General features: G+C 43.7%; 1 protein-coding gene across 2 annotated transcripts; it reads left to right on the forward strand.

The window, feature by feature from the left end:
* The first annotated feature begins 18374 nt into the window (after positions 1–18374).
* LOC128706697 (headcase protein) lies at positions 18375–110946 on the forward strand. Of its 2 annotated transcripts, XM_053801637.1 has the most exons (8): positions 18648–18934; positions 19058–19086; positions 19429–19648; positions 39288–39384; positions 109152–109340; positions 109981–110069; positions 110598–110697; positions 110773–110946. In XM_053801637.1, the coding sequence occupies exons 1-8, from the start codon at positions 18648–18650 to the stop codon at positions 110944–110946; spliced, it is 1185 nt and encodes a 394-aa protein (XP_053657612.1). The 2 variants fall into 2 exon arrangements, with proteins under 2 accessions (XP_053657611.1, XP_053657612.1); XM_053801636.1 differs by having other exon boundaries at positions 18375–19648.
* The last annotated feature ends 33233 nt before the right edge of the window (positions 110947–144179 follow it).

The raw sequence follows: 144179 nt of genomic DNA on the forward strand, positions 1-144179 counted from the left end.
CACAACCATAAAGTACCCTTCCGAAGGCGCAGGATGGGCCGCATGATCCGCAGCACTTGTTTCGAAATCGGCATATCGTGTTACATAAGTGAGCTCAAGGCGCAAAAAGAGAAGAAAAACACACAAACACACAGAAATACATAAAATCAGCGCCATCGGCTTACCCCACCATCCTGTTTGTGGTTGTTTAAACAGCAAAGGTTTAGTAATTGAAATAAACAAAAAAACAAAACCCTGGCGATGCTGGTTAGCGAAAACGGCGCAACCCCCCAGAGCAATTAAGAGTAATCTGAGAAGCTCACCGAAGCACCGGATTATGATGCTTTTGGGCAAGGAGGGGGGGAGGGTCCGATCGTGGTGCTACGGAACGGATTCGGAAGGCACTAGGAAGTGCGTTAAGCGTTCGTTGGTTGGAATTGAAATGATTGATAGTACAAGGCCGATCAAGATTGTACCGAAAAGCGTTTGTTTGATCAACGAAATTGGTGCTCGAGAGGTAAAGATCACACGCAACATCACGCGTCAAGCATGCGCCTGACGGCTAGTGAAATATCTTTAAACAAGTGGTTGCCTCTTCTAATGATCACCAAATTAATCGTGATTATTCCGACTAATCGTGCTCCGTTGTTATGTTTTGTTTTTACAACAATACGATCTACACTTTGAACTTGATCTTTTAGCGAAAATCGTTGAGGCATCTCTGGTTTTGAGTATGGTTTGACATTCAGAGTTTAACCATCGTTCAGAGATTGAAGATTTTCTCTTACCGTAATTAATCGTTGTATGTCACTAGTGATAGCGAATAGGACCAACGCTTTCCTTTATCGACATCTTCAAACATAATGCCGAAAAAATTCTGATCGTATTAATTCTCGAAATTGACTCAATTTTTTGTATCTCTAGTAATCATGGGGACATTCCTGGATTATGTTCAAGTTCAACTAGAATTTCACGAGATGTTAAGCTATACACAATGATCATTCTTGCGAGGAAGATCCAGAAAGTGCGAAGTATCCCAGTTCTTCCGAAGGACATTGCAGTTCATCTTGAATATGTCGAGATAGATCAAGAACCCTTCGCCCTTCCTGAGAAGTGCTCTCTTTTCCTGTAATTTGCTCTTGATTCTCTTTTGCGTAAAATATTTACACAATTTTCAGATTATCGGTCGATTTTGAACAAACTAACTGGCTGCTAAAGTTCCAGAAAATAGACATCGCCTAGAACAACTTGCTGTTTCAAGACTCTGTTCTAGGAACGGCTGCAACTCTGCCACTTGTGATATTGATGTTTCATGTACTAATCTACGGCCCAACGGCAATTATGCAATGCCCTCTATCTGCTTTGGTTAAAGATTTAGTCAACTTCTGAAGAGAGATCAGTGCACATTTCTCGCTCTACCTATAAGCAGCTAAAATTTGCCCAACATTCAAGGATATTCGAAAAGATCTCATTGTGCACCAAACTGTGCCACGCATAATTGTCACAGATTATGGCCACATTTAATCACCTCGTATCACCACAACGCTAACCATTCATCCTTGTGCCAAACCGACCCATAAACCTGCACCTGAGAAGAAAACCCACAACTAACAACCACGGTGACCTGCTAAATTGGTGTGCTTGCTGAACAATTGAAAAGCGATCTCGAGGGTTTTTTTTCCTTCCTTTTGTCCCACTTGCCACCAGCTACTACCACGCGTCAATCCAAGCAAGCCGCACAAACCCCCGGATCGGTGTGCAATAGCGCCACACTATTGAACTAATTTCAAATTTTGTGTTAAGCAAACAAGTGTGCGCCAAAGCTGCGCACAAAACGATGGTCACGGGTTTTTGGGGGGCGAATGCTAACCTGGAACAGGACTAGCGCCCGCCCAACCAGTAGATAGGAACAAACAGCGCAACAGAGTAGGTCGGCGTCAGCACCTGAAGAACCTCCGGAAAGTTCCCGGTTATGTTGGACAAAGGAACCACAAGAACGGCGTCCCGTTTTGGGGCATACATTTTTTATGAACCACACCACAAAACCCGATGAAACGCCTTGGTTTGTTCTGGGGTTTGGGTTTTCAATTATCATGGGACGCTTTGCGCCGCAGGTACCGCCCGCGTTACACAATAGAACGCGGCCGCTCGCACACAATAGCAGCGTAAAATCTTCGTCGTGGTTTAATTTTCCACCGCCGGTACATGCCTCATGTAAATCGGGTTCTCATCGCGCATACCTGGGTACCCATCATCAACCAGCCGAATGGAACCGCCCGGGATGGTTCTGTTTCTATTTCCTAAGCTCACCTTTTTGAAGGCGCACAGCTTGGCGTTTCTTTTCGCCAATGCTTCATGCCACTGTGGCCGGACGTTTTCAGCTCGGGTGATTAAAAATACGCCTCTCAGGCAGGCTGAACCTCGTGCGCCAACCGCATAGAATCTTCCAACTCGCAGCCCATCGCAAAACATCGTCATCTTCACCGGCACAATCTCACGGAAGTGCCGTTGATGGGTGAAGGGGAAGGGGGGGGTTTCGATTATTTCCACACCGCGCGCGATCCGCACAGCATTTTATTGCCTGCCAAGGTCGTAAAACAATGCCGAAGTCGGATTTTTTTCGGCGTCGCTCGATGGGAGGACCAGGAGGTTTTGATTTCGAAGATGCCATTTCGGGTAGATTTTCGCAACGCGCTTTGGCTCCCCAAAACACTTCCACCTCGGTTAGTTTTTCGGTGCGTCCGCTTCGAAGGTCAACCAGCCCTCGGGGAACGCGCGCTAGCCGGTTGTCTAGCCGTTCTAGGAGCAAAACCGTTTCCAAAGGTGGTTTTGCTTACACGGTGTGCTACGATGAATGATTTTCTAGCATTTTGATAACCTCCCCATCTCCCTCCCTCATTCCTCCCCTAAAACATGCTTTGGGGTTGTCTCTGTTTGGCGCGAGATTTTAATGTGTGTTACCTTACAGCGCCTTAATGTCGAGAGGTTCAAGCTGAAGAAGAAGAAGCGCTGGAAGGATAGAAGAAGAGAGAACATCAAGCGCTAGACAAATACATACAAACGCGTAATATCCACCGGGAAGGAAAATCCGCAAACAACTTTGGTACAGTTCCGGAAAAGGGACAACCAGCATCGAGCATACCGGGTGGAAAATGCTTGCCTTTGCCAAGCAGAACGTTGCCAGGAAAAACGCTCCCCCGCTCATCCCTACCAGCCTCCTGTCAGCCTTGAAAATTGTCCCACACCAACCACGGCAGCGTATCCTTCGATTCACTTTCACTTGTGTAGAACTTCCCCTTCGTGGTGGGAAAAATTCGAGCAGTTTCCTATAGCTGTACCAAAAACACATTCGAGCAGTTCGATGAAGGAATGAAACAAACCACTTCCGATGCTGGTATGGCAACCCTGCAGAAAGAAAGAGAAAAGACGTGACGCAGACATACACACACCCCGATACAAAAAGGGGTTGGAAAATGGAATTTTCCTCTAGAGGGTGGCACATTCGCAGCACTTGTGCGTGCGTGCGTGCGTGCGTACGTGCGTGTATGTGTGAGGCTTTTGGGGCAGCAACACAAAGAAGAAGAGGAAAGAAAAAAACACCACCCGTTGGCCCACTGCCCAAAAATGAGAGCGAGAGTGAACCGGTAGACCGTTTTGTTTCCCTTTCATCCCACTGCCCATGGCTGGTGGTTACTCCATCCCTTACCCCGGGGATATTTTGTGCTGTGGACCGTGCGTGTACGCATCAAACGCGAGTACGCGCAAGACAAACGCAGCTCCCAAATACGCCCGACCGGCTCACTCTTCGGTGGCGTCTCTTGCCATCTCGGTCCACACAGTGTGTGTGTACGCAGGAGGGTAACTGGGAAGGACACGGAAAAGTGGGTTGGACAGCCGGATGCGTGCGTGCGTGTGTGCGTGGTTTCGAATTGCCTACTAGATCTCCCTTTTCCGCTTTCCTATTTTACCAAAAACAGCTCCATCTAGCGCCGGGTTATCTCTTTCTGAAGTTTGGCACACACAATAAAAAAAGCGGAATTCTACGCACGTATTTTTTGTTTCGCTCCCTGCAGCCCGTTTTTATCCCGGAATTAGAATGCAGGAAGGAATAACTGTACAACGGGACGCAACGCGTTACGCAACCACACGCAATAACATAAACACGAGAACAACGGGAACGATAGGGAGGAAAAAAAGGAAGCAAACACTCACTTGCAAAGGAAGAAACACTGCGGACACAACGAAGCGCACCGGGATCGAGCGGGAGATGTGTTGCCAAGTGAACCGAGCAAAATACGCCTCCTTTCCCGACAGTGCTTGTCGCCTGGCCCTCGTTGCAGCCCCGGTTCCCACTAACGAACAAACCCAAACCCAAAAACAACCCCTCGGCCAACACGTAGACCACACCGGGGTTGTGCTGGTAGGGCTTTGCTTCCGTTTTCCTTCGATGCCACCGGCTACCGGCACCACGAGCAGGAGGGGAAGGAAGGCAGCAGCGGGCGGGTGGGGGATTTAAAGATGGCTGCTAAATTGGCAAATTGCTGGCACGGTAGCACAGGCACAGGCGCAGGGTCCAGATAGGCACGGAGGGTTAAATGTAATCAAGATACATGGCAAAGGGTGTTGTGTTGTGTATCGTATTTGGAAGATGGCCGAACGAGATGGGCCGCCGCTGAGGATGGGTTCATAATGGCTGGCCATGGCGTGCATTGGCCGGCAAGGGAAACGGGACAGCATTTCCAAAATGTTGCCCACTGCACACGCCAGAAGCTGAGCGTTGTATAAGAATTGGGCGAAATGTGAGCAGAGGTTTTTTTTTGTCCGCCGAATTATGCCGACTGTGAGTAGCACGCGGACAAATAGGAGTCCATTCCGTACGCTTGGCTACAATTTATGGTTATGACCTTGAGCCGGTAAGGAACCCTACCAACGCAAGTAGAATAATAGTTGCGTGCTGTTGTTTTCGACGCTTTGTGGACAATTAGCTTCATTTTGAATTATGCCAACGTTTCATTATGTTGTTGCTTAAAATTCGATCACCTTACAGAGTTATTTCAATGTACTGATGTTGGTTGAATTTGGTATCCGTAGTTAATTAACCCCTAATAAAATATAGCCAAAAACTGCTCCTGAGTTATTAGACAAACCTTGATCAATTACCATTTGCAGAATAATGTTTAATTATTGTAAACTCAAAAGGATCCCAAGGACCATTCAAACGGAACAATCGACAACTCAAGCTCAACAATCGACGACAGCTCAAGTACAGGTGAGGTCATTATACAAATGAGTACATTCGAGACTCAATAGGCAATTAAAGTCACAAACATAGCCAATCTTTAAGGAAACCGTAGCGAGATGCAACAAGGATATAAATTATTATTTAAAATTGCTTTTTAATGTATTTATCTATTTTATTTCTTATTTACATTAGAAACAATATTACAAGCATAATTCTCGATACATGAAATCTCTTGTTGTTTTTGCAGTTTGCCTTGTCTAATTTAGTGTATTGTTTGCTAATTCAATTATCTATTATTATTATCTCAAATTATCAATCAATTATCAATTATCTCTTCAATGTTTATGTAGTTTTCTGCGTTAATTAAACAAAAAGCAATAGACTTTTAAAATAAATTCTATTTGGTTGAGGATTTTTGTTGTTGTTGTTCAAACAAATTTTCATAACCCCGCTTGAATTCTTGTTAATAGTTTACGCTACACTTGTTTACACAATATAAGTATTGGAAGTTTGAAAACGTCTTCTTTATTCTGACCTGACTAACGCGATAGCAGGTGTTTTTGTTAAGATTTAAATTAATCACCGGATATCTAGTTGAGATGGGATTCGATCTATGATCTCCAGTGTAGACAGAATGTCGTGGCAGGATAGCTTTGGATATTCCTACTTAAGAAGAATTTTAATTTCAAAGGGTGTTTTAACACATATTATTTTGTATTCGTGTCCTGAATATGATTATTAAAATTATTCTTTCGTCGTACATCAAACTATACTAACGTAGGTCAAAGTAATTAATATAATTACTTGTGGCACGATATAAATAGCTGACAAAGTGAGCCCATATTCATAGAAGAAATACAATTTAAAGATTTGAAATATTTGGGAATTCATTTTTAAGTACAAAATCATGGTGCTTTAAATCATATTTTATCAATATACACACGCATAAAACTCGTCCGTTAGCTTCCCAACATCAAACCCCATGATGGAACGCCGTAAGTGGATGCAAGGGTCCCAAATCCTGCCCACTGATGCATATCTAAACTCGCGCTATCCTCCCGGGTGCGCCACCCAGCGGGACCGGAGCACTTGATTGTGCCGGTCTGTTTGTTCCAACAAAGCCACTATATCCGTTCGTCCTTCCCTGGGTGGCAGATATATCAACGAAGCAAAAAAAAAAAAAAATATCGCCCCCCAAAACGCCCGCATGTCTGGGCGAATTTTGTCACCCAAGTGAAGTGCAGCAAATGTTTGCTCTCCGCTATGCCACTTGACGCCACCAACATCATCATCAACGTCATCCGGTCGACGGTCAAACAGGCCAGTCGCATTTGCCAAAATTTGAAGCTCATATGGTCCCTCCCCCCCCCCTCCCCCCCCTCCCCTCCCCTCTCCCCGTCCTGGTATGAAGGCACACCAGCGGCGGTTGGTGCCCGGTACTGGCGAGTGTGCTTGAAAATTCAAATTTGTTTGCACTTGTCGTGTGTGTGTGTCTCGCACCGCTCCACCAACGCCTGTAACGCGAACACACAACCCGTGCCCATGCCGATGGGTGGACAGAAATGACGCATCGGAATTAGGGACCTCCTGGGTGCAGATATAATGCCACCATGAACACCTCCGCTGGGTGGCATGCGAGATGGATACCGAAACGGTTATGTAATTTGCTTTTATTGATTAATGTCCTCGTCGGCATTGTGGTGTTGGTGCCTATACTGTTTGAGTCTCGGGGTATGTGTGTGTGTGCTTTTGGGTCTATTTCCGGAACGCCATTTGTTGGATAAATAAATGAATTTCCACTTCCTTTTCGCGCTTGACATGCGGCACCACGTATACGACCACGGTGAATCCCTTTTATGCTCCGCGTCCCCGACACGGAATGAGTGACAGAGAGCAAATAAATGAACCTCCCAACCGTTGCCCCAGGTCCTAGAGGCCGTTTCGGCCCCATCCTCACCAACCGGAGACAGTTTTGGGGGAAACTTTTCCTTTCGAATACACGCTGTATCCGACTATCGGACCCACGTCCTGCACTACCCGGCTGCCCCACTCACGGGGATCCCCGGGAATGGGTTTCTGGCCTGGATACAGGAAGCGAACCGGGCTACGCCCCAACAACGCCATCAAAACCGGGACCGTACCAATACACTCACCCAGCGGCTGAGATTCAACCGACCGTGGAGGAAAATGAAACGGGGAAAAGCGTTGAATCAAGAGAGCGATAGAGAGAGAAAGAGATAGACCAGCCAGCATAACTCACACACAGTCAACCCGATTCCCGATTCCTGGTTCTTCGCATGGTAGGGAACAACAAGGAAACATAAATGGATTATGGGGCTAAAATAGTGTCTGCTTGTGGTTGGCACAGGATAGGGAAGGGATTTAGAGAACACAGACACAATCTCGAATCTATCCTTCCTCTCCACCCCACCCCAATCACCCCCTTAGAGACCCGTGTCCCAGTGGATGCCAAACTGCGTCACATGGTCTTTTTTTTCCTTCTTTCTTCACTATGTCCACACACCGAACATGTCTCTCTAGTGGCAAGGACACCGCGCAATAGAAGCCAATGGGGCGCAAAGCACGGGAAAGGGGTTGCGCTGGGCGGTGGCACCGGCACCGGATCGAAACTGGTGAACCGATTTTCTGAAATGTAGGGCTGCCTTCGGGGGACGTGTGCCAGTGTGCGAGTCCGCATTTCTGTCACTGCCCATCGCACCCATCCACATGGTGGCAGCACGGTGTCCTGGTGGACTGCTTTTCCGTCCGCTTGCTGGTCGCTTGGTTTGGGGGGGGCAGAGTGTCCCACAGCACAACTTCCGCAGGGAGAACTAGTTTTCCCTTTCCATGAAGATTTTCTTTTTCATAGACTCTGGTTTCAGCTAGTGCTGCGTAAGGGATCAGGAGACACACGTGGCCACACGTGGAAAACACCGAAATCGATTACACGTGAAGCCGTGCACATTCTCGAACAAATGGTAATGGCGATGTTGGGTGGCTAAACGTTCGTTTAATACAGTTTCTTTTTTATTAACCCCAGAAAAAAAAACAAAATCTTCTAAAACACATTTTAACACAGAGTTTTTTTTATTCGTTTTTAGCGTGTAGAATCAATGAAAAGCGGAAAGGACACTACGTATAATTTTTGGGAAGTTTTTTTTTCATGTTTTGTTCAACGAGACCGTGTGATATCTGGTTTTGAGTGGAAGTTTTTATTTTTTCACCCATACCTTCTTCTGTTTCTCTCTTTCTTTTGCACCAGAACAATGCGCAGTCTGTAAGTGCACCTTTTAATGAACTTTTTGAATGGCAAATGTCCACTTAGCACTCCCGTGTTGGAGAGCCTTGTTGTCGCATTGGGATGATGTCGGAAAAAGTTAAGCGTTGTTGAAGTTTAGCAGCAAACAGAAATAGAGTTAAAATGTTATTATTTTTTGAATATTTGCTCATAAACATAAACATTTGCTTTGATTGAAGCATAATAAATCAGTTGTGCTTAGATAATAGGCACAGCGACAGCGTGAAATTTATATTTGTTATTTTCCTTTTAAAAATATTATAGTAAAAATTAGGACCTTTATATAATTCTAGTTAGTCGCACATTGTTAAAAAAGCAACTAAAAAGTTTAAAGAATAACGGAGAAGAAAGTCAGTTTTCAATATTTTATTATTTGTTAATATAATAATAATATAATATCAATATTTTTTATTTTAAATGTACTGCAAGATAAGAATTTAAACGTCTATGTTGTCTATCACATGTGTTTCTATAACATTGAGCAGTGTGTATTATATTTTATTCGTATGATTCTATTGAATGAAGTTATTTGAAGTTCTTTTTTGTAAAATATTTAAAAAGTAGCTAATTGTACTAAGTTGAAGGATCCATTGATGTTTTTTGAGGTTAAAATTTTAAAATACAATAAGCTGTAAAAAGTATAAATTGTATAAGTACGGTCTGTCTGCGAACAATATGAAATATTTAATTAATGTTTAATTGGTATTGAAATCAAATTGTCGTCGTTGTTCAGTCATAAAACATCTAGTAGGTAGAATCATCCAAGACGCTGCCTCCTGTTCTCGACGCATCGTGTCCTTTACACAAAACCGTCTGTCACACTGCACCGGCGCTTCTTTCTGCCCAACTTGCTCCAATGAAAGCGAAAACGCGACTAACGAAACACCGCCGAACGCAAAGCAGCCGCGGCCACACGCGCGATCGATGCCGGGCACGGACGGCAAAGTCGACATACGCGCACACACACTACCGCAGGCGGGTCCGCTCTCGCTTCGACACGCGCCGAACGGAGACCGAAGCGAGCGGCGTGTGCTGTTGTCTCGCTTGCTCTCACGCGTGCCGGTTAGCTGCTGCTGTGTGCAGCAAAAGCCGAAGCAGCATGCGGGGCAGCACGGTTTTTTTTGTGTATCGACTTCGTATCTATTTGGAGACGCACCAACACCAACACCTGCCAAACCGTCGATGCTTGCCGGCAGCGGAATGTGTGAGTATGGGTGAGAGAGTGTGTGTCATCGCTATTCACCGAACGTTCGAACGTTTGGTCGGAAAATGCGGCGAGATTTGCAGCTCGGTTGCATCGAGTTTTCCACCGAATTTACAGGAGCTTAACGGAAGCAAGCGAACATAAACTTTAAGCACAATATTGTTAAATTGAATTATGTAAATAAATTCCCTAAATAAGTAAACATTTTTAACTTACGAATGGTGTACAAATGTTTTATTGTCAAATTAAATAATGCGCATAATGTTGCAGTTAATGTTCACAAATGCGAGAAGAATTAATTCAATAATCCTAAAGAACAACTTTGTTTGGAAATTCAAATATATCAACAACGATTACATAAATTCCTTTCGAAATTAAACCAGCTTTAATTCATAGAATTATTTTAAGCGAGGCTTTGAATCGTGATTCACCACATCCCATCCGTAGCATACACATTTTCCAGTGTGTAAGATACTTGCCCATCACAGTCGCAGTGCGTAATTTGCACTGAAAAACATTCCCTCCGGTGGACAACGGGCTGCTTCTCACTTTCATTGCTCATACCGGTGAGACAAAACTAACACCGACTCACCGTACTGGCCATGAACGTGAAAATGAATCAGCAACGACAATTGCCGGCAAGCGTCCACCCACCCATTCCACCCGTGCTGCAAAAAAGGGACGGGGGTTGTGACACTGCACCCCTGCACAAGTCGTGCAGTGTGCAGGTTTCGTGCCGTGATTTCGCTTTCCATTGGCCTTCCCCAACGTCATGCGTGTAACGCAACGGTGGCGACTCCACACGAACGCTGCCGGTTCACGGTCCGAACCGTGTTCGTGTGCTTTCGTGCGATCCAACAACTTAGTTTGCGGCGGGGAGGGTGGGAGGTGGACAGCGGGGAAACACAGCAAAAAAAGCCAAAACGCACCGCCGTCTAGCCGAAGTCTAGCCGACAAAGTGATAGTGAAAACTAAATTGCAAACCCCCATCCATCCGCACGCCCCGCAGCACGATGCAATGCCCCGGATGCATCCCGGCGTGGAGCTCGCGTCACACGAGCAAAAGTTCGCCGCTAGCTTTCTGGGGAAGCTTTTGCGTTTGCGCAACCCGAATGTTGTTGCCGGGCTCGGGTATTTGCTGTGGCCGAGGCCGTTGTCGCTGTGGCCAGAAGTCAATGTGCATCTACAGGCCGTACATTGTCACGGTACTGCAACCCCATGCATTCCGTGGTGGGTTCCCTCTGGAGGCACTGGATGCTTGTGCAGGTGGGCGCCACTGTACATAAGTGCCCCGTACATCATGCGCCGTGTGTTGGTGCATCGATACCGGCAATGCACACACATGCAAGAGGCCGCACAGGGTAAACGTTTCCTGATCGTTCGCTTCGGCTATGTGGACAATGACGGGTGGGAAAAGAACAACACTTTTCCGAACCGAATGCAATGCTCCCAACGGGAAGGGGGAGAAGGCCAACGGTCCAACACCGGTACGCCGTCCAATGTACCGACGTCCCGGGATTTTCGCGATCCCTTTCCGAGCCGACTGTTCCGGCCGGAAATGACGTTGGGGTGCAACGTTGGTTGCCGTTGCGTCTAGCCGTGTGTGTCCCGGCTGTAATGGAAAGTGAAATTGTATTACATTGTAGTGGTGTAATGCACCGGGGCTCCCGGTTTTTACAACCATCAATGTACTGGTTACCGTTTACATACTCATGCACAGCGCGTCGCCATGAAGTACGCATTCGCTGCAACTTATGGCACATTTGTTACACTCTCCCTCCCCCCCCTACTACCCAGTACTGCCGACGAAACTGCGGGGACTGCAAAACTGGGTTTTTCCTACTGCCTGGCGTGTTGTAAACGGGTGTAGGTCTTGCCGCATTGCCCGGGGAGGACCTCTGTGTGAGGGTCTCTGGATGTGAGCGTGTGGACATTGCTGTTCTGCCAGCAACATAATTCAAGCTCATGGTCACGGACACACTGGTGCCACCGTGTTTTTCCTCCCCTTCCGTAGCTGTGTGTGGGGTGTGGGGGGGGGGGGGGGGGGGGCTGCAATTCGACAGCCTGAACTGCACCAAGCAGAACCAAGCTCAGGTGATCAGGATGAAAATCGAAATCGATACGAAACATCAGAGACTCAGGGGCTTTTCCCCGAGAACCCTTTTTAATTAAAGTGAACAAGTGTTTGTTTGTTTTTTTTGTTTGCCACATAGTGCATCCCTTGATGCATTTTGCAGTGCATTAGAGTAAAATATGCACACAAAAAAAAACCATTATTTTCATCATCGTGATGGTTTGTGTTGGTTGCAGTACAAGCAGTGTGGAACAACGTTCCAATCCATGCTTGCATTTTCCCCTCGGGCTTTTGTTTTGTTTGTTGTGGGGTTTGTTTCTTTCGTTTTTTTTGCTGTTGTGTGTGAATGCAATTCCCGTTTTTTAAATTATGCAACGAGTTTTACTATGTGCGTCCGATGGGACACGCTGATGACGCCATTGATGTACCGTCCGCGTCAATGTTTGTGTTGGTGATGGTTATGGTGATTGAAGTGTGCGTTTTACTTTTGCCCAGCTACTCCCCCCCCCCTCCACCCCCCGCTGGCTACCTGGTGCCGTGACATTGACTGAATTTTCCCAAAACCACAGGTGACGATCATCATAATTATATGGCGCAGTGGGTCGAATGGGTGAGGTTCGGCTTGATGTAAATGGCATCCTGGCATCCCGGTACAATCGGGTTGCACATTGTAGGGAATGTAGCTGGTGGGTGGATGTACGGGATGAGTAATAGTCATTATTGGGTGCAGCAGCTTTACGATAGCGGTAAATAAAACAGGAAAATTTCCACCACTTTTCCAACCTAGTTAGGGTTATTTTTTATTGTAAATTAAGTCATGGTAATAGTAAATTGTACGTCAATAATATTTCTTCTCATTGTTTTTTTTTGTAATAGCTACATTTACACGTAAATCCGGTTAATTTTATGATAACCGTAGAATAACTATAAGCAATTGGACTTTAAGATATGGACTGATGTTGATATTCGATCTTAAGATGTTGATACTTAGGTTTGGTTATTTGTAAGATTTTCGGACTGAATTGACATAGATGGAGTCAACTCAAACTAGAAGTCAAGAGTCAAGAGTCAAGAAGCAATCTAGATCAAGAATATAATTCAGTTAGCGATTCCAAATCCAAATGAAGTTCCACGCATTCTAGTTCAACTTAAACAGAGTCCAGAAATTGCTTCTACTCTAAAATTGAAATCCCGTTTTACAGTGCACGTTTTAGGATAATTTGTTGATTAAAACGGTGTCTTATATGTTTTATAAATAATTAAAATTACTGCAAAATTAGTCGCATCTATAATTGAAAACCCTTGGCAAACCAAACACATTTGGGCGACCCCGTGGTGTATTGGTAGCGTCGCTGGTCTTTACACGACAGGACCAGTCCAAAATCCCATCCGAACCAATCATCCGTACGCAGGATTGACTATCCCGCTGCTCCTTGCAAAATAAACGTATTAGAAAGCCAAAAATGGCAGGACTGGATCTCTTGAGGTTGTTGTGCCGATAAAGAAGATGCTTCAAAGTTGTTTGAATAGAAATAATAGTTCCTCGTTTGGGAAATTGGAAAATGAAAAACGGAAACCTTGTATGTCTTGAAGCTCAACTGGCAAAGTAAGCAAATTAGTTTGTGGATTTTTTTCAAGTTGAACTGTGAAGTGTTGAAGTAGATCTGGAATACTTCCTACTACTACAACTTTAGCAGGTCGAAATGCATTCTGTCAGTAGCGTTCACAATTCATACATGAGTGACGCTTTCTGTATTATTTCGAGTCAGTCATTCGAGTTTAGTATTTCGGGGTCTTGTGTCTTCCAGTTTATTCAAAAGTTCCATATCATGGGAAGGATTCCAGTTCTACGCATTCTAGCCCATTGGGAAACAAATCCTGAAATAGCTTCAACTTCATCCCCTTCTACATAGTCTAGTTCCACTGGAAAAGAATCCAGAAATGAGTCCAATTTGACCACTTGTTTTCGAAACCCCGAAAAAGGTGTAGTATAAGAATGTTTATCGTACAAGAACAATAGCCATAGGAACTATGGTTTTCGGAGCAATCAAACGTAACTGCAACCTTTGCACAGAAAACTTAAATTACCAACGAGAGTTTCGGTTTCTCGCCCTCATATGCACGTAGGTATGGTACGGTATGATGCGCTTCTTCGATTTTAATTAGTTTTGTCTGTTGTGTCGTGTCAACTATCCCCACTTCGACCTAAGTCTTGCCAGAAACCCACCCCTTCCGGCGCTGCCATACCTTCATTTTGTTGCCAAACAATTCCGCTCGCAAATGCAAATTCGACAAATGTGCTGACAGAATATATTATGCAACTTGTACGGGGGTTTCCTTGCCTACGGTGCACGAACCTTCCAAAAAAAAAACGGTAGACAACCCAACGTTTGTGGCTGTTGCGGTTCCAATTTAGCAATCGTCGTGTGCATTTGGCCATTTTTACTTGCCTTGCGGGTTGGGGTTTATTTCTCCCATTTCTTTCTGCATCCCCGTTAGGTGTCAATGAAGTGAAACGAGGAAATAATTGGGAAAAGTTTTGAAACGAAATCTTGAGAAAAAAGGATAATAAAATGGAACCGAACCGAAATAGTGGCGCACAAGTCCTTACGAGCTAATAATGTTTGGCGTTCGTGCTAAACACGAACCGGTGAACCGTTCTGTTAGTTCCCACTGCTACAGTACCATCATTTCACAATCGTTTGTTAGTTTTCGTTATAGTTTTCCGTAGTCCCGGCCAAACCCGATCCCGGATTGGAACGCTTGGGGAGTGCGAGAATGAAAATTTAATTTTCTTTCTTCAACAACAATTTTAAAATGACTCACAGTATAAAGCACCGCCCCGAATATTGGCCTTCGATTGTATTTTTTGTTTTGTTTAAGAAACCTCGCGGAAAATTATGTACACACACGCACACACACATACGCACGGTTCGGCGCACAGATTCCGTGGAAAGATTTTCTTTTTCAGCTCCGCACAACAATGGAATTGTCCTTACTAACACAAACATCGAATCGGCCCTCGTACCGCCGATACTGCCGTTCGCCATGCCAAAGCCTCTAGTCCATGCGAGCACAAAGAAAGGCCACACACCGGGAACAGTCGTCCGGCGGAGGGTTCCGGCAGGGAGGAGGTTCGCTTTTCTTCCACACCCGGTGGCACTCGGAGGAAAATTCAACCACTTGCAACACAACAAGGACGGCAGCGTGTTCGTGTTAGTAAGGGTAGCGTTCACCTGTTGTCTCACTTTCTTCAACGGGTGGGTGAAACTTACCGAGTGAAAGCGAAAACGGTTTGAAAGCCGGCCCGGGCGGGGAAGAATTTTCCTTGGCCGTTTTGTGGTCCGAGCAGTCCCCAGGAACGGGCGCTAGAGCGGGAAGGACACACTTGTCTCCTCCCCGAACCGCACCGACAGGTCCTTTCGGTCGGGGAGCTTTGGGGAAGGGTGTCATCCCGCGCTGTTGCTTTCGTTTTCATCCAATCGAAGGACACGTAAATGTTGAATTGCAGTTTAATGGCACATTCGTACCGGAGTTCCCACCGGTTCTTTAGGTGGTGGATTGTTTCAAGCTTGCTTCTGGACGTTTCGGATGAAAAGCTTTTCCCGCAGCGGTTATCTCGGCGTACAATCAAGGATGTGTTGAGTGCATTGAATAGCAATAAATGCATTTATAAATGGAACTTTTTTGAAATATTCTAAATTTCTTAATGTACTAATGAATAAGTAATTATTAATTTATTTAAGCATTATATTTCCGGACCTCAGTAAGCTCAATGTAAGTATATTCTTTCAGTGGATTGAACCGGCTCTCCTATTTCTTGATTTAGACAGCTTCGTTCTTATGCAGCAATAAAATAATTATTTGCACTATTTTTACTTATCAATACAAGCGCTTTTTTACACATTTCATGTAGCGTATTACCTTGAAATTATTTTATTTAATATCAAACTAATCAAAAGCTTGCAAAACGAAGAAAACTTGAAATAAAATAATAAAACAATAAAAACATCACTTTTGTTTTAAATAGGCAAACAATAAAACAAAACGTTGTGTAATAAACTATGAATTAATTCCTATCAAGTTGAAGTAGAGGTTATCAATAATTATACTGACAAACAATTACTCACCATTGATGCAACCGTGCTGCAAATCTCATCGCATTTTCCTTCGCCGCATTTTCCGACCAAACGTTCGAACGTTCGGTGAATAGCGGTGACACACACTCTCACTCATACTCACCCACACTCACACATTCCGCTGCCGGCAAGCATCGACGGTTTGGCGGGTGTTGGTGTTGGTGCGTCTCCAAATGGATACGAAGTCTATACACAAAAAAACCGTGCTGCCCCGCATGCTGCTTCGGCTTTTGCTGCACACAGCAGCAGCTAACCGGCACGCGTGCGAGCAAGCGAGACAACAGCACACGCCGCTCGCTTCGGTCTCCGTTCGGCGCGTGTAGAAGCGAGAGCGGACCCGCCTGCGGTAGTGTGTGTGCGCGTATGTCGACTTTGCCGTCCGTGCCCGGCATCGATCGCGCGTGTGGCCGCGGTTGCTTTGCGTTCGGCGGTGTTTCGTTAGTTGCGTTTTCGCTTTCATCGGAGCAAGTTGGGCAGAAAGAAGCGCCGGAGCAGTGTGACAGACGGTTTTGTGTAAAGAACACACAGTGTGACGACGAGTAGCAGCAGCAGTTGTGTGAGGCAGCGCGTGAGGAACGAATCAAACGGGCGAGCGTTCACTTTCGTCGCGGCTAGTTTTTCCGTCAACATTTTTCCGCTGTGTGGTTTCAGTGGCAGAGAGCAGTGCAGGCGCGGGTTGCGTGCGTATGTGCATTCGCCGATGTTGTGTGAAAAGTGAAAAGTCCTTGGTAGAAGCGCGTTGTCCGGCGAAGACAAAGGTTGGGTCGTATTTTTTGGCAATTTGGCTAATTCTTTTTTAATGGAGTTGAAACAACCGGTCGCGATAAAGAAGACGACGACGACTGCGAGCATCTTCCTGGAAGTTAGCCTCAAAACCGAACCGTGGTGTGCGAAGGCAATCAGCGGAAGCCGGAGCAAGCTGAGCGGTAAACAACCTCCGGTGACGTTGCGACCGTGTCGTTGCCAGCGGTCAACACCGTGAACCGTGTACTCTCCTCTAGACGGTGGCACTTTCATTTGCCAAAAATCTACCTCGTTTGTGGCGAAAAGAAGCGAAACAATAAAAAAAACAACCCACACACACGCCGCGGGTTCATGCACAGCTGTGAGGAGACCAGCAAAGGCACACATCTCAGCAGGCGAAAAGGAAGAACAACACCAGCAGAAAACGGCTCCTGCCCACTTGGATGATTTTTCCGAAGCGCGTTTCTCGGTTACTACAGTGCGGCTCCGTTCAACGACACTGTTTCCCGCGCGATTGAACTTTCCGTGTCAGCGTACGTGTGAGTGAAAGCAAAAATCGATGTTACAGCATTGTGCCGCCCGCGTTCCGGCGATTCTCCAGCGGTACCGTGCCAGCTTCCCGTCCGTGTGACACAGTGCGGCGGTGCCTTTGCTCTTTCGAGAGCAGAAGACGACCCATCCAGCCCGGAGAAAAGAGTGCGTGACACGATAATACTTGCCAAGCTCACGAGTTACCACCGCCAGTGGAAACAAAGGTGTGTTTGTGTGCGTTGAGAGTAACGTTGATGAAAGTAGAATTTTTCCAAACAGTGCAACGGAATGAACACACTGCGGCGGGTTTGAAGGAAAACTGCGAAGGCCAAACAAAGCGTGTGTGCATCAAACTAGAGCGAAATTTTCCATTTTCCACCGTGTGTCGTGTTCGAAGCCGGTTCGAACTGGAAAGCACACGGTTCCAAAGAAGGAAGCGCACACATAGCAACAGTGGGCGACGACGTGTTCTGATGTGCTGATGGAGTTTGCTCCAACGAACAAAAGCGTGTGCGTTCAGTGTGTGTTGTGGCGGTTCTCCAAATCGGTCGCCGACATTGTGCCCAAGAATATTCCCGGTATTTCGGCTAGCAATTGCGTGCGTTCAGTTGTACGTGTACACATTCGTTGTGTTTAAGTTTGGTGTCATATGCATGTGTGTATGTGTGCGCGTGTGGAAGTCGCGAACGAATGGTGAAAGACGGAAGCGAGAACTAAAAGTGTCGTCCTCCCGGGGTAAAAAATAGCAACCTTTGGATGTTAACAGGAAAATTCTCGAAACAATAAGTAGGCCAGATAGGGGAGTGAACACAAAGCAGCAAGTACACAATACGGGACGAAATTCGTAGCATTGCATTTACAGACGGCCCTTTATACAGGCTTTCGGAGTTTCGCGAACGAAAAGAGAAGTAACTTCTGCTTTTGTTGGTGACACGGCCTCTGGAGTTTCAAGAAACAGTGCGGCTAAAGAGACAATCAGTGCTTTGTGCATATGACTATCCTTCCCTCAGGACACGTGAACAGTGGTTGGGCGGCAAGCAAAGATACGTATTAAAGAACTACCGAAGTCCGCGCTTCTCAAAACGCCCGCGTGCGTTTTCTGGAAGAAATCAAAAATTGATAACCATTTGCTATTTGGTGGTGGTGGGTCGTTGCTGGCCGCAATGGCACCATTACGTGCGGGACGAACCGCTGTCAGTGAGGGACTTATCCAGCATCCCTCCTGCCTGAACCAGCCCACGATCACGACATCGATCGGTGGCGGTGTGTACGATCCGTTCTCGTGGGGCGTGAGCGGTGACTCCGACCATGGCTTCGAATCGTCCCAGTCGGGTGACGGGTCCGGTTCGGAGGGTGCCGGCATGGTACGTTGCTGCATGCCGATCGGTGAGTGCATGAAGCCGAAAAGTGGCAACCCATTCTCGGAACTGGGCGCGATGATCAATCTGGAGGATCTGCGCGAATGCGTGCGTGTCCAGTGCAGCAACGACTCGTGCACCGCCGGCCAGTACATGCACCGGGAGTGCTTCGACCGGTGGGAGGATGAAGTGATGGCATACTTGAAATCTACCGCCCGTGCACGGTCCTGGTCGGATAAGCAACGGCAGCAGTACCTCTGGACGAAGAAGGGCTACGATCTGGTGCACAAGGTGTGCGCCTGCAAGTGCGGACGTGGCAACCTGAAGAAGGACCTGGACTGGAATGCTCCAACCACGGCCACGATGTTCGGTCGCGCCCTCGTAGGCAGCGGTGGTGGTGGCGTTATCATTGGAGATGGTTCCATTGACGTTGATGCCATTGGGGTTGGTGGCATGCTTGGTCCGATCGGGGGCCGCGAAGATGAAAGTGCCAAGAAGCAGAAGAAAAAGAAGAACCGGCACAATCAGAAATTGGCGATCTCGACCAGCGCTAGCAGCAGTGCTAACAGTAGCGCCACCAGCAGTCCCAACAGCCAGCAACAGCAGCTACGGCAGCAGCAAACCGATCTTATTCTTCAGCATCACCATCATCTGCTGCAGCAGCAGCAGCAACATCAATCCTCGGAGCAGCAACATCAACTAAAGCTGCTGTCAATACTGAGCAAGATAAGTGTTTCGTCATCGAATACTGCAGCGACTCCCATGCGGCGCGGGACCAATCAACCACCCGGTCTTGGGGGGCTGGTGATCAATGGCATACATTCACACATGCAGCAGCAGGCGCAGCATCTGCATCACGGTGCGGCAATCGGCATGGCATCGGCCTCTGCTACGGCCCGTATGCGTGCCAACAGCCTGTCGTCGATCAGCAATGGGTCCTGCACACCGCCAGCTTCTTCGATCGGTGGCTCGGAACAGTCCATCTCACCGATCCACAACCAAGCACCGAGCCCGGCCAGCATTGCCAAGTTACCGCTGACACCGAAGTCGAAAGTTGAGCTGCATTCTGAGCGTGTTCGGTAAGTGGCCAAAACTCTACTACATAAAAGCAGTTCCTTTGAATGCTATTGAAGTATTTGGTGGTTTTAGGGGGGATATTCAAGCTTCCGGTTGTTCCACTAATGGATTCATGAAGTTAAGAACATGTCAAATGAGATATACTAAGATCTCTGAAGATTGTAGTGTCACCACAGCTCTAATTCCTTGCTACTGAGATGGGTCAAGTTGAGATTCGTTTCAAATACCTTATGACGTTCCTTCAGACTGGATATCGAGACTTGACATCATGGAACTTGAGGTATGATAGGAATTATCATGAGTTATTTATTGCTTGGAGCAGCATGGCTGTATTGGATAACTCCCGTCGGGAATAAAAGATATCCAATAAATGATGAACATGGAATGTGGGGATATGAAGAATGTCGTCTGTATATTCCTGTTGGAAGACTTTGATACTGTTCTCGGGATATTCATGGACGTGAAAATAGTTCTAATTATTAGTAATTTTCGATCCATTCTTCAATTCCAATTTTTCAATTTGTTTGAAATTTTATTTTTCGAAATAATTTTGTGAAATTAAATTTATTTTTTCTAATTCTTTTCGTCTGTACAGTCAAACCCTGCCTTTTCTAACTTTTCTAACCTTGGATAACAGCTGATAGATTATGATTCCTTCATGTCGCTCGCTCTCACGCCGTGCGTTTATATGTTGCAAGTAACTCACCGAACCCCGCCGGCAGCAGCAGTGTTCATTCGCAATGTAATGCGATGATAAAAATTTCCCCTTGTTTCATCAACATCTCTTGTTTTCTCGTGTCTCCCTTATCGCATTCTCTCATCGGTTGCGTTACACTCCGCTCAACATTATTTTCACAATCGCTTCTTCACGACGGTGCAGAAAGCTTTTCCTTCGCGAGCAAACCAGTGTTCCCACAGCTGCCACAGCAGAACCGGGGAAAAGGGAAGCTGTACTTAGCAGAACCCCGGAGCAAAAGGCAGGTCAAGGAGAAAAGTGTCGTTTTTCATTGCCCGTAACAGGTTTTTGGGTAGGCGCTTTTGAAACGCCGGCTTTCAAGGGGGAATCTCCGTTGAAGAAAAGCCGACGGATGTGTGACGGTGGGCTTTTGTCGTAGCAGAACGAAATGCTACCAGAAAGAGGCCTTCTTTTCCTTCGGGGAAAACTCTCGCATCGGGGGGGTTTCTTTGTGTTGTCACGAAAATCGACTTTCCCGACCAGAGTGGGTTGACCTTGGCGTGCGGTGCGGTGGCGTGTTTGTACCGTTTGTGCCCATGGTTTTCATGCCCACCAAAATTTATTGTTCCATTTTTCCCGTTTCTTACACCTCCAAAGGATAATGATGGTCGATAGTAGTCAAATTTGTGTACTAACTGTGCTGCAGCTTTTCACTGTGGGCTTCTCCTGTTGCACAAATATCGGCAAACCGATAAGACCGAAGGGACAAAACAAGTTTCGGGTGGGCTTTTAATCGGGTTTTGTTTGTGTGTGTGTGGTTTAGTTGGTGAAGAAAATTGGAGAAGATAAAATTTTATCGCTCTCGCCAATCGTCCACCGTCGTTGAAATGAAGCCGAAACAAAGAGGAACATTTACAGCCATTCAATTCGCTTTTCCCTTTGCAAATGTACAGTTTTCCATGCTCTGTGTGGGTCACATCATTTCAGGGAACGTTGGTTTGTTTTTCCTTATGATAATAAGGGATTGTTTCGGGGGATCGATCGATATTTGCAGAGAATTGTTGAGTGAGATTTGATGCGTTTCCTTCAACTCTTGAGCTAATCCTGCATTATAATATCATCTTTAGGTATAGTAATGTGACATAAGATGTGTACATAAGGAAAGAAAACGCGAAAAAAATATAAAAAATATGATAAATTTCAAGATCAACTCCGTGGAAGAATGAAAACAGACCGGTGGTTTCAAGGATTTCTTCCGAAACTTTACAATATTATATCAGAAACCTTCAAATTCCGCCTGTCTGTCGATTCATTGATTGGACGAGGACAAAGTTAGTGGACAAAAACAAACGCATAAAAGTTTGTTTTCTTTCCTTTTTTCTGGATGTTCCTTTTCGTGGGGGGTTTCGCACCGCAATCCAAATTTAGCAGTCGCTGTTTTATCTTAATGCTTCCGAAGAATTTATTTTTGGTGGGTTTTAAGAGCAGAAGAAAAATATTTATTTTTTTATTTAACTTTTTTTTTAAAGGTTTTCTTTGTCGGTTAACGTTTTTTATCGTCACTTTCATGTTCGCTTTAGATTTTTCGTTTCAAGAACCAAACCAGGGACCTTGACCACAGGCTTTTTGTTCGATTTACAGTGCTTGCCCCAACACACAAATTATGAATCGTAGCGAAATGTGGAATAATGCGGTGTACTCGTTGCAAAATTGCATAAAATGCGTGAGAATATGACTGACTTATTTTATGCTGCGCGACTGTTTGTAACTACCACAGAGCGACCATACGAGTGAAAAACGAAACCAAAAGGAAAAAAAGAACCGGTATAATAATGTTGTGTAAGTGTTTTTGTTTTGTTTTGTTTACTTCTAACACACCCCCGTCTCTGGGTGGTGCTGGATTTGTTGGCGATTTTACACTCTCTGCCTCTCCGTCGAGCCGCGGCACAAATCACCATCTATCACGGGGAAGAAGATGACGGGTTTTCGGGTGTTATGGTAATGACCTAGAAATTATAAACCGGTTTTCCATTCCGAGGCACCGTACGGCGGCGGGAACCTTTGAACAGAAGCGGTGCTTACACCTTCGTTTGTAAACCCAACCGAAGGAGAGGGTGCGGATGCGATATCAGCTGCGGTTTAGGATCTTCCTTAAATGTGGTGGAACTTCTCCCATTTATGCATGATGTGGACGGAACGATTTGGTCGTTTGTTACAATAACAACTTGCCAATGTCAATTTTACCAATATTGGAATCTCATTAACTGTTGCCACGGCCCCAAATAACGGAAGAAGCGTTACATTAAACGATGGTACATATTGGTGCAAAAGGTATGTTGCACCGGTCTTCTGGTCCTCTCGCGATGTGGAGCCGACAGCAGATGGATCTTGTGTCCATTAAAAAAAATTCGCGCCCATCATCACTGCTCTTAATTGCAAGCGTGCGCCGTGCGCCACTGTTGACTTTGTACACACAGCTGCATTGCCAAATGATGATGAATTTGGCCGTTTGCACCTGTCGTCAGCTTACTTTGGCCCCGGTTTACCATTTGTGGCGCTGGGTAGTAAATTTTAAATTTCCATCCGCCTTTGTCGTGTTCAGTGTTTTGTTCGTACTACTTGTTGCCAATTTTCGGTGTCAAATATCTCGTGCGTGGCTTTTGGAAACGGTGTATGATGTTAAATGGCCGGAACCATTAGGTAGGGCATGTGTTGTTTTTTGTTTGTATGTTGGGTTGTTTGTAGACGGAAGCACAGTTTAACATGCAATTATTAACGCATTCACTATTTTATCTGGCCAAAAAGGAGAGACAGAGAAAGACCAAAAAAAAAAGAGAGAGAAGGTGATTCAAGCGGTTGCAGTGTTACACGTTATTTTTACATTTTGCGTTGCGTTCCGCGGCCACATTGTGGAAGTTCCGCGCTTGCCGTTTGTTGCTGCAACCTTCAACCATATGATGTGTTAACCTTGAATTTTAATTTTTGTCAAAAGAATCGTTTGGGCTGTTGTGGCGGGTATGGTTTTCTCTCTCTCTCTCTTTCTTTTCGCTGTTCACTCGATTAGGTCGTTAGGTCGCTATATTGAAACAATAAGTCACTCCAGCACTACAGAGTGAGGTGGGTCCCCGCCCCAAAACGCACTTGTGTGTGCGTATGTTTTGTTCTCTAAAAGTAACTCCAATATATCAACCTCTCCGTTGCGTTACGTTGGGTATTTTGTTTTTATTTTGGCTTTTTGTTAAAGCGTTTACAGTGGAAAAACTACGAATGTGCGTGCAGTATTGGTTGTGGCTCACTTTTGAAGCGTAAGATGCGTGAGTAATGAACCAACCCCCCTTTGGGTGGTAAGCTTTTCGACAGCGGGGTTGGTGGCGCTCTCTCTCCCTCTCTCTCTGATCGCCTAGTGCCAACGTTTTGGTACGCACGCACAGAGGGTTCGGTTTGATCACAAAAAGTATGGCAAAACCTAAACCGCGGGTATATATGCTAATGAGGTGTCGCGGGTGCGCGGTGTCGGTTTGGGTTTGAAATGTATATAATCACCTGTGACCGTTTCGGTGTGGGAAAAATGCGACAAATGCATTAAACACACTGGGGGCGCAGGTGACCCACGATAGAGTTCCGTCTGTTTCTTCACCAAATTTTTAAGGCCTGGTAGTGGGTTTTTGGACGTTTGATAACCTTGAAGATTTGGAGCAGTGTTTCCGCAAGCCACACTGTGCCACACGGATTTGCCAACTGGATCACTTTGTTAATCTTTGCCGTTGACTTAATGCTGTAGAATGGTGTACCAAAGGTGTTTTTTTTAAATAGTTTGTGAAACATTTTGTTTGGCTCGTATTGAAATAGTTATGTTTCCGTTGCTATTTATTTGACAACAAGTGTCTCGGAACAAATGTGTATCGCGTTTGCATACGACGACAGTTTGTTTTGCTCATAAATTAAAATAATGAGCCCAAAATTGCATATTCAAAATGATTTGAAGCCGCTCAAGGACAAAGAAGAGACGTTTGCATTAAACCGGTACAAAGTAGAAGAAGCTTTTGTTTCTATTCTTCACAGAACCGCGAAAACTGTTAAGGCGGGAAACGGCCGTGGTGATGGTGGTGTGGTGTCCAATATTTACCATACCTACTGACCTCGAAACTGGATTCTATTTTGCATGCGACCAAAAAATTTAATCATCAAAATGAAGCTTAGTAGCAGCAGCGCCACCAGCGAATTCGAAACTTCATCGTTTTGCGCATTTAACGCATCGGTTAGCGCAGTTCAGAAAGCCGCGGCTTTGTCGTTGGGAACCTGGCGCCTCCGGGTGTCTCGTGGTGATGGTTTTTGTACCGTTTTTCCTTAAACTTGATCGCGCCCGCTTGAGGTCATCGTGTGTGCGTTTTCGTTAAGCGGGTTAACCTCTGCGCGGGTCCATCATTTGTAAGAAAGGTAGGCACAAAGCTAGAAAGTCCTTCTCTAATGGCAATAGAAAAAAACACGCAAATCGTCCAAAGTGTGACTCACCTTTAAACGTAAGGGAAGGTTTTTAAAGGTAGCTTAAGTAATGCAATTTATCACCTGTCAAGGAAGTGCCAAGGAACACAAGGGTGGGAAGAGTTACTTACGTAACTGTGTGTTCATCATCCCCCGCGTTTCGAGGGCTAATTAGTAAAAAAAAAAAATGTGTCCGGTACCAATGAGATACATGTGACCCCATGTGTGTGTGTGTGCTTTTTGGTGGGTGACCCTCATGTTTTATCGCGCATAACACACAACCCCCACCCGTATGTATGGGGAATAGTTTCGACTTCGAATGATTTGCTTGGATGGATGCGCTCCGGATCTCCCGATGGTAGGAAATGGAAGGTTGGGTAATTAAGACGTTGAAATTTTTAATTTTATTATTGTGTTAACTGTGTCCGTCTGTTGAGGTGTGGGCTCTCAGCGAACTCTGCACTCGAGGGCTTTAAGGTACTTTGGGATTTTGTAGTTAGAATTCATAGGGAAATGCTATTACATATTAGGGTTTCGCCTATGTTTTAGTGTCTTTAATGCATGTTTGAATTTTTATAAAGTTATCCAAAAATTTAACAAACTTTAATTTGAAAAGATATATTTTTCTTTTGTTGTCATTTGCAGTCCTGTGGTGATCTGTGAATAGTTTGATGTTGAGCAAAAGATGTCTTAATTTTTTTTTGTTTGAATATTTTGAAGACAACCGGTTGACCTCGTTTTCTTCCATTCAAACGAACAAACCGTACCGAAAGGACATCCGTACGAGCGGGGAATGCAACATGGGATTTATTTCAACAAAAATCGTTCATCGCGCCGCGGGTGGCTATCCGGTTTTTGGTCGGTTCATCGCCTCTGAAAGTGTTCTTCCGAAGGATTGTATTTGATCTTGCTCGAGTGTAGAAGAGGTCGTCGTGTCGTGAGATATTGCGTGTGTGTTTTTTTTAAACTCCTTTAGAGCTCCTGTTGCAAGACTTCGTCCGGGTAGGCTTTAAAGAGCGGGAAGAAGACCCGTTGTAAGCTAACGATAAGGATATTGAAGATTCGTTCTCGTGTGATTTTAGGGTATAGATAGCAAAAGCAGAACAATGCAGGGGCACCGTTTAAAAGATAGGTATGAATTGTGTTCGCGATACTAATAAATCATTGAACGGTTGTGTACTGTTCCTGAAGGTTTATGATAGAATACTCCGGTCGGTTTTTGAAGGGCTTTATTCTCTTAGGCACTTTTAGGCATGGGTAATCTTCCCTACAGTTCTTGTTTACGTTTCAATCCCGTTCAACCGTGTATGATGGCAGTTCGTATAGAATTGAAGAAGAGAATTACGATCAAAAAAGGCCTCTTTATTTCATATCTGTCTTTATATTTACGCACTATTGCACCCTTCGAAGTAGAGGGATGGACAGTTAATTCCGGACTCATCGCTCTCGTTCACTTATTTAGTTTTAATTATTTATTTCTTTTACTTCTTCCATTTTTTTTATTTCCTTTTTGTGTGTTCTTTCCATATCTTGGTCCGATTATTTCATTTTTTTGTCTCTGTTTTTACTTCTTCATGTCTTTCGTTTTGTTGCTGTGGCCTGTTGTAGCGATGATAAAAAATTGTCCTTTTATGTTACACCGATCGAAATGGTGTAATTTTCTTTTTTGTGTTTTTTTTATCCATTTCCTTTGCCACCTACTTCAACGATTGCATAATGATGATGAGCGCACGGTAAATGATGATTTATGCAAAAAAGGCTGGTAACACCACACAGCAGCGCACCATCCCAGCATGTGGTGTGGAGGTGCTAGTCCAATTGGGTTGACAATTGAATTTAGCGATTTTTTCCCCGCCTTCCTGTTACCTTCCCGTGGAGGGGGGAAGAAGGTTGGGCTGGGTCGCAGATGGAACAGTTGCATGATATTATAATTTTGTTTTAGGTTTCTTGTCCCTGTTTTTTTTTTTGTTGTTTTGTTTTTCGCCATTGCTTACCCATCGCCCTTGTAGGTGCAGCGTGTGGACCATTTTATCTCCTGCCGGGAAAAATTAATCTCATTTGCATATTGATTGAATTCGTTTCGGTGGACCGCGTTTTCTCGGCAGTTAAAGCTTCGGCGGTCGTATTTACCACCGTATCGATAATAGATTTCACGGAAAATTTGTTCTTATATCCCCTCAAACAAGGTGATTGAAATTCTGAATGGTGGTGGGGCGCGTTGTCCTGATGATTTTGGTAGACCAGCTATACGTATATTTGGTCTAATTGTTTAACTATCTGAGTTATCTATTTTAAAACATTTAAAATATTCAATATCATCAGTTTTGGATATTATTTATCAATTTTTTCAATTTCAAACCATGTGTAGCGCTGTTTATTGCTCAAGTAAATCTATCAACAACACGAAAACTATCGTTCCTAGACAAGCAGGTGGCACTAGGAACGTTTTATAACACATAATGGCAAACTAATTCCATCACAACATGACCCTTCGCATTACGATCCAACTGCAACAACAGTTTGGGTTGTTTTTTATATATTTAAACCGACGCTCCGTTCTTGAAGAAAGGGCTAGCAAGAACCGTGAAGAAATTCAACTTTGGATGCAACTTCTTGTCCCCAGGACTTTTCTTTTGCTGCAAGCCACCGCCATGGGTTGATTGTTTGAAATGCGTATGTAAATGTGTCATCATCGTTCCTGTGCACAATATTGGGTGAACTTTGCCCAAGTGCACACGACGATGCTGTTGGGAAAAGTTTTTCGGTCCATCCGCTCATGAATGTTAGAGCCATTGTAATCAGCAGAGATGTTGGACAAAATGTAGGGAAAACTTAACGAGTGCAAACTATCGTAATCAGTTAGCAGGGTAGCCAGCAGTGAACATGGCCGCGTGTGTGTATGGGTGCATTTTATGTACAGAACCATATGGAATGTTAGTAAGACAATATACTGCGGAAAGTTTTCTTTATAGCTGATTCCATAATCCGTGCTTCATGTTCTCAAAAATTGTCAGACTTTAATACGAGATGCAATGGCTCCCCAATGTCCATACGCTAGTATCCTTCTGAAACCAGTTCTATAATTGTAACAGTGTAAAAGGTTAGTTGTTCTTCGTGAATAGTTGGTTCGCTTGGTTTGCTTTCTTGATTTTGCTTTGGTGGGTTAGTAAAAGTTGAATCGGATGGAGCAGTAACATGTACTGTCGAGGTTGGCAAGCAGGTGGTTGGCATTTACACAAGCCAAGGTTGGAGGAAAAGCTTCGAAAATGCACAGTTTTGGAGTTGAAGTTAGGAATATTGGAGTAACTTCTGGATACCTATGCATCCAAATCTCAACGAACTCTAGTTCAATTTGGAAAGAAGCCCGAAAAGGCACCAAAGTAAAAAATGTTTTTTCGTAGACTCTGTATAGCATTGTATTCTGCCTCGACTCTATGTACTATGTGGTAAATGATGAATCATAAACACTAGTGTACTGACTGTTTAATCACCAAACTATCGCCATTGGAAGATTAACGGAGGGTGTTTGCGGCCTGTAAGGGAAAGCTCACCATATTTACAACCTGTTTCCCGTCCACAATAAAGCCCCGAGTGCGCGCGGGTCCAGTTTTATACGGTGTCCAGATAATGACCCAATTTTTGAACCATATTCCACGCTATCTTGATTCGTATTTCAACATTTTTTCTGCACGTGGGCCTTTTTTTTTGGCGAAGGACATACCACACAGTGCGTAGTCGCTGGCATTTAAAGGGCTCTCGATCATGCTTTATATGAACCCCTTGCTTGCCGTGTTTGCCGTCGTGTCCTCGTCGAGTTCGGTGGCCTTTTCGTGTTGTGATGGTTATAAGACGTGAACAAGCAATTCGGTTATACTCTCCTGCAGCAAAAGATATGGGAATTGTTAATTAGAGCATGATAAATTCCCAGTCCAACGTAAGCAAACCCGGGGCCTAAATGTTGAACGGAGGCGGGCGCGTCCTTTGTTAACGGGGACCCGCCATGGAATGGAATTTTACTATTCTCCGTATCCGTTAGGGCCAGAATGCATTTCACTCTGCGTATGCTAACGGAAATGGAACCTTTTTTTTCAATTGTAGCGCTCCTGATCGGGCAAGGTAACGGCGTGTTTTCCCATGCACAATGGTAGTGCAATAAAAATTGCAACCGTAAAAATGACCGAAAACACATTCCCGCTTCGTTTTGCTTTGGGGGGCCCTCTGTAAAAACAAATGGCCAAAAATAAAATTTGCATAATTTACGATCGTTTGCCTTTCGGTCGGCTCTTACAACCGACCGTCGGCCTGGAAAGCGAGAAAAAATTCACACACACACACGTTTATGTATTTGCTCCAGCCGTTAATGTCCGGTCCGTGCGCGCGTATCCTCAGTGTGTGCCGCCAGCCAGTTGGGTGGTACGGTCCTGTTTTTTATCACACTTGTCTTCCCTCCCCATCTCGTTGATCCAATTTAAATTAAATATAACACCCAATTACTTTCGCGTCGCGCCTGTGTGTACCTCTCAATTGCTAACAAAAAGCACGGCGTCGGCGGCATCAGTTTTATACACACAACAACAACAAAAAAAAAAAAACACCCCAAAGAGCGCGAGAGACCCTCCCGCCCCGAACCATGGCACGCTTGTCAACTGCGGCTGCGTGTCTTGGAAAACGGGGGGTTTGCTCGATCATCAGTTACAATTCGGGAGCTGGTGCGAATCGTGCGAGGATCGGATGGATTTATGAACGTCTTCCGGTGTGTGCAGCCAACCAGCTTGGGTGGCGCTCTCGTCCCCCTTTCCTCCTCAGGTCCACGTCTCGGTGTTCCGGTGTGCTTGCGTGTGTGGGCCCCGGAAATGCCCCAAAGAAAGTTTGACGCAACCGCGCACACGGTCCTTCAATCTAGCAATCGGCAACGGTTGTTTGTCATGGCTGCAAAGTTTGTTGCATTCGTTTATTATTTGGCGTTTTTGTTAGTGTGGAATGGTAATGGATTTGTGTTATAAATTTGGACAACTTTTATCTAATCAACGGTTCGGATCTTCTGGGGTCTTGTGCACCATGACGAAACACTCAGCATATGCCTAGCTTTTGTATTGCATTATGCTCAAATTTCATTAAAAGGGTGTTAATCAATCAGGGTGTAGACTTACAGACGGAAACAGCGTAGCAAAAATATAAAAGTAGATCTCAACACGGGGGCTTTTCAGTTCAAAGTCAGCCCATTTAGAACGTGTCGTTCTATAGTCTGTGTTATCTACAAATTTGATGCATGGAGTATCACTGAGCACATTCAAATCCATACTTTCGTTTCCGTAAACATCAGCGTAAGGTGTATTAGTCACGTTGTTTTAGTACTAAGCACGGAGCTGTGCAGCTGTTCACAGATCATTGGAGGAGATGCATACATTGGCATTGCATCATCACTTTACCTCCTGTGAATGTGCAGTGAATGCAAGAAACAAGTTTCGCTCTCTATATTCTTCATGGACAGGAGTTGCTTACTCCGGTTTTGTTATCATTTGCCAAGGGTGTGTGGTGCATTGTTTAGAGATTTTATTTTCCCCCCTGTATCGCAACTGGTGTGTTCAACTCATCGGAAACTATTGGGAAGGAAAATGATACTCACTTCTCTTGCAAAGTAAATAAACAAAAGCCCGGCGTTGAAAATGTGCTGATTGTGGTTTGCATACAAAAAATCGAATGTCGGTCTCTAGTGTGAAGGAATGTGTTAAGGGTGGTGGACCTCCAGAGCGCCCTTTAAAATTTCTCTGTGTGGTGGTTTATTTTTCTCTCTCAACAATAAAACCAGAAACACGATTTTTTGTGTGTGCAGCTGCAGTGGTAAATAATCTTGCATGATTGATAGCGCACGGCGAGAGGAGGATTCGCTGAATGCAACCCATTGTGTGTGTGCCGGGTTTGTGCGCAGGCTGCTTACAATTCCGGTTGTTGGTCGTCGTCACGTGTCTTGTAGCGGTGATCTTATCTTTAAAACCCCTTTTCTTGGCTCGGGTTGTTGATTCTTCCACCGAGGAGTGGGTACATGGTTCGATTGCTTCCCAGGTTTGCAGTTTTGGTTAAATATTGAACAGCAAAAATGCGACACGTTCCTCCGGGTGGGCCCTTTTCACACATGATCCGCCGATGATGAGCCACCTCGATATTGGTAGATAAATGTTTCGACCGGCATCGACGATTGGTTGTGCGTGTTATGTTTGGTTTTGTGTTGTACCCCATGTGTGGGCTGTTTGTTGAAAAGAACTATATTTTCTCAAAAGCGTCCCGCACCACCGTGCTGTAGGGGTGTTGGAATTGTGACGGAAAAGTTTGAGCGCGGGCCAAAATTGGAGGAGACGACGGGCGATGGTAAACTACGCACTGTGTTTCGGCACTCCGCAGCGACGGACCAGATGGCGCCACATGATCAACGGTGTCCGACGACCGTTTTTGGACAACAGTGTGGTGACATTTCTGTTGATTGTTCTTCGTTTGCCAGCGCGCAACGTGCGTGCTTGTAGAAATTGAAGAAACGGCAAAGTAAAAAAAAAATACTTCCATAGGATTCGGTGGTAATATCGTGATCTTGAAACCGTTGCTTTTACCCAGTCGTGTTCCAGATCGGTACATCGTGTAGAGAACCTCCCCTCTTCTTCTCATCCCGAAATTTGTTCAACGATCGATGTCTCCATTTGTGTCTCCAGTTTCGGGTGGTATGCAATTGTTTCGCTATTTGGGAAGACGCTCCGCCGGTTTGTTTCCATTGTTTTATGCTTTCGTGCGCTCGATTATTTCAATAACACACCGTCATTTATATTGGACTTGTCCAATGAGCGATTTAATATGGGAAGCTCATCACCCTCGCTTGAGAAGTTTACTGTTGTGTGGTTTTCTTGTTCCATATGTTATGCATAATAATTAAGTTGTTTCGTTTCCTTGTTCCAACAAAAAGAGCGAGAGAAAAAAAAAAAACATACGCATCGTAAGTGCCACAACCGCTTTCCTAGTCTTCATATAGACAATTTTTGATTATAGCGGCTTGGGTTGCGTTGAATTCCTTCAATTATTGTTCTGAGAAGGAAGCGAAACTATTGATGGAGGTTCAGGGACACAACAACCGTGGGCCAGACCGAAGCAACGGCAGATCATACAGCGGTCAAGATAAGACTTAACGAAATGAGCGGTTTTATCGAACCGCTTGGGGTGCCCTCCACAGCTGTGTATTTGGGATCTATGCCGCGACTTCCGCAAACGTTGGGACCGAAAAACAGCCTCCCCCCTCCGTTCCATGATTGTGTGGATTTTATTGCGATTGGGTTCGCGATCATAAATCTCTTTGCACCGAAACTGTCTTCGTATCAACCGGATCCCATAGCCAGTTTGTTCCCAGGTAGTTGAGAGGATAGGATCCGAGGATCGAAATTCGATCGTTAAACTCATTTGATGCGATCATTGTGTTGATGATTTGTTGTGCGCTGTTGGATTTAGTTTTACGTAACAGCTTTGCACGGAGAGTTAGAAATCGTTGTAGAGGTTCCATAAATCGTAGAAGAATATTGTTTGATGTGAAAAAACGTGGATCTTTTCCTTTAAGTTTGTTCGAATAGGATGTCACTGAAGTGCAACATCACTAACATGAACAATAACAAAAGATTCTACGGGATCGTTGATGTTTCTTTTTGCGTAACTAGAGGATTTCCTCGGATAAAATGTTGATGTGCCATCTTCTCGATCGACTGAACCATCGCGTCTATGAGATATATTAGTTCAACAAACGTTGCACAACATTTTGACTGTTCCATGTGCAGACGCTCCCAGCCTAGCGGCCTAGGCCGGTGATGTGTCGTTCCCACATGCATAATATGATCGTGCGTCATTTACCGCTTCGGAACGCGTTTGCCATGGTCCTAACTGCCCAACGGTGGCAATAAATATGTTTGTAGAGCTGATGGCTATCCGAATCGCATAAACGAGACCCGAAATGTGGATGTGTGTTTTTTGTAGTTGTTGGGGCTTTTGGGTAAAAACGACCGCAGGTTATAGAAAAAGGATCGTGTTTTTTGTTGTTGTTTTGTGAGGTTTCAGCTGCGGGCTGGGGCGCCGCCGCCGTGCTCATGGCTAGCCGGCACTACGGATCGTCGCGCTTTTAAAGGGGTACATTAATGGTGATTTGGGTTAATTTTCATTTGGAGCGGTTTTTTGTCTTCGTTGAACCGCCGAAATCATAGACCCCAAAGCGTTGTGTTGCAGGTATCACCGGGGGCCGGTTTGCTTTTGGACATCGCATGTGTTTATTTGCGAACGCCATGGAGCCATGGACGGTGCCGCGGAGAAGCAACTTCTTGGCCTTGACGGGCTCACCACCGTTTTTCGCTTGACAGACTGGGGAATTCGTTTGCTTTACTATCCTGGGAACTTGTGGTGGCTTTAAACCTTGAGAGATGGGGTTTGAAGAAGTTCGCGTCCGAGTAAAATAGTTCATAAACGGAGCAAGATCGGCTAATAAAAAACAAGATCCTTGACGGATGTTTTCGGTGTGATTCTTATATTTAAACGAGTCCGACGATAGACCATTCAATTTTCACACTCTTAAAATTGACCCGAGTCGTTTGATATATCATTCTCGATGTATCAAACGAGTTCTAGAAGCTCTTGGGTTATTCTCAAGAATTCGCCTCCGCGTGCTCAGTGATCCGTTCTAGGGCACTATAGTCAACAAACCTGACGGGTGGATTGCTTTCCATATCGAAGACAACGATGACGTAACATCCAGTGCTGTACGTGCTGTCCTAGTTATGAGATAGTAACACATCGGTTGATTTCCTGCACACCTTCAGGGGGGGCTCGGTTGCGGAGGTGGCCAGACAACCTCACGACATTGCCTGAACTGGTTGCTGTTTGTTCCTCCGCCATCTCGCAATTAGCCCCAGGACACAATGCGAATTCGTACCATCGCACTGTTTTATAGTGTTATGCCTTCCTGTCAAGTTTCGTTACGAGAGTGTACTTCCTCTGAAGGGCGTCATTGGCGTTCCTACTCTCACGCACACGAGAACCAGAAGAGTCGACCACGCACCCCCTCATCAGACAAACATTACTGCTTGTGTATGCAAACCCTCCGGTGTATAGTAATTCGCCATCGGTATTGTGACAGGCTACAAATATGGTGAGCTGATGATAGTTTGGTTTGCCTTCTATTGTGTCACCGGACCATTCTTGGTCCTCTGCAGGAAAACGGAAGGTGAAGGAGGTCTGTCACCAGGTTTAGGACCGTAGGTTTAGGTGTCTAACCTCGTTTGGACTGGTGGGGGTGAGATTCTTTACCAAATAGCCTCCCCCTCAGTCGGTGCAACATTGTGTATATGCGATGATTGATTATCTAACCACGACCCCAGACATGCTGCCAGACAGTCATTGCTGCCGGTATTGGGTGGGTCGCTTCGTCAGGAGAAGTGTGTTCCCGGTAGCAATCGATACGGAAAATGGCCTGCAAGGCGCTATTCACTTTGTTGCGAATGTACTGTGGTGGAGAGGTCTTTTTGTGCCGGTATTGCGAAGGCAATGATTGGCAAAAGTTCGATCGATTCGCTTTCCGTGCGCGTTCTGCTAAGAGACAAGAGGCGTGGAGAAGAATAAACCACATTCGGTGTCGATGTGCTTTTCCAACCCCAGAACACAACGACGACATGATGCTGCGGCAAATGATTAATTACCTTTTCGCGTTTTCGGTCAGTCACTGTCTGCGGAAACCGCGCACAACATACACCCCTAACCGTGGTACAGCACATGCAACAACGACGCAATCGATAATGCAATAAAATTGCGTTCATTCGCGTGTGTGAACCCGGCGGGGCCTCTGAGCCCCCATCTGCAAAACACTCCGGACCTCCGTTGAACGATATATAATTAGCAGTCGTAGTACAGTGCCCCGCTTTGGACGAACGAAATGTTTCGTCCAGTGTGCGTGTGGCGGTGTCTATTTTTATGCTGGATTCCGCAATTGCATGAAGAGAGCCCGCCGCCCGATCCGAGGCAGTGCAAAAACGTGTGTTCCATTGCGTCTCGTGAGAGCTGTCCCATATATTATTGCTGTTTGGGAGACTGGCCGGAAAGCCGTGCGCTGTGTTGAAGAATCTCTGGCACTGAAGAGAACCTTCTTTCGGACCGAATCCCCCCTCCCTCGTATGGTTCTTTCGTTGTGTCTGTCCATCGCTCATCGTTCTCCGCTTAAAGGGGGGGGAGCGTCGGAGTGTGTTTGTGTACGATCTTGATCGTTCCCTGCGGATGATGTTTGGTGAACGCCGCAGGTCTATGAGCTGCTTTACGTCTATGATTTATATCGTCAAATTATCCCCGGGTGTCCGGTGGTGATTATTTCCAAGGTCACAGCTGGCGCAAACCGTCTTCGTGTTCAGCCGTTCCTTGGGGAATTGCTTTGGCTGAGTGGTGTGGAGTATGCGCTTTATGCTTATAGAAACACTTTGATAGCACTCGATAGTGTGTGAATCGATAGACGAGAGATATCCAGCGTTCGATAGAAAGAAATATGTTTCCCGTGAAGAATTCTTCCGCGCAGGGGTTTCACAGTGAAGCAGTTGGAGCGATTAAATCGCTTGTGTGTCATTGAAACCGGCTTACAGAACTCGAAATGTCACGCTGATCTCAGAGAGTGTGTGGCGAGTTAAAATCTGATTCGTATCAGTCGCCGATTGTAGTCCGGGGGATTTTTTTTCGATTCCCTTTTAGTTTATTGCTGCCTAGTGGTAATTGCGGCTACCATATTTCATGTACGTCTGATTCACTCGGTGTTTACTCTGCCAGTCTTGCGTTGCAACCATTTGCGCGAGGCATTATTTACAGCCTGTTAGTTGGGTCACTTGGCAAGTGGTTTTTGTTTTTGAAGAATTCCGATCAAACTATTACGTCGTGCTTTTGTTGGTGTTGAATGTGTAATCGATTGAGTAATCGGACAAGAATGATGATCGCTTTGTTACGAAAGAATGCCTTTAATTAATACCTGTTTTCTCTAGTCTTCAACCTTCTTTAGTTGGCCGTTGTTTCGCCTGATGGTGTCCACAATTTTGCATCAGGAAGTTTTCCTCAGTTTCGAGGAAGCGAATTGGTCTCGGATACGTTCGACGTAAAAATGTATGCCAACGATTGATGTGAAGGTGTTGGTATGCCCGCTGTTCATGATGTGGTTTGGTGGGGGGAGGAGGAGGGAGGGGTTCGTTTATTTTGGAATCAAACACCCAAAGAGTATAAACGGCAAGCGCGAATAGAGGAGGAACGCGAAGTTCCAACACACACACGATTCCCCTTCACAAACTCTCGCGTGCTCTACACACAACCGCCGCACCTCATTTGGCCGTTTCTTCTTGGTTCGACTCAATGTCAAGGTTAAAAAGTGCTGAGTAGTTGCGTGCATGTGTGTGTGTGTGTGCTCTGCTGGTGCTTGCTGTCCAGAGCCCTGGCTCTGTGTCTGTGTGTTTGGTTGGTGTGTGCATGCCCCATTCGCAATTCGTTCCGGTGGCGTTTCGTTTTCTTTTGAGATACTCTCGCGTCTCCCTGTCCCTCCCCCTCCCCATTGTTTTGGCTATCGGGTCTGATGGTATGGTGTCCGCGAGCTCCGCGAGTTCTGCTTCTCGCTGTTGGTGGTTGTGGTGGGCCAGTTAACTTCTTCGCGTTATGCTTGATCTTTGGTTTTGGTTTCAGTTTGCCCGCGGATCAGAATGGTCTGAGTCTGTAATGCGTGTGTGTGTGTGAGAGTGGATTTTCGACGAGATAGTAGCGTCAAAAGCAAACGTAAAAACACAACCTCCACTTCCACTCCCCACACCCCAATCTCACACCCCCCCGAATCATCGTTTGGATTTGCGCGTATACACCGCGACTGGTTTAGTAGGGATGCACTACGAGTTTGGTTGTTTCGTTGCTGGCTGAGGCACATTTTTACATTCCATTACTTTGCTAATCTTTTTCGCCTTGTCCATCCGCAACCAGCGAGGAGGAGGAGAAGGAGAGAGTGACTTTGTGTGCGTGTGTGGGCGCATAGTAGTGTAAATATTTTTTCACATTTCTGCTTTGCTTTGGTTGTTCCCTTTGCCGCTACGGTTTTGGATGTTTCTTGCATAAATCCACGACGCAGAAACGAAACGGCATCAAGCTTGGGAGAAAACATGTTAGATAATATCCGCGATTTGTGTGCCGCGTGCGCATTTCCCCCTTCTATACGCACACCTTCCAAAGCGACCTTAATCCTTCACCGTAACCATTGTCTGTAGCCGGAATCTCCGGAGTTCTTGAATTCTTTGAATTATGTTGCCGAGACTCTTGCTTTCACTGTTTACGAGGATGTGTTTTTTTGTTGTTGTTTGGAGATGTTCCAACCTAAATTATTACAGAATGAATGTCCCCCCCCACCCTTTCTACATAACCGGAGCATCTTCGTGGTCCCGTGCAACGAGGATCCGACCGATTGTTGTTGCGCTGGTGTGAAATCATATATTTTGCAGCAGCACTAGCCCGCGCGCGCACAAGGGCACACAACACTGCAAATGAATTCGCGTCACGTAGCAAAACGGGGCATCGGTGGTAAATGATGCCGGGCACGCCGAATATTAAGAAAGAGGAAATCACGATTTGTTCCAGGTTTTACTACGTTGCTGAAGGTGCTAGCCCGTTTCTGCGCACTGGTAAACATTCGGGCTGGTTGTCCGAGCGGAAAGACAGATTGCCCAGGGCGCACACATCAACACGGTGTGTGATGAAGAAGTGCGTGTCCCGTGCGAGACGGAATGGAGGGAGCCGTCTTGATTGAGCAAAATATTTCGACCGCTTTGTGTGTTTGCTGTGTGTACGAGCAGGCGAATTGTTGCTTGGTCTGGCCTGTAGGTAGAGCCCCCGTCGGTTGTTAAAAAAAAGCTCAAGTGGTTATAAAATCTAGGTGCAACCTTTAAAAGGTGATACGTTAGAGTGGCTCACACCTGTATGGATGTGCTTTTGATACCGGTGTGATAAATCGATGGGTGCGCGTGTTTGCGTCGTCTTCGAACTTTTGGAGTGTTCTTAGTTGCGCTGCCATAAGACGGAGATGGTCGTTTCTCTTTCTGCTTTGTGCGAATAGTTTAACCTTGAACACTGCCGAAGCGCCTAGTTAAATAGTGGGGGTCTCCAATTTCTCGCTTCCTGGTTTCATCTCTTCGATCCCCATTGCATCTCAACTCAATCGGCCACAAAGCGAAACAATGCGCTACTGGTACATTTTTTGTATTCGTAGTGAGAGCTTGGATAGTTTTGTCAATATTCTTGGGTAAACAAAACCACACCTTCGTCTGGCTGTGAGAGGGTTTCGTGTTGTTGTTAAAAGTTCTCGCATGTCCACTCTAATGGGTTTGCCAAATCCCGACTCGATACTTTCCACAATTGACACTTGCGATGAATCATTCGAAAGTTTTAGAACTACACATCTCGAGGAGGTTCTCGTGTTGCTCTTCTAATGCAATATTGCGTGCCTTTCGGTAACTGTTTTGTATCTACTTGAACTCAAAAGTTGAAGTTTTTCGAGATCGTCACGGGATATAAGGAAATTGAAAACTCGAGATTCTTATTCTAGACGTTAAATTTTAAAATACCTTGTGTATATATTTGTGACTTATAGTAACGCAATGGTTCCATGATGTCCGATCAGAGATCTAATGTCCGAGCACAAGGTCTAATGCGATACAAGTTCAAAGATCATGTCTGATCTGGACCTTTAAGAAACTCTTCGTAAATCTAAGCCCTGCATTTAATAAACGTCAGTCTATTATGTGGATAAGATCGGATTTCTGAATAGAGGTTTCCTTTTGTCAAATATGTCGTGAAATATGGATAATTCTGGAATTCTGCTGCATTAAAAAGAAATTGGCATAAATATGCATTCTTCTGTGTGTAGCTTCCATTTCTCTCTTCCTGATTGTTGCATGAAACACTGATACGAAGGCGGGTTTCGAATTCGGAGTGGTAAGCAAAACTGTTGTGGTGGCGTTGATTTATTTCTGTTGTTTTTCGCAATCTTAGAATGTTGCGATAAGAATAAGCAACGCATTGAATTTGATGGTTTTTTTTCATTAGTGTAATCAAATCTTCAAACGACAAAAGCTGCCAGACGAAAAGACTGCTCCGTTTACGTTCTCACTCTTGATGATGTTATCACTTCCTGGTGTTGCATAGCTTGTAGAGAATCTGATATGCCGAAGCTGCTCCAACAACACTGCATGTTGTTACTATACGTTCGGGTGTGAATGAGACATGGGAAAGGAAGGATTTTGGGTTAACATGTGTTTTTTTTAGCTTGGAATCATTTTTCTAAAATCTATTTAATTAATTACGACGTATGTTGCGTTTCTTATCAATTTACGTATTTCCTCCAACATGCGATATTACTGAGGTTTTGTTTTGTGCGATTGTTTTTATATTGTTTTTCTTTTTTCTATTTGTTGCAGAGCTACATCTGGTGCCAATGGGATCTTCTCACGGCGTTTAGACTTTTCGTCGTTCAACGTATTGCCGCGACAGCGAATAAACTCCTATTCGATAAAGGTAAGGGACGATATTATACATTTGTGCTCTGGGTAAGGTTTCCTGGAACAGTGTCTTGCCAGCCTCAGGATGTCATTTTAAACTGCATGCATGAACGCATTTACGGCAATCGTTTGATGTAGGAAAAAAAGAGTTCCAAGTCGCCAGTGTGATCATATATCAGCAACAGATAAGCTGTCGATGCTATTCGTGGTTGTGGCTTGAGGTTGTGACATTTGATGTTGCTGGGTGGTACATTTTGATCAAACATCGGGTGTAATTGAAGCTAAATTTAATTAGCTTCGTACAACATCATAACAATATTTCCATTCTACTCCCGCACGGAACTCACCAACCAGCGCGGATTGGTTTCACTTCCTGGAAAAAAAACTGCACAAGCAATAAAACCGCAATGATTAGCGTGCATCACCTATAACTCTCGGTGCACGTTTGGAGTCGCATGTGTACAGAATGGAACGTGTCTTGGCAAATAAACGATTCTATTGGCAGTTTGTCAAGCAAGTGTTGTGTGCTTGACGGAAAAACATATTGCCTCCCCCCGGTCCCGTTTCAAGTGATGCCAACTGTTTTTTTTTTCGGTAATACAATTCTCGCGTGATGGCGAACGCGAAAGGGAACTTTTGAATAACTGACCCGTCGCAACGCTCTAAAACTACTATTTTACTCAGGTTAGTTTTTAGTGCATTCTGCGGAATTGGTTGGCTGCGTGCCACATGGCGAAGCAGTAACATCGACCATTACATTCTTTCCACTACGGGGCGGCAGTTTCCGCATTGTCGCACTGCCAACTGTTGCATTCGCTTTCCACGGTGCTGTGTGCGGGCACAGCTTCTTCCACTGATGACGTGGATATTTGCAGCGTCAAACTTAATGAGTGACAGTCACGTTTTGCATGTGGTGGCTAAAAACCGCAACCGTGACATTGTTGTGGCTTTTTAACCGAAGCGAACGGAACTGGTTTTGGTCAGTCGGAAAAGTGGCGCACCGGCGATTATGTCAGAATGTGGGTCCCATCGGGAGTATTTAACAACTCGCTTAATGAACATTTTATCGGTCTCTCGTTTTGCTCATCTGTCAATGATGATTCATGTGCAAATTTACGACGCGAATAGAATGTCGATATTAAACGATCAACGCACGTGATACTTGAAGCTGTTTGAGATCAGCTTTATGAGAACGAATTAATTTTGAACAGTGTTTCTGCTCTGTTCTCATGCAATTAGCTTGGTGTGGAAGTCTTGGGCGAGTGGGTCGCCGGTGTGGCATGTCGGTTCGCATCGTGAGTAACGATTGCGCGTCATGCAATAATCGGCACCCTTGGACACAGGACGAGAATGGAGTTAGTATCATCTCGTGATGCCGATCCGTAAAGTAATCGATTTATTATGGAAATACTCTCAAGACGCTACGTAGGAGTCGTACAACACGCCTTCAATTACATCTTATTGTAACTGACCTACTGCTCAGTATGGTAATTTCAAACCATTCAAATAGGTGTGACTGGGATCAGGTTTTACTGTTTTTATTTATATCGTTGCTCGGTTAAGAGGTCAAATACACGTTGATGCATATTTTTACGGTGAAGTTGTTGTAGCAAACTTTCGAATATGTTGTTGCAATATTTCTTATGATGATGATGATCGTTCGAAATTTGTTACTTCTGTGCTGTTTGCACCTAGAAGGAGGAGAGTCCGATCGACGATTCCAACCATTTTTAACCGCACTGTTGGTGGCGCCCTCTTTGGTCAAAGCGATCGAAGCTCCGTTCCTGCTTTAGTGCCAGGTTGTGTTAAAAACTTTGACAGTTGTATTTTTAACTCTTTTTGCGTAATAGATTTCTTCTAAGTTTGTTAAGTAGGTAAACCAACCTATTTGTGTTTGGTATTCGAATCCGTCTTAATAACAGTGCCGCTCGTCTATAGGCTGCTGTAATGTAATGAAATGTCAAGACATTAAGACCACAAAAAAAAAACGAGAAAAGTCGTCAAAGTAAAAGGCAAAAACGCAAAGTTAAGAAATTTTCTTCCTGTGGCGAAGACCGTTCAAAGTGCTCGTCGGCATTCGGAAACTCCTCCTGCAAAGAGAATGGAGACCAAGCATTCGGTGTAAGTGCTCAGATCAATTTCCAAATTCTAGTGGACAAGAAGTAAAAGTAGCAACAAAAAATAAAAGCAGTCGAAGTAAAAACCTTAGTGATTTATTAGTGTTTGATACGAGTTTTGGCGCACCGGTTGTGTGGAGTTCGAACTTTTGCCTTAAGCTTTTTCTACGTACCACACCACCCACCATGATGGGAGGGGGAAGTGTTGGAGTGTGTTGAATTTTTCCACCATGCAGTCTTGAGATCTACTGCGCGAGTTGTTCTTGCCGTCTCAGGTCTGGCCTTATCGTTGGTTGCTTGCTTACAAAAAAAAAAAAAAAACGTACTACCCCCCTAGTGCTTGACCTTTCCCTTTTTTGTACTCTCTCTGTGTGTGTGTATGCGTGCACGGCAGGGTGACTCCAAGCTTCGGTAACTCTCTGATAACAAACACGAACCCCTGTGCGAGACGTTTTGCGTTTGTTACCAGTATTAGCAATATGGCATAAAGGAAAACGGAAAGTGTAAAAGTTTTCCATTTTCCAGCAGCCCTATCAACGCCAGAAGGCATGGGAGCGCCGGCATAGGCGAGGAGAGAGGAGGCTCCAGCAACAGGAGCGCAAAAAGAATTATTGAAGGAAAACCCATCTTCCGAACGACAATCGATAAGCAATCAATTCTCGACAGTTTTCCTTCCTCTTTTGGGGATCGTGTTTCGGTCGTTCGGTTGTGTTGTGGCGTGTCCCTTTGCGTAATGTTTTGCGGGTTGTGTCGCGCGCGCGTCGCCTTATCGGGTGCGGTGGACACACTGTGGCAGTTTGGAGTTCGGAAGAGCAGCTCCATCGAAGCGAAATTGGCAAAACGGATCGACCCATTGGTAGTTAAATGTCACTATTTCGAACGTGCCAAGTGTAATTAAAGTTTAATTTCTACTTATCTCTGTGTCTGGGTTTTCTGCACCGGGTGTGTGTGTTGTACTGTCAACCATTCTGGCTTCATGCATTTTGTGCAATGTAGGAACAAGTATTGTAATGCAAACTTCGACCTGTAAAATATTTGTTTTCTCATGCACAAACAAAATATCATTTTGTCTGAATGTTTGATCACCTTTGCTGGGCTTGTTTTCGAAGGTTTGCCAGTCTCCGGAAGGATGTACACCGTATAGATTCCGATGAGTATATTTGTAGCCTTCTCTCTTCCTATCTGTGGTGCGAGATTTCATCAAAACCCGCTTTATGGTTTGTCTCGGTCCAATTAAATCATAAAAATTCAATTACATTCTCATAAAGCTTCGAAACGCCTCATAAAGCATTGTGTGTGTGTGTGTAGTGCTCCGAAGGTCAACCATCCTAGCCGTGTCGGAACTAAGGATATTTATCCTTTCCCTCCGCATGTCATTGGCTTGTTCATGCGTGGCTATGTGATGACACTGGAGAATGTGAAGGCAAAACCCGGCTCATTTATCGATCCTGTTTATCATAAATATCTGGCTGAAGTGGTTTTCGCTTACTTTAACACATACATATGCCGCACATGATGGCATCGTTTGGGTGGACGTTTTGGATGGGCTCCCTACTGTAGCTGATCAGTAGGATAGGATGAGTTTATCACTGGGACTGGGCAAGTTAGTTGATCATTCAGTCCAGTATTCGTTTAACCAAGGATAAATAATTCATCACTTCATCAAACCACGCGCCTCAGACAGTGGGGGGAGGACTCACGGCCACCACCCACGCTCCAGGATGACGATGGGGGCGATGCAACAAATGGTTGCTTTTTGTAGTTGTCGCTTAGAACGATGGAACGCAGGAAGGGTCTTGCTTTTTATCCCAAAATAAGCCTTTAACGGTGTGTCGTTATTAGAGCAAAAAATATTACACGACTTTACTGCAAAGTGGGTTCGATACACTTCTCCTTCCGACACTTGTAGTGTTGGCGGATCTGGTAGGAAATGTTGAACAGTAAAATCACAACGTAAAGGAAGCAAGGAAAATGGTCATCTAGCAAATTTGAAGTCCTCCATTGCTGCTACTTGATAAATAGTCATCAGATCGTCTGGGGACGCGCGAAATGGACAGACGCGTGCAATGCGCTATAAAAATGATAATGAAAGTAATTAAAGCTCATTAAGGATGAACAGTGTTGCCTGTTACGCTTTTTCTGCAATGTTCTCCCGTACCGTTCTTGAAGTAATCGAGGTCTTCAACTGCAGATTAGGGCTGAGTTCGGTGGTGGAAGTGTGTTTTAAACTCGATGAAAAAGGAGTTTTGTTCCCTAAAAAAAAGCGCTCTAGCGCACAACTCTCGGAGAAAATGGGTTCATTGATCCCGGTCAAAACATTATCGAATTCATCATGAAAAAAAGCTTTGAATGGGTATTGGTTTTTGTATTTGTACCACATTTTTCCCCGAAGTGTTGCGTGGATCCCTTAAAATAGCCTGATACATACATTAACTTCGTTGAATATGTTATCAAAGTTGGAGGATAATAATCTTGAATTAGTTTCCCCACTTTGACCTTCTTGTCCTAAACATAACTACTGCACCAAAGAACAGTAGCTCACAAAGAGCAGATCAAGTTGCAAAGTTTAGTTATCTTTTCCTGCAGAAAGGGACATTAATAGAGATACGGTGGCATTTCAGACGACTTGCTGTAAAACGTTCTTCCGCTTTATGCTAATTGCTGTACCGAAATGTAATTTTCAATAGCCACCGGAATAATTTGTTCCCCTTTCCATTTGGCCGCAGTGCGGCTCCGTAGACGGGTTTGTGCCATGTTTTAATCTCTTTGTGTAGCCCGCGCGCATATCGCTGTTGTGTGTCCGTAGCGAAGCATAAAATCATTCATCACCCTAATGCGGCGGCGCTTTCGGTGTTTCATGTCTCTTCGTCGGACGTCCAGAGACGCGGACAAGATTGATTTGTCGAGTTTAAAAGTTTCGGACAGTGTGTGACGTCGCTGTGCACTTTGGGCCCGTCTTTTGATGGTGGTTGCATCAAGCGAGAGGAGGAAACGCGCAGCAGTAGTAAACACAATGGAGCTGAGAAACGTGTGCTTTGCGCTTTGTGTGCTGTTTTGCCATGAGTTTTGGGCTTTTCTTTTCTCACTGCTGCTTTGGTTGTGGAGGTGGATGGGCGCAGTCGTGTAGAAGGCAACCTGCAACTCCACAAACGGATGCGACGACGTCTCTGTGTCTAAAGGACACACATAATTTAATGTACACACAAAAAAAAAGCAAACTCCACCGGTCGTCACTTAGGGTTTCGGGTTCGCGTATAATGCTCGTCTCCATCTGCTTCGTTAGTTTTTACGACATAATCTAGTGTCAGAGTTTCGGAACTAACCTGCCTCGTCGGATGGGGCAAATAAAAGGTGTACAGGGGGGTGGGGTAGGACCCGGTCCGGGTTTAGGTCTGTGAGAGAAGGTGTGTATATGTCAGTACGATCGGGCACAGCCATTTGAGGGGCTGTGCTGTGCATAACATCTTGCATAATTTTTTCTGGTCTAGCAGCAAAAATAAAACCTTTGTTGGTGTCTCTTAAAATCGCTCGAGCGCTTAAAGACCGACGCTTAATTCGTGGATTTTCAGAGCACACACGGGGCAGATTTAGTAAGACCAGTGGTAGGGTTCCCATTGGTTTTCGATGAAAAATCTCTTAAGCTCGACGGAGCAGAGCTGTCTTGTTTCCTCATGGCCGTAGATCGTTGTGTTTGATGATTCGGCAGACCTCCGTGCACATTAAACGAAACGGCATTTTTGCATCATTGCACCGCGAACCAGTGCAGGGTCATAAAAAAGACTCGCCTCGTCCAGAACAATTATGTGATCGAAACGAGCGTTGGTATCACATAAATTTCTTCCCGAAAACTTTGGGTTTCACGGGTTGGGACTAAAGTTTTTCGTTGTGTTTTCGGTTGTGAGAAATGTGCAGTAAGAAGTTTGGTGGACTGTGGACGGTGCACGGGGGATCGTTCGTCCTGTGATACAGAAGGAAGAATTGGTCCGTTACTCGATGCTGTTGGGCGAGCGAGTTTTATGTTTGTATGATTTATGAGCCAAACATCTTCACGCGGAACATGTTTCCCGGATCTACCGTCTGTTTGCGGGGAAGAAATTAAACGGCTGTGCGCTCAACTCGACTTTTAGGATCCGTGAATGAGGCACATCGGAGATGTTTGCCTTTAGATCAAGGAAATGAAATCGCTACTCCGCAGTTATTATCTCCCCTTACAGTCGAAACGGGTCAGTGAACTGGTGTAGTTAGATGTTTCGATAAAGTTGCGTTTATTTTTAGAAACTATTTTAGAATTTTATCCACAGAGATCGTAATACGGCGCTATATTTATGTTTGTTTTAGATGATCAACTTCCAGTTTGCATGTGATAAGTTTTTATTTTTTTTTCTGTTGTCAATTTTACAAAACAAAGAACCTAACATAACAAAGAGAACTTAAAATGTCGTTGCTGTATGCAATAATGCCAGTTTAACAAGTAATCTTCTTGTCATCTTCTCATCAAAGATGTCCTGATACATGAGTTCATCATCTTCTCTCTCTCTGGAACACACAACATTCCGAAAATGTTGTTGTGGAATATTATTTTCCAAATAAATTTAACGAAAAGAATGAAATGAAAATTAAATGAAAGAATTTGTCTATAATTTAGAAGTATTTTGTTTTATCTAGCTCTTTGTTCACGTTTGCCATTACCAAGAAATTGGAGTGTGTAACGTAAGGGCCCTACAACACACCAGCATATTATTTGAAGCAGACGTGTAGCAGGATTTTTTGTTGTTGATAAATCGATTTTCGTTTTACTTCAATTTGGATCGAGGCTTTGAAATCGTCGATTTAAATCTTGGGCACAGAAAGCTCTACTCTGTACACCAATTCATACGGTTGTCTGCGTATCACAAAAACACTAGGGAAGTGATTTGCATATTTGTTTTACGGAGTTACTTTGTGACATGAAGAACGTTGGAGAAAAATAGAATCAGGATAATTCTGCGTTCATCCAAAACCCCCAAAAAGTGAGTTATCCGTGGGACAGTGGAAGTATTTCCTTTAATCGTTAGCGTAGATAACGCAACGCTTTCCTCTTCAACATGCTCTATTCGATCGAACCCCGGGGTAGGTTCAAGCCAAACAGAACGAGTAGCAGGAACACCAAAGTGTCGAGCGGTCGTGCTGGTTATGCAAACATTTGTTGTGCTTCGACGTACGAACATTTTTCACGGTCTATCGCGCCCGGGTTGGTGAACCTCCGGGAGAGAAGGTCGCTCAAGAGTACTTCATCTTGATCCATTCTCTATCGTTGATATCGGCATTTGCGTTGCTCTCGACAATGGCTGCTGTCGGTTTTGCTGTCCCAGCTGCAACAGTTTTCCGATATACCCCGGGGTTTGGCCCGGAATCGGTCGGTACCTTACAGGCGTAGCCCCTAATCCCAAAGCTGCGGTGCACATACAAAACGCACATCCACCTTGGTCTCAGCACTATTTTGTTGTCTCGATATGAAGTTCGTTGTTATTCTGTTGCTTATTCCGGTTAGACGCTGTAGTGGGACCCCTTTCTTTGCTGCCAACCATTTACTCGGTTTCATACATTCAGCGCAATTTAATCCACAAAAATAGCGAGCAGTTTCGCTCGAGTGGTGATAATAAAGGGAAAGAAATTACACAGACTACCTGTTTTTTTTACCTTCTTTTTTGGGAGGTTCTCCGAGGTGTAGCCGATCGATTGAGCACAGGTGAACGTGTGCTCACGACACTAACGCCTTCAATGCGGGGATACGGATTCGTTTGATGTCCGGTACACCGATATCGGCATCTCCCGGAGGCTGTGTCTGGGTGATGTTGGTCAAATATTCGGGTTTTCCCCGGCTGAAGCAAGTACTGTGTGGTAGTAGTGTTTCATGGATGGATAATAAATTTTCACATTTCACACCTGCTGGCACCATTGTGTCTTGATGTGAGAATGTTTATTCGTGGTGACCAACTCTGGGGAGCATTGGTTTCGGTAGTAAATGGCTATCGGTCAATGTACTCCAATATATATATTAAATAGGAAATGGAACTTAGCATGTACAAGTTCTACATTAGACTATCTTAAAGAGTGTTAAAGTTTCATTGTGAACTGACAAAATGACAATCATTTTAATGTTGGAACTTTTGAAGAAATCCTGAAATAAAGCAAGGATCTTACAACTAAAATTTAAGATGTACAGCATTTTTCCTGAAGTTTGCCAGTAAATTGGTTGTGATAAATGGAGCTCAATTTGTTATCACCGCATACTGCTTTAGTATCTGATTTATCGCGAGTTTATACAGCAAAAAAAAGGGAAAGAAGAAAGTTAAAGTTTTCCAAGGTTTTCCAAGGTTTTCCAGAAGCTCCACCAAAACCTTGTCATGATGGTTGCTACCGTTCAGTCGCTCGTTGCAAATGCGATGTTAATTAGGTGTAATATTTTACTGTCGCTTAAATCACCTGGTTGTCTTGCCTGCGAGTCAAGAACATCGCTGCTGTGTGGCCCACGGAACCGATGGACCAGCGCGTCGTTGTATTTGTTGCGAAAAATAGCTCCCTGGAGAAAGGTGTCAGCATGTTGTAAAGCAAATTTTATAGAACCGAGACAGGATTTCACCGTGCAAAGATGGTTGTCACACAAGCGAACGCGCGCCGACCGAGAGTGAGCTGATGAAGTCATCAAACTGTTATAGCAAATTCCATAAAATCATAATCGTTCGATAAATGGGGTTGGGATGGATGGGCGCTATACGAATTAAAGCCGGGGTCAGATTGCTTGTTTCGATTCCGCATCGAGCGGCAGTTGTGTGAGGTTAAAGTTTTCAACAAACCATAACCCAGGGACATTATCAGTTCCGATTGAAATATTTAGTTAAGAATCCATCGATACAGGATTTTGTGTACTTTAGTGTTGCTTTTATTTGTGATTTGGTACTGCATCCTTCCAGTTCTGTTTCCTTTGTCAATTTCCAGAAAGGGTTTTACTCCATTGCTGGCCGGGTATGACTCGTAAGGAGATGCTGGCATCATGGCGTCTCATGTCTGGATCGGTTCGGTTTAGATCCAATCAGGTCCGCAGCAGGGACGACGAGACAACTATTATGATAACATTTGCGGTCTCATCACTTGTCGCAGAGGGATGCCCAAGTTTCCTCGAACTGTTACGTGCTCCGGTGTCTCTCCATCGGCGAGAGATCGACGACACCTTTTTGTTGTGGAAATGTTTCGACTTTTATGAGCAACGGTGCAACTGTTTCGTCGTTCGAAAGTTACGTTTTGATTTCCGTGACAGACGAAAGGAAAATCTTCACGGCATAACCTGTAACACACCTCCGTCGAGACACGTTTGTTGCTGCTTGGTGACCTTTTCCGTTCTTTCAAAACCACGCCGGAAAGTAAAGCGCCGCAGCCCCAATGAATAATGATAATGACGCACAGTGTCCGACGGACGGGGGTGGTCGTGCTGAGAAGGTGTGTTTTTTTTCTAGTCATGTTTTCTTTCATGAAAAAATGATTTTCCCTTTATGCACCCTTCGCTACCGTGTTGAGGAAAACGAAAGCAATCAATTTAATTCTTGGTTTGCGTTTGTCCTGCTGGCGGTTTAGCGCTTCCTTCCGCTTGGCGTTGTTACGGATTTGCGAAGAAACACACCTGAATCTTACCGTCTTGTGCACATCCCCCCTGGCATGGGGTGGGGGTAGTGTCAAATTAGGGGTTTTATGCTGCATGGAAAAGTTCAGACGGCGAAGAAGGAAGGAAAGGTTTAAGGAAGGAAGCTGGATAAGGTTAGGCAGTTCTAGCTCTTCATGTTGCGAAAGGTCGTTAGCCTCTTGTTTTGTGCATATTGAGGCGAAGGCGGCATGCCACGGGTCAGACGAAGAATCCTTCACGCCATCGTGATCCAGACGCGGGCGCCGGATGAAGCATCGCGTGACTGACAAACGGATGCGTCTCCGTTACACACAGCTTACCACGGGAACACGCGCCCCCCCGGGACCCTGACGTGTATCCCGCGCGCACCAGACGTATTGCAGCACACGAAATACGTAAAATATCCGGCATCCCCCCACCACCACCCCGGCCATACTACCCCTCCCAGAAAGTTCGAGGTACGCTGTGGGAAAGGAAACACGGTTTGACATTGATATTCATTGAATATTAATATCGATAAAGGTTTCTTCGCCGGGCTGTGCCCGGCTCTCCGGGACGCGAACACTTTGTCCGTTTCGCACGTCGGGAAATGATGTTTTTAAAAATTTATATCAAGAAGCTTTTGCAGGATCTGCTCCGTACAACGGAGTGGTTCGGCGATGGGGTGCGGCATTGGTGGCGCAAGACATACACGGGTTGTTCATCTTCATCGATAACCGGAATCTGTGTAGCTCATGTTGCGGGTTCTTGGCTTTTCTTTTTTGGGGGCCGCTCCGAAACGCGGCAGCGGCAGAGTCCGGTGCCCGTTTCCATTTGCCCGAGGAAATCCTTCGTACGTGATTTTATTAAAAGAAAATTAAATCCTCTTCGATTTTGTTGCTACACTTCGGAAAAAGGTGCTACTGGTGGTGGCTGTGCTGCTGTGTGTGTATGTGCCAGTTTGAATTTGGCTAGTCTGTGATGAGTTTTTGTAAAATATAAAGTCAACGGTGTCCACTTTTTTGTGCTGTTTTTGTTGTCTTGTGCTTCATCACGGATAGAGTAACGAGTTGCCCATGGAAATGGAAAATGTGGTGCAGTTTTTCCACACCGAATCCGGTATATTGAACCGACGATTCTTGTTTATTTTCCGGAGCGAATTGTGGGTTTTTTTAAATGGGATTTTTTCTTCTCCTCCCAACTCTTTGCCATCGTTGAGGTGTCGTCCTGGTTGGTGGGCGCAAGTGGGTGGTATGGTATTTCTGGGTGTGTTAGAGAGGGTGTCTTAGGGTTGAATAATTTTTCGCTAAGCAGAAAGAAACGATGATATTTATTGAATTCACAGTGAACGGATTACCGCAGCTTGTGGAATCTTTCAGAGTCGTCGAGGTTATTTGTCGGCAGAGTGTACGCGCGAGCGCCCAGTCTTGGATGGTCGTAAAAGTTCGCAAACGCGGCCATAAATTCGAATGGAATTGAAAATTGAATCGGGTTTCCGTTTCGCCAATTCGCCAACCAGCACTCCTCGGCCAAGGTTTAGTATCGGCTGAATAACGTGCGAAATAAAACGGTAAACCAATCTTTTACTATATGCACGTCCTAAGCGAAGGAGGACGGTTAGGAGGTGGCAATTGGTGGATGTGGTGGTTTTGTTGCCGATGATACAGAGTTTTATTGAATAGAGATTTGAAGATAAACTCATTTAAAAAAGGATCAGTCTGTGCGGCGACGGGCAACGAATGCATCGAGAGCTGAATGCAATTGCATTAAGGCACAGTTGTGCAGTGTTTGGATTACGTCTTAATATATGGAAATCATATTTACTCACAAATTTGGACGTTAACGATGACATTTATTTTCGCCTTTCTTTTATACGTAGATTGATTTTGGTTAAAGCTTTTGGGTGCCTTTTTCAATGTAGAATAAACCCGTTCCATAAAAATCCAAAGCAAAATATTGCCATCGATCATATTCGTGCAATAAATGCAACGGCTTGTTTACAGCCACACTTTTGCATTTGCTATGTGCAACCGTCCTTATGCACACCATTAATCATTGGTTCCGATTTTCGAATTTCGCCCGTTGTGTGTTGCGCAAGCATTAGTTTGTTTAAAGGTTTAAACGAGTGTTTTTATTTCACTTTTTGGCATATTATGTCAATATATTATTTTCACACCTATTCGCGTTTTGATAAATGAACGTCGAACTGGCTCGGCCTCTGCAACACGGGAGGAAATTGAATTTTTCCACCCAATGCAACTTCCGGCAGTAGTAACACTGCCTTTTCTCCACCCATCTGCTTCAGACCCATTGGGATATCATCATCCCCCTCCCACACTCCTTTGGTGGTACGCAAAGCGCGTTGGCACACCCTGCTTTTTTGGAAGGGTTTCTCGGGGAAAAAAGTTTTTTGAACGATGACAGCTGTCACACCGCCTGGTGTACCGGGGTTTTCCTTTCTATGGCATACCGTATCGTGAGCACTTGACGCGCGTCGTCGCGACGTCTGGGCCACACGCGGTGTGTTTGTTTGGTTCATTTTTGAGGTTCGTTTTTTTTTGTCTCTTGTTGTGTGTTTTCTGACCTCCAAGAGGCTCCCTTTTCATGAAAATGGACTGTGCGTCAGTGTGTGTTTCCGTATGCTTTCTTTCTCAAACTGATCAAACTTGTGATGCCCCGCGTCCGAAATTTATGCAATCCGCACGAAAAGAAAAACTACATCTCCTTTCCAAGGATGGAACCAGTCGCTTTGTATTGGTTGATGGTACGACGAATCGAACAGTGAAGAAGAAAAGCGTCGAGATCTGTAAAGAAAAACGCAGTTTTTACGTTGATACTGAAGTATGTGTTCGCATATTCATCTCTTTCGCTCACTTGAATTGCTGTGTGTTTCCTTATTCCCCGTCCCATCCGAACTCGTCCAACGAATAACGCCAGGAAAAAAAGCTGTCGGAGGCAATCGTTTTTGTGTTGGCTCCGATTTTGGCATGAATAGGAATGTTTATAGCTTTTTGAAAGCTCACTTTAGCTCTCACGTCTGTGGAATTTCTTATGCTGCCACCCCCAAAAATCGTTTCCGGCGTTCGATCTCTGTGTGGGGGGACGCGCGTTAAGCAGACCTCACTCGGTCTTCCAGGGGGGAAGGACCGGTTTGGGTGGGAGTGCGCACGGTCGGTGCGTTAGACAAACATAGATAAATTGGGTAAATATAGAAAAGAACACCGAGAAAAAGGACCCGGGTGAAGGATCGGCGTTTTTACACTCCATCACCACCCCGCACACAGCCCGGCAAACAAACCATGGTCCTTGACAGGGAAATCCCGAGACATCCCGGAAGATCGGAACCACCGGGTGAAGACTAGGAAGTTCACTGACTTTTCCGTGTTTGCTGTACCGTGCCGTCGATGGACCTTTTCCTCCAACTGATGATGGGGTGTTGGGAAGAAGAGGGTAGCAGGATGCGAAGGATCCTCGCGTTTTCCCTTTTTTGTGCCTGCATGCGGTCGCATGTCTGAATGTTTTTTTTTTCTTTGGTTATTCCCATCCTAGGTGAGGGTCGTCCAAGTTATGCTTTTCCTCCCAAGTACACTCATCACAGGCAATCGTTCAAACTTACGCATGACTGAGCATGGGACGTTGCCGGTGGTTTCGTTGTATTTTCTCACTCGATAGAACTGCATGGAAAACAGAACCAAACTTCGACAGGAAGATGTTCGGCGGGTGGATTGTGGAGCGGTAGCATTTTTGTCTCTCTTCGCCCCTTTATTCCATCCCACCGGCTGCGACCTTCAACAGGGAGGAGCAGCATAAAGGACTCCTGCAATAGTGGTGCACGAGGAAAAGATCCAAAATTGGCGTTGTTGTGTGTGTTGCAAGGAAGTTCCGGTGAAATAAGCTCGCTGGATGAACGTGCCAGTACTGTTACAACGCGGTGGCCGCCACCTCCCAGACGTGCCGGCACAGTGTGCCGGTGGTTTGGGAAATAAATTTGAAAAGCTCACCATCTGCAGATTAAAAATGAGTTTTCCACCAACCCTGATGAAATCCTCGGGAAAAACGGAATCGCATACCGCGTCGTCCTTGTTTAATCCACCCGATGTGTGTTCCAAACAGGACGCGGGGGAAGCTACTGCTAGCATATTTCCGAGAGAACCGTCATCAAACATTTCCTCATTTGTTCACCGTACTTTCGTCATGTTTTCGTGGTACCGACTTTTTTTTTGGTAATTTATTACGTAATTCCTGGAATTGCTACTCTTAGTGTGCTCTGTACCAATACTACAATTTACTCTTCTTCTCGTTGGTTTCTGGTGGAATATTTCGTTATTTCCCTTGCTTTTTAGTGCTTGTTTCGCGAAATGAAACGTTTCCGAACGCCCTCTATAGTACATTCCACTGTCACGCTGAGGTTATTTATGGGGCATTGGGCATCTGTCGCGGCATTCACAGATTCACAAGTGGCCAATTCTGATGGAAATTCTTCGTTGTTGTGTCGCACATTGAAGCAAGTATTTCGATGGTTCGCTTATCTCTTCTAGTCGATGGCGAAGACGAAGAGCCTAATTTCAGGCACCTGCTTTTTACTGGACGTTCAACTTTTATGAAGTATTTTGTCTGTATTAAAGTAATGATATTGATTTTTGTAACAAACATGCTTAAAGTCTGGGGCGTTCACATGCAGCTCATTTACAGCAAATGATTAATTGTTGGGGTTTGCGTCCTTTAACGCTGTCGTTCAGTATACATTAGACGGCAGTATCAATCTTCGGTGGGAGTTATCCGGCTTTTTTTTTGCGTGTCTGGATCGTCTGATATGTTTGCTGTGTCATCCAAAGCTGGTCCTTCGGTCGGTCCCAAGGTAAAATCCTAAGGGTGATTATCCGATTAGGCTTCGTTTGGATCGTTCCGTTTTTTTGTGTATCATCCTTTCGTTCTCTTTTTTTTTTAACTGTCTCGATTCCACGCTGTAATACTCTCGCGCTCAACTTTTGTTCGTTGCTCGCGCCGGGAGTTGTATCTGCTCGGAGTTTGTTGTTCCACGTGTTGCAGAGATGCGTATTGCGTGAACCCAAGTAATTTCCCCTTTTTTTCGCAGAGCCTCTGTAGTGGTGGCACTCAGCCGCCGCGCGCGCTATTAGCTAATGTGTATGAATGAGAGCCTTCGGGAAAAGCTCTGCGTACGCACCGGACGACGGCACGCATTCTCAGTCCCGTCGGCATAGTGTGTAGCACATTGAACTTCGCGTCCACTTCGGGCTCTTTGTGTGTGCCTTTGGTGGCCGCCCGGTTTCTCCACATTACCAACAAATGACTGTTCGGTCAGTGGTGAGCGACCTTTCCCGCCCCCACATCACGGTGGGGCTACGCAGCTGGAAAAGCCTTTTCGCCGTAGGCTCGTGGAACAGTTAGGCCTCATTTTGGGTTCAATACACGCACTTCGGGCATTTTCGTGGCCAGACAGGCTTTTCCGATCAACGACGAAAAAAGCTTCGTCTGTGTGTCGGTTTTCCCCCCTGCTGGAGGGAGGCATTGAGGTTAGGTCGGAAAAGCTAACTGTCCCAAAACGAGACGTAAAGTCTCGATGTGTGCCGGGGAAGGTAAAGCCCTAAGCGCGCCCTCCCTTGGCCTGTCTGGCTCGATTGGTTGTCTCGCTTCGTTCTCGTTAAAGAAGTTTATGTTTATACACACACACAAACACACAAACACTCACGCACATGCGAAAAGACACGCAATTTTCTTGTTGGTTTTCCGCATCCTCCTTCCCTCTCTGGTATTGTCTCAAACGTTTTCGTCATAGTGAATTTGTTCGGCGGGTCAGGTCAGACTCAGACGGGCCAATGTGTGTGCGGAGCATGCCAAACCTCGGCGGAAGGCATGGGTACGAAGGGTGCGGGGATGCGTGATTCTTCGCATCGTGGTGTTATTCTTTGCTGGGGCTGAGGGATTGAATATTCGTCTGGGTCGTGCCGAAATTTAGGCGAACCTTCTGACATCCGTGTGCTGAACCGGGCGCGTTGGTGGACGTAGGCCTTGATTATGCTGTGCGAGATACGTCTCAAGGACAAGGTCAAATAATGAGAGTTGATATTTTACGAGAGAGACAGATGCGGCGGGGAGGTGAATCCGACGAAAAGCGGTCGTCGAGTGTCGGAAAAGTTGCTTTTTTTTTCCCTTTCGTAGGGTTTTCCAAGTGCGTAGGCGTTTTACGATGGGCTTTGGAATGGGTGACGCTACATAAATGTTTCATCAGGGAGCAAATCGTTAGAAAACAGCTGACTCGAGTCGTGGAATGTTGTTACGAAAGTTTTGGTTGTTTTTCTCTTTTACTGTGTGTCTTTAATGTTGATTTAAGCAGATGATTTGTATTTATCTTACCGATAGATTGTGATTGTATTTATAGAACGACCTAATGTTTGGTATAAATATTTTTTCATCATCAAATTACTAGAAAATGTATTTTTACATTGAACGTGTTAATGTTTACTAATTGTTTATGAGTGTTTTTTTCATTGCCAAGAAAATTCGCTTTAGTGGTCTAATTGTTCAAGTATCAACACAACCTACCATTTAGACAGTTCTGTGTGTTGACGGCAGAGGGCGCTTCCAGTAGGGAAGAGGCACTTAGTTGGATGAATAAGCGTTTCAAATTGAATATGAAACAACGCGAATAAGCGAAAGAATACGGAAGAATAAATTAGAACGAAGATAAATAAGTCTATAGGCATTTAAAATCACCATTATAAATTAAAAATATCACACACACCACCAACCACAGAACACTCGCAAAAATAAATCATTGTAAAATATAACAAAGCATTAAAATCACAGGATTATGTCTCATCATGAACAAGTGTGTAGTGCAGGACGTGTCCCGCTTGTGATTATATTGCAGCTTATTTAGCTTCGCAGTGCCATTGTGCTCCCTTCGATGAGTTTACGTCGTGAAAATAGTTTTATTGCTCCCTTACTCCTCGGCACACCGTAGAGACCGATATCGCACAGGAAGCTCTGGCAGGAACTTTGCGACAATCTCGTCTCCAGAAACACCTGGCTGTTGTTCCACCCAGTAGCGGATGCGCATTCTCAATCTTCAGCAGCACGAGATTCGCGAACTTAATCCGCTCGTCCTCTCCTGTTTGGGAGTTGTCTTGTACGATGTGGAGCAATAATTAGGTATGTTTAATTAAATTTCTTACAATCTAATTTACGATGCGCGCACAACACTTACACACCTGACACACACTACACGGCAGAAGCGCAACCTAACCGATCCAACAAGCACACACCAGCAGCTGGCAGCAGCTTGCGATAGTGGTGTGTCTTATGAGTTTATGGTCCTCGGACGGGTAACCGGTTTGGCAGGGAAGAAGAATTAGGCAGCCAGGCATGTCGTTCTTGAGCATCACGATCGTAAACACACGGTGGAGTAGTTTGCTAAACGATGCTAAGGATTAGGCAAGCTTCGTTTGGGGGACTATTCAAAAGAGCAGTCTCGTGTGAGATTTTAATGAATTCTTGAGTCGCTGCAATAGTTGGAAGTGTATATGTGGGTGGTGTGTGTATGTGAGAATGGCGAGGAACGAAGAATCCTTGCAACAATCGAAGCCTTTGCCGTTTTTCTATTATATAAGCCTTCACCTGCGAAATCCTGGAAGGGAACTAGGAAATCGAGAGTGACACCGATAGACAGCGACGAGTTCTGACAGCTTGAGGGTTCTGTTCGGAGCTGATAGTGGAAGACAGCCAGTCCAGGGGACTGTCGCTAAAAGCAAGTTGGGTTACTTAGTAGAGGGATTACTTGAGTGACGTACAGAACTGCAGTGCAAAGCGATTTGCCTGAGGTGAGTGAGTGAACTTTCACTATCTGCTGCACAGAATGATCTCAACCGCGCTCTGCCGTGATTCGATGGATGAAATTCAATTATCGCTCTGCCACGTTCGCTGAGAAGGAAAGTAAAGGTTGTCGGAAGCGTTTTAGTGCAGGTGAGGTTGAAGTGCTGGAATATCTGCATGGTTTGGTTGGTTTAATATTTGATAACTTACTATTCTATTTACTTCAGATTTAATATTAGTATGTTACAGGGATAAAAAGACTCCCTCACTATTTTTAGAACACGAATTAAATGTCTCTCACGTCACTCCGGAATTTTGATACGCGGTAGAAGCGCCCTGTAGTAGAGGAGCAGAAAAGTTTAATGTCATATTCCGTTACGATTTATGAGCAATGCGTGCGTCTCCAGCAGACGGTTTAATGGTTGTAAGTTACGTAATTTCGCACAACAAAGGTCCTGCCTACCCGTAGGCGATGCCGAGTAGTGGAAGTAGCAGCAATATCCGAACGCGGGACAGAAGGATGTTGTTGGCATTGCATTATACGCATGGGCATCTGATGGGGGTCGTCGCGAGAGTAACGCGCCGCAAAAGAGGTAAGCACAACACTCGCACCACAATTTTCTGAGTGGGGGTTGAATTTAATGGGTAAATAATCGGATAATCGATCTCGCGACCCGCAGCACATTTCGGAGATGGGGTAGGCGATTATTGTTGCTCTTTTTCTGGTGCTCGTCTTGCATCAACCGCCGGTGGGTGGGGGAGGTAATGTGGACAGCCGATGGAGGGGGAAGGTGATATTTCCAATGACGGGGGGGTCACGTTTATATGGTTTCATTGACCCCACCGTTATGCCGCCATGGGTCACGATGGGTTGCCGAACAAACCGTACACAAAACGGGTGAAAAGCATCAGGATTAATGACGCAAAAACAGCTGTTTGGCATGTTTCTTCCTTCCTGTTTTTCTTGGTAATCGGTTTGACGCGCCGAAAATATTTCGCCAAAGAAATCCATATCATGCGCGCTTTTTCCTTTATCTTTCACTCCGCTGTGTGTTTTGTCTGTCTCGACGAGAGGTGAGTGTGTGTGTGTGTGTAATCTGGGTATAAAGGGGTGGATTGCGGTAACATTTGGAACATCATCATCGTTATTATGAGCGCATATAAGCAAAATTTCACCATACCATACACACACATATATATATTACCAAACTGCATCAGCAGTTGCGGCATAACATCGTCAGCGAAAAATTGAGCCAAGAATAGAATAATTTCTCTCAACCGCACACAACACGAAGGCGCGCTCACCCTTTCCTATCTGTGCGACATGGTCCTGTGGTACTCTGTAGTGCAGTCATCAATCGAACCACGAGTTGGGAGTTTTTTTTTCTCGTTGTTTACTAGAGTGCTTTAGCATTATTTACAAACGATCTCCATATGGTAAATGGAACGCGCGCCCTGTATGCTTGTTTGTCTGTTGGAGCTTCTTTTGGCAGGAATAATGAAAAAAAGCACACCCTTCAGGCCCGTTGTTCGACGAAATCTGTCGAAAATGGTGTCCTGAGCGGTGCTTATATGTGGTGTACCGCATATTGAGAAAAGAATGTCTCATGTAAATGTTAATGGTAATGAGCGTCGTCGCCATCGACAGCGAGGAGGATATTGCCTGTTCGTGTTGCGATGGCGTTGCTCTGTTCGCGCGGGTGCACTTTACTTTGGTGATGGGGTTACTATATTTTCTTCCTCTATTTTAATCTACCCCGCCGGGTTTAATGATGCACACAGAAAAAAACGCATCGTTGCAGTGTTCGTTGTGTGTGTGTCCGGGTGGTTCGTTAGCGTAAGGGCACGCTTTCATCGTGACCCGCGAAAAGACTGTCCAATTTATCAGTGCTTAGTGCGTTTAATAAATGAGCAAGATTAAAAATTGTTTAAATCTGATGAATGGTGTGCCGCCTTCCGAGTCAATTCTCCCTTTTGTGTAGTGTCCTTTTTGCAGGAAAGCTTCCAAGCTACGGAACGACCATTCACTGGAGAACATGTTTAGCACGTAAATGAGGGGAAAAAACACTTAAATTAAATTTCACTCAAGCGTCATTATTTAAGCCGGTAAGAAGGTATGAAAGCGAGAGAGATGGAAAGGAAGAGAGAAAGCAACAGAATGCAGTGTGTACCTTTTTTGTAACCAACAAAGAAGAAAAACACTTAATATGTCTTCATGGAATCTGTACAACTCGTTTCAACCCGGGGCGAACGGTGATACCGGTTAAACGTCCCTAGAAACAACGGGCGAGAATCTTCCCACTACTAGTCTCCTTTTTGTTGGTGCTTTATGTAATCACCAGCGCGCTTTTTGAACACTGGCGGATGCCCTTCGGTTACCGGAATATGCTTTGTCTGCGACAGTGAAGCTGTGTTGTAGCATCTTCCCACCGAGTGGTGATTATTAAAATAGAAAGTGAAACAGCAGCGCGCATTTACATCGGGGGAAGGAGAACCATTTTGATGAGAACCGGGAATGATTTAAGGAGCGAGGATAACATTGTGGGACAAAAACTTCCCAAAATTATCCCACTTTTGGTGGTAGGTGTTGGTACTATGCGCGCTACCGTGTCCCCTGTGGAGGACTTCCAGGCACGAGCTGGACGAGTTTGTCACCGTCTAGTACAGTTTTGTTTTTGACGCTCTCCGTTACCCATGAGGAGGAGGACCCTTTTGTGTGCATTCGTTTCACATTTAAAAGTACAATTCCAGTTGAGTTGAGACGGAAGCTGGGGTGCTGCTGCGCTTGTCGAATAAAGTTCAACGATTATTTGTGATCGTACTTTCACGGTCGTCCAGTTTGTCTCGCGTTCGACGCTGCTACGACCTTAGTTGTTACTTAAACTATGGGTGAGAGAGGAGGTGTCTTTCGCTTTTGACCAATTTTTAAGGACCAACGAAGGTTGGGTTCTGCTGCTGGTACCAACGATGGTAAGGCAAAGGAACCGAAGCTCATTAGGGCTCATAAAAAAATAAAAAGAATTGAAGCCAAAACGCTCTCATGGTATGGCACCGTAATGCGAAACATTGGGTCTTAAACTTTGTCACTTTAAAACAAGCATAATTGAAGTTTTTGTTTATGATTTTTCCTTTTCCGAGTTTATCTGTGTTTACTTTTCCATCAATTTTGCTACAAAAAATGAGGGATTTTATGATAAAGCGACTCAATTTAACTGTTGTTTTGGCCAAAGTGATTAGTTCCAATTTCCGACCGTAGATGGCCAAAAGAGGATGTTTAATGTACTTTGAAATCGTTTATATTTTAACTGAAAAATTTGATTTACACAGAGAACACAGAAATAGTACAGAGAAATTCATGAGAATAATTAAAATAGTTAACTATTTAAACTGTTTTGTGTATTTTGAACATTCAATATTAAATCAATTTAATTAAGTTTGGTTGCTCGTTTCATCATCTTGGTGGAACGTGGAATCGCTACAACCACAATCGCAACATATCTCTGTTGTAATTGTCAGCGTCTGCTGTCAAGAGCCATTTATCAGTGTTTAATGGAGCAATTAAAGCTATGAAAAATCACTTGAACCGCGTGCAAATGAAAACCACCGGGAAAACTCCACTATTCCACAGATATGATAGTTTTATGCGCGTAAAGTTTAATGCGCTGTTTGGAATATTTGAATTAATCAGCTTCAGCTGCTACGCACAAAGAATCCGATTCGATATCCTCATAACTGCCTAATCATCTGCTGGTTCTCGTAGCGGAGAGTACGTATTATGTCGCGGGGGGCGCGGGCTGTTCGAGTGCGAAATCCCTTACGGCCAAGTCATCGAACCTGCTTGAGAATCGCATAATATATCCTGCGCCAATACTACCTTCTACACCCCTAAGGAAATCAAGTCTATGGCACATCGAGACTAACGAACTGATAAAATGTAATTTAGGTTTCAACTACTCACTTCAACCTGGCGCGCGCAGATCTTGCCCAATGCCGTCGTGGGTGTCTGCTGAGCAGGAGGAGGCACCACCTTCGTCAGACGGATAAAGGAAGGTCGTGTGGTGATTTAGGAATTCCAGCGAGATGTGTTGTTATTCCGCACCAGCACAAAACCTCGCCGACGGTTATACGGCATTTTTTTTTTAGTTTGCTGCCAATTTCCGCAGTGAGAAAGTGTATTTCATTAAAATGTTTTACACGTAACTTGTACACGTCTAACCACCAAAAACCGGAACCACGCGCTGAACCGGGGGGGAAGGTCGGGTATTACTGGCAGTTAAGGTGTGTGACTGTGTGCGTGGCGCACATTTTGAAGCACATTAGCTCAGTGTGGTGGATTTCTTCTCCATTTGCCTTGAAAGAGAGCATGATTCGTGTTTTCCACAGTCCGTAAGCTAGCAGCGAGTGGAAAAAGAACAGTTCGCAAAACGGGGAAATCTGCAATGGAGTCGCAACGAGTGGAAATAATGGTAGAATAACAAGGTAAAAACAAGGAAAACCACACCGGGAAAGGTAGAATGTCCGGAAAATGCGATGGAAGAAAAAAGCGAAACCACTGACGGGAGGGTTTTTCCGGGTCCGATCGCTGACCGATGTGTGCGTGGGGGGAGGCGTTCAAACGCTTGTGGCGCATGCAGCACGTATGTGTGGAGTCTGTGGGAAAATGAACGATGATGCTAGTTTATGGTTGAGTAATTTTCCCGTCGGTTGGCTAGACACATCCGTTGCATGCAGGCCCCGTTGTATCGGTTGAGCGTATCGCGACTGACTATGCTGTTGGACGGCGAGATATGGGGTGTGCGTGGGTGTCCGTGGTGCGTTCATTAATCAGATTTGTGATACAATTTGTTATCCTTATGTTTGCAGTCAGCCTGTCGAAGCGCACTGTGTGAGCCAGTGCTCGGTTTCGGCATTTACAGGATATGTGGTGAGTGGGTCGGGAAAGGCGATTGATTGCTTGGTCCTCTTGGTATCGGCGTCTATTGACCGCGGAGTGTCATAATGGTCGAAGTTCTTCACACTCACACTGCCCGGGTATTGCACCAGATCAATATCCATCGGCGGTTATTCGGTCCATTTGACGTTTAGTGACCACGTTAAATAATATTTATTTTGGTGTTGTAAGAGTTGGAGTTTTCCTTGGATTAATGCTTGTTTAATTTTGTGCATATGTTTGAGGAAGTGTCGTCTTTTTTTCGTCTTAAAAAAGAAATTTCTCAGGACATAAAGAATTCTTCGAGACGAAATATAAAAGATGCAACATTGGAGTTGGTTGATCCACAAACATGCACATTTGTCGGCACTGGTGAGAGAGTGTAGTGTGCGCTTTTTCCTTTGTTTTACAGAACGTTCAGTTTTACTATTTGATGTTTCCAACTATCACACCATCACCACTCGTATAAACATACCATAATTGGTTGGACATGCCATTGTTCCATTGTGGTTGGGTCTTATCTCCCAACCCGCACTAACTTTATCCTTTAGCAGTTGGTTAAAAGTCCTCGTCTACAATCCGGCTTGCCCCGTTTTATTTTTGCCCCTTCAATATACAATTGGACTTGGAGGACGATTTGGCTTTTTATATGGTTGACGATACCATTTTCTTTCCTCATCCGAAGAAGCGATGCAAAACCAACGAATTCAACACACTCGTTTGGGGCAGATAGTTTTTCCTTTTTAATTATTCGTACGTGCAAATGACTTTAGCTCTCCTCCGGTTGGTTCGACCGATGCCAACCGAACACTTTTGGGGCTAGTAGCAGAAGTGTTTGTTGACGCGCGGTGGCTTTGGAGAGGGCTTTCAAGTTTGCTTATGTGCGCTTTCGGTCCATGCCATTCATTGCTCTTCATTCGTTGGCGTTGTTTAGGCCAACTTGTGAATCATTGAAGAGGATCTACTTGAGTTGCAGTTACTTACGTCGAAGAACAACGGCAAAAATGACGACGATTAGCACTTGTACTGGTGGTATCTCGTATCTCGAGGATGGAAATTTGTGTGCCCAGTGTGTGCATGATTGAAAGAAGTGAATGAAACTTCAAGTATATGCTGCTGTGGCGAAGGTTTTCCGATGTAGGAGTTAGTAATCGCATTAGAAAAGCTGACATTTTATAGTGTAAAATTAAAGCATCTCTCAACCTTGAATCGTTTTTACGGTGTTGTGTGAGAATCAAACGAGCGTTCTTTAACGCGAATGTTAGTTTCTACTTGGGGCATGAAAATTACGCTCACGGAATGAATCACCGTGAATATCTTCATTCAAAATAAATGTGATTTTATGGTTCATGTGTCGTTGTTCCGTTTTTGTCCCCGAGAGAGGGTACTCTACTGCTCCGGGAAGCTATAGTTGGTTGGTGTTTTGTAGCAGCGTCTCAAAGGACATTCACGCCGTGCAACGCGATGGGGATACTCACTGCATGTTCTTTTAAGTAAACGTTTTGAATGTCAGAAGTGTCTCGGGTTTGTCGTTGGACGACGGTGGTAACTTCGATGCCGCTACTAGTAGCTACCTTGGTCCTTACGCGCTTGAGATACCTCAAGTCCGTACTCATTCGCCGTAGTTGCGCTAGCGTTGGGTCGTGGCTGTGTTCTCTAGAGTCGCCTTCGTCGTCATCGTCGCCGTCGTTGTCACGCCATAGGATCATAAATTTAATGTTTCGGAACATTATTCTTATTTCCTTACGAGATGTTGGTCGTTGCCTTGTGCATCTGTGAATGGGTACCATATAAAGGTGGTGCAGTGCGTTGCGTGTTGTGGTAGGTGACGCCAAAGTACCACAGGATAATGAAGTCTTTCGCGGGTTTTTGAAGGTGGACAAAAATTACCACTTCTTTTTCCGGTGAAGAAACTCGTAAAAGGAACTGTGCAAGTATCGTGCAATACATCTTTCGTGTGGATTTAGGTTTGAGTGTGCTGTAAAAGTTGTTCAACCATAAGTATGTGTAAAAGAGGGGTTGTTTTGATAACGCGATTATGTTTTTTAATGATAAGGTGTCGGTGAAAAGTAGATATTGTAAATTTATCATGGAACATTATTATTTATGCTTAATTTGTAACAAAAAATGTGATGTAACAGTATATAGGGGTATAACAGTATATAGCAATATAATAGTATATATCAGTATGACGGTATAACAGTATAACAGTTTTATGATACAGTTTCTCTGAGTACTCTGTGCATGATAATGAAGTACTTACTACTGTACCCAATACATTTTTATTTATCAACCAGCAACGGTCATTTAAATGCGTTTCTTAGTAGCTACGTTCCGGTTACTGGCGAGTAATTTGGTTTGCTTCTCGTTTTGCAAACGGCAATGTTCTGTACGTCTTCATGTGTCCTGCTGGCAAGACCCCCGATACGAGTTCGATGCTCACCCTGTCGACGGTGGTGTTAATTAGCAAACAGCATCATCATCAGTACAGTGCCCATAGATGCGGCAGTACTAGAGTAGTTCGGTCGGGCGAAATGTCCTACCCGGTGCCTCGCACAGCTTGTGTCAACCGTGGAATGCAAAATCGTTTGTACGCACTCAATTATATCGTAATGTCTCGTTTTCACGATTGAGATGAACGCGGTCACATTTCAACGGACGTTAAGTGGTCGCGTTTCGTTGCCCGTGGTAGTGCCGCCTGGCAAACGAAACGGCCCAGCAGCACCGGTAGAAGCGACAGGAAAGAAACTATTAAAAGTCGAGACGACGGCAACTTACCAGTTCGGGTTCCGCCCATAGCCAAGGGAGAAGAACCCCCAATGTGGTTGGGTGTGGAGTGGTTTATGCGTCCCAGTTGACTTTTTTTCCCCCGTAAAGTATAACACTCGTTTTGCGAACGCTCGGAGGTACCTTGTTTCGCTGTACCGCACGACCGACTGGAAAGTTGTAGCTTCATGTGTCGTAAAGCTTAATTATTAACAAGTCGCCTGCCTTTATTAGCTCTCCTACTGATGCGCGTAATGCAGCCGCGCGCCTTATGCACCAAAGCAAACTCCATTTTCAAGCGATTGATGGGTTTCAGTATCTTTTTTTCTCCTTTTTTTTTTTTAGATGATTATTTAATTCGTACAGACGGGTCCCAAAACTGCAGATGACAAATTTAATGAAAGTGCAATTTTTTTTTCGGAAATGTGTACGGTTTGTGGAGTGTATTTCTTCTTTTTCGTGTGCCTGCATGGGTGGAGTTTTCTGTTTGGAAGTGTGTGCGCATTGTCGTCTTTTGGCGCATCGCCAAAGAGGTTAACGACTTGTGGTCTTGCGGTCGGCTTGAGTAACATCTGCTTGCCAAAATTGACATCCATTGAGTTGTCAAGTATGTTTGGATTGCTTTTGAGAAACAAAAAGAGACGCTGGTGTGTGCACATTTAACCCGAGGGAAAGGAACGCATCCACGCTGATAAATTGGGCACTATTTTCCAAATACAGCCAATGCTGACGTAAAGGAACAATCTTCTAATGAAGTTGCTTGTGTTTACAGCTGTTTGTCTTATTCTGGCGTGTTTTGTAAAGTTCTGTTTCCCGGTTATGTTTTACTGATTAGCGATATTATGCGCTAGTTTTCGCAACGAAGGCTTCACCCTCCCATCCCCCCAAACTTTGTGGTTGAAGAAGCGTCCCGGTGGCTGGGATGTTACTTTTGGTTCATCGTAATCGCATCGGTTATTATCGGAAATTAATAAACTGAATTGATTTTCTTATGACTTGGACACACACGTATGATTGGTGTAGTCTATGGCATGTTGGTATTCTATAGAAAGAAGTTACCAGAACAGAAATCCTTGCGATGAGGTAGTTTCGTTGTCCGACCGTGTTTGTTTCACCAACTTTTCTAAGCCGGGTGGGGCAAACCCAACCTTATAAGCCCGTGCATAAAGGACGAAGAGTGAAAATGTGAAGGTTATCGCTACGTCAAAAGTTTTCTATCAGCGCAACGTATTTGCCAAATGTGCCATTTGGGAGACGCCTTTGAGCGCACAAACGCTGAAAAAGGAAGCGAACGAATCAACAACCCCCGAAATAAAGCAAAACCGACCAAGATCGAAGTTGGAAAGAAATATCCGGGGCCGCTCTCCCGGTTTATAGAAAACCCGAAACCACCATGTGAGGCAAAAGCGATGGAAGTCATAAGAAAACAGCCATAATTGAGGATTATCCCTTCCGAATGGGATACCGGATAACGTTACGAAGAATCATGCTAAAAATCAGTAATAACGAAACCGAATGGACAAAACCGGCTATTGCTTGATGTGATGTTGTGTATGGTGGTGTGGGGCGGTGTTGTATGTGTGTTTATTTTGAGGTGAAAGTTTTCCTTCAACAGCATTATACCACACAGCCACACATACATACGCAAGAAAAAAGGACACTAAATCGGTCGCCGTTCAGGTGATTTGGGAAATGTTTTGCTGGAAAATCCATTTTTCCATCACGATATGGATGTGTGTGGATCGTTTCGATTTGTTCGGTTGTTTGTGTTTCTGCTCCTTTGTTTGAACAACAAGTTTTTTTTTGTGTTCATCTTGAAGCTGAAAGTTAAATCTGACTTATATTTTTTGAAGACTTTGTAGGCGTTTTAAGATTAAATATCGGGATGATTTAAACTTGTAATTATTTAAAGGATTCGCTATGGTATTCTAGTTTTTCAAACATCATTCATCAATGAATGTTAAGTACTTATCAGTACTGATGACATCTTTAAATAATGGTAAATTATTCCTCGAAGGAGCAGACGATTTATTGGTTCGGAATAAATACAAACATAAAAGCATTTAAGTTGTAATGGTAATGTCAACTTCACCAAAGGAGACCAACTGGTTTCGATCAGCCAAGCATGTTTTTTTTACACTTCGCTTCAAAACTAATGAATGGCAATGTAGTATGTATGTTGTTTACCACCACCATTGCCACGCGTTAGCTGCTGAGACACTTGATTTACGATCCACGATCAACAGGACATACACACAACCAATATCCGCCGGAGACCGACGACACACGGCGGTCATCGCCAGTAAATCATTCCATGCGTGTGGCACTTTAGCGCCTTGGTCCACCATCGACAAGCTTCTACAACGATGACCAACAACTGTAGAAAGTCGTGGTGTGTGTATGTGTGCGCTCTGACTCGCGTCGTCCTTGTGGAGTAAATATTTCACCCATCTGAAGATGTGTGCATCCTTGCTTCCGGGGATGTGGTCAATGGTGTTAGAAATGGGTTTTAGAAAGTAGAGGGATAATCGTCTCACAGAATTCCCTGGGAATGGGTTGCATGAGAACTAGCTCTGGTCTTAGTGGTTCCCGGTACGAAGATAGCGCTTGGTGGTGTCGCTTTAAGCCTTACGTGACCGCAATTCCCAGAGCAATTGCCAGCGTGTGCTCTGTCGCAAACGAGTTTCGCGTTTGTCCACGGGAAGGGCACTTTAGTGTCCGACAGTGTTGAAACATAAGCACATAAATTGACTGCTACTCTCGGTGGTAGAATATGAAGGGGCGAATATTCGTTGCGGGGTTAATTTTTTCAATAGAGAATCAATTATCGGGTTATCGCCGAGATTGAGTTTCCCAAACTTGCGATCATCGGTGTGTGTGTGTGTGTTGTCTTTGTTGTGGTGAAGGTTGCACCTTTTACCGCAAAAAAAAACGTCAAGGGTAAACGAAAAATGTTGTGGTGAATTGTGATTTATTGCTGAACAGCGTACCGGCGTTTGTAATGATGATACAGTTGCGCGGGACCCAACCATGGACGGGGTGGGACACGTGCGAGAAAAGTGTGCTCAAAGGATGTCATATTTCTTGCCACGCTATCGTCCTTGGTGTCGATTTCGATTAAATTCTTTCGATGATTAACATTCGTAACATTGTTTTAGAGAGTGTAACTTAAAGATGGATTAACTGCAGAATAATTCACGGTTTTCTTTTATTTTTCGTTTCAGGTACGATGCGATTCTAAACACACTGGGATTAAAATGTTACATTAAAAGCGTTTTAGTAAGTAAAAAGTGTATATAAATTGGTACAAACAAGTTTACTTGGTATAATATTTACATTTATTAAATGTAATGTTAAAATGTGACAAGGTCACTTTGAAATAACAAAGAATTCATTCACATTATTCGCAATCTCCGTTTTGATTAGAATTTTATCTTAATTTGTTCGCACCGAATTGAAGATGCAAGTAGCATATTGCTACAATTTCGAACCAAGTATTGTAGCAGTCTAGCGCAAAATTGAATGTATTGCAGGAAGAGGCGGTCCTTTGCCATGCTTCTCTAAGCGAAGTGATGGTAAAAGTGATCATAAAAATAAATTCTTATACCATTGCATCGATGGACAAGTTGAGTGGATAGAGGGAGATTCCCGTAGCCAGAGCCAAGAGCCCGACAGAAGGGAGAACAAAAACCAAAGAAAAAGCTGGAAAAGAGTGTTTTTAAAAAGCCATTTTGAATAAATAAACGATTTCGGGAAGGATCAATTTCAATCTGTTACTTCACCCGACTCTATGCAACATGCGTGAAAACGAAACAAAATTTAGTGAAAGAAAAACCACCATTTGCGCGCGCTCTGTTGGTCGAAGAAGAAGGCGAAGTTTGTTGTTTCGGGAGCCCAGGGCCAAGTGATCACCGGGAATGGCATTAGATGGGTCCTAAATAATGTCGTTTGCGTGATCCTACTTTCTTTTACGGAGCGCAACGAACAACTTCCCGTGCTTTTTTTTTTATCAACATTAAGCTAGTTACAGTGATATTTGTATCGTTGTGTTGGCGATGCTATGGCCTTCGGAGGGGTCTATCTGATGAATGAACTTTTAAACATACTATAATTTTTTATGGGATTGCTGATATGAGCGCCTGGTGGAAAAGAGGATGCTTTGGCGCTAGTGTGATGGTTTCGTATAATGTTTGTGTAAAACAGTGGATACAAACTTTTGCACTATTTCTGAAGAAGAGGTTATGCTATGTTATGCTTGCGAAACGAAGCATAATCGTGATAAGTGTATGGGGTTCGTACCCTCGGCTTGTGCCGTTCGTTTCGAAGTGTTCTACGCTTTGCATCTTAATGTCCATAAGGAAAGAGTTGCAGCACGATAACGATGTTTTTTCACCTCATGTGAGATCCGTTATCCTTTGCCCGTCTTCCGTTGCTTTTCATTTTTCTCAATACATCTCCTTGTAGCAAAAGGAAAAAGGCGTGATAAAGCAACCGTATGCAAATGGCTTGGAAACAAACGCATAACCAACCGTTAGTATTACTCTTTTTCGCTTATGGTTTCCGTTGTCACTTCGGAAAAGCTGTGGTAGATGCCTTCAGCTTATTGGAGAAAAGCAAATGATGGCTGCCGTGCGAGTGATGCAAAAGTCAAACACGTGTGGAGAGCACGGGGTGCGGCGGCGAAACTTGAACAAAACGTTCCCCAGGAACCGTTTGCCCTAACGACAGTTGAAACAGTGTGCCAGACATTTGAGAAAGCTCTTGCTCGGGACAGTTTCGGATTGGGAGTGTGTCTTCTACCGTCCCGCTTGCCTTGCTTTGAGACGAAGGCACACACGGACTTCTCAACTTTCGTGGCCGTTGAGGCTTGCTCTTGGTGTGGTACGTGTGATATGGTCGTTGATAGTTGTTTACCCCCGTCCCAATAATCGTTTTGCCTTTGCGAAATGGAAATGTTTGCCCCCCGAATGCACGAGGATGGATAGTCAAATTTCGTCCTGTAGGAACATATTCCGATTCGTTGCCGAATTGACGGGGTTTGTTTTTGTGCGTTTTTGAGCTAAAGATGCGTTGCAAATACGTTTTTTTTTGTTCGGTAGTTGATGCCTCTTGGCAACAGTGAAAGAGAGCAATCAACATTTACGATACGACCGTGTAGAAGCTTTTAGTGAAATGATACAACTGGGGAGGGAGCATCAACATCCAAAGGAATAGGAAGAATATGGGTGTAAGGAAGCGCTGCTGATATCTTGCAGCATATGCAAGTTGCAAAACTTTCCCGTGGAATGGACGGGGACGATGCATTTGTGATTGATTTTATGAGCTCCAGCAAATGTCTGCAGTGTGTGTTGGCTTTGGTTGGCGATGGGATGGGAGAAACGTTATCTCGTAAACGAATGTGGGGATGCTTTAGATCTCAAAAATGCTTGTTTGTGTTTTTGGAAGTGTGTAGCGCATATGCATTTCTCGTGTAGCACAAAACACAAAATTCCCATCGGTTTGGTTTTCTCCCGCCCAGGGTGGGAACGCGTATATGGTTTCGCGGTTCGTGTGCTAAAAATACTCTCGTTCTCATAACCGCAACAAACAGCAAAAAAAAGCTGTCAGAATATCATCCTCTCGAGTCAGTGTGGTTGACATCTGAACCTTCGGAGGAGAGATGTCAAGCAGAAGAAAACCCGAAGAAGGACCATGCATTTCCGTTGTCAGTGCATATGTTGTTGTTTTAAATTTCCCCAAAAAGTAGGTTTCGGCTTTCTCTCTTAACATTGCACAAATGAACTATACCACATCGGATGCCAAACAGCAAGCTGCTGGTGCTGGTGTTGCTGGGACAATTGCGGGGTACCGCAGAGCCCTTTTTGCGTGTGGAAGAATGTGGCAGGCGCGTAGCAATTGCGGGCCCCGACTCTTGTGTTTTATGGCTCCAAAAACTCGAAACTTCTTTTGCACGCGTCTTCCGTTTGCCGTGACGCGTGACTTTTCAAGATGCGTTAAACTTAAATCCCTTAAAAAAAAATAATAATACTCGCCGAAACCTCGTGTGTGTTGCAAGAAGCGGCTACGTGATGCGAATGTGCGGTGTAATGTAAATTGAAGCGCTGCACTGTATGGGCCTCCCTTAAAAAAGAAACATAAAGGGTGTACCATGAAGGGAAACAACGGAACGCGATACACGAAACACGGCGGCATACACCAAGTCCCGAAATATGACTGATGATGATTGCGTTTCATTCATCAATGTTTGGGGCAAACATTTTTCGGTTAGTTAGGTGTTCGCAGTTTGCATATGCATTTTGTGTGCTGCACATGCTTTTGCATCCATATGCTCTGCTACCCCCATTCGCCACGCCAATAGCGGTGGGCCGTGTGCAATATGCGCAAGACACATGTGTGGTGTGTGTGTGTGTGTGTTGCGGCTCGCCAACAGGACAAGCTGTGCAAGCTGCAACCATCGTTGACGCATTCCCATTTGTCAGTCAGTCAGTTAGTTTGAGCAATCTTCGAAATGTGTTTTTTGTTTAACATAAATTACAATGTATGACACAAAGGAGTAGGAAGGAGGGGGAGGGAGCAGCGAGGAGAGAGGGAGAGGGTAGAGTGAACTTATGGTAAAGCGATACGCGAAAATGAGAAGTGCATTTCGTGTGGCTTGTTCATCCCTTGCGGTGGCATTGCGGTTGAAGTGGTGATGAAAGAGCAAATCATGTGGACACTTCTCAGCCGCCATCCTTTCCGTTGGCGAGGTTCCTCGTCTATACTCTCAGGTTTTTTGGGAAGTTTTCTTGTTTTTTTTTTACTCTTAAGTTGCTCCATGTTCTACACCGTCGACTTTGAAGCGGGTGGAACCCAGGACACGTAAATATTAAAACACCCGACGAGAGCTATTGACCCGTATCGAACGGATGATTTATTTTCGATTCATTTTTAAGCCTCATTTTGAGTGCTTTTAACGAGATTTGTCTTGAGGATGGGAAGCGCGTGTGTGTGTGGGTAAAAACTCTGAAGAGCTTACAATGTATCGTCTTTTTTTGGGGGTTGAATACCTATTTTTCTTGTTCCGAAAGCGCATACAATTTTCGATGCAACAAGAGCCCTATCACACGCCCGCATCATGCATGCCCCCGGCACACTCTCGTCGCCTTCGCCTTTGACCGTAGCGGCACAGGATTGCTTTTACATACCGTTGACTTAACCTCGTTTCAACGAAAGCCACCTTCGTTTTTGTGGTTGTGACGGGGTATGCATTTCCGATGGGTGGTATATTTGTTCGTATGCCACTGACAGGCACTTAAATTGTAAATCAACCACCGAAAAAGAAATAAAACGAACCAGCAAACAATCCAGAACTGCATCGGTGTTGTAAAAGAGTGCATCCTTCCCACCCCACTACACACACACACACACACATATCACTCTGTGGATTGGCACTAGTGGATTGCTTGCAAACATCTCTTCCAGTAGGATGTCGAGTTGCTGGCAAGAGTCCTTCAAAGCGAGGGGTCTCTTGCGCACACCACCGATAATGGTTCATAGCTCGTTTTCTCTTGCCTTTTGTCACAAGGGGGGATCATTTTTACCCATGTGAAGGATTGTTTTTTTTTTTTATGAGAAACAGACAAAAATGACAAAAACAAGGCGAGTGCGGCACTATATACGTGTGCTTTCCATCCACAACCCCCCTGTTTTTGGCGGCAGTAAAGTAATGACAATTTTCAGTCGAGTATGGTAATAACGGTTAAAATAGGGAAGGACGGAAAAAGGATTAAAATCATTGTCAAAAACTTTCATTGCAAAAAGTGAGCTGCACCGAGATTCCTCTCCAACACGCCGCGCCTCTTCGCTTGCTGTAGAATATGTGACAGGAAAGATACAACGCAAGCGACGGCTATGGTCCGCGATGTGCCTTATGCGTGTGGTTTCCCTTTGCAGCAGCATAAATGTTCCATTTGGGGTTTTTGTGACGTTGTGCCGGCGGTGAGCCTCAACTGTGTCGCTTTTACATTCGCCAAGTTACCTCAGTTTGCGTTTGTTGTGCGCGGAATTACATATGCATTGAAATTCAACCGGGACGACGCACCGGGAAAGGATACGCCCGCAAGAAGGGAGCAGGTGTCTCGAATCGAGGCACTTGGTGGGTGTGGGGGGAGGGTTGATGTTGTATGCATTGTTATTAAAATGATGCATTTGGGTGGTTCGTTTGTTTGTAAAATAAAGTACGGCTTGGGCGGATTGTCGCTTGGCCCGCTGAAGAATTGCCCCCGATGCGCGGTGGATAAGGGTGTTGCACGACGGCGGCCGTGAAGCATAAAGTTATTTCTTGTGTGTTTGTTGAACGACCCCGGGGGAGGAGGACAGAGTGTATGGATGTGATGGTCCCTGCTCGTCGCCTGTCTTGTTAGCCCGTTGCGGCGACGATGAGGTAGATGAATGAACGACGGGGAACCCATGAAGTGTCTTTGCCGTCGGCGACATTTTTGAGTTGTGTCATTTTACGTTTTTTAAATATTTGCGAAATCGCTCGTTGCGAACACGATGGCAGAAGAAAGCCCCCCCCCCCCCGCACACACCCCCCGCCCCCCTCAGATTGCCGAGGACGAAGATGGTTAACATTCGCGGGAATGCTTAACGTGTTTCGTGTACGTGACACTGTGCCCCCAAAATGCAACCGCAGCTGCGGACAATGTGCGACTTCGGTTTTGTTTCTCTTTTCTTTTCCCCCCACCCCTGGTAATGTTGCAGAGATGTTTGTTATCGTTGCGCAAAAAAAAAGAAAAGTGTCAATGGGCGGTATGTGATGGAGTAGAAATTGAATGCGACTACTGCTGCTGCTGCAGAGTGTGGACGCTGGGCGGTGGATTCCGACTGTGGCCCCACTAAGTGCAAAGCAAACGTACGCTTACGCGGTTCTTAATTAGCACTGATGAAGTAATTTTATTCCATCGCGGCTCCCAATTTGTTGGGAGTAAGAGATGCGATTGGTAATAATTGGTTTTGCTGTTTCGGGCATGTAGGTATTGAATTCCGCTGCGATGACAAGCTCTATGAACTGTACGGCGTACTTACTGTCGTACAGCGGATTAGACTCGCAAGGCACCGGTGGCATGGTCATGCCATGAGAATGACACCGGACGACGCAGCCCGTAAAGTCCTCCTAGGTCGTCCACATGGACAGAGGAGGCGTGGCAGTCTCAAATCCTGGCTGCAAGGCCGGTATGGATTGGCAGACGAAGACGCTCGACCTTGATCGGTTTGAAGGACTCCCCGAATAGCAACAAGTATTGAATTCTAATAAATATAACCTATAAAAAGGACTATGTTTTGGATTGTTGTCGTAGTGTCAGCCCTCCTATCATGTAACTCCCCTACGTGAAAGCCATAGTTCAGGTCTCTTGACCTCCGGAGAATCATCGTTAACTTTATTAGTTTATATTTTTGAAGTTTCATTGTGTCGTTCCGCACATGATTGATGATTGCTTCCCCCGCAGACGCAATCAAACTGTGCCTTCCGAACCAACCTACTACTCTACTACTCGACGCGCCCCGGGTAAACGATCCTATTAATCAGAGTGGCATCGATCCGACCGAGGGGGTAGCAAAAACATATAATGCATACCGGGCGGAAAGTCATCGGTGGTTAATGACTTGTGCGCGCACTCGCTGTCTCCGTTTAGAATGTGCCAAATCCTACTGCCTCCGGTGTGTATGTGTGTTCTTTTTTGTACAACCTGTTTTCGACATACACCAAAGGCCATTAGCTTCGAAAGAAGCGTCCGTCCGGAGTGAAGTGAGTATGTGAAGGGAAATTCCTAAAGCAAGGAAAAGCGCTCAATACGCTCAGCTGATTACAAATTATCGTAGCTATTGCAGTTGTATGGAGAAGGAATTTAACACACACACAGAAAAAAGAGCAATCCCAAATAGTTCAATTGTCTGTCGATTTACGCCAGCTAATTCGCATGGAAGATGTTGTCTTTTCTTATTTATACGCACCATTGCAGGAGGGGGTTCTGATATGAGGTAGATTGTTTGCGCTACTTGTGGGCTGTTTATTGTGTGTTTTATTTTCTCTTGTTTGCCTCAAGAGTGTTGGACAGGGTCAAACACGTTAAACGTTTAGATCCGGCTGAGCGAATCGTTCGATCGTTTGCAAGAAGGCGCTTAAAATAGTATATTTTGGCCATTGGAAATTTCGTCTCGAACGGTGAAGCGAGTCTATTTTTAACCATTTCCAACATGGCTAATTTTGGTGAGTTTGACTCTTTTATTGATTTTTATTTGTGAGATGTTTCCGTCCCTTATGTGGAGTTGCGGAAAAGAGTGATGCACAAACTAGATAAATGCCTCAAAAAAAAGCATAAAATCCTTGAAGAAATTCCAGAAATTCCCCAAATATTGCGAATCGCGACGAACAACTTTGTTGTAACCTTCTGCAAGGGCAGTTATGCTTAAATTTCATCTCCGGTTCAATTGATCTTTTCCCAACTTCAATGTGTTGCTTGTTGTGTACACCATATTTGGTTCCGGTTTAATTCAATATTTGCCATTCACTCGCCAGCAACTGAAATTGCACACCGGAACGATGCGTCGAATGAAATGTGTCGTCGCTAATGATGACATCATTGCACCCTCCCCTCAGCCAACGACAACGGGGACAACGGGTTGGTACGGAGCAGGCGTTGCGCTTGTGTACAACGGCTCTGTGAAGCTGTCAGCTGTCGATGGTCGGCAGTGTCGTTTTTATTTCGAAGTGGTCCGAGGTAGCGCGATGGCCTAAGACAAATGGTTTCCGCCATCACCAGCGTCGCGCCTCGATTCCAGTGCGATGGCATCCACGGTTTGTGTGTATGCTCTATTTGAGGCGATGCAGTACCGGCTCCTTCCAATCAAGCGTACGTCCAACTGGTTTGTGTAAAATATCGACAACGGTGTCATCTTTGCTGATTGCGTAAAGCAATGAACAACACATGGTGGGTATATGCCGAGGTAGCGGATAAAAGTCTATTTGTGAGCCGAGTGCATTGGCCGCAAATATGTTTTGCGCCAAATGCGTAATGTTGCGATGTGTGTGAACTTTGGTTTGTTTACTGTGCTCTGGGTACTTTAAAATTGAAGAGCCAATCGATTGCATTTCTAAGCGCTGAAAGCTTCCTCATATTAACATTCCCTCAGCATGCACTGTTGTGGGTCTTAATTTATGCAGCTGCAATTAGCGAACGATAAACAATTATCCTTAATGGGTGATTAATAAATTAGTATTGCAGCTACCGCCAGGATGCAGCCAACTGCATGTGAATCTTTGCTTGCAGCTACCACATCCTGCAATTCTTGTAGATTTCTCCCATTTGCCGCGGCCATATCTACGCGTCATCGCGAATATCGTTGCGATCGTAAAAATGCGCGATATTAGTATTGAAATTTATTGAGCAAAAATGTTCAGTAGGTCGATCACCACGCGGTTACCATGTACTTCTTTCCGAACCTGGCGGGTAACCTTGCACGGCAAAAGTGCTATGCGATGTCCACTGCACACCCTTAATGTGGCGTCGAGGGGGTAAGTGCACACACTTTCCGCCTGTGTGTCATTGCAATCTATTCTCGGTCACCGGTCGCATGTGCACTTGCATGTGCAGCGTGTCCTGCTTTGTGCCACACTACGCGCGGTTCATTGGCCGCGCACAAGGTAAAAGCCTAAGCTTCTCCTGCGACGTCGACGGTCAGCTGAAGTTAAGCTCTGAATGATGTGGGGTTGTGGGTAGTCAGCGAAGCTGCTGTGGACGTAGCGCTGCCGGGAGGCTTTTTGTTAGACAAACAACGGCAAGGAGTTGGAAGAAGGTCTTAGAAAACCGATCCCCAACCTCAATACACGATGCACGTCCGTGAACTGTGCTCCGTAGGAGGCGGAGAGGGTATTTAGGGGGGCTTCTGGTGCGCGGGGTTGGGAAAGAAAGACACACAGCTATTACATAAATCGTGCCTAGATGACGTGTAACAGCGCGCCCTGGGTTGTAGCTCCTTTTGCTACACAGAATACGAAGCGATAGAGGGATAATCACTTTTGACGTACGAACGCGCTTATAGTTGGCTGCGGCAGTGGAAGATGCAGCGACTGTTGCCGTTAGTGCTAATATGTGTGTACAGCACTGTGTCCTCAACACACTCCAATTGGTGCAGTTCGGAGACAATAAGGTGCACAAGTAAAAAGATTCTAGGTTAACACGATTCAGGTAGTGGAAAAGGCGGTGATTCATCTAATCGCACGGTTTTAAACATACACAAATTAGTATATTTTCCCTTCTGTCTTTCTGATTTGCATGATGTGTGCAGAGTGGTTGGTTGGTGGCCATTGCCCACAGTAAGCGTTCGATCCGTATCGGGCCCTGTCAGCGACACAACAAGCAACAAAAACGATCTCACGATTTATCGAGCACTTTGACAGACAGCGACGGTAGATTTAATCGCGTCGGATTGGCGAGCAATGTTTATTGCTGCAGTTTTATCGCAATGTGCGGCTTGTCCGTTCGTCGAATGCACTACTTTTGTGCGAAAAAGTCAAGGTATACAACTCTTCGCAGTGTGCACACACCACGCCGTGTTTGCCCCATACCCTTTTGGTACAACTCGGAGCGGCGCGTGGTATCCTGCACCGTGGAAAAGAATTGGCCCTCAGGACCGGAGGGTTGTTAGTGTACCTCCTGTGTAGATGAACCAGCCCTCGCGGGACATTTGCTTACCGAGACGGTAATAATGCAATGCGCGACGGGACTTGCGGGTGTGTACCCTTGCAATGGGCGATTTGAAGTTTCCCATTCTCGTGAGACAGGCGCTGGTTGAAGAGTTGGATTAAAATATTATCTCATTCGATATGCAATCTGGGCGCACGATTTGTCTTACCCCAACGGTGTGGCTGGTAGTTCTTGTTGTCGTGGGCTGGAAGGATCTGGAATCGATGGTGTGTGCCATTACACATGCTGATCGGACCAGAGCGTGCGGTAACAGGTAGATGTGAGATCGTGAAAACAAATAAACTGACAGTGAATGAACGAGCTGGTAAAGGGCCTATAGACACCCAGACTGAAGGAATGTGCAGCACAGTAGCGCTTTACCTCTGGAGGTGATGGCATGTAATTAAATAGACGGAATCAGAACAACGTTTGACAGCTTGTACTGTATGATTGCAGCTTTGGACGAGAGTGACCTGATTCATGATTCTCCTTCTAGTGCAAGATTTCCTCAAGATCATCGTTGATCCACTACACAATCTAATCAGGTGTTGAACTCTCTTAACCCCCTGCTTACGGCACATACCCCTGTTTCCCCTGCAGTTGCTCCAAATTTGCAATCCAACATTTTGGAAACAAAAATTCGGTTAGTCTATATTTCCCTTATCAAACAGTGCGCGTGGTTTGTGTGTGTCTGTTCATTGTTGCGTGACCATGTTGTTTGACGGGGCTTGCAGCGATGGTTGATATTTCGTCAGGATGCTGCATGCATAATCGCATGCATACACGCGGGCTCTTTTCACCGCGATAACCCAGCTGAACTATGCGTTGAAAGGGGGTGGGGAGTTGTATTCTTCGCAATGTTAACTCCTATCTCAAACACTTTGTTTAATGTTGAGCTTTATTTTTACACTTGCCTATTTGCATGCAACGCAACATGAGGACGACGGCGTGCGTGATAAGAAAACCGCCGCCCCAAGTCTGTGAAAGGGGCGAGAGTTAAATAATCGCACGCTGTGTTGTGCATCGGGAGAAATGTGCGGAGTTTCTTTTATGACTCATGACATCTCGGCATACCTCTGACAAAGACGACGTTATTGCATCACCATCAAACGAGGGAGGGGGTGTCCAACATTGTGGTCTTGACAGATCTTTGGCTCTCAGCTGCTGGTACACGCTTCTTCGCGTAAGTGACCGGTGATAAAGCTCTGTCTCGCAGTTTATGACAATTTTGCAGCAACAACGAACGCAGAGAAGGGCACGGCTGCTAGGGGGATGACATACTTTGCACTGATGCATTGCATATTGTCATGTGCATAATTTGCACATACAAATTGTGGACTGGGTGGTTTGTTCTGCCCGATGAAGCATTTCGTGCGAGCGGTCATTCCACCGTCTCCCGCGGCCAAGGTGAGCGAATTTCAATTCGGCGGCCTCAATCTGTCCGGTAGTAGTTGTAGTAGCGCGCCGTCTCTGCGATAGCATCTCCAATGCCGACGTGTGTTACACCGCTCTCTATCGGTCGACGTACGTCCGACTGGAAATTCCTGCGAGCACACTCATTTGAATTGCATAAATACATCTGTGGTGCCGTCTGTGTAGTTTTACGTGGTTGGTAAGAGGGGAAGCTTTTTAAAGGGGCGAAATGTAAAGTGGACGAGACACGGTTGGGTTTTAGAATTCGTCAATCTTTAGAACGTCGTCTGCGGCGTAGTTGGAATGGATCGTTTCTGACGCGTATGTTCATTACATTAGCAATCCAAGAGAAGCATGGAAACTGATAAAGCGTAAGCTAACCTTTATCAAGCGGTGATATCTATCACGGAAGTATGTTTATGAAATTTTTGTCCAGCTTTGGTGAAAGAAATGTAAGTTGGCGAGAGTTTGGCCCGTCTAACCGTTAAAAGGGAAAGTACGCGGGTGGGAATCAAATCCGTCGAGCATGTTTTCCCTTTCGGTCGACGCACTGATAGCGGAATAATTTGGGGCTGAATTATTTACCATCCCAACAACACCACGTAAAAGACCCTTTAAACATAAGCGAAGGTAGATCGTGAACAAACATCACCGAAAAGGACAGTCCTCTCGCATTGCTGCCTGCCCTTTTTTTCTTTTTTGGCGAAGCTGAAGTGTCAGTGACATTAGATTTTTGACCTCCCCTCAGAGAAGTCAAGGCAAAGCTCGGAATTTAAATGTCCATTTGCTTATGCGTTTAGCCTAATGCCACTCGCCGCGCAATGAATCTCGTGGCTGAACACCCGTAAAGGCATGGGTTTTTTAAGGTTTGGGGATTAGAGTGCGTGGGAATTTCAAGAAAAAAATAAATCCCAACAACTCCCGGGCCTCCATTGGCTTGGTTGCACAGACACGGCTCGTCTGTGGTTGATCCAGTCTAGGGCAGATTGGGGAAAAAGGATGAGTGATCCTGGCATACGAAATGTGGGATACATTGTGTCGTTTCGCTTCTATTCTGGGAAATAAAGCCGTCTGGATCGATGATAAAATATGCAAATCCATTAGAGTGATGTCTCTTTTTGTGCGATGTTGCTTCCTGTTGAAGTATTCCAGTACCCGTTGATCACTGTAGCATGGCGGATGGCATGTAGAAAAAAAAAGTCTCTGTTTAGAATTACAGTTTGTGGAATTCTGGGAGGCGTGAGGAATTCGGCAATGAAATATAACATGTGAAGCAATCAAAAGAAAATTATGTGAAAATATAAAAAAATTCAAAGGAAAATTAGACAGCACTGATAGCGATACCTAGCAAAAGTTCTTCTAATGTTAATAAAGTTCAAATAGAATTCTACGTAGGCTTTTTTTTTATTTGCCCTCAACAGGTTGTTGCTTCAGGAGCAGAGGTCGAAATGGTGCTTGAATTATTCACTTTGGATGCAAATTTTGGGTGACGAAATAGTTACTGAAAATGTGCACCCATCGGAGTAAAAGCACCTGAAATGTCGATGTCGTCGTTTTGGTAGTCGATAAATTTGGCATTTTACTACTGCTTGAAGTTCGAAACAGCACCACCAAGCGCGCGATTTAAATCGCTTGGGTTTTCTGACGCATATGTTGCTACTTGGTGTTCATGCCAAGAGTGGCAATTTTGCTGCTGCAATGGAAAGCATGAAATCAGAAAATTTATTAATTATTCATAGCATGTACACATTGGAAGAACGGGCGCACACACATAGGGCAAAAGTTTGTTCTTCATTCCTGTACCACGGCCACACAAAAAGGCTTAAAGTGACGTGCAGAAAAGTGTTCATACGCGCGTTGATTATGTTAAGCAAATTTCATAAACCCCCGGTTGTGAACTGATTGGATAATTAATTTCACGAGAAGGCTCTGAAAGTTTATTTTTCATCGGTGATCAGACATTTTCTTAAAAAAATTCTACCACCTTCAATGGTGTCAATAACTGCTAAATTCATTCACCATCCAATCTGGTCGTTTAGCGCTTAGTGTGATTGTGTGTTTTAAACCATTAACGTACACATATTCCACCTCGTACGCTTCCGCTTTAATATTATCGATCGTAAAAATCGTGTAAAACATGTCACTGTTTGTTAGTGGCGCGCTGTGGCTTCGGCACCAAAACAAGCACCGGCCGTCATCATTTTATTAGTAGACCTTTTTACACGTTTCCCGGCCTAACCAGCCGCACCGGAACCCAACCAGTGTGTACGAATGAAAATGGAGCCTGAGAGGAAAATCCACTTCGTGTGTGGCGGCTCGATTCGGCCGACGAAGTTCGTGTTCGTTCGCCGTTCGACTAGCGCAGCACCGGCAGAGACGGTTGGGGCTGTCTGAGTTGGCGCGAGACACAGCATTTACCTGCGGCTTTTCTCATTCTCAAGGCCATGCGAAAGGAAAAGCGGAAAAGCCCCCAGACGTGAGTGTTTTTTTTTGTGCATGTAGGCCTATGCCAAGAGCGTTCTACTTGGCCCTTTTCTTGGGCTTTTGCCTTTGTGGAGCCGTAGGCTCTCGTGTTGCTTTCGCGTCAACATGAAACTTCTGGTCGTAGTCGAAGGCCGTTCGCATGAGAGAGAGAGAGTAAGCGGTTCCGGGAGCAGAGCAATGCCGAGAGCTTTTAGTTTCGTAAGCACTTTTCCATTCGGATGAATGGGGTGTGTGTGTGTTTGTGTGTGGATGTGTCGTTTTTGTTGGCATTTTTTCCCCCATTTTGTCGAGTGAGTAAGAGCTGTTTTTGCACTGTTCACGAATAAAAGAATTTTCTTCGAGAGTGGCTTTCCCGAGGAATCGCTTTTAGCGTGTTGCTATGTGTGGAGTTTTGGTAAGAGAAAATGAATGCTGGCCAGCTGGCTGGCTGGATGGCTGGCTGGCTGGTTCCTTGCATTGTGGAGCGAGAATTTATCGCAAGCACGTATGGAATTCGTCCGTACATGCTCATGCATTCGCCGCTGCTTTTTCGTGTGTACGTCCAGTGAGAAGAAAAAAAATGCCGAAGAGGATGGAAGAGCGATTATCATGCCAGCAGCTGATAACATGTTAATGTTGGGCTTGGCATTACTCCTTCGCTATGGACGAATAGGTCGATGAAGGTGTGGTGTGCTGTACAGGACGGGTTGTGGAGGGTGGTTATGTGGGCATTATTGTGGAGTAGACGGCGACTGCCGATTTGTGTATGTTTATGCATGTGTGGATGTCGACAAACGTCTTAACAGCAAAACCACCAGCCCCACGCTAGATTGTGGTCGTTAACAAAATTGATTGCCATGAGCGTGCAGTAACATCTCGCAGCCCATCCTCCGCCGGAGTACCACTATGATCGCTCTGTCTCTCTACGCTTAAACGGCGACAATGGCAATTGAAAGGGCAGATAGATCCTTTACGCTTTTCCGGAGCTTTTAACTTTCGTCGGTGCGAAAGACCCTTTCTGTTTTTGGTGAATGACAGAGAATTGGTGGGACTATCATGTTGATGTTAGTTTCGGTACAAAACACTTGGGGCAATAATCCGCATGAGCGCCATATAGCGTTAATGGGCTTTGCGATTGGAGATCAAGAGCTAAATATTCTTCACATTTCAATAGCTCGCGATAATTGGTCTGAAAGAGGCGAGACCAATACGCTTCATCTCGCTGTTGAGAGAAGGCACTTAAAGGGCTTTTGTGTGACTGTTTGCATTTTATCCTGTTAATTATACATCGCTTTGGCTTGCCGAATTTCTATACGGTGTTTGGAATGGAATGTTACAGTAAAAGGGATCTTCTGAAGAAAAAGTATGTCCAAGAAATCAAAAGGTGCTTCCGAAATTATTCGTCTGGTGAACCAACGAATGGGACGGCCCGGTAACATTGGTGGTAGCGTTCTTCAGACGAACGGACCGGACCAAAACTCCCCCGGACGCAGGACTGACTATCCAACTACGGGTAAATAAAGTCACAGAAAACCAGAAATGGCAGGCGATCAGAAGAACCAACCAATTCTCACCATTTACAAGTTGTTAAAATTGTTATGACGTTTTGTGTTCGGTTTGCATCAAAACTGAAGCATTTGTTTGACGCATCAAGAGAAAAACAACAGCCACCTAATCGAATCCAATTTGGTTTTCAGTCATATACCGATGCTGTTTTGAAGGCGAAGAGATACCTTCGTTTGCGATCTTACGATGTTGCGAAATAAAACGACGGCCAGGCTGTGGAGGGGCACATATATTCGCTGACTCTATTTTATGCTCTTTTCTTTCTGCTGCATGCATTAGGACAATGCCCTTGTGGAACATCCGTTTGCTTTTATCATGACGAATTTTGACGGGTTTTGTTTTGCTCGGTTCCAATTTGTCAAGCAAAACATTTCATCCGCATTCCAATTTCCCGATGCTGGATGAAGATCTTACAGCTTCTCCATCCTTCCGGATCACCGTTGTCAGCATGTTGCACAAGTGAAGAACGCCGTGCTGTGTGGAAAGAAGGTGACTTTTGTTGGATGCCTTGTGGACCACAGGTATCGCGCACTAAAATTTATGCTTGGTTTCGCGTTGGTGCGGGGTAAAGGGCATGACTTTTATTGGTATGGTGTTGGGGTCTCGTCGTCTGCAGAGTTGAATTCTTCGTCTTCAGGTGAAGAACTGAACTGGCGACGTGTTTGGAAGAGAAACGGGACACACGACCCTCTCTTGCCGTGTCCTTTCATTCGTCACAATACACCCGACTTCGTTGAGTTGTTGATTCGTTGCCTCCGATTCATTACACTCCCGACGGGTGGGTACTCATCTGGTTCATCCTTTTGGTCGTTTTGCGTCTACTTTATGCATCTCCGTCTCCGCGGGTGGCTGATGACGACTTGCTGGTCGACACATTCCGCGGCGTCAGAATGTCCTTCGATGGATTGGTCCGAACTGGAACGATGGATATGAAGATTTCAAACGTAAAAGATGCTATAAATTTAGTTTGTGCTGGTGGAACCTTTTCATGCTTCGATTCGACCAACTCATTGATTGATCAATTTTATGGACAAACATAATCAATGCTGGTGCAGTGATTGGCCCTTGAAGAGGAGGGTTCACGGAAAAACAAACTATGACTAAAGCTTACTGCTCAATGAGGTTACTTTTGAGAGCTTCAAACTATCCTACAATATTAACGAAACAATATCGAGTATTTGGTTTTAATTTGGTTAATTAATGAAGTCAGTTAGAAAAAAACTTCTCGAACATTAGCTCCAAAAATTACGAGGAAGCAAAATCGGAGATCAAACATATCGACGCGAAACGAACGGATGACGATGATGATTGAATGACAAGCGCATCGGATAATCGAAAATCGCAAAGGAAGTGGCCACAACTGTCAATCATCCAGTGCTATTGTATTCGTTCGATCGGATTTGTCAACGTATGTGCCGTATGTGTCGTGTGCCGGCCCGGCGTGTAATCCCGCTTTTGTTGCTCCCTTTTTTTTAGGGCAAGCATAAACGGCAACAAGGGCGCACGCTAATGTTGTGATACGAGTGTGTATGTTGAAAAGGCGGGAATTCGTGTACATTAGCTTCACTTTTTTGTTTAGGCGGCCCTTTGCAATTGTGTTGAGTCCGTGTGGTTTCCGTTGCTTTGCTGTGCGGCTAGTGGACGCCCTCATGCATCTAAAGTAGGAGAGGAGAGGGCAAGAGAGTGGTTCGTATGTCAAAAGGTTACTGATTTTTATCCTGCCCAAAATCCGGAAGCGAAACCGTGAAGAGTCGTTTCCGTCTTGCGTGTTTTTTTTTTTTGTTCGTTTAGCTTATAAAAATGGGATTGACAGAGGAAACGTTTTGTGTGGATGAGAATTACGCTTACCGTTCGAACGATATCAATATCATACGATGGGCATCAATTTTCATATCAATTAATTAAATCTACACGGTTGTTTGCGCTGCCATTCGGGTTCGGGTTCTATGCGGGTGACATTTGATTTGAAGGATTAATTTGTAAAGAAGTCCTTGCAATTCTTCACGTTCGTTACGCTGAGGTGAATTAAAAATTGCATGCGCGATTTGCTTTGAGAAGTAAAAGTCGCTAGATACGTTATTTTATTTCTAGTAACTTTAGTGTATAACGCAACATGTTTCAAAACTATTCCGCTATGGTTTAAGGGTGGATGAATCACTGAAAACCCTCAAAAATTCTGTATGTCGGAAAAGCGTTTAAATTTGCCCTTGTATTATTGATTTCCTTCTTGATGAATGAGCAAAGCGGGATTGTTTGTGTGGGTGGAATGATATTTAGAGCTGTGTAAAGCACATCACCCCAGGCTTGGAGCAAAGAAGTATCATAGGGCCCTCTCTGTTGGCCTGCGGGAGGAATTAAACTTGATGACACCATCAACCCCATAGTCGGCACCATACCAATGCCGGTGTCTGGACAGGATAATCTGCTCTCGGTGCCGTCGAGTTCGAGCTTCGCACCGCTGTATCGGGTCGTCGCTTCCTGCCTTGTATCTTCTAGCCAATAATAATGGCAATAATGTGCCTCCATTCCCCAACGCCACTCTTGCATACCCGGTGCATACCCGGATACCCTTATCTTACCGGTAATCGAGCCGAAGGTGCGGAGAATGTTAACGGGCGTCATATTGTGAAATTTAATATTCAAACCCATTCTAAGACTGACGGTGTGGTGGGTTTTTTTTTGTGCGCCGTAAACGGCTAACAACCTTACCCTCCCAGCCCGGGTGAAATATATTTCTTGATGGGTTTTTCACGAATATCGCTTTTTCACGACCCTGAGTGGAGTGCCCCGTCTGTTGTGTTCTATTTTCCTTTTAGTATTTTTTTATTTTAAAATGTCTGCAATTTTGTTCAATAAACAAACAGTGAACGACGCTAGAGGAGGATGTTCTTTACATTTCCCTGGTCTGCCAGTTGATGTATCCATTGACGGGAGTGAGTTTTTTTTTTCCACCCACTGCTTGGTCTTTCCTATTTTGGATGTGAGTTTTAATGAAATCATCTCTTCGCTAGTGTTCTCCATCCGTCGGTTTGGTGTTGTAGCACACCTGGACCGGGAGTTTTTCCCGTGCACTATTACAATAACTATTAATCCGAGCGGAGGTAAAATGCTACTGGCTGTGCCTGTGCTGGTTGGTAAATCTCCTGCGCTTGTTTGACCGTTAGTTCCGGATGAATAAATTCAATTACCTACAGACTCCGTGAATTTCGAGACAAAGAAAGCGCTAGGATGCCTTTGAATGCAATTGACCAAAATACCTCTTGACGAGAATGGTGAGTTTAGTGGAGCATTAGCAGGAGCGAATCGTCATGCCGAAGAGGATGCAGTAAAAAAAAACGATTACAATTTTCTCCCCACCGAAGCATATTCTTCTTTCGAACGATACCTGTCGCTTGTTTGTTTTTTCTTGGATAATCACGTTCCACGTCGTCTAAGCGTCATAAAATCAGAAAATTGTACATTATTCTGTTGAGAATTCGTTCTAGTTGGCGATGAATTCTACACTGCATGTAGGGTAGGGAACACAAACACACACACACACAAGAAGAGCCCTTCGACATATTGCAAAGTTGACTCGGAAAAGTGCGCACTCACTAGTGTGTGTGTGCTGCGCCAGATGGATAATTAAATCGTTCGGTGTCCCAGTACCAGTTTCGGCAGGTCGTCGAGCTGCTATAATATGTGTCATTTGGTGTGGCTAAAAGCATTCCCAATTGTTTTTAGTGTCCATGACGAAATGGATGACAATTACATCAAGTCAATTGTTACGACCGCGCCATTACGGGAAGCTGCTAATGGACGCTAATTCTTGAATTCTGCTTCTTCTGGCGGTGTGATGCAAGTTGTGTGTTTGATTTTTGGCGTTGGTTTCTTCGTAGGCGGCGAAGAGGTGTTCAGGTGTGCAGATAATGCAGCTAGAATTGTTTGGTAAACGGCTGGAAACAATTTATTCATAGCTAATTGATTTCCGTAATTCGTTCCATGCCGTCATTGGAATGTGTTTGCAAACTCCAGTGAGTATTAGACACAGGGAATCGGTTGCTCAAATGTGCTTCAATTACTCTACGCTTCCCGGGTTTAATGTGTTTAAATGTTGGTGTTTAATATTTATTAAATGATTGTTGGTATTGGTTAGTTTTCCACCACAGACACACACTTATTTCCCTCGCGTCGTCATAATTGAATCGAAACAAAATGAAGGTCATTTACCTTGAAGCACGTTCGGGGGAAAAAATGCGCCATATCATGTCATTTCCTGCAACCCTCGACAGAAGTCTGTCTGTGAAGGTCTGTCCCGTCCTTATGAGCCTTATGTTATCCCTGCTGATAGCCTTACGGATGTCGGAAAAAGAGAGCAAACCTAAAACAGGCAGATGAAAGCTTTATGATGGTAAAACGGAAGAACCGCCACTTACCCCCGGATGGGGCACGCCTGGATTTGTATTGACCGGCGTGAGTTTACCCGGGGGTCGGTTAATGATCGTTTGCCGAGTTTTCCATCCGTTACCAAGGCTCTCCCTCCCTTGGTCTGGGTGGAGTGGAGTATTTCCCTTTTTCTGTCCTGCCATCGAAGCAGACCAAAGAACTTGGTGGAATTTTTCGTCTGAATAAGATATACGCAGACATACGTACACACACACATATATACTCTTTCGTCCTGGTGTGCGCTCTGATGGTCCACCAATTCCTCTCCAATTCCATTCCGATGGATTAATGGGGTGTTGAAAATTTATTGCTCCGGCATCGTCAGGACGCGCGCACAGCTGGCAATGGCAAATTTCGGTTTCAGTTTCAGGTTCCCGGACACCTTTTTTCGGGGGTGGTCTTTTTTTTGTCCTCCTGCCGGAAAAACGTACCATAGCAATAGAATCATCGTCGATGACGCCCCCACATTGGAGTGGAGGGCAGACCGAAATGGGCCGGGTTGGGTATACCGCCAGGGCTCGCTCGAATCGGTGATTTATACTTTCGTGATTACAGTCTAAATGAGATCGTCTTTCGCAAGATGGTGGCGAGTGGTGGCCCCCAGCGCCATCTCCTTTCCTCCACACCGTTGACGATCACAACCTCCGGCACTCGTTCACGAGCGGAACGAGGATGTCTGTTTCTTGTGCGCCAAGGGGCAAAACATCCTTTTTCCACAGCTCCACAAATGGGTGGCCGGTGCCGTTCGCATAGGCAAAAGGGTGGTGTGTATCTCCATGAAAGTTTGAAAAGTTGAAAGCGTTTCTTCCATCCGGGGGTCCTTGAAGGAAAGTATGATAAAGGATTTATTAATGACAAGCACCCGGAGCTCATATATATACCCGCAGACACACACACGCACATCATACGGTGGAAGGCTTGGGATGACCCTGAGTTTTAACCCCGTTCTTCGTAGAGTTTGGCCATTTTTCCTAAACCATTTCCCATGCGTGTTTATGCATGTGGATCTTTGTTGGTCGCGTTGAGGGGTTGAGTGATGAAGATGTGCTCCGAACGATTGTTTAAAATAACGCTCTAAACAAGGCTGCACAACCACCAACCCGCCCATTCCAAGCAATGAGAACGAGATCACGTGGTGTGGTTGAAAACAGAAGGAAGAGCGTCAAGGACCTTTCTTGTCGATGCAATCGAAAGAGTGGCAACTTCGGTTGGAGCTTTTTGCGCTCGACAGATGGGTGTGTGTGATGGTAGGTAGCCAGACACCTTAATCACATTTTTTCACCTTTTCTCACACAACTTCGTCCTTCATCTCTGCCGATCGCCGTGTCGTCATGGTCTGGTTCGTACATATTTCCCCAACAGGCACAGCCTGGAAATGTTTTTTTTCGGAGGGTGGATAATGTTTTAGAAATTATATCATCATTAGTGGAAGCGTGCAAAAGGAGGCATCTGGCGGCGGGGTTCGATGTGAACCATGAAACGGCTAATTGTGCCGTTGAAGGAAATAGGAAAACATGGTGTGATAAATTGTCTCAAATGAGTATCGATGTGGTTTCGATGTCACGAAAAACAGAATGTTACGATTAAAAATTTTGGTTTGAAGGCATGTTCGCCCACTACACAGCAAGAAGTTGACAACCGACAGTGAGCTTTTTATTTCAGTTTTTGGAACAAGTCATGAAAGCGATAAATAGCCCACCCGCACACAAAACCCCACTTTCGCAGGTCGCAACGGTTGCGCTCCGGCAATGAGCCGGCAAATTTTATACGCAACATAAAAATTGATATCAGCTAATCAGCAGTTTTTTTCTGCTCACCGGTGTTGAAATCTACACGTCATGAAAATTTCGTGCCCGGGTCGGTTTCGTTCCGTTTTCCGAATACCATCGAAATTCTGGTTGCCTTCCGGGCACTTCTCCGCTTCGGCGCTGTGCATTTATCAGAATCATATTTTACAGCTCATTAATACTTGATTAAGCAAATCCGTTTAGCCGAACCCACCACAAACCACCATCACCCGGGAATGTTCGCTTTACGCGGGAAAAGTTTTCTTCCAACAGACCAAGTCGGCGAGAGACCACAGGAGGAGCCTTTTACAGTAGCACGATTTCTTACAAGCTTACCTACTCTACTCTACTGTCGTTATTTTTTTAACACACCATCAGCTGATTCGTTAATTTGTGCTTTGGTGTAATGTTTTTTTTGTCACAACTGAAATTTCAAGAAAGAAAATTGTTGAAGTTTCGTTGTCGTTCCTCGCCTGCGAAGGATTCTATGCCGACGAGATCAATACAGTCCTTAACCTTAGGGAATTGCAAATTGGCCATAGTTCGAAGTTCATTAAACACATCCCTCACCACCTGCGCTCTCCAATCCCATCCGATTCCACCCGCTTCCATTAAAAAGTACACCGAGAGAGGGGGCAATCAATGCACGGTTTGTCCTTATGACGCTGGATGAATGTAAAAGTTGGCGAATGAAATAAAAATTTATAACTTTTAATTGAAACCGGTATGTTTCTCACAGTGCGGTGGTTGGTTTTACAACGTGAGGGGAATTTTTATTTTTTATTTACACACCTAATTGTTGAATGTATGTATTTACATTGGTTTTATGTAAGCTTGGTTTTGATTTTTCTCCATAAAAATATCTAATTAGCAATTAGAAGGGGCGGCCGGTGGCGTGATGGTAATGGCGTCGGTCTGCACACGACAGGACCGGTCCAAAATCTCATATGAACCAATCCCTTGTGTTAAGGAAAATTAAGTCTTGTCAGACAGAAATAGCAGGCCTAGATGATTTTCGTTACGCCAAGAAGAGAGAAAGAGAGAGTCAATTGAATGTAATGGTAATCTTATGTTATATGTTTAATTTTTTACATTGATTTTGGTTACGGAACACAGTTTTTTTTTATTTTAATGACCATCTCTTCTACGGTTTATACTTGATTTTTAAACACAACAGAAACTTTGAGTTTCCATCCACCGTCACCACGCTTTGACTCTCGCGGTAAAGCAAACAATGTCCTCATCCCCCCGGGAGGAAAACCGAAGCATCCTTAGGCAGTAGCTGACACGACCTGTCTGCACCCCCCCCCGTCTACACCGGTGGGTGCTGTCTGTCGCGCAAGTTTTTGTACTTGGTTCCTTCTGTGGCGCAATTCACTCATCACGATCACGAAATACTGCTCGGCGAAAATCGGTTTTAATGAAAAGTAAACAAAACAGCTGTTTTTCTTTCGAGTCTCGCCAGTCACCTGCCAACTCATCCCCCGGAGACATCCTCCCCAAAGCCACCACAATTTTGCGGTAGATGGATGATGGTGCCAAGATAAGCTGGTGGTGGTTATTCTGCAGGCGGCGCTTTTTCGTAAAAAAGCCACAAAAAGTCACCACTTTACCACCGCAGCAGCAACAGCAGGCAGCCATGCGGCGTTTGGGTTGGATTGGGTGGAACGGGAGGCGATGGTGGCGCCGACGGCCTATCAAGTTACGAAAGGTGGCAATGTCAATGTCAGAGCGCGTGAATTTTAGTACCGTGCTTTGCGGATATTTGTGGCTGTGCAGCGATTGACCGCGAGAAGCAGCTTTTCATTCGCGTTTTTTGGGGGTGGTATGGTGCGGATTAAGCGATAACACTCGACATGGCCAGCGCTCGGCACAGCAGGGCAGATTTTACAAAGCGCGAAAGCTTTCCGTCTCGGTCTGTCTTGTGATTTTAAGAGGTTTTAGGATTTTCCTCGCAGTCTTATTCCAACAACTCCTCTCACAACCAGCAGCCGCCGTTTTTTAACAGCTCAATCTTCTTTTGGTCATTGGCTTTGGCAGCGACAAAAATTTGAGAGGGGAAGTGGAGAATTGTTCTACCGGTGGCTTCGTGAGGGTGGCGCTTGTTTTTTTTTTTTGTTGGGCTGACGTTTTGTTTAATTACGTTTGGCGCGTTGTTTTCCATGCTCTGACGAAGCAAGTTTGACGTTTATTTATCCGACGAAGGGAGATATCGAGAGAACCTTACAGGGGTAGCGAATTGGCGGGGAGTTTGGAAAGGACGCGACCTTCGTAATGAATTTAATCAATCACAACTTTAATGGATTTCCGTTTTCTTATTCCGGTTAGCTTTTGTTTTACGGTGGGGCAAGGGGAGCTCCCACTTTCTCTCTCTCTCTCTCTATAGCGTTGTGCGGGGAAGGGGAGGGCTCGAGACGATAAAGTTTCTTTACCAGACTTTGCAAACGTTGACAGAAATGGTTGTTCTTGTGCTTTGGAGCGCATTGGATTGGATTTGAATTTAAATTGCAAATGCAAAACGAACAAAACAAGCGAGCGGAACACAAACGGCGCTTATCCGTGCGTGAAACGCAGCAGAGAATACGATCTTATTATTTGTTTTTTGTTGTTGTTGTTTGTTAACAGTGTATGAAAAATTTTGTGTATGTTATGTGAAGTAATATTGTAACAATTTCACATGTTGGAAATTCGCAACTAATTGAGTGTTTTTTTTTCTCCTTCTATTTTTAGGTAAATGATATTTCCACATAAGATGATTTGGTTCTCGACTGCAATAAGACCTGGCGGCTGGTATACTATATTAAATATCTCGAATTTTTGTTGTTAAATTAACTTGTTACAAATACACTTTCAAAACATTGTATTTCTGAGTATAGCTCCGTGTAAAATCCTTTTCCCGGGTGCATTCAGAATCATTTTTCATCCTTTGCAGAAATAATACTTGTTAGTTGTGTTTTTGTACTTTATGCAGACAAAGGTGAAACCGGGAACTAGAAATTTTCAAGTTCGCTGTATACCGGAAACGGGAAATGAAAAATGATCGACACCGAAAAGCTTCGTATTGAAGATGGAATACAACTACACTACGAAACAAGCGACAGCAGCAGTAAGGCGTGCAATACATGAGAAGAAAAAAAAAGCTCGGTTGGCTGGCTTTCGGTAGACGATGACGAAGCACAAAGCGTGCACACTCACACACACAGCCACGTACATGTCGTAGCATTTTCCAACGCCAAGCTGTTTTCCCACCGAATGCGATTTTTCCACAAAAAAACCACCCACAACGAGAACCAATGAATGGTGGTGTGCGGGAGAGTTAGGCGGAAAATATGCGCCAGAGCGCGCGCAGGGTTGTGTGGGGTCGTCAGCATGGACCACCAGACGCAGACGTCTCGGGAAAGAAGGTTCTATGCGAGCGGGTGCGGCACTATTTACCGACCCGGAACAAGGAACGAAGAAGACTCTCGTTCGCGCTCCAACCATGCTCGGTTCCTAATAACGTTATATTTGGCGAAGGTTTTTGACCTCGTTTCGCATTGTACCTTGTCCGCACAATATCCTTCGGTTGGAGAGTGAGCAGCTTTGGAGGAGCAAATGTGCAATACACACTCTCTCTCTCTCGCCCCAGGAAATGGGAAGCTCCATCGGCAAAAGAGGGAGCGCGGGCGTCATCGTGTAGAAAATCCCGGAAATCTTTCTCTTTTACTTCGGTGTTGCGCGGGTGGTTTCACTCTTCCGGTTCTGGTATGTTGTGCGGGCCAAGAGAAGGAGGAGTAGGAAACAAGGCGACGAATGGTGGCGGCTCCCCCCAACAACGTCTGAACGGTGTCTGGGTTCGTTTTCGAAAGCTGTAGGTGTTCGGTTTTCTGTCATTCATCATTGCTGAGAGATTATACAGAGCGCAGAAAAGAAGGTGGCTGGAGGGGATGGAAAGGGTAGGGTAAGAAAAGCACGGACACGAAACAGCGCATAGCTTTCCCCGACGACGATGGGTGAAGTCCTTTGTGGGCCACAGCTGGATGTGACGCTTTTCCATCGGTTGGTGGCGTTTAGTATATAGGAAACACCGAAATGGAGTGTGGGTGGTGTGAAGATTTCTTTTTTCTTCGAGAAAAGTTACGAAGATGATTGTTCCCGTCCCCGGAACTACTGGAACCTTGGCGAGCGAACAAACGCTTGGTTGTCAGATGCCATTTGTAATTACGGTGCCTCATAAGAATTTAGTTTATTAGATTGTTTCGGTGTCATATATGTCGCCGGATGCGACAGACAGGGAACACAACGCGCGCGGTGAAGGTGGATAACGTAAAGTATGGCTGTGGAAGCTGGCTGGGAGGTCAATATTTTGCTGAGTAATACGAAATATGTTTTGTTATGTAGCGATTTCATAGCGATTTTTATGTGCAAGTCATTGATGAAACCACTAAGACTTATGTAATTCCGGAACTGCATCGCAGGAAGTGGGTAAATTTTCTTTAATATATTTTCCAAAAACGCATAGATAACTATTATTAAATGGTAGATATTAGTTCTCTAACCATTGTGCATGTATTCCATTACAATTTAGTTTATCATTCGCCGCATATATTCGAGATTACACTGAAACTTGGTACGCATTTAGCTTGCAAGCTCACAAATCGTCTGGCTTTCAGTTTTGTCGTGCGTGTTGCCTACCCTGCAGGCGCACTCGATGTCCACATCCAGTAATCACGTTCAAACAAAAGCGAACGTTCGTTCGCTCTGTTTGCCGTTCGCTATTCACCGTGCTATTCGTGCCCTGCCAGGGCAGTCCTGGCCCAGCAGCGAGTGCCGGTAGGAAACTTTACTTTCAATAACATCGTCATCAGCATCAACCGTACTCAATAATCGTTATTGTCTTTCGTGTGGATGTCGTTCACCGATGTGTGTGTTTGTTGGGCGAATTCTTCCCATTGGACATGTTCGGACCGTAACAGCTTCTCCTTTGCTCATTGGTGTGCGGTTCCTTGCGAAAAATCATTCAACAGTTCCGTTTTCACTCTATATGCTGCCACACTGAGCACGCGTGGTGATAAATTCCCCATCGACGAACACAGGACCCCGGGTGCTTTGGCTTCGTTTGGCTAGCGAAGGGAGCGTGTGTGGATCTTCGCTATCTTTGTTATTGCTATCAAGAGTTCGTGTGCGTACTGCACTACAACACCTGTCCTGTCCGGGTACTTTCACGTCCTTGCCGTCGTTATCGGACTGTTGATCCTGTATAGTGCCTGATCATCGCACTCAATTCCGCCCGCGGAGGTACGTGTACCGATCTCGTCCTGTCTGTGTACGACTGCAACCATATCGTCTCGTATCATATCTATTTGTTATGGAAAGTAATGTATCCTGCGGCGTCGTTCCTCCTTTTTCATCCTTGTTAGTGTTGCTTACGCTATTTTTTTTACGCAGCAGTTGAAGGAATATTGTGCTGCTGGTATGTATGGTTGGTGACGGAAATAGACGACGACTGTTGGTAATCTTGCGGTAGACAGTTCGTGGAGGTTGGGTGAGAAAGCGTGAAAAAACATATTTTCCGAAAATGATGTTCTTATCACATCACTTCGTAATGCTATGATGCACACGCGCATATCCCGCATGAAGAAGTTGGTTTGTGACAAGTACAGCCTTGGGAAAAGGGAAGCGACGGAGGCACCAGCGTGTGAAGTTGGTTTTCCGTTTTGTGTGTGCTTTTCGTGAAGGTAAAAATGATCTTTATGTGGGTAGGTGTTTTAATTTGTTATACGTCTTTTCTCCGTCATCGTTCGCTTCCGAAGGGGCACATTTTGGGTGTTTTGTAACGCTTGATTTCCCGTTCGGTCGAGTTGGAAAATTACTTTTTTAATCCATTTCACAGACGAATAAAAGTTGATTATTCCAATTTATGCTTTGAATATGTTAATGTTGCATTTACGTATTAAATTTGCTTTTTTTTATCTTAAAATCAGTTGTTTTGTGGGTTGTCACTTCAAGCGTTGTTATTAAAAAAGACAGCCTGTTACGATAACTTCTAATTGATGAAAAATCAATACTATAGTGTTGCCAGCAACGATAAATTGGAAATAGAATTTAATTTTAGTACTCAAATGACCTTTTCTAACAAATTATTTCCCATTCCATTCATTGCACCCTATGAATTTTAACATCAAACTCATAATTTCATTAGCTCACTTTACCATTCATCGCCTCTGTTTCGTCTCCCGAATTCTTGTTTGTCCACCGAAAGGGCGAAGCACGATCGGTGTGAAACAGCGGTCATGCAACAAACCCGAAGGTAGACACGATAAAGTGAAGTGTCAAGGCAGGTATTTAGAATGAATGGTAAAAACGTGTGCATATGCACGGTGTTGTGGTATTCGAAATTTTTCAGTCTCCACCTCCGGCAGAAGTGGAGCCATTACCCTTCGACCTTATGCCGCGGGGGGGAGGATCAGCGCGAGTAGAGCGTGGGGCCGTGAGGACATGGAGTTAGACTAACTTTTCCCGCCGGCGGGTGACGGTGGCAACCCTTTTTGGAACACGCCGGCGAAAAGTCTCATAAATAATACCACATCACTTCGTCTTCCGTGTCTTGTCGTCGTGTGCGCTCTGCGGTCGAGCGGGAAAATGCGTGTGGCCTGTGTCTGTATGTATATCTGCGAGCTTTTTTTGCGTTTATCGGTGTGTGATCTTGTCTGCAATTAACTGCACTTGTGTGTTTGGGATACTTCTTTGGGTTTCTGCTCTTTGTCTTTTTTGTGGATATTTCCATACATTTTTTTGCTGTCGTTGTTGTTGCAAAAATGAAAAAAAGATCTTTCAACGGTAACCGGCGGCGGGACTCTCTTTCCGTAAGGACAACGACGATACAGCAAGAGACCACCCAGCAACCGCTCTGTGAAGGCTTCAAAACGATGAGGTCGCACGCCTTTGGGTTAGGGCGATAATGAAAATGAACTGGAAAGTGAAGCGGTAAAACACTCCCAAAAGGATGCTAACTTCTCGAGTGCGCTTCACTCCCTGCCGCCCGGTGGCATGGTGGCCAGAACCGGATGGAGGTGGTGGAATAGGGGATGGTGTGTATTATGCTGGTGAGATATTTGCTCCCAGGGTGTGCTAGAGAGCGGCAGCACAGGAACACTTCAGCCACACCACACGCGGGCGCCAAGCAAAGTGAGGTTTCGCTGTTGTTTCGCTTTGTTTGTGTACCGCCGTCTAAGGGCGTTCGACCGATTTCCTACCCAACAGAGACGTATAGCAGGACGTGGGGTTGTGGAAAGAGGTCTGGGTGGGAGACAGGTTTCACTCATAGTGGAAGTTTTGACTTGTTATCTGTCGACGAGCGAAGGATGAGCGCGGGGAGTCGCCATCGTGTCGTCAAAGACAAAGGAGCAGCAAAGCTGCTACGACGCGCTGGTTAAAACATTCAACGATTTGAAGTACCTCGTCGAGAGTAAAAGTAGTTTGTTATCACATTTTAATAACGTCAACCTACAATTCATCTACCTCATCCGCCGCTCCGTTGCTGCATTCTTTGTTTCCTCGTACCACCGCAAGACTGAAGTTCGGAAGTTAGCTGACACCCGGGGCAAACGCGCGCGGAAGAATGGCATGACAACCGCTCATAAACGTCGAAATATTGTAAAACATAAAGTGTGGGGATTCACTTCGGAGTCTCTAACCCCCTCAAAGGCGGTGCATCACTCCCACAATGTGGTGCGGACATCGTATTACAGGCGAGAGATGGGAGATAAATTTAATTTTTCTACAAGCGTTTCCGGAATGTTTCCTCTTCTCTGCAGCTACGGGTAGCAAAGAGCAGCACTCCGGTATGTGAAGTTCGCTCGGGTGCGATAAATAACGGAGGTTGCACCATTATAATGCATCTGATGCAGGAATGCACGGCGAATAACGCACCCGAAACCGTCGCGCATCCCGGTGATGTGTTGGTGGTGTGCGCCTGAAAGGTATGCAATCCGGGGTGAGTTATTGCTAATGAAGGTAGCGGACGCTTTAGTGTGCACTATTGCCGCCACCACTACAAGACACAAGGTGCCTCGTTAGTGGGAAATCAAATTTAATTAGCACACTATCATCACAACCATGGACACGGGTGAATATGTATTATTAAATGTTTTACGCTTGAATAATGTTTCGCGGTGCTAGGTTGACGATATGAGGCATATGGCGATCGATAGTGGGTGAAATTGTTGGAACGTAAAGGTGAAACCAGTTTTGTGTTCGTACGTTGCCTCAAACAGTGTAGTGAAGAGGGGGAGATATAAATTCATTAAGATATTCATGGGGCCATCGTTTTAATGGTGTTTGTTATAACGTCACAGAAAATTCCTTATTAGCATTAAAGATTAAATATTGCTATACAGACGAATTTTAATCGAACTCACCTTCACGTGGCAAAACTTATACGATGCATGGACGAATAAACTAAATTCAAATACAACCAATTTTTGTCCTTTTTCTGTCGCTCTTTAGCGTGCCCACCAATTCCAGTGAGCCAAAACGTGAGGGTTATAAATTTTACCACTGTCACGTTGCAATCCGCACGGCTCCGGTTGATGTCTGGTGCGTCGCGAATATCAATGATGTGCAAATGATTGCACCAAATCAACGAGCCCCTCCGGACACCACCAAATCGAGGGGTTGTTTGGTTTATGACACCTGTGTGGAGATGGCTTTTCCCGGTTTGATTTCCAACGGCAAACCCATCTCGCTTTGCGCCGTTTTACGACATGCTCTTTTCAGATTGATCGTGAAAATATTGTTTCCTTTTTGGTAACTTATATTTTTAGCCCGTTTGTTCTTCAGGTTTTTGAGCTTCGTCTGGATGTAAAATGAATTTGCTACTAAGCCGGTGGAGGAGCAATACATTCGGTTCGTAGCAAGTGTGTGTATGCATGGAATCCCGCGGATGTTAAAATCCTTTACATAGCAGCTCTGCCGGCATATTGCGGCGCACGCCTCCCTCTGGTTGTTATGAATATTTGAGCAACATTTTCGACCCGACTGTTGCGGTTTTTTTTTGTGTTGCCTGGTGTGGCTTTGAATAAGGAACTAACCGACCAAGAAAAAGAGAGAAGGATGAGCGCGTATATGAGAAACTTAGCATTCGGTGTTGATATGTTGATGGTGTTTTGCATTTTCCACCGTGTGGTCGGCCACGTTTGGGTGCGATGAATATTTTTAAAGTATCCGGTTGTTCTCATGAATGTAAATTTAGCGTTGGTACATTAACCAATTTGTTGAAGAATTCAGCTTTAGAAGTTTACCTCAGGTATAGTTCTGAAGTAAAAGACGATCCTTGAAGTTCGCGAAAAGTTTAAGTATTAATATACAAAGAAACTCTTATATTATTTCAGAAGCAAATTCTTTTCTCTCAAGTAATTGCCGCCAAGGTTAACAGTGGAATTCATCGTCATCATTTTTTCCATTTTTTAAACAATTTGCTGTATATTATGATTAGAATTATGTACTTCGCATTGGCAATGCAACACCTGTACATTTGATTGTAATTGCACAAACTGGGAAAAAGAGAAGCATGACACTCGGTTACGATTTATAATCAAAACCTCCCCTTTCTCATCATCATGCTAATCAAACACTAGCGCTTTCATATCATTGTCGTCTCGTTATCAGCGCACGTTCGATTGCACTTGAATAATCTACATTGCGATAAGGGGGGAACCGCGAGCTCTCGCTCCGTTACACCATTGGCTTCGATCTTCCGTTTCCTCGGTGGCAAAGGATATTGAAACGGTGAAAATAATCATGCTAATAAGAACATTGTCCTGTGGCGTATTTGCATTTTATTTCATTTTTCCCTTCCTTCGAGGTGGTGGTGGCGAATGGGAAAGGACACGTAGTCGATTGGAATGCGACGTGCATGAAATTTTCCCGCTTCCGATCGATTCGATTAAAGTAAAGCCCAGTGGTGTGTGGCATTGGCTGCCGTCGGGGAGTGGTTGGGATTTAGATTGTTGATTTTGCGCTCATCAACGTTCGCACTTACCAGCGAACCGTGGCGAAGGAGTGTTTTCCCTTCGGAAGGAGGAGGTACGTAGAGGCTTATGCGTGGATGATGGTCTTTGCCCTCTGATTAGAATACAACCATGGGCGTTGTGGTTTTTGTGGCTGGCCGTGTGTTTACCTATCCATTGAAACGAAGCCGATCACTCTCCGCGGGTGTATCAGGTGAGCTCTGCTTAGCCGACTTGGAGCTCGACTAGAGCGACTTCTTCATTTCCTCCGTCAGGTATGTTTACCGAAGTCAGTTGCCGGAGTGTGGCGGGGATTGCGATTGCAGGGGGAGAGAGAGAAAGTAATAAAGATAATACGCCAAAATCAACTCATCTTCTCGCCCTGGCAGTGGTGCGGTGGGATGAATGTACACAATTTGTTTCAATGAACGTTCCTTGTTCATGTTGCCCGTCAAGAAGCAACGAGCACGAGGAAGAATCCATCGCGAATTGGGAACAATCGAACGCGGTGATACTTTGATGATGGCAGTCGTGATTTAATTTACTACGCTTTTCTTCGATATCGTGTCCAGCCCAGGATATGGATTGGAATTCTCTGTTCTTCTGCTCAGACAATGGGGGAGAGGGGGGGCCCTATGTACGTGTGGTCCGTTTGGCAAACGTGTGTACGCAAGGGAAAAGTGATATATTGTCTTCAATCGTGTCTTGTGGATGCACGCGTGTGATGGCGGTGGCGCTGTGGTAGTTTGTAATAAATTATCGACACCATTACCACCGTGGACAACGGTTTGTGGGGTTGGAAATCTTCGAACCAACCATTTCGATTGCATTGAATACAACAAAGAGCATCGAGAGGTATTTGATTGTGGAGAGTGAGTGCAGATTGATAATGAAACAGGTCCTAAATCAGACCGGAGGGAAAATAATTTAAGCTACTGTGGGTGCGTTCGTTGCTAAGAGTGCGCGTGTGTTTGCTTTTAATCGGCAACGGCTTCCGGTTCACCTCCCTCGCATTAGTATAGTGAGGCTGCCACGCGGAATGAAGAGAAACAATAGCTAGACAAAGTGCTTCTTTTGATCGATTAGAGCACTGAAGGAGTCGGAGCAGGTGGTGGACAAGTGTAGAGACGGTTATGCTTGTCCCGGGAACTGCTTCCTGGTTGAGTCAATATTGACAAGCAACACCAGCATGGTGTGATGTTTCCTTCCTTGATTCAATTTTACCCCCCAGTGCCAGGGCATCGTCCTGCGAATAAGGGGAGTGTGAAGTAGAGTTGCACGAGCAGCTTCAATGAACTCCGTCATAATTGATGATTAAGTTAGGAAAGTGAAATTTTTCCTCATTCAATTATATGCACAAGCTGCTATATTCATCACCATATTATTCCCCTGTTGCAGGGGTGGATCGAGTTAAAGTGAATGCACTTGCATTGTTCAGCATTTCATACTCGCTGGTGTGCATCATCGTGCTGTGAAGGCGCGCAACATCATGCTTCGAAAACCCCCAACGGTGCTGCTGTTCATATTTGCGGATGAAGCTGATGGGGCTAGTGTCACACCGAGAGAGCCACCATTTGCATTTTGATTTAAATATTATTCAATCGTCACCTCATCGTATCGTACCGTCGCTCAGTTACGTCAAGGTGTTCAACCCCTCGGGTCTCGGGAAAATGACGGAATGGAAACAAATTACGATTATCTAGCAATAGTTTGGTGTAAGCTGTGTGAACCAGTGCCACACCATGGTTTGGTGGTTTGTGGTGGTGCGCCCTAAACAGTGTCATTTGAATTCATCAACTGTGAATCACCAGGCGTCTCCATCACACGATCAACCGTTTGGGGGTATTTTTTCCTTCGCTTTCTGCATCCACCCTCGGGCTGCGCGCACTATCGAGGTGGAAAATTGTGAACCTCTTTTTTTAATCCTTATCTCTTTCCTCGGGCATGAAGTGTAATGCGACGTAAGCGAGATGGAAAAAAGGGCTGAGGTTAACCAGCTCACATTTGTAGAATGGAGAGGAGAAAAACACACCCCGATAAAGATGAGAAACACTGTGAATAGACGTCGGAAGCGTAATGCTGCTCGTTTAAATGCACATCAGGATCCTTCCGACAGGACCGATAAACAGCATTCGGGGGAAGGATTGCTGCATGTGCGTCGCCTGTACGAAATGGATGTGATGGTGGAGATGGCCTTTTATCGCCATCGCCAGTATAAACTGCCCAACCCCTATGCAAACGATGACAGAGGGTGACAGTTGCTGGGAAGCGATCGTGCGGCAACATGACGACGCCATTGGACAGTCCTATCACATTAAATGCACATTAAAATGGAACCCGATTTCCGAGATGCGTGCGGTTAGCCGTGCGAATGGTTGTGAAAGCATGTTGCAAAATGGTTAGCTCAAAAAAGTTGTTTGTATGAAAATTGAGTGACATAAAAGCTTTACGGAAAGAACAAAAAAAACTGGAAGAATAAGTTTCAAATTCTCGATCATAACATGGAATATGCGATTACTCTTGTTTACTGAGTGTGTATGACGTTTGGAAGGAGTTGCTGATGTATTTTTAAGGGTTGGATTATTTTTACTTCCAAGCCTTGCAAGAGAATGATTTAATTGCAGTTGCGCATTTAAAGTAGCTTCGTTTCATAAATTGTGTCTGCACTGTCAGTTCTGTACATTGCGGCCGTGCGAAAACGAAAGGATCAGATAACTTTACGCAAATGTTTTACGTCTTTCGTCTCCCGTGTCCCGTCTTCTGATGGTGGTACCGTGGAACTTATAGTTGATATTTCTGGTTTGTCAGCGATGGGATTTGTAAGGCTTTGGTTGGATACCGAACCAACCTGCCACGAAGGACAAAGTTTAATATATTTATGAAGTTGTATTTTGTTTTCCGTTTTTTTTTTGGTTTGTCCTAACTCTACCACTGCATGCTTCCAGTCAAGCAGAAGACTGTGAGAGGAGTTCGTTCGTGTCACATTTTATGATGGTTATGGTTTTTAAAATTTTGCTCACGCTTCTCAACCCAAGCGCAAAGAACTCTGGCCCAAAGTATGGTGATCGTTTATTCTTTTGCTGGTTAGTGTGCTTTGTTACAGCTCGCACATATTTTTAACTGTCGTCGGACGGTGGCTTTACCGTGTATACATGAAGGCTTGCTGTCGACGCGTGATCCGAAGACGAAAAGCTTGTCTCAAAGTGGGTTTGGAATGATTTGTGATAGTGCGTTGGTACCCCTTAAAGATGGTTTAATATGTCAGCTTTTGGTAGACAACTGAAGTTCCACAATTGTATTTTTTTTGTTGCCGTGTAGCTACACGAATCGAATAAAACTGACAAAGGCACTGCACTATAGACAGCAGACAGTAAAAGTACATAGAAAATGTGTCTGCCAGTGTCGATTCCGTTGAAGTGTGATGCTTGAAAATGCTGCATGTTTTTTGAAAAGCATCGTCTATCGAACTGGCATGGTGCGCGCACTCATGCTGACACATGACTGCAGTGTGTGCAATTGCATATCCTGATCGATGCACATCTGACTGTCCAGACGCTGCTTCATCTGTTCGACTCATGGTTGTGTCGGACGTCAATGCGTGTTTAGTTTCGCCGGCAAGTGGCTGTGTAAAAACTCCCAGACTCTCGAGCACATCCGGCAGCCGGCGTCGAATGTTGGTAATCTTATTTCAATCAAGCTTGACGGATGCTTCGTTTCGTGATGTTCCATCAATCCGTTCCGAGTGTTCTCGGTGTCTCGCTATCAAGACACACTCAAACTACGATTCATGGGTGGTGATTTTCAACTATCAAACTTTATCCTCTAAACTACTTGCTGTGCAACGGCAAGGATATTGGAGTTTGCAGCAACAAAAATATGTATCCATGTTGGGTGACGTAAATAATTGAGGAAGCTTTTCTTATAGCTGCGTGTGGCTGGAAGAGAAATGTTTCTTTTAACACAAAAAGGGTGTAGTTTTTGTAGTGGTAAAAAGGAACTGCAAAATATATTCTCTTATCTGTTTTTTTTTCTTACCAACGGAAGAAGGATTTCTTTTACCGAAACCGTCTTACAACAAAATGAGACGGGCGTTGTTAAAGCAATAACACTCTTCCAGATTGTATTTTAACTTTCGTTCAATGATTCATACCATGTCCTGAGGATTGCATGGATGATCTTTTTCGTCGTACCATTCTTGTTTGCTCAGTCCGCATTGAATTGATTTTATTAATCAACTCCTTCAAGCAGAGCATAGAGATTTTCCTCCGCATTGCCTTAACTTCTGCTGGCATCTTAACCTAGGGCTCAAACGGCAGCAAATGGGCGTCCGAGTGAAATATTCCATCGAAAGCAATGTTACACTATTCCCTTGACTGGTTTTATCGTGTGAAAATACCGCTTCCAGGCGAGAGTTGCTCAAGCATGAAGCTCCCCATGATGATAGTTTTACAGTCACCGTTCTTCACATGCAGCTTTTTCTGGATGATTGTCAAAGAAGTCCTTCCCAGAAGCTCCTTCTATTCTAATCGAAACCCAACGAGGAGTGAAAATGATGAGATTGAAGGGAAAATGGTCGATCATAGGATCATCGACGAAATCAGTATCTTCTCTACTGCACACCCCCCCCACCAAGCTCGTACGAATGAATAAAGTTCAAACGGTAATGTGGAAGCAGATGCTCTCCCGGGAAGCGTCAAAGATTTCCCATTGACGAACGCGTCCGGGGGCTATACGGTGGTGAGCACTGCTTCTAACTGGTTGGTGGTGGTGTGGTACACGACTTTGCTTCTTCAACAAGTTACACGCGCAGGAAAAACGCGCGTAGTTCCCTAGATAAAACTTTTCCACCCCTCGAAGCGATTCGGCAAGCACTACTTTCAAATCGGTATTTTACACTGTGGTTAGTTTTGCGGGGTTTACCATCCATACCTCACGCGCGCCCAAACCGTGTGTTCTGGTCTAGCTTTTCACCAGCACACACCACAACGGAGTGAGAGATGGTACTAAAACTCACGATGATGACTATCATTTTCGTGTTAGTTTGCTCTTGCCGTTTCGTGCTCGACGTCGTACGGACGGCGTTCTTTGGCATTGGTGTGTGCCATTCGCACGATGTGTCGTCACGCAAGTTGGACAGAAGTTGGAGCACACATTTCATAAAAGAAAATCGGCTCTTGAAAGCTAGCCTGCCGCCGGTTGTAACAATATGGCAAAGATGTGTACTGCCAACGGATACACGCCCGCAAACCAGTGAAGGGTTGAGAAGTATTACGTAGTTTTTTTTAAGAAGGACTAGTTTGGGCAAGTAAAGTTCTTTTTCTCCTTGCACACCGAGGAAAGAGGATGACTTTTGTACAATGAGCTGGCGGGATCGTTTTGAAAAATGTACCACGATAGCGCGCGCACGTCGAGTGTGTGACGTCTTCAGATGCTCCTGAAATTTATAGTTTGAGTAAAAGAAAATGGATAGTCTAACGGGAGAGAGAGAGGAACGTCTTGTTCAAGTAATATCCTTCACGCTACAGTCGTTTGTTTTTTTTCCTGGTGAAAAATAGAAGCAACAGGATGCCATCAGGCGGAGTACAATGGGATGACATTGATGATGATTTTTATGGTGCATAGCATATATTTATTCCCATTCTACTGGAAAATGTGTATAGACATTTGCTTCTTGGTTTTTTTTTAAGTGCGGTAGTAGAAACGATGTGTAATATTCCAAATTGAATAGGAGTGGTTAACTTGTTCAGTTTTCGGGTCTTATTACCTTCACGATTTCCCATTGTATTATACTAACATTTCTGTAATGCATATTTCGTTGTTATATTTAACGAGTGTGGTTTTTAAGCATCAATTTAAGTGTTAAAATCATATCTTCTGAAGCAGAACAAATTTCCTGAATTTTCTGTTCTTTCTGTTGCTGGACTGTGGACCGAGAACTATACTACTGTCGAATGAATGTCGTTTTGTGTTGGAGCTTCCGTATCTTGAATCTAACACAACGCTTCTCTCTCCCCCCAAAAAAGCCATTCGTTCATCGTGAACAGAGAGCCACAAAGAAAAGAGTGAGAATGGCAAAGGTTAAGCGATTTTATCGGTTTCGTTGCTCCGAAAAATCCGATAACCATATATAAACCCTAGCAAAGATAAGGGTGGTATGATGGCGAAAGGGGAGGGAGTGGTGCATTTCCCTCTGCCATTTGATAGCTTGATCCGGGCGGAAGACAACGACCAGTTCCACCGGAGCACAACACAGCCTCACAGCCAAAGCACACGAGGGACGGGATTTTCCCCCCAGCACAGCACTCTTATGCTCCAGGTCTCCCACCACCGGCAGGAGTGTTTTAAAAGGACCTCGTTAAAAATGCATAGCATGAGTTTAAAATATTTAAATAGCTGCTACAGCATTTACACCTTCAACCACTCCACCCCACCCTCTCCCGTGTATCGTTCGGTCTGTTGCTTTTTCCTTTTGCGAATGCATTTTAAACGCGCCAGGTGAATAAGATTTCTTCGGTTTTTCCGTCTTTTCCTTTTGTCGCCTTTTTGCGCCATGGGAAGAAAAATGTTATGTCTGATTTGCGAAGGAAAAATAACCATAGAAGAGAAAAGGTAAAATTCGTTTGTTGACTCCCTGAAAGAGAAGGGAAGCTATGGCGAGCGAGTGGTGAGGTAAAGCAAAAGATCAGGTGCTTAATGCGCTCGACGAGAATTTAAAATAATATTTATCCTTTCCTTTTCACTTCCCCACGCCTTGTCGATTGTGTACCACCGCCCCAGGTGTTTGTCCTACGCTTGATTTCCATTTCCGTTCTATATTGCACTGCATCGTTGGATCCTCTGCTGCTCTGTACAGCATCTTTTTCTTGGAAGGAAAATGATGGCACTACGAGCAAGCAACTCCTACACTAGGGAGGAAGCTTTTCGTGGTGGTGCAGCCAAGGGAAAATGAAACGGAACCGGTCTATGCTGATAGAAAGTGCTTTGTGTACTGCATCGAATGGAGTTGGGCGAGGGTTTGTACATTCGCTTATCCTGCAGGCGTGATTGTAGTTGAAATGAGCAAAATGATACCAGCGTTTGTGTTTTACCGTGAGCGCACGGACTGTTTGTACCGCTCGGATGTTCCTTTCTGTAAACCCCTCGAAACTGTGCACCATAATCAAATTTCGGAATCGTTTAATTTTAAGCTTAAGAGGCAAATTAACCTTCCATTTTGGTTTTTTGTTTTCGCGCTGTGTGTGCACTCGTTTGTCCGGCTAAGTGTGTACTTGTAGTTTGATGTTTATTTATCTTTCGATAGCGGTGAGATTATTGTACCCCAAATAAAAATCGATGCAGTGTGTTTGGTTGTGGAGCTTAGCTAAGTGTTGCTGACTGTGAAACAAATCCTGCATAAAACGACAGAATGTTCTACTGCGATAAAGTTAAATCTTAGAAAAATACAACAAAAAACTTATCCAAATTTTGTTCAACGGTGCCCTTGACTAAGCAGTACGAATTGTTCTTGTATTTCATAATGCAACAAAAATGTTTATAATTTGTCAAAGATTTTTACCTACTGTAATCCAAGATTTTCAGGTTGAAATGGAAAAATCGGAAGCATTTTTAGATTCGTTTTAATTTGAACTCGGATTTGTTGAGGATTTCTCAATGTAAATGTGTTGCCAGAGCTTACTCAATTCATACATTTGCAAAGTTTGCGCTGTATTTGTCAAAAGAGCTTCGTAAAGAATCAGCTTCCTCTTGAACAAGATTCTAGAAAAAGTGAGAGATCTCTCCGCACGTTCTAGTTCAACTTGAACAAAGTTCATAAATGGCTCCGGCATTGCCACTTGAACTCCATAAGCTATCTGTACAGTTTCATACATATTTTTTATACCGATTGAAGATAACGCAAGGAAGTAATGTTGGCTTTCGTATCCGCATTTGTTGTGTAAATGGTATTTCTTTTAGCTTCATTTCCGTTGCGTTGTTTCCGTTGTCTCCCACTTCCATTATTTTGCTTCGAGTCTTTTCTAGATCTTATTTCCCCAATTGCATACCCTCAGCAGCAGAACAGCAAACAGAAACAGGGAAAATAAATAAATAAAGATACTTTTCGTTCACGGTGCATCGATCGGCTTAAGGATAACCAATGGGGGAAGTCTACATATGCAGTTGTGTTCTGGGTATGTTGCCAGCAGCACCTGAAAAACCTTTGTTCATGTAGCTTTCTTATAGAACCGCTTTTTCTTCGCTGTACGGTGGGCTACGCGCGTGTGAATCGTATTGCGACCGAGAAGTGCGACAAATTCCAGACACATAAAAATGTGTAATACTTTCCGCTGAAGATGACAGTTTTTCGAATTCGATTTGTAGCTGGTGCTATGGTTTTGTTCTTGAATTTCTTTTCGTTACGACGTTCTGTTGGGAAATTGTGGACACTGTGGAATTATGAAAGCGCAAGCTCTGGAGCTAGAGGTGGACAAAAAAGCAAACCCTGAGTAGGTTAGCTAATGTACTTCTACACCTAATTATGGGAATTTACATTAGTAAATTAGTATCAAGAATCACTCTCTTTAGGAAAATAACTTCTTATAAACATCTATGAGAGATTCTGTAAAAAAAGTTTTACTACACTACCTGAAATTGTGTAGAACAGACAGCAGTGTACAGGAGCAAAATCGACGATAGGTAGAATACCTCGCAATTTATGCTTTTATTGATAGTCTCTCTTACGCTGAGGAATGTCCATGAATTCCGAACTAAGTAGAGCTAACAAAGAGACATCAATGTGATTTCAGACTGCGCCAGGCTTAATGACGGTATGTCGTGACAATTCATTTGTAAGACAAAAATGCCAAACGTCTGTTGGAGAGTGTTTTCTACACACTCTCTTGCCATAGAGTCCTTGCATTGTAAGGTGCCGACTTTTCTGGGTCAACATTCGGCGAAGTTTCCAAGCTCCTTCGGGTTTGTTCTAGGCGTGTTGTTACCGATTCGTTGACATTTCGCTTCAATTTTTAGTGCCTAGCCGCTGATGCCTTTATGATGTCTACTTTTGGGTAACTACTAGCCTCCTCCCCAGGGGAGCAGACATTGGTTGTTCCCTGTTGTCATCTATCAGAGCTCAGAGTCAGCGAAACAGCTTCACCGTCCGAATGCCATATGCCATTGAACCATCGTACCGTTCCATGTCGGTGCCATTGCACGTAAAGCAGCTTTTCGCTTAAGTAAGGAAACGCATTTTAATGAGATATTTCAATTTCCTTTCGAATAGTTCCTCCTCCCGTCTAGTGGCACCGTCGTGCAAGGGTGGATAAAACTTCTCCCGGAAAGCATTTATTTCCACAAGCCCCGGGGCCCAACATCAGCACCACAAAGACTCGCCGAAGGTGAAAGCTTCTTGAGCGCATCATGAGAACAGTGGGAAATGCTCGACAGTGTTTTCTCTTTGCTTTCATGAAAATTTTGCCGGGCTAGTAAAAGTTGTTTATCTTTTTCCTTTAGAAGCTCGAACGGTCGTTGTGCGCTCGATAAAAACCTCTGATCGCGTGAAGACGGTCGAGAGGTATTAATGAAAAATGACTTTCCACATTGAGTTTGATCGTGTGCCACCCCCCGCGGTGGTACGGGCGATGCGCGGAGGGGTGGCAATGCGCTTTCAAAGAAAGCAAAACTTTCCATGTACTTTCTACAACATCTTTTCCGCCAAGCCAAAACAGATTTTCCGGCAAAATCGTTCTTTGCCCTTTGCACTGCAAAAAGGCCAGGAAATGGTTGTGAAGTGTTTTGAAAAAATGCATCGAGAAGTGATAGATTCTTGGAATGCTTTTGACATTTTGTTTGCCGGTGTGCTACCAACTACCTCTTGGAGTGTTCAAAGCGATGTTGTTTGATCCTGAGCGTCGATGAGGAAGAAACGGGAAACGGAAATGTATAAGTACTAAAATTGCAATGACTTATTTTGAATGAGGATGGCAAACAAATAATGCGAGGTGCTTCAACATTAATACTTTTAATAGAGTTTGTTTAACGACTTTCGATTATTTTTCTCCTTCTTAGCTTAACAATCTACTAAGTGATTTCTCTTTTATATACCTATGTGGAGTTAATGAAATTAATTTTCTGTATTTTATTTCTCTTCGTTATAGATCGAGGATGAAGGCAATCACGGAAACGACGAAACACGTCTGTTTATTCTGTCTTCGCTAGCCGCACAGCATAAGAGTCGCGTTGCGTGTGTGCTCTGCGAGGAACCGATGCTAGTCTTTGACCGCTATCCCCTGGTCGATGGAACGTTCTTTCTCAGCCCGAAACAACACAACAAAGGGTGCATTGAGGTGAGTACACCATGCTTACAGGTTTCTATTTATTTCTGTCTGCCAAAGAGTAATGGTCGGGGGTCCCGTGGCAGGATGGCGGACAACTGACTTCCTAGACCAAAATGTCAATGTCACCGATGACCCAAATTTGATAAAGTCTTTTCCAAACCTCCGCTGGATCCGTTGTGTCTGGGTTGTGAAATTATCGTTTAAGTACAAGGCATTCAACGAATGACCATATGACCGCATCGTCCCAAAATCGTACGGTTCGACTCGCGATGGTCTTTAATGGGCAGTACATGATTTACGGCTGCGCTTCCGCGCGCCCCATTCACTGTGGTAAAGGTGAAACTCCGAAGCTTCCAGGTTCCAAAAAGAACAAAGGCGAACAACCAGACGACTGACCTGTTGTTTGGACGGGGTTGTGTGCCATACGATGAATTAATAAACGATTAAGTACGTAACGCTTCTCCGCAACACGCCGAACGGAAAGGAAGTGTCAAGAAGTGTTACCATCCAACCGGGTATGCAAATGTTACTACACCGGATCGAACGCTCCTTTGCACCGGGCCGAACCTTTCTTTATTAGATTGCTGTACCTAATATAAATATCGTCAGGACATGTTATGACTGTGTTGGTGTTCTTTCTTGTCTACAGGTGAAGTACGAGAATCGTGTCCAATATCTGACATCCGTCTGCATGGCGTGCTTGGAAGGCGTCGAGCCAAACCGTGTCGTACGGTGCAGGTAAATATAAAATTTCTCCCCGTTTTTTTTGTATTATAGAAGCTGATGAGAATCGATGCTAACTGGGCGGTGTTAAAGAACCAATCGAGAGGATGTAAAGTAAACGAAAAACGATCCAGCTGCACATTTACCCCAACGATGCCGGGGTATATGTAATGGCGTCAACCAGGCGTCTCCATTTCTGGGTGCGATGGATTATCAGTGAATTAATTTCATGGAAATTCTTGTTCTGAACGGTCAATTAACCCGAATATTCATGAGCAATGTTGCCGGCTTCGGCGTTTTCCTGTTGTAGCAACGTTATTAAATCGTTGCCCGATGGTTTCGCCGAGATGATTGATTGGTTTCCCAAGTGGTTGTTTCGTTAATTGCATGCATTGCATGTAGCAAACGATTGATGAAGCTAATTTTTTAATTGCAAACCGTTATTATGGATCGTCTTTTCGTTTGCTTTTTTTCTATTCTTTCGTTGTTTTTTGATGATTTTTAAATTGTATTTGTTACGATTCATTTTTTTTATTCTCACAGATTCTGTGTAAATAAGTGGGACGGTTCATCGCTTGTTCTAGGAACTATGTACTCTTATGACATCTTCGCCGCTATGCCATGCTGTACGGAACGTTTGAAGGTAAGCGTTGCACGAATTAATCGCTTCACTGTATTGTTGAATTGATGGTTTTTTTTCGTCTGATATTTTAAACAGTGTAACAACTGCTTCAAAATGATGCTGTCTCCAAATCAACGGCTGAACTTCTACAGTGACTACAGCCACAGCGTGTCGTGTCCGTATTGTTCGGCACAGGACAATCACTTTGTGAAGCCGCTGAGCTACTGCTACACCAAGCAGCCGATGCAGTTTTTCCAGCACTGGCCATAACATGAGGCCACGTTGGAATCACCAAAGTCGAGTGTAAACAGTGGCTCGCTGACGGATAGTACCGGCCGTCAGGAACAACAGTCACCGTTCAGCGGATCGTCCGCTTCGTGCACCGTATCGACGAGCGCTCTTGCTGATAAAGCAGCCGCCGATTCCGCAGCAATGAATTCGTTCATTCAGGAACTGCGTCATCTCAGCAACAGCAGCACTATCAGCAACATTAGCAGCACAAGCAACGATTCGGGCTTCTCGACCTCTTACTGTGGTGATTCCAGCGTCGGCAGTGGCCGGGCCGCTGCCACCCTTGGCAACAACGCACACCAGCAACAGCTTAACAACAAACCAATCGCAGCAGGTACAGTATCGAAAAATGAATCGATTACCATTAACCCCGCATTGTCCAACATCATCTGGGGCAATAAATCGCTTTGGGGTCCTGCACCACCGTCACCGTCAGTAGCAGCGGCATCTTTGGTGAGTCCCTCAGCAGCATCTCTAAAATCGGCAATGGTTCTTCCTAGTGCAGTTACAACAAACCCTACCTCGAACGCGTTGTACACTAGCTTAAGTAAAGAATTGTACACCCCCTGGACAACATCCACTGCCAACATGACACCGTCGTCGACGGTGTCATCACAGATGCAGCAATTACCCTGTACCATATCCCAACACAATGATTCCGCGCCAACCCTTCCCAAAGCCTCACCCCTCACCCCTGGCAATATTGGTACGAACATATGGGAAAGTAAGCTCGGACTGGTCAGCGGTCCTCAGCAAAGCCTCGAGCCATTAGAATCTATCTGGTCGGCACCGGAACTGGCGACATCTGGCACTAATGGGGTCACGGAACATGGTACTGCTGCCAGTGGCCAGAATGTTTGGCCATCCGATGTTCCTTCCGGTTCTCGTGAATCGTATATGGTTGGATCTCAGTCCCTGCGAATACAGGAACCGATGAATGGTAGACTGGCTGCTACCGGTAATGCGATCGATACTATACCAAAGCTTAGTTCCCTTTGGACACAGACACCGTGGACGTCCGGTGTGAATAGTACAGCGATCAATGGCAGCAATAGTAGTGTCCTACGATCGCTGCGTATGGGCGAGTCGGCTTGTGCTGCTACAAATTCGAGCTCCAGCAACGGCATTGCCGTGGACTCGCATGTAAGCACTGGGGCCGTAGGAAAAAATGACACATCCGCCAGCAGTGCGTTCATGACGAGGGTTTCGGATGATGTCATAAATTATCTTAATATATTTAATTAGACAATTTGTTTTTGTTTCTTACAACTGGTTTTCTTTTATTGTTTCCAGTCTCCAGTTTCTTTGACGTGAAAGTGTACCTCACTTTTAGAGCAATTTTGTTATTTAGTTCTATTTTATTGGTTTTGTTTCCAAATGTCTTTTCCATGTTTTTTTTCTCAGTATAGCAATGAATCGCAAGTTGTTCGTTAGATTATTTAGTTTTTTTTGTTTTTATTTTTCTGATAGATGCTTGGAGACATGTTCTGTTGTTTGTCAAAAACTATTTACACTATTTTTTGTTTATTTAGTACTACTTATCTCAATCGAAAGCCTTCGTTCACCATGTTTTTAATACCATATAGTTATTCTAGCATAGTGGAGGGTTTAAACACAATTTGAAGTTGTAAGTGCATTGTTTCAGTATCGTTTCTTCCTTTAATGTGTAAGAATTTATCAACTGTCTCGCAAACCATGGTCGTTTTTAGTTGTAAGATGTAAAAGTAAACTATATCGCCGTTTCGAATAAGTAAACAGAAGAAATACGGTTACAGTTAGGTAACATGCATAAGCAAAACTATATGTTTATGTGTCTTGTAACAGTACGTTAAGCGACATCTACCACCGCTGCACATAAATTACATGAAAGTAAGCGAAATGTTTATAATATTCTCCAGGGTTATGGCGCAAGGTTTAGCATTTAAACATTATAACGCTTGTCCCTTTAAATACTAGCCATCAACTTGAATGATAAGACAAACGAAACAGCTATTGTATTGTTTTTAGTTTTATGTACTTCGTAACCTCAGGGACTATTTCTGTCCTAGCAACTTCAGTGTGTCGGTACGCTTTGGCGATCGGGGGAGACAGGGAGCCGTATCTGTACCGCACGCTGAAGACGCTGGACATTTTTCTGTTAGTCTTTACGACGAGGTTAGGAATTGCGTTTCGACAAATGCACACAATCATTGAAGAAGTTAAGAGAGCGAGAGAGAGGAGAGAGATGAAAGAGAAGATTTGGGGTGTGGGAGTCGAAGAAGGGTGTAATTACAAGAAAAATCATATACTGTCAAACTGTGAAAGTAAGGCAAATCTCTCCTCTCAGAACGATGTATATTTTTAATTCCGACCCGGAGGGAGATCAAGCCCCCCTCCCTGGAAGTTGCTTGGGGATCAAAAATTCGTAGAAGAGCAATGAAGGATTTAGTTAAGTGAACCATTTAAATATCAGGTCAAATTTCACCTCAACACCACCTAACCCACTGTGTGTGTGTGTTTGTAGCGAAATGAACTTAGAGTGTAAGTGTATTAACAGTAAGCATCGCTATTCACCCTTAGAGTTAGGGTACGTATGTGCATTATAGCTAACCATAATGACATACTACCGGACGGAGTACATTTTTACTTGTAAATAGCGTACGATTCAGTGCACGATTAGAAAGCAATATGTATGAACGCGATCGGGTATTATATCTGCGTGCGTATTCCGCGGCGGATAACGCCCGGATGAATGCACGCGGAAAATTCCCACAAATGAACGATTTGTGCGCATGATGGGTGAATGTTTGAGCAGCAAAAATGAGAATGTACGATTGCGAATGGGCATTACAAATGTTTGGAATATTTCAGTGAGTTTGCATTTTTACATTGCTTACTTACGTTTTGTGTTGTACGTAAAACCATTTCTGTCGTTTTTCGATAATATTAAACTTACACAGTGCCCAGTGTGTACTGTTCTCGTAAATTTGCGGTCATAGAAGTAAGACACACCCAAAACGCAGCGCGAGCATTTTACTGAACGAGGACGGGGAACACACGCGGACACGAACTTAACGCATCAAATGACAAAAAGCTACTTGTGATCAGGGGAAACAAATATTGAAAATCAGAAATGGAAGGATGAAAGCATGGCATTAATGTGGGGGAGCACGGTGTTTTGATAATAAGAATAAGAGAAAACAAAAAAAAAACGATATGAGGTGGAACCAACCAGATGGGTGTCCTACCCAGTGATCGAAAGCTATTACCTTTTAGCGGTGATTACGTTTGGACGATGTTCCTTTTTCGATGCATTTTAGAGGCGAGTTTAAAAAACTTGGTATTTTTGTGTTGCACTTTTTCGGAAGCGAACGGTTTGCTAGAGCGTAGCAGCGCACTCGTTTGCTTGTGTTTCGAGATATTTTGGGAATGGGAATATACAATGCAACATAAACTACATTATGGTACTGTGTGTCGTCAATGATTGTTATAACAGGCGTTTTTTGGTGGATGAACAGGTGTGAAAATTATTGGATTAGACTGCGGATCAAAATTCTCCGGATCAGTTTGTGCACCTTGAGCTGGGCACAAATTGACCTACTATACATGCTCGGAAAAATGCCAAATCGATAAGCGAAAAACAACACCGGACACGTAATAGACAACCAAAATGAAAGGACTGATCGAACCGTTTACAATCTCGTTTTGATGAAAATTCATTCTTTATGTTCAGTGCTATCATCGTCACCGGGCCTCATGATTGTCATATTGGCTTTTTAAATTCTAACTGTTTCACGGAAATCTATATAATCCTAAAACCATCCGTAGAACGACTTCCGGAAATGTATTAGATATAATATAGGTGGTATGATCAATATACTAAAAAAGCATGTCGAAATTAACGTTCGTTGTACTGTAATAGGAAGATAGTTTTTCCTATTAGCACACCGTTGCATACTCAACAGCAAAAACCGGATAGCTACAAACTATCTTTAAATTTCTCAAACGAATATAAAATGCCGATTAGAAACGAACACGCATGAGTCCCAACAACAGCAAATAGTTAAAACAAAAAAAACATTTTTTTCCGAGCAATAATTGGATGTTTCAAAATTTATTTCAAATAGATATACAACACCAAAGTTTCAATGTCACATAGTACCACAGTGTAATACTAGCGGGAATGCCCAGTCGGGAAGAGTAGGTGTGTGACCACAGGATTAGCGTTACTTTCGTCTGAGTTTATGTCGCTATCTGATGAGTTGGAGTTGCGTATGAAATTTACGTTCATACACCTGGTGGAAATTTCGTTGCAAATTTGCATGTACATAACGTTTAGAATTGCTAAGATGAATTGATTCTAAGCAGACACGTAAGTCTTGGTTGTTTAACAAGGACTAGTATATAAGGCAAACAGAATGCGTTTCCGAATGCACTCCTTCATGTGTTTGAAGCAACAAGGAACGGACTTTCTATATGATCGGAAGCGATTTGTTGAAACATATCCTTGTTAATACCGATGTTTCTAAGTACCAGTTTAAAGTAAACAATACCAGAATAAAGTATGACTAAGCAGAAACATCCCACTTTTGTTAGCAGCTATCGTAATCAACTTGCAACGTCGAATAGAAACACCTAACGTTCTGCTTAACCCCTTCTGTGTGTAAGTAGTTAAATTAGCTCCAAATCATGCTCGTAATGCTATTGTAAGAGGGGTATAAAATCGTGTTAAACTCAACGACTACTCTCACTTGACACACAGCGAGTAACCCGCCCGTCTTCAGTGGGTCGGTTTGCAAGCGGTTAAAACACATAAATTAATATCGATTGTGTTAATTTTATGTTTTATAAAGTTTTAAATAAAGAATGAAAAAAAAAACAATGCGCACCCTAAGCCGCGATTGCGGTTAATTGCGGGGTACTCGCTATTATTACTACAACTCAGATCATCTGATGGCAACACGTACAAATGACGACCGCTTGCCCAACCCACTGAAGGTGGGGGATGTGCGTGGGTTCCTTTTATGGTAGAGCAGCAGATACAAACTTATATGTTATCTATAATGTAAGCAGACATAGTAGTACCATACTTAAAATCTACCATTACAATTTGTCGAATCTAAGTTTTGCTTCCTTGTCGTATCCTCGCAATTTGATCGAATGTGCATATAATCCTGAAAATGAACAATGTTTCCGCTCCTGAACCTAGCTTCTGTATGGTAGATGTATAAGAAGAAAATCATTAATTAACTAATCAATTAACTAGAAAATCAATCTGTCTTACAGTCGAACCGCAAACCGGTTCGAATAAGGTGGTTGCATACTTCTTTACTATTAATGATGTTTCTGTTGTTTTCCGCATATAAATTCAATTGATTATGAAACAATGAATAGATACTTTGGTTAAAGGGTTCCGTTACTATTGCTTTATTTGTTTGGAGCGTACCTTGTTAAATAAATTTTAATTAAAGGCAACAATTCATGGCATAAACATTGCTACGGATGAAGGACACTATGAATTAATAAGATTAAATTACAAGCTGCACTAGACATCAATTTGCAGCGATGCGAATTCTATTTCCCTTGCAATCGAATATGCAATATCAAAAGATGATGTACCATTTGATCGTGTTGCAAACTCTTTACAAATAGCCAAACATTTAAAAATTCTAATACTTTTCATACAAAAAGCAAGCCGTTCACATAGAAAATTTGGAAGTAGTCGATATGTAGTAGTAATCGATATATTAAACCCCACGTATATAACACTAACACCGTCAGCAAGGAGAACACGAATAAATGAAAACACGTATACACACACACACACACACACACACACACACACGCGCACACACACACACATACACACACATACACACAAAAACGCAGTAAACCTCAAATTTTGTACAAAAAAGGTGGAAGAATTGCTAAGGGAACCGAAAGAAGAGACGCATACTACAAACATGTAGCAGCAACTGTTGCTTGCATAATTGAACAAAAACAAATTTACAAACGACAACAACAACAAAAAAAAAACTTGCCACCAATATACCTCAAAAGCAGAAAGAAAATCTACACAAATAAGTAATAGGAAGAGATAGAAAGAGAGAAAACAGGCAAACTCGGCAGAAATGCTCAACACAAAGCTGAAGCAAAGTAATGTTATATCCCCTTTGTTTTGCACTACAGCTCGAACAATATATACACCGAATGCTATGGACTGCTCACATACCGCTCGATTTGCGGGAATGTGTATTTTACGAAAAAAAAAGACTCCTTTTCTACTCCTTCGGGCCGGCCCCATACGCTTCGGGAAGTATCACATCCAAACACAACCGTTTGCTCGGGACGCAATAGTTTGCTAGCCAGGAATAATACAAATTTAGCTCAGGTAACTATTAAAGTGAACTTACATGTTTCGCAACAGTACACTGGTGTAAGTCATAACTTTGATTTCGCAATTTGTTGACGAAACGAACGTATGAGACTCAGAAATCAATAGTCTGGTTATATTAGAAGGAATAGAATCCCTGCCAAGCGTCAAATAATTACAGCCAGCCCATCTAAATATTGCAACGCTCTCTAGTGCAAAGAAGGATACAGGATAGTTATGAGCACATGGAGACCTCCATTAGGTTTGCATTTTGGTCTAAATTTTAGGTTACTGAAGGAGAATTGCGCTAGCAGAATTGGTATTTCGTTATTTTTCCATTGGGCTTTTCCACCTCCATGTTCCTCACGGACGGTCACAACACCGAACAGCCGAACAGATCAGCGCTACGTCACAAACGCGCTAGTGCTTTTGTGACATGGCGGTTTTTAACTTGAATACGGCTCTGTTTTGCACGTTAGTACCATTGACAGTGGCCAATCACCACACCAACAGTGAAGTAGTAGCATTTTGTAGCTCTTCGGTTTTTGTTTTGTTTACGTTCTCATCTGCTCGATTAAAGTGCAGAAGAGATATTTTTATGTAGCAGAAACAGCAGCAAGAGAGACAAATACATGCTTGAAGTACAAATTAAATCAAATATAAACTCTAGTAACATTTGTTCTTAGTTCACGTTTTGTTGCCCTTTGGTTTGAAAAGGGGGAAACGCAAAGTTTCATCTTGTTGGATACGTTCCTCTTTCGTACAGTTCCGTTTTTTGTATGGATATTTTATGAGAACTTTTAGTTTTAAAAGTTTCTTCTCTGAAGTGAGTGCTAGGTGTAGCTGTTTGTTTGTGCGGATGATTGGGGGTCAATCATACCATAAGTAATATTAAATAACAATTTTATTTATCAGCAACAAGCAGCAGGCATTTAAGACTAAACGTATCATTTGAACAACGATTTAGTAAGCATGTCAAAAATCTTTTTTTCCCAACGGTTTTTAGTTTCTTTAGAAACATTTATTTTTACTGTATCATAATGATACGGAGGGATGCTTAAAACAGTCATTTGTTGCAGAAAAAATCAAACAGAAATTAAATAATAAAACTAAAACAGGAGCAAAATTTGTAGTAAAATTGTCTGGTAAAGTTTATTGACAGAAAAATCTCTATCTAGATAACAATCCGTCGCGTTACAGTATTGATCAAACGTTCTAATCGGCATTTTTAATCGAAGAGAAATGTAAAGAGGCAAAAGTGTCTGTGTCTTATCCGGTTTTTTGGGTCGGTCAGCACGAGAACTCAGTTTATCCGTACCATTTTTCCCGTTAAGTGCAATCTCATTGATGGATACCAAAATTACAACACACGATTCGACAGTACGCGGCGTTAAGCATAAATTCATATGTGATATTTGAAGAATTGAAACAACATGAAAAAATACAGAAAAAAAAACATTGCCAAAGTTTCACTGGCTTGAGTAATGAAAGCCGGTTCGATAAAGGAGGGGTCATACTGAAGAGAGTGATTGTGTGGCATTAATTGCGTTCGTGTATATTCCGACTGCTCTTAGTTGTGCTCTTGTTTTTGGATGAAGTGTGTGACATTAGTAAAGGAAACGTATCGGATCTACCAGCAATAGACGAATCAAACCAAATCAATAATTCTTAAACTGCCATTTTTTGACGTGACGAATTGATGATGATGATGAAACGAACAGGTAAAAATAAATATTATTGCTAGATTAATTAATATTCAATCGTAGATATATAGACATGACAACTACTTATTGGATCCCGGTTTTTTAATGATACACCCTGTAATGTGCGTATTTTGTCGGTATAAGTTGATAAAACAAAAATCGGGGAGAAAAAAACTGACGACCATATACCATTGGAAGCAGCTTGAAAACTAAATTCGAATCCTTCCCACGGGCTTGTAATACATTGTTTTCATTCACTCAAATCGATAACCTTTTACATACATGTTTGAATTAAAAGCAAAACACGAACGATTACTATGGTCCAACGGTTTGAAAAGTCAGTGTAACGTAACGGAATGGTGGATCGCGAATGCCAACAGTGGAACGCACCACGCCGGTACGTTGCGCAAACGGTTGAGCATATTGAGATTGAAACGTGAACAAAGAGAGAGAGAGCTGGTAAGCGGACCAAATCGAGTGAAATATGCTTTGACTTCCCTAAAATGGCGCTATCGATGGATTCATTCAACACAGCTTATTAATAACACTGTTTCTAATGCTGAAAAAGGCAGCAACGGCAGCCCTTCTTGGAACGATGAGCAAAATAAGACGTAAACAAGAATGCATACTGTTCAGTGCGTTCTTATTCCAGTCCACCACCTCCCCAACACCACACCCCCTCTATCGGTGATTTACACATCTTGCTTGCAGTACAGATTTTTGTGTGCGAATGCTTTCCTAAGTGAGGTATTTAAACGAAATATACAATTTAGAAAGGGATTCCACTGCAAAACGTCGTCGTCAGCGAACGGTAACGATTCCGGTGATAACTTTTTCAGTACTATAGCAAACATTTGATTGATAACGAAAACGAAACGCGGTTTAGGCAAAAGAAGTAATGACTGTCCCTCGCCCTCTCGTATCGCAAGCCGTATCTTCCCAGGCGGCAAATTTGCGAAGGAATAACAAGTTTGCCGACACGTGCAAATCGGCACACCAACATTCAAAATAATATTTAGAATCAACGGAAATACAGAAGACTGGATCTTTTATGTTCTTTTACACATCAGCGCCACTAAGCATAACGTAAATGAATTTCGAACGATGAATGTGCGAACGAGCCAAAACGGACATCTACCCGGTACGCTCAGAACTCGTGGTTGCTGCTTTCACTTCCAGCAAACATTGAAGTGTTCGTGAAAAGACTAATTAATTATGATCAATCTGTTAGGATAAAATTTTGCAAATATTACATTAGGTGAGAAACAATTCAAACAGAACAATTGATGGTGTATAAACATGTCCAAAATTACTTCGATGGTCCCAACATTAAATAAGCGAAAAGGTGATATACTTTGCATACCAATAACTTGTACTAAGCTTGTTTTCGTTTTTGACATATAGCTGTAGGAAGACAGGTGTGAAGCAAAACTATTTTGAACCTGGTTGCACATTAAATATGGGGTGAGATGTACTTCTCATCCAAAGTGACGTAATATGCTTATTTTGGCACCTTTCCCCCATTTCAAACACTTACTAGTAGTAGACTAACTAAAATATATTGAATTTAATAAATGTCAGTAGAGTTTTCGTCTTTCAATACACTTCAATACATTCAACACACAGTTCAAGTACACAAAACGTAACTATATTGAACAAGATTGAAATTCCATTCGAAATCCTCTGGACACACACAGACATACACTTTGTGTGTAGCGGAAGGTAGTGCTACAGATATTCGTAAGCTGCACTGGCGAACAAAAATTAGACGCTAAAAATGAATGTCAGGAACACAAAGATAAAAAAAAACCAACGCTCATTACATCGTCAACTGGAACAGAAATTACCTCACTCATCCCACATCTCTCTCGGTAAAACATACACGAAAGTAATGGAGCATTTACTTACGCATAAATTTAATCGGTACGGCAAAGAACTGAAGCAAAAGAGACTTGAATACTGCTAGGTATTAGAAGTAACGAAAGGACTTCACCAATTGTGACAACAAATTATGTATGATAAAAGATAATCGGAGCAAACCAGTGACATGTATGCGGCAGTGTTGAAAGCAGGGTTCGTCGAACCGCGTCATGCAAGTGATTCGAGAACGATTTATTTATGGTAAATATCATAATAGACACAAATTGCAAAATTATAACAATAGTAAAAGAAAGAATATGTAACATGCAAAACTACTAGTATAGAATTAGAAACCGTAGGCTTCCTATACACGTGAGACCACATTGAGTAACGACGAAAAAGCAAAGACAGCCCCTCTTGTTGGAGGATGGCACGCAACATAAATACACTAACGAATCAGGAATCTTGTAATAATAAACCTTAAAGGAATAAACTACGTTTGGAGGATATATGATATTAGTAATCAATCAAACAACAAAACCACGTGCAACATTTCAGGGTGCAACAACAACCAAACTACTCAGCGATCGCATCAATAATGCTCCAACTTAAACAACAAACGTGAACCAATTAGAGGCAAACTCAACCACACATGCTTAATGTAAAGTAATGCACACTTTGTTCAGACACATCGAGGGTAGAGATATTGCAATACTAAACATGGTAATTTCCAGTAAGCAATCGAACGGAAACGGTAACGACAAAATCTGTGTATTGTAAAGCAATATAAGAAAGTCCTTTTTTGTGATGAGAGTTTCTTTACATTCATCGTTCATTCATATTTTTTTCGAAATCATCTTCAAGGTGTGCAGAAAGCGATTAACAAGCGGTTAACTATTGGAAATGAACAAACACGGATCGACACAATAATACAAAAAAAAAACCAACTGAATGTAACGAAAACAATACTGTATGGAAAATAAGTGCACACAGAAGCATAACTGGTGAGTGAGAGACAGGTAGTGAGCGTCAGGGCGCGCGTGTCAACAACACGTATAAAAGATACATATTTATTTCTATAGAACCCATTACTACAAACATAACATCTCTGTTCATTATCATCACCACGATCATCATCATCATCATCGTTAGCAGTTTTGCGTTTGTTTGTTATTCCATGTACAATTGATCACGGTCACTCAAAACATGTACACCACAATACACTCTCTCAATGACACACTCGATCGGACGACAGTTGACACTGTTTTAAATGTACGATCCCAACAATGTCGTTAGTTTTTTTTCTCCTATGTTTTCAGTTAGCATTTATTATCCTTATTTCATGTTGCACCGTACGTTAGCTACGGATACTTTGTCCTAACGGTCCGGGCGAATCACCGAATTCCCCCGAAACAATATTCCTTATCAATTAAATACGAATCATATATATAGTGTGTAACCCTGTATGCCATATTCGGTACAGTACGGGATGACGATGGGGAAAACGTTTTTTTTTACTATGTTAAACTACGTTAAATATATGTAAGCGATTAGTTTTTCTCGTTAGCTTTCGTAGACGAAGAAGCAGACGATTATTCAAACACACAACCACATGTACCTATAGAGGGGGAGGAAGATATGTGAGAGGAAGATTCTGTGAGAGACGGTTGAAAAAGGCACGAACAAATATTCCTACAATTAGCACATGTATTCAAACTGTAGTACCATTTTATTCGTAGTTCTTAGTCCCAATGCACTTATCTCTTATATGAACCAACTCGTCGAAACGCATGCTATATGTAAGACAATTAAACGATTAAACAAAAAACAAGAAACACTTAATGAATCATTCAAATCGAGCTGATGGTGTATGTCGAACTGCTTGCAACGCGTGGTGTTGCTCCGCATTTGTGGAGCAAGCGTGTTTACCTTCGTTTCACCCTCGGTTTGCAAGCATATTTACACGCGTTCAATTACCTTTCTACAATAAACGATCATGTGTTTATATTGAAGTTTATGTTACATATAAAGTGAGTGGTGTCAATAGAAACTTCGTTTCGAAGATTTCGATTGTCGACAATTGATGAGAGTTGTGGCGTGTGTGAAGTGCAAACTGGATGCTGCCATCTTGTAATGCACGGTTTACTAATTAATAATACTTACTACAATCAACCTGTGTACCAACCCAAGAAGAGCGTAAATATGTCTAAAGATTGTTTCACTGTGTCGGCTTGCATCATCGAACCTTTCCTTCAGCACATGCATTCATCGACAAACTTGCTTTTCTTTTTGTGTGATCCGATATTATGTTATGTTTCTGGTGTTCCCCTGTTACAACTCGTCCAATACCGATGAAAAACAATGACAAACTTAATGATTGGGCAAATGTTACCGATAGTATTGTAGAGCATTTCAGCTTCTGAGTGCTTTTCTGAGCTTTCTCCTACTTGCAGCACCACTCCTACTACAACTGAAGATATGTGAGAAATGTACTAACTGTGACTAACGACCCGGTCGCCATCTTTCGAGCGAATCTAAACAACTGCACCCAAACACGCTATCAAATCGTGATGTGATTATCCACTGCTGGATGTAAATGTAACCTCAAAAAAAAAAGCAAAGCACAATTGTGATGATCTACAATTACTCTTCAATCCTTTCAATAATCCAACGTTTCGGAGCTTTCGGTGTCCAAGAAAGGCTTGTTCTTTTTGAGGACACCGTAACAAGCGAATTGTAAGGCATTTGATACATTTCAGTACACTTCGTGTAATAATTTGAAGCAAAACAAAACAAAAAAACAAATCGTGACATGAATGATGTGATCTGGTTTCGGAATACCAAAAAGCATCCCCCAACTCTTCTCTAAGATGTAGCTGCTTTAAAAGCGACAAAAAGACGAATCAAAACCGTGCAAAGCAATAGCGTCGAAGATTGTGATACACTTCGCGAAGAAAAAGCATAACCAAAACACTACAATAATATCATTCAAATGATTGAGTGTGATGTGAAAAAATTCTTTTCGGAAAGGAATAAAAACAAACTGCTACATTAACGTACATAACTGTGACCAATAGTGTGTTTCAAACATTCATGATATCCTTTTTTTTGTCCTGCAAATTGGAAGTACACTCGGTACAACCAATTGTCGTGTGATCACAAAAAAAAACTGTGAACATAGCATCACAACAAATCTCAATCTGTGAATTTCGGTTGTTCTTTCGCTAAGCAAACAAGGACCCATCGAATAAAATTATTCATTTCGTTCGGTTTTTTTTTCTCTCTCTCCATTCAGTTGAACTGAATTTATCTTGTGTATGTGATGAAATATGAACATAAGAGCTTCTATCCGCCTGGACATGTTCATGTAAATTAGTACTCCACTGTGAATGCTCACGCAACTCCGCATCCGGCCACCAATGATGAACGGGCAACAGAAAGCTATTTGGTTTCTTGAAATTATGTTTAAAATTGTGATGCGTGAGTTTTGAAAACTTCTCGAGATAAGATAAACCCTACTACTTAGTGTGTTATAAGTATCTTTTGGCTAAACTTTTCGAAATTATTCTCTTATTTAGACATTAGCTTATAATACAGTGAAGCACACATTTTCGGCATATTCCATTTTAAAATAAAACGTCTAATTGATAAGCTGCTACTTCTTCTAAACGTAATTCAGTGTGTGGTTTTAAATTTGTATTTTAGGCTTACGTGTCTTTTACACGTTTTAAAATTTCCAATCGTGTGTGTTTGTGTGAGTGTTCGATGTGTAAAAGTGATTAATGAGAGAAATCTGTACCTATTTGATACATTTAAGACAAACTCAATTAACAACAAATAGCTTTTTGGTGCCGCAGAGTTCTATTGATGGTGTGCGATGCGAATTGCTCGGGTGTAGTTTAAGACATTCATCCCTAATCAAATTCATCATAATAAAAAAAGAAACAATTATGCATTGCTTTTGATGAAATAAAAATCTCTCGTACTCGTCACTGTGTGAAGCGCAGGATTCGAATTTATGCGCCTCGTATTCTCAAAGAATCGGCCTAAATTCTTCACAATATCCTCCAACCCGTCGTCGTGCAGGAAGTGAATGTGTGATGAATCTGTCCTAACTACCTGATAGTTATCACAACTTCATGCCTAAAAGCGACACATCCAACGATGGCCTTCGTTAAAAGAGGAGTTGCACTCGATAAAAGCTCCCCCCCCCCCCCCCATACAACCAAAAACTTCGATCGATACCACCTGTGTGTGCACTTGGGAGATGCAGTTGAATATATTCGGTAACATTGACATCAAACATAAAGTTTGTCATTGGGCGTCATACGAGTTGGATCATTTGTTCATTCCCCTTCTCTCCCCTTCCCATTTTTATAAAATGATACATCTCGAAGGCACTACAATAGCTACAATATATACATAGATTGCAAGGCGCGACTATACGCAAAAGAGGATCTACGATTGCACTATAGTAAACGAATTCTACCAGAAATACCTCATTAGCAAATTTTCGTTAAATGTTTTCTTGTTCATTTTATATAGAAGTAAAAGAAGAAAAACAGATGTCGTCGCGCTGACAGAAAGTAAATAACGATAAAGGATAAGGGAGAACTTCACTAACAGATATTACAAACAAAAAAAAAACCATGTACTCGCTCGAGAAATCACAGCTCTCTCAATACTGTATCTACGGACGCCGGCAAATATCAGTTCATGTAAATCGTAGAAATTATGCGTGACAAGTCAGAACCATACCGTCCCGATACATTCTTCTGTTTTGTATTTTTTGTGCATTGATATAAAAAAACACCATTACTGTCCGTTATTGTATGTTTAATGGCCATTTTTCAGAAAGTTGGGCGTCGATTTTGGGGCACGAACGAGGGAGGTGAAAATGTAGATACAAATCTGCGTGTGATTTTGTTTATTCATAAATGTTTCGTTTGGCTCACAATGGATGAAGTTATGATTCATTATAGCGAGCCCATAGATCTTTGCTTGTACCATATAACCATTACACACATATTGCCATATTATTCATTACCAATTAACCCATGCGTCCCAGTCTCCTCCCTTTCCCCCCTAGCGTCAACACCGTACCAGTGACACATTTATTTCCCTTTTTTTTCTAGTTATGTAGTTGGATGTTTGTTTTAGTGGAATTTTACATTGTTCTACCGGTCGTCACGTCGTGAATGTATTGATTGCATAATTAATTTTGCTTACATTCGTTTTGCTAGCTTTTGGGGCTAAGTAATAATACAAAAGAAAACATAAACACACTTTAAGCATAATCTTATAATTGAATGCACGCTCGTCAGTAGCATAAATCAATCAGCGAAGGAAAGAGAGATGATGAGATGGAGGAAAGCTTAAGACACAAAAACGAGAGGGAAAGAAAGAAAAAGAGAGAGAGAGAGTGTAAAGGAAAATGCGAAGGAATGTGTATCATCCTTTGATTGAAAGTACAAATTGTTTAATTATTACTTTTACTATTATTCTACGTATTATCATTATTATCAATTATGAATTCTATTGATTATTATTACTTAACGAGATTTAATCGAATCTTTAAGCTATTAAACATAAATCTAAACACACACACACACCTAATCGCACACTAGCCAGCCGAAAGAAGAAAGGAAACTGATCATAAGTACCGCGCATAGTACGGAAGGGGGTAATGCATTTGAAACTTAATTCCTTTCGATTACTTGTTACGTTCGGTTGCACAGTATGCTAAAATAGAAAGCATATTACATTTCCGTTCCTTTTACGCGTGAACCTGCGGGAAGCGATGAGTTTGTACATTTGGTTCATCTAATAAATCGCGGAAATTGTTTGTAGAGTTAGGTTAGTATGTCGTTTTATTTCCCAACTGCGCGCAGAATCGACGAGTTTATGTTCAGCTGCATCGATGATGTCCAACAAGCATAATACTAGCGGTTAATTGTTTTTTTTTTCTATGGGTAGCACACGCTTACTAGAAGTTTTTTTTTTCTTGTCTGTTTAAGTGAATTTTTTTAACTACGCAGATAACTATTACTCCTTATTCGTACACACACATTACTATGTTTAGTTTTAAAAACATGAGGTTAAAACACTATTATTATGAGCAGGGCAAGCGAGATAATAGCAAAGGAAGAGTTTAATCGTAGTAACAGAAATGGAAGATAATTCAATAGTAAACGTTTAGTGAATTATATTTAATCTATTTGATTTTTGCTTAAGAGCGATCTCCCTACGCACATGTCACGTACCTTTTAATGCGCCTAGCACAGGGCCGTTTACTAACATATATAAGCTTCCGGAGAGAGAGGGAGGGAGAGAGAGAGAGGGTGTTTGTGGGGTTGGGGTGAAAATATGCTTAATCGTTTCGTGCTTCTGCGTTTGCTTAACAACACCGCCCACCACCATCACCACTCTCCGCCTCTCTCCCACACTAGAAGCGTCAATGTTTTGCTAAATGTTATATAGACCATTTACTATGTTTCTTTCTAACTTTTTTTGCGTATTATTTTCGTTAAACAATTCCGACCTTAGCGAATAACGGACCGGGTGGATGATTAGTTTAGAAAGGCCGTTTTGTTAAGCGTATTTGTTTGCTTTCACTAAATATATTTTTGGCACACAACCAAAGGAATTTGATATGAATGGATGGAAGGAAGTGGCAGTGTTTTCGAACCGATGCGCGCGTGTGGTTTTCTTCTTCTTGTTTTGTTTTTAAATATAATCACCATTTTGAATGAACGGAAGTGTAAAAGAGAATACTTTGTACCTTTTTGCTAAACGAATAGAGAGACATGTTGGGGGTGGAACAGATGCAGAACGAGTTTTTAATAAACCTCCCCCCCCTCCTCCAAACCACTACTACTATTACTACAACACTACTATTATTACAACAAAACTACTACTGCTACTACCGCTACATGTGAAGCAAAGGAGATGTGTTTAAGTGAAGCGATTGGAATAGAGGAGAGTATAGGTCGGGTCGAAAATGTTGGTACTGTTCCGAATAATTTAAGCAAATGACAAACAAATATACAAACAAACGCAACACGTAATACAAACAAACATACATATAAATTGACCATGGAATGGATGAATTTACGTAGATTTATCGATGTTTTTTTCCTGTTCGGTTTCGCTTGCTATAGAGAGCTTCATTCTGTCCTTTTTTTTGTTTGTCTTCCTCTTTACCGTATCGTAATCGAACAAATATATTATATTATATATAAAAAAACAAACAAAAGAAAAACAACTACAAAGCCATGCAGGAATAGTATCTTTGACGCATAGAAATTTATGTCGCACTTACAAAAAAAAACAATACAAAAAACAGCAGCATTTTTGTCACTGTGTTTAAACAGTTTATATATGACTATCTGTGTGTGTGTTTGTGTTGAGGGGGCAAAGGCAAAGGTGTGGGAATGCGCTGTTAGAATACCAGTAATTTGTTGTGAAAGTGGATCTTTTATTGTGGAACAATGTAGTCGTGTGAGTGTGTGCGGGGATGTCAGGCCAAAACGAAAGTAGAAATACAAACAAACGGTACAACTAGCGGGGAAGAGAAATGGGGGTTGGTGACGTGTTGTAAAATGGAGACGGCAGGGAATAATTTGTGTGGAAAGGAAGAGGGACAAAGTTTATCCACTGTTGACACACATCTGTGAACAAATGCGGGAACATATTATGCAGGGCCGTTGCAGCAGAGCAGGATCGTCATGTTTCTATTGCTTTTACTTTCGTTAATTTGGTTGCGCTTTTCATATTAAGCAGCGGGATCGCACTTTAGACACCCAAACACTCGGACAAACTCTATTGGCAAACTACACTGTCCATAAAACTCTCATCGTTCATCAAATCACCAATTGGCGTTCCTTCATGTGGCATTTCACGTACACCCTTTGATTCATCCAATCATCCCATCAGTCCTATCATGGTCGAATACTTCTCTACAAGTGTAACAATGTTGTAGGCATGCGTGCCGAGAGATAGTGGAATCTCCAGCAGAGGTAATAGTTAGCAATAGCATACTCTTTGTTTTGCATCTTCCGTTTCTGTAATTCTTACTAGCGAAAAGTACCAGTGTGAGTGAAAATTTGATAATTTAAACCCAAGTTCGTTTCCGAATAGTGAAGTCGGCAGTAACTTCGAAAAGATTACCAAACAAAATGAGAAAAAATAAACATAACGAGAAAAAAATAACATAATGCAAATGCACCAACGGAAATCACTGAAAACTTACAAAAACTAAGCAAAACACAAATGAAAACAAGTTTAAACAAAACAAAAACCAACAAGTGTACAACATAGCGAAAATGTTTTTTTTTTGTTTTGTTTTTGAATAATAATGCGTTATGGAAGAGGAAAAATAATTAATTATTTGAACAGTAAAACAAAGAAACAAAAAATACAACATACAAATACAACATTGAAAACAAAAAAAAAATGGCATGAAAGCAAAAGTATGGCGTGGTAAAACATGCGTTTAAAAGAAAACAAATGAACGCATAACATACCAATAACATACCTATCAAAGACTTTCTTATTTAAAAAGTGAAAATATCCATACAAAACGTATAATATGACTGAAAGCCAAGAGAGAGAAAGAATAACTGGAATAAGAGAACGAAGAAACAAACAAAATGAGAACAAAACAAAAAGTACGATGTTATTTGTCGTTTAAACTTTCAAAACAAAAAAAGGCTTTTTATATTGACGGTAAAGAAGGTTACAACAAAACGGGAAAGCAAATGATGCGTCAGCGCGAAACAAACCCGAGCAAGCAAAGAGGTGTACGCGTGGAAAGTGAATGTTAATTCTACAAAATATATACGATATATACGACAACACAAACCTTATTAATGCTAAAATTAAAACATAAAAAAACTAAAACAACTAAGCAGCTGTTGTGCAAAAAGAAAAAAAAAACAAAACACTTCTTCTAATGCAAACCGTACACACTTTCCCCATTGTCGTTCCAATGTCAGAAGGCGCGAACACGGGTGTTGTGGGATAAATCCTATCGTCGGAAGTAAAACTCCATCAATATGAACAGCATGAAGTACGCGGACACGAAGAATGTCCACGGGTTTACGAAATGGAATTTACCGGAAAAAAGTTTAAACTACGTGGCATGCAATAAAATTCCACTCTATATATTAATATTATACAAATATTGAAGCCAAGCAAAAGCGCCGCAAAACAACAAAAAAAACAGTAAACGAAATCACAGCAATGAACTGATAAAAACAAACGCTCTTCGCAGCAGAAGCTGAAACACAACACTGTTTAAGTAAAAGCAACAACACTCAACCGAAGGCGTTAACAGCCTGTCTGTGAGTCCGAAACCCCCAACGAACGGACCTCAATATCTAATCGAACTTGGAACAAAACTCTACTCATGAACACACAAGCAAGAGGTATGTGTACACATACCTGGGTACACATGGGAATGGAGCGTGCACTTGGCTTGAAATAACAGCAAGAGAAAAAAAAACCCTACATTAATAAGAAGTATAAACAAATGTTAGACTTAACAAAAGCACCGCTCAGTGTGCTACCTATCGATGTCAAGTTCTCGGTTTGCAGGATGATTATATGAATAAAACATTGAAAAATAATTCGAAAATTGTGTAAGATTATTTATGCAACATGAAACAGTGGAAGGAGATGTGAAAGAAACTGCGAAATGTATAAAACTTTTTGAAGGTAAGTGAACTGTATAACGAGTTGGTTTCTGGTTCATCGTTGTACCACAAGCTCGGAACATGGTCGAGCTGTTTGGACAAAAATTTGAAAGATAATTGTAAGAGCTAATTATTTGTAATTCTTTTATTTCATGTGATTAAACTTACATGAATTTCTCACGGGTACCTCCTGTGCTTACTAAGTATTAACTAAGTATCTCGGGTACCTCCGGTGATGTGGATATTCCAGTTCCAGTTCTACAAGTGGTAGAGTAGAAGGAATGAGTTGAGCTAAAAATGGAATCTTTTTGCATATCATGGATCATGTTCAAACAGAATTTGATTTTATAAAAACCTTTCCCAACTGACCAATCCGTCAGCTACCTTTACACATTCCAGTTCATTTCATGAAGAATTCATAAGTAGCTGCAATTTTATTGTTACAAATAGGAAAACCCTGCACTCAATAGCAACTGGACGTTGAGCTTAATCATCTTACGGGCTAGAGGTCCTTCATTTTACTCGAATTTATTGTATATAAAACAGTTTTACAGGGCTTTCGAATTCAATTGACAAGCGCCATTTTTGTGGAGCCTTTTCAAGCTGAACTAGTATGTACCTAGATAGATCTGGAACTCCTTGCTCGTTCTGGAACTTTTGCAAATTGAAAGCGATTCTGCTCGAAGTCTTCGTGACTCACACGCTGAAAGCATACCGTTTTATACACATTAGAAATCCAACAAAACATTGCTTCTTTTTCAACGAGTTCCAAAGAATTCCAGATCTATCTCGGCACATTCCAGTCCAGTTTCCAAAAATTGCTCCGACTTTATCATTTGTACTCGGAAATATAGGATCGCCAAGCCGCTTCAGCTTTCGGACGGAAATCAAACATTTTTTTCCAGCCATTAACTTCCGAACGAAATAAGTTCCCGTCCGGTCAAAAGCAATTCTTTGCAATCTTCCACCCACCACTTGGCATATCCTCATGCCCTCATGTCGTGATAAACACCCGCAGGGTTACAATTAACAGCTAACCTCTGGCAGTAGTTGCTTCTCAATTCCAACTACAAAGAAACCCTAGTTCGGCGGAAAGGAGTTGCTGTGTGGAAATGTCCTTTGATTTACCCTACCTTCAGGCATTCGACGTCGTCCCGGTGTGGTCAGTATGATGGCGCCCGGGTGCAGTAGGAAGCTGGCAGAATCTTTTAATAATCATTCGTTGCGGGTTAGTTGTTGCAATAATTGCACACGTGGTCTCTTTGTTTGCCGTGATCCTACTCGGGACGCAAGTAGCATGTACTTCTGGAAAGAACGCGCGCGCACACGAGACAAATTGCTGATGGTGGAAGGATTCGGTATGTGCCCGCAGCAGCAAGAGAGGAGACTAATATGTGAGACTGTGTACGTAGTGAGCACACAATTAACTTATTAGTTTCAAAGGAAACGGTCCAGATGGGGTTCCTTGTGCTGTCTGCTGCTCGGTCGGTAATGGAGGCAGGCAAGCGTGACAAGTCGTAAATAAAATTTCCACAGCTTCCACGCAAGTGAAGCCCCGAGCGAGATGCTGTCCTTTATGCTTTGCCCCCAACGCTCGTCCACTTAATGGCTGGGCCAGTATTTAGCGAGTGAATGACTGCATAAATAAATAATCAGAATCCCGGGCGAATGCTGATCCTGTCTGTTGGACCAGGTGGTCTGTGTGTGCTGGTCTGCTGGCAGAAATCCCGAACGGGTGGATTATTGCTACTGACGGATGACCAAAGCCCAAGGAAGCCAACGAAAAACCTCGTCGCCCGTAGAGTTTCCATGACGTCGTTTCACGTGTTATCCGGTCGAAACATATCGTATCTTACTCAATTCCCCGCGTGGTGTGGTTTCGTTTCGGTCACCACGAGCACAACTGGACAGTTGGGTGTGGGGGTGGCTTTGTAACAAATGTTTCGGGTAACGGCCCGTTTTATGTTTTCGCAACCACACCACGGCACTGTTGCGGTGTTTCTCGTTGGTTCTGCCCCCTCGGTGTGTTGTCTTTCTTAAGGAGTCTCCTTTTTTCCTTAATCAACTACGAACGACTACTGTGCTCGTACGGTTCATCACCGAATTCGTGCAAACTGTCGCTACACAAGCACATGTCGAGTTAGTGTTAATGTCCTTCTGTTGGGGTTTAATTGAAAACACTGCCCCTTGTTGTGGGTGCGTGTGTACACCCGTGTAATGTTCTCATTTTTATTCATCTCATGACGAGACAAAGATTTTCATATAGATTTAATATTAGTTCCCTTTGTGCTTTTACTGCTGTAAATGACGGATAAATTGAACATTTCTTTGTTCTTCCTAACCCGTCCAAGCAGATGTTCTAGATAAAGATCAATTTTATCGAGCTGTTTGTAATCTGTTTTGAAGATTTATAGTAAGTTTTTTTTTATGAATATTGTAAGGCATTGTTCACAGTATGTGTTGTTGAGTTGTTACAGTTGCTTTGTTTAAGTAACTGTTCTTCAATGTCCAATCTCTTATGTAAAGTTATTTGCATTGTACATGCCTTTTATTCGATTCATCCACATGTTGTTGTGGAAGATTATTGAAGTTTCGGACCTCGTGGGTCACTTCCGTCACTGGATTCGTCTACAGGATATTTACCAACATATGAGCAAAAAAAAAAGCATCCCATAATTGACCTCTATTTTTAACACCTCTTTTTTTTAGTGTAAAGATGGCTGGTAATTAAAAATTGCACAGGAAATGGAGGCTGAAGGCTGAAGATGTTTACTTCCTCAAATCTCAAACGGTCATGATCTTTATTCACAGCGCCATGATTTCGCCCGATAACATCCTTCGGGGCCTCTCTAGCATAGGGAGTGGGTTAAAGCGACGCTTTTCTGGACCATTTCTAGGTCAATTCATACAGATTTTCCTATTAAACAGCTTTTTTCGAGGACTCACACGGCGAGTCGCTAGGCGGCCGCCTACTTCGCCCACCGTTAGATCCGCCACTGCCACAGCACGAACTTAGCAAATTATTGAAGCAATTGACTACTTTTAGTAGCGTATTGCGTATTTATTGTTTTTCTCTGTATATTTTTTTGAAAGTCAAATGTTTAACTTTTTTAAAGCTGTGACATTAAGGAAATGTTAAACAAAAACCTTAAATTCACAAGACAATCATTAACAAAAGGGGGAAAGAAGCACCATTCAGATGATGAACAAATGGCCAAATTCTTCCAAAAGCTACCTTACACTTGACGTACATATATAACGCTCATTAGGTCGAAATAGTAACTGTGCGTTTCCTTGGCAAACCTTACTTGGGCAATAAACTGAGCGTTTAGATGGCAACGACCAGCCCCACCTTCTTCCGCCACCCGGTCGGGCAGCGGTCAGCAGGGAAAAAATGTGTGTTGTTTGGAAAATATTTTCAAAATCCAACACGTCCCAGCTTCTTTGATCTTTGCTCGGTCGAAGCACGGTGCGTTTAAAACACCCGGGGTGCGGTGAGCAACGTTGACCGGAGCCGGGCTCCTGTGTGCTTCAACGCCTTTACCAGCCCCAACTGGGTGCATGGGGATGATTGAAGGGCGAGCAGGCGAAGGTGACAAAGCAGTGGAATGGTGTACGGTGCCTTTGTTTGTCCTTTCGCACCCTTACCACGCACCTCATTGTTAAGAGTTTTCCAATTTTCCTCCCCGTGGTTGGTGTCAGCTTTGTACGTTTGCAGAATACGTGCACATGTGGCTTCATTTCCGGTCAATACGCTTCGGGTGAAGCGGCTCAGGGTGTTGTTTACCGTAAACAGTGTCCTCTGGTTCGTGTCCTTAATCTCCGGTCAACCTTTTGGCTTTGTTTGATGTCTTCGCTACAGATTGTGCTACATGTTTTGGGGTGTTTAAGGATTGGGAGGGAATCGAAAATTCACGAAACGAAACGTCATTTATAATTGAATTTATTTCTCGAAAAACAAACGAAAATGCTGTGCATGAAATGTGTAGCGAATGTTTGTTTATTTGTCAAAGGGCTTTTTATTCGCGTTTTGTTCATTCGTAGTTTGAAACATATTCGTGGCAAATATTCAACAAAATATTGGAAAAAATGTGTTATTGCGCGGTTGATCTTCAATTTGTTCGTTGTTGTTGAAAATCTCAGAATTTCCAATGAACATTCATTATCCTCAAGCTCGCCGTTGTCCTGCCAGGCGGAGTATGCTTTCTTATGATAATCCGCCTAATCTCTATGCCTCGTAACAATCATCGGCCTAAAGTTACCCCGTACTTTACATCATCATCTCAGATATCCATCCATCCCACAGACGAGGGAAAAATTTTACAATCCCCTCCGGCTAATCGAGTTGATTGCTTGACCACTTCAAACACACCCGTACAAACGCCTGGTCCGAGTGGGCAGCGAGCAACAGCAGGTCAATCAAAAATTTATAACGAACAATTAGAATCGGAACCGGAACCTGTTTCTCCGGTACGTTGCCGTATAATCCGTCATCCACCCAGGACACCCAGGCCGCCAACTTCAAAGCAAAACTTGGAACATTATCACATTGACTCCCTGCCACCATGCGCTCGAGTGCGTGTGTGCCCCTTGTGAATATAAGCCCGAATGGGATAAACTCGCTTTACTCGCTTTAAGTGAATTATTAACGCAAGGTTGAATTTTCTTTTTCGGTGGGCTCGCTCGATGGGCACACATGGGGTATGATGAAATCCCTCGTGAAGAACTCCTGCTGCGAGGAAGGAGTAGAAGAAGCGGCATCATCCGAGATGACCGGTTCATCCACGCACGAAACACGGGATCACACACTGACATGATGCAGCATTGGGCGTAATTATGGCCGAATGTTAGGTCGGCAAACACGAGTCACACTTGGTTTGTCGTGGTTTTGTCATCGGAGGAGGGTCTGTTGGTCTGTTGGGTGAAATTGCGTGAAATGTCAAACATTCCCGTCGTTAGTTTCATCCTGTCAAGTGGTATTTGCTTGGTAGGATTTTTAATCTCTTTCAACTTTCTTCCATCCGTACATCGAGCAAACGTTTGGGTTGCTTAGCCCGCGTTGCCGAAGGGGTGGAAACTATTTTCAACGGCACTAGCATCGAACATCTCATGCTGGAGGAAAAATTAAAAATCCAATTTACACTTGACTGGACACAACTGCTGCACTGGTTTGAACGATTTTAAACAATGTAATCGCTTTTAGTTGTTCGTAAATGAAGTAAAATTTTCAACTTCTTCAACTACTTCTGACGCAAATGCAGCAAAATTTTAAAATTTGTCTTCAAGAGGAGATATGCCGTCAGAAGCTCATTTTTGAGCGAGGGTTTTGCGCTAAACAGATAGCTGTGTTCTAAATTTGCGGTGCTCTAGGCTTACGCATTTTCGTATAAAATCAACATGTTAAAACATATTTTAAATTACTTCAAAGCATAACAAAAAGGCGTGCTACACGGTCTTGGCCTGCTACTGGAGTCCTGTAAACCGCTCACGGTCGAGCGCCTTCGTTTGCCAATCCATTATCCCGGCCTTTCTGTCAGACGCGTCAAAACCATCATTCCATCTCAATGTGTGCCTACCACGCCTCCTCTGTCCATGTAGACGACCTGAAAGGACTTTACAGCCCGTAAAGTCCCGGGTCGTCCGGTGTCATTCTCATGACGTGACAAGGCCGCTGGCGGTGCCAGGATCTGAATTGACTCATAGAAGATGGTTTTCCCAAAAGTTTCCACCTCCGAGTCGCGGATGACCCTCTCTAGCGGCCCAGAGTAGACAAGCTAGCCCATCTCCTTGGCGCAGACCATTGGTGGTAGCAAAAGGACCTGAGAGTTTTCCCTATCAACCATTACTTGTAAAACTGCAAGAAGTCAATTGAAGAATCGAAGCTCTCATTGAATACTACTGCTAAGAATTTGACAGATTAATGATAAATTCGATTGGTTGTTTTGTACAATTATTTGAAACATGTAACCAGCTATTTAAAGGATCAGGATCTTCAAGAAAAAACACGTGCCAGTAACGTCTTGTAGAAAAGGTGTTGATAGTATAGATCTCCCGGAACTTTAAAGCTTCAACTTCATTGCATTTGCTGATTGCGTCGAGTCCTTTTTTTCTATTAAATGTAGTAAAACATGCATCACAATCGAACGTTGTACGTCAGACAAAGACTTTCCACCCGATGGAGCGACCGTTTAGGAAACTAAATACCACCGTGAGACAAGGTACCTCATCATCTTCATCATCATCATCATTGACAACATTAAACGATGCATGCATCCGTTTTCATTACACCGACAACAAAGCTCCAAGCCAAGTGAACTCGGGTCAGGAAGGGGGGGGGCGCCATTGGTTCGTCGATATGCACAACTATCGATGGGAAGCGATCGGGATGATGCAGATAATGACAATGGCATCCATCCTGGGCGTGCCCGGGCGTATGTATGTAGCCGCCCAAACGCGCGATGCAAACAAGACCACGGAACCAAGAGGTTCCGATCCGGTAAAACTCCGATCCGACGATATATCAAAGGAATTTATCCCTTTTAAGTGTGCTTTTATGATAATTAAGATGCCGGTGGCGTGGAGTGTCTCATAATTCACCTTCCGCATACGTGCGCATACACGCGTGTGGCGGTGGTGGCGCATAGTTGGGGCGGGTGGGTTGCTCATTTAGCATAATTTTAATTGCTTTTTTGGTCGGTTCCAATTTTGCCACTTTTGCGATCCCATTGCTCTAGCGACGGTCTGCGCTCTTCAGGAAAATCCTTTCTTTTAATTGTGTGTTAGAGGTGATTGTGATGAAGCAAGAGAGAGACAGAGAGTGATAGAGAAAGGTTGTTGTACGTGTGGGTAAAGGTGCATAAATAAACCCTACATGAACGTTGCCCTCCTTGTGCGCCTCTCGGTAACCGCCTGGTGAAAAGGTGCACCGGAAAAATACTTTCCCCCGTCAACCCAAGCAGGTCTTTGCGCTAAACGGGCAACGCCATTAATGAGTTGAGTGAGGTTCTAGGTAATGGTTGGGATTTTCTTTGCTGAAGGGAGACGGAAATGGAGAAAATTGTAATTATTATTATTTCATGAGATTTTATTAATCTACACTCGCGCCAAAGGACAAACGATGGCAGGGAACCTCTACCTTCGCTAATGGAAGACCGAAGAAGGGAAGGCACTGGGAAGGCCGTGTAGTTGGTTCGTAGTTTCGGAATGTATGAAGTATCTCATATTCTGATAAGTTCCCTGCGATATAGTTTGCGTCGTATCGCAGTGGTGAGCCTCGGTAAGCTCGGTGAGCCCTTCGACACAAGCCAGTGTAGATAAATATTCTCAATTTCCTTGTGGACAGGCCGTTTTCCCACCGCTTTTCCCTCTCACCTTCACCGTACTCGGAAGAAAAATGGGAAGGAGAAAATTGCGTTCATTGTGTGTCGCTTTTCACCATACCTACCGCACCCCTTGCAGGTTGTAGCACACACCGAGTGAAACACGCGCCAATTCGCAGGCCAGAAATTCCGCACAGCCCTACGTTGGCAGTACCGGCAATCGGTACGAACATGGTACAGCCATTTGTTGTGGTCAGAGTAACGGTTCGTTCGTTTTGGCCTTCCGGTGACGATTCGCGGCGGAAAGCGGAAAGCTGTTGTACGGTTTCACTTTCGATTATGTTTATTAAAACTGTCCCTCACGGAGGCAATATGTGGTTCCACCGGTACCGGGCCGCTTGGGCCGTCCAGCTTCATAAGCGCAAATGAACAAGCGAAAACTGTGGTGGATGGACGGAGGGAGGGGGGAGGCAAGAATAAATTGCAATCATTTTCCTGCTGCCGATCCCGGTTATGGATAAGGCTAGGACAGAAATTAATGCTGTCGTACGTTTGCCGCACCGGGATGGCGTAGGAGATGCCGGAACACGTTTGCGAATTTCTGATGAAACGGACGAAACACATACATTCGGTTTGCAGCGGTTGCGCTAACGCGTACAGGTGGTGGAGTAAATGAATGACCATGGCAAGATTTTCATCGCGTTAAACCTGACGTTTTCCAGCAGTGCTTGCTTAATGGAAGTGTAATTTGCGCAATTTTAATCGAACTGTCCTGAAATTGTGGACAAATAGGTAGGATGAATGAGTCCTTAAGGAAAGATCTGACTTCAACGAATTCAGGACTGAGCACTGTGATGTCTGATGCTCATAGATCTGAGGGATTTTATTGTTTAAAACACTTTTAGAGTAATGCAATAACGATCCATTTTGTTCAATGCTTTTAAAACATTTTTTTATTATAAACATTCAAAGCATCTATTGCCCTTATTGCTTACAAATTCAAATATGACCGTTGTTTGCTTTCTACTAACATGTTGCATTCCTGATTATGCTTTATGCAAAGTTGTCGGAACAATCGGATTATTTTGTTTGCAATTTTACCCACACGGCAACATGTTTTATTTAGTTATCCTATCAAAGACACACCCCTTCATACATTCTGCCTAGGCTCAAACGGAAAAAAACCCAAAATTTAAATTGTAACCACAAATAAATGGACCGCTGCTGCCACGGGACAGGACACAAAAATTGCACATTAAACACATACAGTTGGCCATCATGTTTCTGCCAGCTTGTAAAGTGTGGTCGTGCTGCATTCGATTAACGTCAATTTATTTCGATTTTATGTAAAAAACATGTCGTCGTCTTGGAGCTATCCGGACCATCCCCGGTTCGTGAGATGAAAGATTTCCTACCTGCCGTTTGAACCGTTCCGGACCCCTCTCCAGAAGATATTCCCGGTGGGGAGGGGAGAGGGCGAATGTTTCGTCATAAAATCGTTGACAGCGGTGTGCAATGTTTGCTTTTAAGCGGCCCCCAAACACGCCACAAAAAAGGACATAAATCGTTAAAAATGGAAACACACTTTCAACAGCAGTGGGCTGTTGAACGTGCATAAACGATTAGGCCCTGATGTTTTTTTTTCCTTGGTTCGAATTGTCCCACACCCCAGCGCGAACATAAACGTTGCCCCCGGTGATGCCAGACTTTTTCGCCAGCGAATGGGGTTGTGGTGGGCCGGGAAAAATTGCGTTTGGCAAAAAAAAAAAACGATGTGAAATGCCCGCCGCATTGGCCACACCGGAAGCAGTTGCCTGGCCTTGTTTTTCCTTGCCACAACTGTATCGAACAAATGGCAAATTATGCTGTGCTATCGATTTTCCGTGAGGATTTGTGAGTGGCGATCCGTCTTGAGTCGCGACCCGTGATGGAACATTGGGTTTTGAGCAGCTTGCAGCGGGTTTCCGTTGACGTGATCCTGCAATTTATGGTGTTCCAGCGTCCAGAGTTGGCGTGTTTGCTTAGGACGCTCTCAGGCTCTCGGGTGATTACGGTTAATTTATGGCAACCGCGTCGCCAAGACATCACATATGGAATGAGTCTCGAGAAGGGGTAGAAGCTTGTTTTGGGAGTATAACATGTATAGAAATGTAAAATTGAATGAAAACTCCGCACCAAAAAGTGACGTGTTATGTGGCAATTCTACGTCTGATGATTGAGACTGCCTAATATGACACACACACACAGGAGGTATATTGGCTTTTTCCCTTAAATTGCATATTTTGGAGTGCAAGTTTGTCACGGTTGTTATATACGAATGATTATAATTGAAGATTACTTCGCTAAGCTCTCCATGAAATTGCACTCCTTCCGACGTGTACCGTTTGACACTTGCAACACTTGAGTATAAGCGCTGCAACATTGCAGAACATCGTCCGATGTACGGCGTACAGTCGTAAGCCAGCGTCATAAATAATTCATACCAAAGCTCAGCCACCTCGCAACGTCGAAAGACCTTTCGCAGAATGTCCTTTCGGTTGATTTGATTGATGACACTGATTTGGTCCATCGTCCATCTAACGGGCGGTCACCGAACACCTTCGTCGCCGTGCCTTTCAACCTTCGTCGGATTTTCAAACCCGGCGAAATGAGCCATTTCACTCGCTTGATCCCATGGCATATATCCCGATGGCCAATGGCACCGGGCCGTGGGTCAGTTGCTTTTGAGTGTGATTGAAAATGTGCAATAGTTTTCGTCGGTGCGTCCATCCGGCAAGATGATCTCGTTCATTTGTCTTGATTGTTTATGGTGAATATTTCATCATCGCCCGCTGGTTTTTGGGCGTTGGGCATCTCGGCATCTTCCTGTGCGTCCCTTGCACTGGTGCGCAATGTCGTTCTGTTCGAATGGCTGCCACTTTTATTACACACAAGTGCCGGACTGTTCTTATGTCGGTTTTATTTTTGGTGGGATTTTTTTTCCCTGTTTTGTTTCGTCAGGAGCGCCAATTTTATTGTTTTGTTATAGACGACAACGATGTCATAATTTTGTACGATATCATCGATTTTATTCCGCAAATGTTTTGACAACTGTCGAGTCGCGTCCGAGTGTATGGGTAGGGCGAAAGGGGAGGATGGCGTTTTTTTTACTTCGAGTTTTTTGTTGCTGTTCGTGTGACAAATGATGCGTCCACTATTGATGATTCGAATCGATAAATGATAAATGTTTCCCATTAGCAACGGTGTTCTGTGGAGGGTTTGGTTATTTGGGTACATTATGATGGGTTTTTTTTATATCTTCTTGTTATAATAACAATGCGAATAACATTTATTGTTGCATTTACAAGATAACAAATTGTCCTAGTTGTAGAATTATGATATAGAGTAAAAGGTTTGTAAAATGAAAATTTTGGGATGTTTTTCAAAGGAAAACTACACCACATATTGGGATTGTTAGAATTCCTTGAATACGTACATGTAGTCCCTACGATACAATCGTACAACGGATGGCCATCTCGAATTTCCGCCAATGTCGATCCAGGTGCGATATAATTTATGCATGAATGTTATCATGTGAATCTTCTGCTTTGCTCGTATTATATTCAGCAATTTAGGCGATATTTCGCTAGAAATTTAAAACAATTTTATTGCATCAAGTTAGAAGACTTTTATACTAGATTGATGTACTAGAAACTAGCTCAACGGTTAAATTAAAGCTGCTCTCAATCTTTGTATAAAAGGTTTTGTGCATCTCGGAGACTGTCTGTACTAATAAAATTGTAAACATAATGTAGGTGGATACAACAAAATTATTCAAAAATGACGAAAATTACAATTAAATAAGGCAAATTTTCATTAAAATATTTGTCATGATTTTAGGTGCAAAATGAAACGGATGGAATGAAAAACAGGATGAAAAATTCAGCAATTAAAACAGGACTGTCCTAGGGCATTCCTATAAAGATCCTGTGACTGTTCTGTAGCAACCCTATTGAAGGGATATGATATGACTCGCCTATAAAAGTTATATAGCGCACCAACAGGATTCCAATTCGACTGTCCTATAGCAGTCTTTTAGAAGTCCTATAAGGTTCCAAATGGACTGCACTTGTTCTATAACAAACACATTTTTCCAATGGTATAACACACACTTCAAACTGGGATAAAAAATTCTACAGAATATTAAAGCTAAAAAATAACACACAAAGCAACGCTTTTGTTTCAGAGGAATTGGTAAGTGCGGAAAATGGATGAGTTTTGTTTGTATTATTGCAGCATGTTAAAGTTAAAGATGCAAAAAGCCTACCGCGTTCAATCGAGAGCCGGGTTGGAAATGGTTTACGTTCGCTGCAATATGCTTGTATCACCGCAGGCACTAATGAAAACAAACCATCGGTTCGCATAAACTCAACAAAATAAAACTTGATAACGTAAAAAAAAGCAACAACCAAAGAAAAAACCTGCAAATCCTACAGTTGGTTGCACACGAGTCAACAAGAGATTGAAACGACGGTAAAGCCGGATCTACAACTTCCCAATGGCAGCACCACACGTTCCGAAAACCTTCCAATCGTGTTGGGTAGCTTTTGCCATTCACTAATATTTACGTGACACACTGGCAGCGGCGTCCGGCAGTGCCAGACACGGATTCAATCTTCCATTTCGCAAACGCCTGCGACGCCTGTTTGCTTATGAGGAAGAGTAGAAGAAAAAAAAAAACACACACACACACACATACACAGCGTATCAATTTTGGCAATCCTTTGCTGTACGAAGAATGCGCTCGACGAGTGCTCGGCACGTCAGGAATTCTAAATTCATCTCCCGCTTTCATAGAGCAGTGCATGAATAAACCATCAAAACCCGACACGGAGAAGGGCGCACTGTTGCGGGGGGTGGTTTGTTTCCACGAAAGGGTTGTTTAAAAAACGCATCCCAACCCGGCCCGGGACCCGGTTTGGCTGTGGTGTTATCATATCCTACACCCCTACCGTGATTCGGTGTTTGCTTTTCCACTTGCATTTCGATTTTCGGTGGTGTTCTTGGGCTTGCTATCGGAAAAAAAATGCAAGCACTTCCGTCGGTACTGGTGACGATGTCCGCGGGACCTCAACATTCACTCGTTGCGTTTGATTACTGGTTTGGGTTTGTGTTTAGTTCCATCCCGGCACGTGGAGATGAGGCCCGGTTTTTTAACAACCCGTACATCACTTCCACCTGCTCCAGCTCAGTGGAGTGGCCTCCAGATGGTGCGGCGGTACAGAAGTGTTCCACCATGAAGTAGGACTCTTTCAGCTCCATGAATCAATGATGAAGCATCCGTGACAAGGCGAAGTGGAGTTTTTTAGGCACTCTTTTTTTTTTAGAATGTTATTTTTGTGACTTCGAACGATACGAAACAAACAAATGAAACAAAATGTTCTAAAATTTCCATCACGCCAACGTTGGTCTAGGTGGCCCCGCGCAGCATTTTTGTTCCCCGGTGTAGATGGATGAATGGAATGAATAAGATACGCCGCTCGGGGGGTCAAAAGCGGGACAAAAAATAACGGACGCTACATCAGCCGGACAGTTCAACAATGGTGGAAGGAAAAAAGTATTATGAAATAGTAAAGTTTAGCATTTTTTCCTGTCTAAACTCAGCTACAATGCCCTTCTGTCCATTGGGCCATATGTAACCTGAACGAAGCCGACTCATAATCAAATTACTCATCGCTCCCATCTCGACCCCATGTGTGTACAAAACGGATGAACGGGAGAAAAAAGGGGTGCATTTCCGGGGGCCTTAGTTTTTTTTATGTCGCCCCGCTTTTCCAATCCCTGCTTTCACCTCACTGCCTAATCGAACGCGCGGTTTGTCCAGAACGGTGGAGATGGAGCTTTAAAATAAACCTAATTATTGTTTGCTTTGATGATGACGCTGCAGAACCCCTTTTGCCAAACATGTCCCCGAGGCATGTGCCAGGAATGGACGACGCATCCACTGCCCTCGGAACGGTACCGTCGATAGCGTTGGCTCTAAAGCGCGTAGCGTACGATGCTTATCATCCGGTTCCGGTTCGTACGGCGGGCCATGCCCAAAGCAACCTGTTTCGATGGTGAACGATATAAAGGACACACGCGCTTCGGCCCGCTTGTGTGCATCGTACACCCGAGTAAATCCGTCGTTTTTGCATGCTTCGTTGAGTCCATCCTGGGTTTACGTACGTTCGTTTTTGTGCGTTTTTTTTTGTATACGATAAAACAAATTTAAAACCCACCCTTACATACCGGCCACATATCT

This window comes from Anopheles marshallii, chromosome 2 (genome assembly GCF_943734725.1).
Source record: "Anopheles marshallii chromosome 2, idAnoMarsDA_429_01, whole genome shotgun sequence".
Classification (NCBI taxonomy): domain Eukaryota; kingdom Metazoa; phylum Arthropoda; class Insecta; order Diptera; family Culicidae; genus Anopheles; species Anopheles marshallii.

Coding starts and splice junctions, on each gene's coding strand:
- LOC128706697 (XM_053801636.1), top strand. CDS start 18,375: ATGGCACCATTACGTGCGGGACGAACCGCTGTCAGTGAGGGACTTATC. Junction 19,649..39,287: donor CTGCATTCTGAGCGTGTTCG/GTAAGTGGCCAA, acceptor TATTTGTTGCAG/AGCTACATCTGGTGCCAATG. Junction 39,385..109,151: donor TAAACTCCTATTCGATAAAG/GTAAGGGACGAT, acceptor TCTTCGTTATAG/ATCGAGGATGAAGGCAATCA.